General features: G+C 35.9%; 5 protein-coding genes, 7 long non-coding RNA genes and 1 pseudogene across 26 annotated transcripts; 2 read left to right on the top strand and 11 right to left on the bottom strand.

Moving 5' to 3' along the window:
* Window positions 1–4,613: 4,613 nt before the first annotated feature.
* LOC116405594 lies at window positions 4,614–4,858 on the bottom strand. The gene is made up of 2 exons (XR_004218699.1): window positions 4,791–4,858; window positions 4,614–4,711 (listed from the first exon to the last, which is right to left on the bottom strand). It is a non-coding gene; the product is annotated as an uncharacterized LOC116405594 (long non-coding RNA).
* Window positions 4,859–7,572: 2,714 nt separating this feature from the next.
* Window positions 7,573–8,887, top strand: LOC116405603. Its single transcript, XR_004218706.1, has 3 exons — window positions 7,573–7,895; window positions 8,550–8,619; window positions 8,701–8,887. It is a non-coding gene; the product is annotated as an uncharacterized LOC116405603 (long non-coding RNA).
* A 2,923-nt stretch (window positions 8,888–11,810) lies between these two features.
* LOC116405604 lies at window positions 11,811–13,550 on the bottom strand. Its single transcript, XR_004218707.1, has 2 exons — window positions 13,396–13,550; window positions 11,811–12,363 (listed from the first exon to the last, which is right to left on the bottom strand). It is a non-coding gene; the product is annotated as an uncharacterized LOC116405604 (long non-coding RNA).
* A 13,447-nt stretch (window positions 13,551–26,997) lies between these two features.
* Window positions 26,998–28,401, bottom strand: LOC116405595. The gene is made up of 2 exons (XR_004218700.1): window positions 27,479–28,401; window positions 26,998–27,053 (listed from the first exon to the last, which is right to left on the bottom strand). It is a non-coding gene; the product is annotated as an uncharacterized LOC116405595 (long non-coding RNA).
* An 8,623-nt stretch (window positions 28,402–37,024) lies between these two features.
* Window positions 37,025–40,739, bottom strand: LOC116405602. Its single transcript, XR_004218705.1, has 3 exons — window positions 40,300–40,739; window positions 39,938–40,047; window positions 37,025–37,141 (listed from the first exon to the last, which is right to left on the bottom strand). It is a non-coding gene; the product is annotated as an uncharacterized LOC116405602 (long non-coding RNA).
* Window positions 40,740–43,866: 3,127 nt separating this feature from the next.
* Window positions 43,867–45,131, bottom strand: LOC116405592 (peptide chain release factor APG3, chloroplastic-like). Its single transcript, XM_031889530.1, has 4 exons — window positions 45,001–45,131; window positions 44,752–44,907; window positions 44,167–44,239; window positions 43,867–44,052 (listed from the first exon to the last, which is right to left on the bottom strand). The coding sequence occupies exons 2-4, from the start codon at window positions 44,788–44,790 to the stop codon at window positions 43,898–43,900; spliced, it is 267 nt and encodes an 88-aa protein (XP_031745390.1). The 5' UTR covers window positions 44,791–44,907; window positions 45,001–45,131; the 3' UTR covers window positions 43,867–43,897.
* Window positions 45,132–45,625: 494 nt separating this feature from the next.
* LOC116405599 (pectinesterase inhibitor-like) lies at window positions 45,626–46,144 on the top strand. The gene has a single exon (XM_031889534.1). It carries the CDS (start codon window positions 45,626–45,628, stop codon window positions 46,142–46,144), a length of 519 nt encoding a protein of 172 aa, XP_031745394.1.
* A 3,484-nt stretch (window positions 46,145–49,628) lies between these two features.
* On the bottom strand, window positions 49,629–57,485 carry LOC116405593. Of its 4 annotated transcripts, none has more exons than XR_004218696.1 (5): window positions 57,409–57,485; window positions 55,179–55,322; window positions 50,823–51,078; window positions 50,520–50,581; window positions 49,629–50,066 (listed from the first exon to the last, which is right to left on the bottom strand). It is a non-coding gene; the product is annotated as an uncharacterized LOC116405593 (long non-coding RNA). The 4 variants fall into 4 exon arrangements; XR_004218698.1 differs by having other exon boundaries at window positions 50,520–50,577; XR_004218695.1 differs by lacking the exon at window positions 49,629–50,066 and having other exon boundaries at window positions 50,074–50,581.
* Window positions 57,486–65,612: 8,127 nt separating this feature from the next.
* On the bottom strand, window positions 65,613–69,703 carry LOC116405598 (NADP-dependent malic enzyme-like). The gene is made up of 8 exons (XM_031889533.1): window positions 69,562–69,703; window positions 68,998–69,090; window positions 68,119–68,280; window positions 67,946–68,029; window positions 67,760–67,866; window positions 67,454–67,523; window positions 66,925–67,090; window positions 65,613–65,770 (listed from the first exon to the last, which is right to left on the bottom strand). The coding sequence occupies exons 1-8, from the start codon at window positions 69,571–69,573 to the stop codon at window positions 65,613–65,615; spliced, it is 852 nt and encodes a 283-aa protein (XP_031745393.1). The 5' UTR covers window positions 69,574–69,703.
* Window positions 69,704–69,760: 57 nt separating this feature from the next.
* Window positions 69,761–74,882, bottom strand: LOC116405601. Of its 3 annotated transcripts, none has more exons than XR_004218704.1 (5): window positions 74,498–74,882; window positions 74,187–74,307; window positions 73,198–73,297; window positions 73,037–73,092; window positions 69,761–69,895 (listed from the first exon to the last, which is right to left on the bottom strand). It is a non-coding gene; the product is annotated as an uncharacterized LOC116405601 (long non-coding RNA). The 3 variants fall into 3 exon arrangements; XR_004218702.1 differs by having other exon boundaries at window positions 74,442–74,880; XR_004218703.1 differs by having other exon boundaries at window positions 74,450–74,880.
* A 7,378-nt stretch (window positions 74,883–82,260) lies between these two features.
* On the bottom strand, window positions 82,261–85,538 carry LOC116405597 (sphingoid long-chain bases kinase 2, mitochondrial-like). The gene is made up of 6 exons (XM_031889532.1): window positions 85,495–85,538; window positions 85,190–85,275; window positions 84,408–84,463; window positions 83,297–83,497; window positions 83,116–83,216; window positions 82,261–82,561 (listed from the first exon to the last, which is right to left on the bottom strand). Exons 1-6 carry the CDS (start codon window positions 85,536–85,538, stop codon window positions 82,441–82,443), a joined length of 609 nt encoding a protein of 202 aa, XP_031745392.1. The 3' UTR covers window positions 82,261–82,440.
* On the bottom strand, window positions 85,031–97,357 carry LOC116405596 (annotated as a pseudogene).
* Window positions 97,358–101,004: 3,647 nt separating this feature from the next.
* LOC116405600 (NAD-dependent malic enzyme 2, mitochondrial-like) lies at window positions 101,005–106,880 on the bottom strand. Of its 10 annotated transcripts, none has more exons than XM_031889541.1 (11): window positions 106,698–106,880; window positions 106,533–106,622; window positions 106,304–106,446; window positions 105,562–105,696; window positions 105,355–105,415; window positions 104,733–104,825; window positions 103,853–104,014; window positions 103,680–103,763; window positions 103,494–103,600; window positions 103,149–103,253; window positions 101,037–101,925 (listed from the first exon to the last, which is right to left on the bottom strand). In XM_031889541.1, the coding sequence occupies exons 5-10, from the start codon at window positions 105,364–105,366 to the stop codon at window positions 103,160–103,162; spliced, it is 552 nt and encodes a 183-aa protein (XP_031745401.1). In that variant the 5' UTR covers window positions 105,367–105,415; window positions 105,562–105,696; window positions 106,304–106,446; window positions 106,533–106,622; window positions 106,698–106,880; the 3' UTR covers window positions 101,037–101,925; window positions 103,149–103,159. The 10 variants fall into 10 exon arrangements, 9 of the variants coding, with proteins under 9 accessions (XP_031745403.1, XP_031745400.1, XP_031745401.1 ...); XM_031889542.1 differs by having other exon boundaries at window positions 105,562–105,653; XM_031889535.1 differs by lacking the exon at window positions 105,355–105,415.
* Window positions 106,881–107,957: the final 1,077 nt, after the last annotated feature.

Raw genomic sequence — 107,957 nt, 5'->3', positions numbered from 1 at the left:
CTCTTGGCCGAAGCAACAATAGCCCGTTGGAAGTAGAAAAGTTAAGCAAGTTGGGTCAAAATGCGCTTGGTTCTTTTATATATTACATGTTTATACCTTTTCAATTCAATACCTCTTTACTTTTCACTTGTCAATGTGTTATTAGTAGTTTAATTTAGCGATAAGTTATTGATAAGAAGTTTAGTTTATAATTCTCGTCGCATTAGTTAGGCTATGCTCATCGCTTAGCCAACGTCAATCGCCAACTACTCGAGAGGGCAAGTAGCAAGGATAAGGCTAATACGTGCAAGGGGAGTTTCGCGACGAACTCCACCTTAGTGAGATAACTTCCATCATTTGTATACGAGAGATGAAAAAGTGTGAACATTAGCACCGAGAGGTTGTTGTCCTTAATTGCGATGCTCTATACGTTTTATAAGTGAAATCTTCTAGATATATCTCTCCTAAGCACACTTAATCATATGGATTCTGAGAGGTGACCATATGTGACGTTTAATGACTCTGAGAGGAGCACTTCTTAATTATAAGTTAGTTGAGCGAGATATATCCTATTAAAGTTGTCGTGTTACTTAATCGCATTATAACACAAAGACATTCCTTTGCTCTTTCTTGCATACAAGTTAGTTCCCATTTCTATTTTGTCATCCATATTCCCTTTTATAGAATCTCTAAGCGTAGATATCTAGTGGTAGTTTGTTCTTGTATTTCTTTTATACCATTCGTTATTCTTTAATTCTTTTATACTGCCTAGATGATAAGTAATACCTAAAATTAATATCTTGAATCAATTCCTTATGTTCGACCCGGGATCACCCTGGTAAACCTACCATTTCACTTGCACTTGGACAAGTAGTAAGAAAACTTGTACTCAAGAGGACTTAGTTGCCACACGATATGAAGGTCTAGTGAGCAATTCACATGCAGTTAACATGCTTAGTGATATATCGCCTAGATTGAGTATAATTTTCATTCACCATTTACTAACACTAAGTCCTGATTGTTGAAGAGAAACAACACCTCAATAACCGGAGCGATCGACTTCTATCTTTAGTTATTCGATCTTGAACCTTAATTGCACCGAGAGATGGCCTGGGATGAAACAAATTTACCTTTATTTTATTCAGTCTCGAGCATACATTGTCCTAAGATGCTACATTATGAAAGACTTCTGCCTTTAGTTATTCGATCTCAGGCCTTAATTGCACTGAAATGGCTCGGGATGAAAGAATTCTGTCTTTATTCTATTTAATCTTGGGCATACATTACATTGAGATGCTCCGAAATGAATTTTTTTTGCATTTAGTTATTCGATCTCGACCTTAATTGCATCGAGATGACCCGTTATTAATAAATCACAAAGAAGATATAAATCGCAAGGACGTCTATGGAATTTGTGAAAAAATAATCTCGCATCATGGACTTTTCTTATTTTGTTATACGAACCATAAATATTTTGGATTTTTCTACATTTATGTAAATTACTCTTAAATTAATCTAATTAATATTTAATTGGAAATCACCGCCACTTGGATATAGGAATACGGGAGCATCCCACATTCTCTAAATAACACCCACATATGGAAGTTATTATCTTAATTTAAATTAATGATCACAAATAGCAAAAAAGTTAAAACTATTTACAAAATATAGCAAAAAATTGAAACTATTTACAAAAAGACTCAAATGTGCTATAGAGAATTTAATTATTATGCTAATTAGTTTCAATTTAATTAGTATATTTGAAAATTCCACTTAAATTTGATTAACACTAAAATAATTAGTTAATATATATAATAATTATTTAAATCACATTTAAATGAATATCTCTCACATAACCAATAGTTTTAATTTAATTAAATAGAATTAAACTAAATTATTAATTAATTCTTCAATTATTTAATTTCTAAATTAAATATTTTATATTTGATTTAATATAGATTTGAATCATACTCATATATAAATTTCTCTCATAACCTATTGTTTGAATTTGTATCATATACGTATTAAATTTTAATCTATAGTTTTATTACAAATTTAATTCATATTAAATTAATATTTGAACTCATTCAAATATTTATTATTTCATAAATTAATTTTAAATCATATACAAAATTAAATTTATATAATAAAGTTCAATTAAAAGATAAATTTTATATTATAATATATCACCATACATTATACTAATTTTCAAAATAAATATGAACATTTCAAATTACAGTCAATATGTAATAACCTTAATACCCTTTACATACTAGGAAGGGACCTAATAAATTTACATTTCAAAGTGAAATCAATTTATTTACTTTAGTTGTCGTATTATCCTTAAGAGCACCTCATGCCTCCACATCAATAATCATTTTATCTCATTGCAACAATCACCCATATAAATATTGAATCAACATATGGTTCTGTACCTAATGATGAAAAACTTGGCACTGAGCCAAGTATCTCCCCCAATAATCGTAAAGTGATTCATCCTTTCCTTGTGTGATGCCATAGATTTTCTTCCTCACACTAGTAGCATAAAAGGTTGAAAAGAACTTTTCCAAATATTGTCTCTACATCTACTCCCATGAAATAATGCTCCCTGGTGACAAGTAATAGAGCTAATCTTTCACTTCTTCGTGTTACGAGAAGGAAAAGCTCTCATGTTCGTCTCCTCAAGGGTTATAATGTGAGGACTCATTCCATTGCAAACAATATGGGGCTCGGCTATCGAGAATAATATGGGGCTCGACTATCGAGAATATAACGACTGAACCCTAAGTGGAAGTCCATAAGTTCACTTTAGCAGTTAGCTAAATGAAAATCTACTTATAATATGGAGCAAACACTAGAAGAAATTTGCTCTTTATTGTCAGTTTAGAACCGACATTAATGGCCTTTGGTGTCAGTTCGGAATTGACATCTATGCTAGCGTTATTAAAGGCCTTTAATGTCATTTTTGCTTTGATGTCAGTTTAAAAATGACATCAAATGCATCATTGATGGCCACTGATGTCGGTTTTAAATCAACATTTTTTATGGCGTAATTGTTGACCTTTACTGTTGGTTTTCCTTTAATGTCGTTTTTAAACCGACATCAAAGCCTTGTTTGTTTTTTTAATTTATTTATTTTAATTATTTTTCATGGTGTCGAAATCGACATTATTTGTTACGAATTACGACATGAAATGTTCGTCATCGAATATTAAAAAAATATAAAAAATAATTGTTGCATGATTGCTAGCTGTCTACCACTCCATGGCAAACCTTATATATTACTTCCATATTTCACCTGCAAGGCAGAAGATCAACACCTACAAAACAAGCATACACTTCCACACATCCAATGGCAAACTAATACTATTTCTAGCTATATAGAATTCAAACCTACAAAACCAGCACATACACTTCCACACTTCGATGCAAACTAATAATATTTCTAGCTACAGAATTCAACACCTAAAAACCCAACATATATACATTTTTCCACACTTCCATAGCAAACCAATATTTCCATTTCACCTACAAGGAAGAAGATCAACACCTACAAAACAAGCATACACTTCCACACATCCAATGGCAAACTAATACTATTTCTAGCTATAGAATTCAACATGTAAGAAACCTACAAAACCAACACATACATTTCCACACTTCCATGGCAAACCAATATTTCCATTTCACCTACAAGGAAGATCAACCCCTACAAAACCAGCATACACTTCCACACATCCAATGGCAAACTAATACTATTTCTAGCTATAGAATTCAACATGGTAAGAGGCCACAAAACCAGCACATACACTTCCACACTTCCATGGAAAACTACAAAAATACACTTTTCCACACTTTCATAATACTACAAAAATACACATATCAATCAAGTAAATAATATGTAAAGTATTAAAGTATGTGTACAACAAATTCCTCCACTAATACACACTTTCCACATAGTACTACAACAAATACACTCTAAAGTCAACACCTAAAACACTACAATACAACACTTATTCATAAACTACTACAAGCAGAAAACCTCAAAATTAAAGTATGTACAACAAGTAGTACTAGAATCTCGCAGCTTATATATTAAAACAATTAGTATTAGTACTAGTAACTTATATACTACAAAAAAAGTGTAAAAGCTTACACAAATCGGCTAACAAAGCTTGCATATTTTGTTCGAATCTCGTCAATCTCCTCTTGCGTATATGCACTTTTTTGTATTAAACTACGTAAAAAGAAAGGTATGAAAAGAATAAGTTTAGATAATTTATGTAATTTGTAACATATAAAAAGTGAAAGTAGAAACTTACAAGGCTAGTGATGGGAGTACTAGAAATATGCACGATTTCATGTATATACTTTTGGACATAATACCCACACCCAACCGAATCCAATTGACGAGGACACTGCATGTATATAAATTACATACAAATTATTCTTATGTTTCATTGAAAATAATTATGTGTCAATGCAAATTACCTTTATAGGTTTCCATTTCGGATTGACCGATAATGTTGTAAATCATGCTTAGCTTGCCATGTTTTTAATCCTCTATACATTTGGAAACATTAGAATTAGAAGACAATGAAGTCAAATAAGAAGTAAATCATAAGTCACATTTATGACTCCATGGATGTCTTCGTTAACTTTACTTTGAAGAGAGTCCAAAACATAAACACAGTTCTCTCGAAGATCGATGACATGCAACATCCAATGAAAACTACAATAAACATCTTCAATGTGAGTATACATTTAACCTCAATGAAAAACATAATAATGTGTTAATCTTATTTATTTACCCAGTATTATACGGAATTAGAACTATTTGTTCCAAGGTAGCCGCTTCTAACTGGTTGGCAAAATTTCTGGATCGAAGATCGCGATCCTTGATATGTGATGTTATTTTTGCTTGGTCATAACAAAAAACTTGCTTCCACAATCACATTCATCCCAAAGATATCTAAGTAAAAGCAACCGTAGTTAAAAAGGAACAAAATAACTATAGCTATAGTATTGGACATAAAGATGAGTAAAAGATGTTTACTTACGTAATGTATGCTAGGATGCACATATAGCCTATTTCTACCATGCCGCAATAATGGAGCAAGTCCTAACGAGCTAAATAAATGAATTTGTTTTTACCGAATATTAGCTCGTTCATTAGGATGCGAACCATATCTACATCCTTCATATTGTTCACGACATGTCCATATAAGAGCTTAATGGTTCCATTAACATTTATGTAATTTGAAGAATACAGAACATCCTTTGGGGTTGAATGCTCCAAGCACAAACAAAATAATATCAAAACCTAAAATACAATCACAAATAAATATCAAAGCTTCAATAGCACATAAACAAGTCAACGAGGTCATTCAACAATATTACCTAATGCTTGATTTAAAGTCTCTATCTTGCCCTTCATTGGAATAGGTAAACTACAATCTCCTCCTGTGAGCAAGTCCACCAAGATTTTAACATTGGGACCACCATTGCTATCATCAAGTACGGTTGCTATTGCAACAATATTATTAATTGTTCCTATAGCCAATTTGCACGGTGTTTACTTTACAAGTATTAAAAGCATCATTAAGAACAATTTATCCTATAAACATTAAAATTTTAAAAGTGACAACAAAGTTAATTACCTTCACTCCTTCGTTCATAGGTGTGTTGCCCAAATCCTCATCGGCATAGAGATCTATGTTAACACTTCTGATGGACGATCTCAAGTGATTATGACCCTTTTTGTAACTTTTGCTTTTTGAGTCATCTTCTACAACTTGAGAACTTGCAATTTTCTCTTTCCCTTTCACTGTCTTGAAATATAGTGATTGAGAGACAAAACCACCCATGCCACGTACACGTCCACCATGCTCCTTAGAGCCCAATGACTCAGTCAATATGTCCTCATCTCTATGTGTTTCAGCTAATGCATCCTATAGAACAATACAAGTATTCATCATTAACTAAGTTAACAAAAGATTAAATATTGTATATAAGTAAATCGCAAGCAAACTTACGATTCGAGAGACACAATCTCGAGTAGCATCATCAAAATAATCATTTTTTTTCCTTTTCTTGCACACGCACACGCACACACCCACACACACACGTGCACACACACGAACACACGCATGAACGCATGCACACATCCACAGACACATGCACGCAAACACGCACGTCCATCCATACGGGCACATGCACACTCACACACACGCACACCCACCTACACGGGCACATGCGCGTACAAGCACATACACGCGCACAAATGCGCATGCACACACGCGCGCTCACATGCACATGCACACACACGAACACATACGCACACACACACACGTGCACACACATGCACTCGCACACGCACACCGACCCACACGGGCACATGCGCACTTGCACACACGCACCGACACACATGCACGCACGCGCACCCACACGGGCACATGTGCACTCATACACACAAGCACACGTACACCCACCCACATTGGCACACGTGCACTTGCACACGCACATGCATACATCCACACACAAGCACGCCCATGCGCATGCACGCACACGAACACACGCATGAACGCACACACACATCCAGACACGCACGCGCACACACACACACATACATGTACGAACATACGCACACCCACCCACACAAACATATGCGCACTTGCACACATGCACACACACACACCCACACACATGCACGCACGCGCACATGCACACTCATGCACACGGACACATACGCACTAACACACACGAGCACACACACACCCACACAGACACACGCACACTTTCACACGCACACACAAGCACACGCACGCGCACACGCATACGTACACACCCACATACATGCGCACATGCGCATGCACACACATCTACACACACATACACACATGCACACAAGCACACGCACATCAACCCACACGGGCAAACGTGCACTCGCACATATGCGCACACACACGCACACGCGTACATATGCACAAAGATGTGAAAATGAATTAAATTTAAAAAACAATTACATTAATTGTGTTGAGAATGACTTTTAAACTATATTCATTTAACTTAATAACATTAATTAAATTATAATTTCTATTAATATTGATTTAAGAGTGTCATTAGTGTAATTATATCAATATAATGCGATCTTATCCAATTTTACCAACAAAAAACAAGTCAAATATGGACTAGTAAATCCACACTCTTTGTCATAAGAGATATAATAACGTTTTTATGGTCATTTTAAAAATGACAAAACAACTTTTTCTTTTGAATTTTAGCAAATAGGATTTTTTATCTGAAAAAGATACATCAACCCATAATAACACTACAACAAATCTGGGTTGTAGTGTCAGGTGAAAAAAATGAAAAATTGTCTTTATTGTCGTTTTTGAAAAGGTGGATCAAACCGACATTAATGATAAGGGTTTAATGTCGTTTTTAAATCGACATTAATGATTTTATTTTTTTAATTTTTTGTATTTTGTAAAAACTGACATTAATGACCCCTCATTTTTAATTTCTTTTTAAAAAATTGTTAGGTTTTAAAAACTAAAATTTTCCTCTCTTTCTTACTTTTCTCTTTCTTACTCTACTCTTTCCCTATCAATTTTTCTTTTCTTTCTCTCCAAGTTGGTTTCTAATTTTGTTCTCTTCTCAATCTTTGACCCTAGATCGCGAACGGCAACCAATCTTCATCGTGCTTCCGCTGCAAAAATCCTTGGGTTTCTTCATTTGATTGTTAACTTGTGACTGCTAGGTAGCATTATTGATTATTAATTGTCTTTATTTTTTCAAATGTGCAGCCTTATTCATACTATCTTTTGTTAGAAAAATGAAAGAAGAGAAGACATAGAAATGAGCTTGGTAACTACCATTCTTGTAGGTGGATTTGCCAAAATGGAAAATGTAGAGTAAGTAATTTTGGTATAGCTATTTGGAGTGTTATGTGAAGCACAATATCTTCATAATGTGATGCGTTTTGGTTTTCGATTGAGATCAATCTTGGTAATTAATTGTTTTGAATTGTGTTTTATTTTATCTTTTAGTAGTAAATGTTTTTGTTTTCTTTAGTTTAGTTTGAGTATTAGTCTGTTTTGATATATTTGTAGGTTGCATCTATTTATCCATATATTTATCTTTGATCAATACCTAGCTAGTGGAGTCTCTTCTTTTTATGGGCTTCCTTATATTCCATGTTCTTTTACTATATATTTGAGATTTTCACCTTCCATAAATGAAATAAATTAACTATTTTCATTTGAAAAGAAAAACGATCCAATAGGAGTTTGTAAGATTATTTATCATCTCCATTGTTTAACTTTCTCTATAAAAACAATGTTGCTATTGATGGGTAAATTTATACAATTAAGAGTAAGAAGCCTATAGACTAGCATTGCTAAATTGAACATTCAAAATTTGCTTTGAAGTAAGAGTCGAGGATGGTATAATTATTCTTTAGTTGTATTCCTCTTTTTCTTATAGATCTTTGAAGAACCAAATTAGGTTATTTTCTTCTTCTTAATGAGTTGTTTGATCAAAGCTTATTTTCTTCTTTATTTTTGCAGCACTTTTGGGTTGCCATTTCAATTGTCTTCTTTGTTGCTGCTACATTATTTACTCTACTGAAACTTTGTGGTAATTTTTAATTTTCCACATTTAGATTGCAGTCTGTTTAGTTTGATTTTAAATAATATGTACTAATTTTGCAAATTCTAGATTTAATCTTCCCCAGGTTGTAAAGTATATTTTGGTCTTAGATAGCCAGCCAAGCTAAGCTAAGTAGATGGAAGCAATTGTTGAAGTTGAAGATTGTGAAAGCGTTTAAGATTTCTTATTTAAGTCTTGTATTAGGATCTAGTTTCATGTATTATTATAGAATGTATATACAAACGCAATATTAAGATTTCATTTTCTATATACAAATGTAAAAGAAAAATATTGTAGTTCCTAAAATAATATTAATTTTATTGATTTGTTGGCGTGAGAAAAAAATATTTATTTACACGTATCTAATGTCAGTTTATAAAAAATGAACAATAATGCAATAATTATATATTTTTTTTTGTAAAAATAGATCCAAAAACAAGACTTTAATGTCGGTTTAAAAACGATATCAAAGGCAAACCGACACTAAAGGTCAACAATAGCACCATAAAAAATGTCGGTTTTAAACCAACATCAATGACCATACGACATTACTGATGCATTTGATATCGTTTTTAAACCGACATCAAAGCAAAAACGACATTAAAGGCCTTTAATAACGCTAGCATAGATGTCAGTTCCGAACTGACACCAAAGATCATTAATGTCGTTCCGAACTGACACCAAAGATCATTAATGTCGATTTTAAACCGATATTGAATGGCAAATTTCTTCTAGTGTAACCAAATTTATATAATTTGAGAATCAACATTTTAATAATTTTATTCAATCTTACTAACTTCAAAATAACCAAATTGAATTTGAATTTCAAAATAACAAAATTATAATTTAATAGTATTTGAGAATCTCAACGATAGATTTTGTATCAAAATAACCTTAATTGAATTTCAAAATTAAAAAATATCAACTTGTTCGATATCTTTATCTCAAAATAATATTAATGACTTGAATATCAAGATAATTAAATTATTATTTTAAAATTGAAAGAAACTCAACATTAAGAAATATCAACTTGTTCGTATACAAGCACACGCGCACACGAGCACACACGTCTCACACACACGTGCACATGCGCACACACGGACACGCTAGCGTACACGCACACTCACCCACACGCACACGCGCACGCACACATATGCACAAAGATGTGTAAATGAATTAAGATTAAAAAACAATTACAATAATTATGTTTAGGAGTAAAAATCATGTTCATTTGACTTAAAAACATTAATTAAATTATAATTTCTATCAATATTGGTTTAAGAGTGTCATTATTTCAATATAATGCGGTTTTATGCAATTTTACCAACAAAAAATAAGTCGAATATGGACCTGTAGATCCACACTCTTTGTCCGAAGAGATATAACAACTTTTCTATGGGTTATTTTAAAAAATGGAAAAACTATTTTTTCTTCTGAATTTTAGCAAATAACATTTTTTGCACGTGCATGGTATTTTACAAAATATCCACCTTCTCCAACTGTAATTGTTTAGTTTCTACGTTGTAATTAATTTATGTCATTTATCAGCTTTTAATTAATTTTTACTTGAAAAATATACATCAATCCATATTGCAACTTTTTTTTTAATATCTTGGGACTCAACTAATTGATTCAATATTTTAATAACTTTATTCAATCTTACTAATTTCAAAATAACCCAATTGAATTTAAATTTCAAAATAACCAAATTATTATTTTTCAGAATTTGAGAATCTCAACATAGATTTTGTATCAAAATAACCTTAATTGAATTCAAAATTAAAAAATATCAACTTGTTCGCTATTTTTATCTCAAAATAACATTAATGGCTTAAACATCAAGATAACGAAATTATTATTTTAAAATTGGAAGAATCTCATCACTAAAAAAAATCAACATGTTCGCACACGCACGAACGATCATCACAACCCATAACTTTAAATTCTTCAAAAACAACGAAATTAAATCAAGACAGAAAAACAGAACAAGAACTCTAACCAACAATCACCAAAAAATCAACCTTAACTCTTGATCCTTGCCATCCATTGGGAGGTTCAACATTGGACATGATAGAGAATAATCGGTTCCCAACCGCAAGTTTCGGCATCGGAAAATATTTTCATAGGGAAATGAAAATTTTGGAAGTGGGTAGTGAAGAAAAATAAGGTTGAAATGATTTTGTTTGTAGAGTGGGCAAAGTTCTGGCCGGTGAGGAGAAAAGGGAACACATGGGGTTCGACTTACGGGGATTTTTCTTAATGATTGTTGGAAGAACAAAAAGATTATGAAGAGATTTAAGGGAAACAAAAAGAATGGAAAAATGTTAAATCCCAAAAGACTAAATGGTCAATTGAATGTTTAGGGAAGTTTGATCCGCCTGTTTTAGCAGTTTTCTTGCTTCTTTATGGAACTGTTGTAGAAAGAGTAGAACGAGGACATAGTTCACTTTTTTTCCTCTTTACAAAGTAACCAATGACTTAAAAGAAAAACATTGCACACTAAATGCCCATTAGAAAACAATATACATCGAAAAGAACAAAAAATATGCAAAAATTCAAAATGAAAGTGCAAGCAGAACAAAACGGACTTGATTCACCATGAACAGATAGAACAAGCTCCAAAACGGATTTTGCGTAGAATTCTGTCTCAGATTTGCAGTTTCCATGTTGACCAAAACTTTCCGAACAAAGGATTCAGCTTCCCATCAACATGCATCACCAACCTATAACTTTAAATTCTTCAAAAACAATGGAATTAAATCAAGGCAGAAAAAAACACAACAAGAATTCTAACCAACGATAACAAAAAAATCCACCTTAACCCTTAATCATTGTCGTCCAATGGGAGGTTCAACATTGGACATGATTGAGAACTATTGGTTCCCAGCCGCAAGTTTCGCATCGACAAAGATTCTCCGAGGGAAATGAAGATTTTGGAAATTGGTAGTGAAGAAAAATAAGGTTGAAAGAATTTTGTTTGGGGAGTTGACAAAATTGTAAACCGAACCCCATGTGTTTCATTTTTCTCCTCATCGGCCAGAATTTTGTCAACTCCCCAAACAAAATCCTGGCCGATGAGGAGAAAAATGAAACACATGGGGTTCGGTTTACAATGATTTTTCTTAATGATTGTTGGAAGAACAAAGAGATTTAAGGGTAACAAAATGAATGGAAGAATGTTAAATCCCAAAAGACTAAATGGCCAATTGAATGCTTAAGGAAGTTTGATTTGCCTGTTTTAGCAGTTTTTTTGCTTTTTTATGTAAATGTTGTAGAAAGAGTAGAACAAGGACATAATTCACTTTTTTTTCTCTTTACAAAGTAACCAATGACTTAAAAGAAAGACATTGCACACTAAATGCCCATCAGAAAACAATATACATCGAAAAGAATAAAAAATATGCAAAAATTCAAAATGAAAGTGCAAGCAGAACAAAACGGACTTGATTCACCATGAACAGATAGAACAAGCTCCAAAACGGATTTTGAGTAGAATTTCATCTCAGATTTGCAGTTTCCAGGTTTTCCAAAACGTTCCTAAGAAAGAATCAGCACAACCCACAACTTTAAATTCTTCAAAAACAATGAAATTAACTCAAAGCAGAAAAAAAAAAGACAAAAACTCTAACCAACGATAACAAAAAAATAAACCTTAACCTTTGATCCTTGCAATCCATTTGGGGGTTCAGCACTGGACTTGATCGAGAACAATCAGCTCCCAGCCGCAGGTTTCTGCATGGACGAAGATTTTTCGAGGAGGGAAATCAAATTTTTGGAAATGGGTAGTAAAGAAAAATAAGGTTGAAAAGATTTTGTTTGGAGAGTGGGCAAAATTCTAGCTGGTGAGGAGAAAAGAAAAGACATGGGGTTCAGATTCGAGGGATTTTTCTTAATGATTGTTGGAAGAACAAAGAGATTGTGAGGAGATTTAAGGGTCACGACACAAATATTAAATCAAAAATGAAGAAATGGCCAATTGAATTTTAAAGAAAGTTTCACCTCCCTGTTTGCAGTTTTCTTGCTTATTTACGGAAATGTTGTAGAAAGAGTACACGATGAAATAATTCACTTTGTATTTCTCTTTATAAAGTAACCAATGACTTAAAACAAACACATTGCACAACGAATCACCAACATAAAATAATATGCAATAGAAAAGAAAGACCCAACTAATGTGAAACTAGAAGACACACATGTCCTCTATTAAGGTAGAGTCGAGGTAATGTAGAAAAATTGATTGCCGAACAACCAATTTTTCTTAAATCACCTCAAAATTACCTTATAAACTATACAATTACTTTTTTCTGATATTCCAAACCACTTGCCAACTGAAATTTGTTTTTGACAGTATACAGTGCATTTCCTGAAATTGAATGCTCAATCAAGAAATTGGAAATGAAATTGGAAGTAGAAAAAAAATGGAAGGAAGAAAAATACCCAAAAAGTTCTTTGTATCATTATGAACCGAACGAACAAGCCCCAAAAAAGATGTGAGGAGATTTAAGGGTATCGTCACGAATGGCAGAATGTTAAATCACAAAAGACTATTGTTTTCTTGCTTCTTTATGGAAATGTTGTAGAAAGAGTAGAACGATGACATGGTTCACTTTGTTTTTCTATTTACAAAATAACCATTGACTTAAAAGGAAAGAATTTGCACCACAAATGACCATTAGAAAACAATATACATAAGAAAGAATAAAAAATACGCAGAAATTGAAAATGAAATTGAAAGTTGAAAATAAATGGAAGGAAGAAAAATACTCCAAAAGTTCCAAATGCATTACGATCAAGAGAAATTTGTATCAACATGAACTGATCGAATAAGCTCCAAAATGATTTTGCAGTGGGATTCCGACTCAGATAAGCAGTCTCCAGTCTTGCCAAAACGTTCCTAACAAAGGATCATCACACCCATAACTTTAAATTATTAAAAAACAATGGAATTGACTCAAAGCAGAAGAAAACGAAAGAAAAACTCTAACCAACGATAAGAAGAAAATAAACCTTCACCCTTGATCCTTCCAATCCATTTGGGGGTTCAACACTGGACATGATCGAGAACAATCAGTTTCCAGCTGCAGGTTTAGGCATGGACGAATATCTTCCAAGAAGGGAAACGAATTTTAGCGAAGTTTGATCTACCTGTTAGCAGTGTTCTTGTTTTTGTACGGAAATGTTGTAGAAAGAGTAGAACGATGAAATAAATCACTTTGTTTTTCTCTTTACAAAGTAACCAATGACTTAAGAAGAAGACATTGCACAACAAATGACCAATAGAAAATGATACGCAATAGAAAAGAATAAAAAAGAAAACAATATGCATTTTTGTTTTCAAATTCTTGGTCAAATCGCAATTCAGAAATGAAATTTGGTTCATTATCGACGATAATATGGTGAACTAAATAACATAAGTTTCAGAGTCATGGGAGAATAATAGCCTTGCTAATTGCTCAAACTCTGAATGTGAAGGCTTTTCCCATGCGATGGAACCCAAAGAACCAGCCAAAGCAGCATGCTTCTTCCCAATGCAAGAACATTCAGTGTATCTTCTGATTATGTCCTGAATGCAGTAGGAAAAATGATATGAAGTTGTAATTCAAGCTAAGGTTTTGTTGCATAAACCAAAAACTTCGATGGATAAAACACAAAATGCATCCTGTTCCTACCTTATGCCTACTACATTGCTAACAATACACTTACTGCACTCTCAGAGAAGGAACCAGAAATGGTTCTTGATGATCTGTTAAAATCTTTTGATGAAAATGTAACTAGTGCAAAGAGCGTTGATGATTCTAAAACAGAGGCACCTCATGCTAACTCGGATGTGCAATGCTTCTCTGAAGATGAAAAAGTAAATGAAGTTTCGAAAGATGATGATTCTGTGGAGATTTCTGCTGAGAAAATCAATGAATCTGACAAATCTTCTCTGCCTACTGAAGACTTGGATGTTACTGAAGTTCACAAATCGAGCATTGCAGAAGAATTTGGTATGGAATTTGAATCTCAACAAAATGAGTCTACCTGTGAATTGAAACATAAAATTGAAGAAGATGTTGAAGAAGAAAACACACGTGAATAACTCTGCTGAAGAACTGTCTCTTCCCCACGAAAATGTGGAAGAAGAAACTGAAGTTGATGGAGATGATGCCTTGAGCAGTGATGAAGAATCTTTGGAAGTGAAAGACGATCAAGATGAAAATGATCAGATCCCACAACCGGAAATGTAGCATCAGATGCTGACATTGAAGGAGACAAGAAGGAAACAAAAATGGAGAAAAGTTCCGTTCAAGCTGAAGAAGATGATACAATTATCAATAAGTCCACGGAGGAGTTCCCGAGAATGTTTCTGATGATTTGGTTGATGTCAAGATCCAATGGAAAATGGAAGAAGAAACTCTTCCTAAAGACATAATTGTCGAAGCTATCGACTCACAACCAGAAATCCCAAATGCCATTGTTCAATGTGAGGAAGCTTTGGTGGAAATCACTATCACATCCTCCAACAACAATGCAGTTCAATCATTGGCAAACCAATTCCCTAGGCCAACAATAGAAGCCAAATCTCCCGTTGAAGAACAAACCATTAGTTTGCTAATGGACAACCCAGATGCTGAGGAAGAAGAAGCTGAAAAAGAACAGAACAAAGCAAAGTTCATTCAGTTAGTGGTGAAGAATGATAATACTAGCCTAAGGCAGCTGAGGAAGTTGTTCAAGGAAAAACTCCAACTTAACCATAAGAAGATGGAAAATAATAACATCAACACAAAAGTTGTTGGAGGTGGCGTGAAAGTGAGAACTGCTTTACAACCAGTGCCGGAAAACAGAATGACCGTGCATTAAAAGTCTAGAAAGAGAAGCATTGTGCATGGTTCAAACTGTGGTTTGCCTCATGTTATTGATTTTGTGTTTGTTTTATTCTTTCCATGATGTATTTTGAGAGGAGGGAAAAATGAGGTATATATATGTATACGTGTAAACAAAATCTTGTAATATTGTGTTATCTTATTAACTATGTTGTGAAGTTTATGTAACATTTCACTTGATTGTACTTTTTTTTAAAATAGGACTTTTTTTTCATAATTTTTCAAACACAACTAATATCTACTTGGACTCCTTGTACTCCTTGTAAACGGAGTGTATTCTTGATTAACTTAAACACTTAAATTTTTTTACCACACATATCAATTACTAAAATTTCATAATATCAAAATTCAACATATCCATAAGTTAAAAAACATATTTGTAATAATACTCGAAATTTGGGATGGGTAGTCTGGGTTGTTAGTGTTGTTAGTGTTGTCAGTGTTAGAATACCCCTAGTGGTTTGTGTCAAAAATGTCTCCTTTTAAAAGTTGAAAGATGCCCTTAAACTTTCGAAAACGGTTCAAAAATACCATTGTCTTTGGTTTTAGATGAAAGTCGCTAAAGTTTTGTTTAAAAAATAATCATCAACTATTGAAAAGTTCTGTTTAAAAAATATTGATGAATTATTGAAAGTTCCATAAATATCCTTTTAAGCTTAAAAAAAATTCAAAAAAATGTTCATCAATCCAATTCATACACCTATTTCTTTACACTTATAATAAAAAGCCCATAGAAAGTAGAGAACTTGTGTAGAGAACTTTTCACTCTTGCCTGAAGCTACAATAGCCCGTAGAAAGTAGGAGAGTTAAGCTTGTTAGGTTAGAATGCGTCGGGTTCGTTTGGGATCAAAACTTGCATCAGAACTCTTCACTCACGGTCGAAGCTACAATAGCTGGTAGAAAGTAGGAGAGGTAAGCCTATTAAGTCATAATGCATTGGGTTCTTTCAGGATCAAACTTTCGTAGGAAACTCTTCACTCTCGACCGAAGCCACAATAACTTGTAGAAAGTAGGAAAGATAAGTTGGTCAGGTCGAAATGCGTCGGGTTCCTTCTGTATTAGTATTTGCGTAGGGAACTCTTCACTCTTGGTGAAAGCAACAATTTCCTGTAGAAAGAAGGTGAGTTGAAGCGATTAAATCATAATGCGATGGGTTCCTTCGGGATCAATACTTGCGTAGGGAACTCTTAACTCTTGGTGGAAGCAAAAATAGCCCGTAGAAAGTCGAAGAGTTAAGCCAATTAGTTTAGAATGTGTCGAGTTCCTTCGGGTTCAAAATTTTCGTAGGGAACTCTTCACTCTTGGTCGAAGCAACAATGGCCGGTTGAAAGTAGAAGAGTTAAGCCAGTTAGGTCAGAATGCATGTTTGGTTCTTTAGATATCCGAACTTGCACAAGGAAATCTTTGGGATCAGAACTTGTGTCGGGAACTCTTGACTCTCGATTGAAGCCACAATAGCTCGTAGAAAGTAGGAGAATTAAGCCGGTTAGGTTAAAATGCATCGGGTTCTTTGGGATCATAACTTCTTCGACAACTCTTCACTCTCGGCCGAAGCCACAATAGCCCGTAGAAAGTACGGGAGTTAAGCCATTTATGTTAGAATGCATCGGGTTCCTCGAGAATCAGAACTTGCGTAGGAAACTCTTAACTCTTAGTCAAAGCAACAATAACGCATAGAAAGTCGGGGAGTTAAGCCGGTTAGGTCGGTATGCATCGGTTTCTTCGGAATCAAAATTTGCTTAGGGAACTCTTCACTTTTGGCTGAAGCAACAATAGCCCGTAGAAAGTAGGAGAGTTAAGCTGGTTAGGTCGGAATGCGTCGGGTTCACTTCGTATCAAAATTTTCGTAGGGAACTCTTCCCTCCTGGCCAAAGAAATAATTTCATATAGAAAGTAGGAGAGTTAAAGCGGTTAGATCAGAATGTGTCGGGTTCCTTCGGGATCCATACTTGCGTAAGGAACCCTTAACTCTTGGCTGAAGCAAAAAGAGCCTGTACAAAGTCGGATAGTTAAGCCAATTAGGTCAGAAATGCGTCGATTTCCTTCAGGATCAAAATTTTCGTAGGGAACTCTTCACTCTTGGCTGAAGCTTCAATAACCCGTTGGAAGTAAAAGAGTTAAGCCAGTTAGGTGAGAATGCGTTTAGATCTTTCGATATAAGAACTTGCGTAGGGAAATCTTCACTTATGGTCGAAGCAACAATAGCCCGTAGGAAGTAGGAGAATTAACTCGGATAGGTCAGACTGCATCAAGTTCCTTTGGGATCAGAACTTGTGTCGGGAACTCTTCACTCTCAGTTGAAGCCACAATAGCCCATAGAAAGTAGGAGAGTTAAGCCGAATATGTTAAAATGCATCGGGTTCCTTCCTGACCAGAAATTTCATGGAACTCTTCACTCTCGGCTAAAGCCACAATAGCCTGTAGAAAGTAGGAGAGTTAAGCCAGTTAGGTCAAAATGCATTTGGTTCCTTCGATATTAGAACTTGCATAGGAACTCTTAACTCTTGGTCGAAGCAACAATAGCCCATAAAAAGGTTGAGAGTTAAGCCGGTTAGGTCGGAATGCGTCGGGTTCCTTCAGGATCAAAATTTGCGTAGGGAATGCTTTCTTGGCCGAAGCAACAATAACTTGTAGAAAGTAGGAGAGTTAAGCTGGTTAGGTCAAAATGTGTCAGGTTCCTTCAATATCAGAATTTGCATAGGGAACTCTTCCCTCTTGGCCGAAGCAATACTATAGAAAGTAGGAGAGTTAAAGTGGTTAAATCATAATTCATTGGGTTCCATCGAGACCAATACTTTCGTAGGGAACCCTTAACTCTTGGTGGAAGCAAAAATAGCCTGTAGAAAGTAAGAGAATTAAGACGGTTAGGTCAGAATGCATCGAGTTCCTTTGAAATCAGAATTTTCGTAGGGAACTCTTTACTATTGGCCGAAGCAACAATAGCCCGTTGGAAGTAGAAAAGTTAAGCCAGTTGGGTCAGAATGCATTTGGTTCTTTCGATATCAGAACTTGCATAGGAAAATCTTCACTCATGGTCAAAGCAATAATAGCTCGTAGAAAGTAATAGAGTTAAGCTGGTTAGGTTAGAATGCATCGAGTTCCTTTGGTATCATAACTTGTGTCAGGAACTTTTCCCTCTTAGCTGAAGCCACAATAGCCCATAGAAAGTATGAGAGCTAAGCAAAATAGGTTAAAATGCGTCGGGTTCCTTCCAGATCAGAACTTGTGTTGGGAACTTTTCACCCTCGGTTGAAGCCACAATAGACCATAGAAAGTAGGAGAGTTAAGCCGAATAGGTTAAAATGCATCTAGTTCCCTCGAGATCAGTACTTTCATCAACAACTCTTCACTCTCGACTAAACCCACAATAGCCCGTAGAAAGTAGGAGAGTTAAATCGGTTAGGTCAGAATGCGTCGGGTTCCTTTAGGATCAGAACTTGCTTAGAGAACTCTTCACTCTTTGTCGAAGCCACAATAGCCCGTAGAAAGTAGGGGAGTTAAGACGGTTGGGTCAGAATGCATCGGGTTCCTTCAGAATAAGAACTTGCATATAGAACTCTTAACTCTTGGTCGAGGCAACAATAGGTCGTTGGAAGTAGAAGAGTTAAGCTAGTTCGGTCAAAATGCATTCGGTTCTGTCGATATTAGAACTTGCGTAGGAAAATCTTCACTCATGGTCGAAGCAACAATAGCCCATAAAAAGTAGAAGAGTTAAGCATATTAGGTCAGAATGTATAGAGTTCCTTTGAGATCAGAACTTGTGTCCGGAACTCTTCACTCACGGCCGAAGCCACAATAGCCCATAAAAAGTAAGAGAGTTAAGCCGATCAGGTTAGAATGCGTCTGGTTCCTTCGTGATCAGAACTTGTTGGTGAACTCTTCACTCTCGACCAAGCAACAATAGCCTGTAGAATGTAGGAGAATTAAGTCGGATAGCTCAGAGTGCGTAGGGTTCCGTCCGGATCAAAACTTTCATAATGAAATCTTCACTTATGGTTGAAGCAACAATAACATGTAGAAAGTAGGAGAGTTAACCCGATTAGGTTAGAATGCGTCGAGTTGCTTTGGGATTAGAACTTGTGTGAGGAACTCTTCACTCTCGGCCGAAGCCACAATAGCCCGTAGAAAGTAAAAGAGTTAAGCTGGTTTGATTAAAATGAATCGGGTTCTTTTAGAATCAGAACTTGTTCGTGAACTCTTCACTCTCGGCTGAACCTACAGTAGCCCGTAAAATGTAGGAGAGTTAAGCCGAAAAGCTCAAAGTGTGTCAGGTTCCTTCCGAATCAGAACTTTTATCGGGAACTCTTCACTCTCGGCTAAAGCCACAATACCCCATAGAAAGTACGAGAGTTAAGTCGGTTAGGCAAAAATGCATCGGGTTCCTTCGTGATCAAAACTAGCGTAGAGAACTTTTCACTCTTTGGTCGAAGCCATAATAACCCGTAGCATGTAGGAGAGTTAAGCTGGTTAGTTCAGAATGTGTTGGGTTCCTTCGAGATCAGAACTTGTGTGGAGAACTCTTCAATCTTTGTCGAAGCCATAATAACCCATAGAAAGTAGGAGAGTTAAATCGATTAGGTCAGAGTGCATCGGGTTCCTTCGAGACATGAACGTGCATTAGGTACTCTTCACTCTTGGATGAAGCAATAACAGCCCATAGAAAGTTAGAGAGATAAGTCGATTAGGTCGCAATGCATCGGGTTCCTACGGGATCAAAACTTGCGTAGGGAACTTTTCACTTTTGGTTGTAGTAACTATAGCCGGTAGAAAGTAGGAGAGTTAAGCGGGTTAGGTCAAAATCCATCGGGTTCCTTTGAGTTCAGAACTTGCGTAAAGAACTTTTCACTTCGCCGAAGCCACAATAGGCCGTAGAAAGTAGGAAAGTCAAGCCGGTTAGGTCAAAATGCATCGGGTTCCTAAATTGCATAAGGAACTCTTCACTCTTGGTTGAAGCAACAATAGCCTGTAGAAAGTTGGATAGTTAAGCTAGTTAGGTCAGAATACGTCAGGTTCCTTCAGAATCAAAGCTTGCGTAGAGAACTCTTCACTCTTGGCTGAAGCAACAATAACGGTAGAAAGTAGGAGAGTTAAGCTGGTTAGGTTGGAATGCATCAAGTTCTTTACGTATCAGAATTCACATAGGGAACTTTTTACTCTTGGCCAAAGCATCAATTTCTGTAGAAAGTAGGAGAGTTAAAGTGGTTAGGTCAGAATGCGTCGGGTTCCTTCGGGATCGATAGTTGTATAGGTAACTCTTCACTCTTGGCCGAAGCAACAATAGCCAGTTGAAAGTAGAAGAGTTAAGCCAATTAGGTCAGAATGCGTTGGGTTCCTTCGATATCAGAACTTGCGTAGGAAAATATTCACTCATGGCCGAAGCAACAATAGCCTGTAGAATGTAGGAGAGTTAAGCCGATTAGGTCAAAATTCGTTGGGTTCTACGGTATTCAACTTTTCCTTCCTTACACTTCTTTTTTTCTTGTTCATTTTATTGATATAATTTTTACCACAACTCATCAGATAGGAATTGATAACCATTTTCTTTTTTAGAACTGTTTTCTTTTTATTTTAAAAATTAAACATATATACAATGCTTGCACTTTTAAGATTAGTGGCGATTTAAGAAGAATGATGATGGTTCATTCGTGACTTTCATTTGTGGTTCTAGGCCTCTAAATTTTTTTCAATTACAATACTATGACGTCAAATAACTGTCGCGAAAAGTATTATCCGAAAAGTTTCGCCTTTTCCGCGCGTTTTTTTTCCTTTTGTGATAATTTTTTTTCCTCCCTCCATTTTGTGATATAAACAACTGTCGTAGTAGATAATTTTTGTTGTAGTGTTACTACATTTGGAACTTGACAAAAACCTGTTTGCTAGATGATCCCTTATATGACTCAATTTCTTTTTCCTAGTGTTTTTATTCACTTATAAAGTCATTTCAAACACAATACTATACATTTGATTTGTGAACTTTAGTCACTATGGTTTCTTTACCTATGCATTGCCAAATCAAGCACTATACCATAAAACTTCTAGGACTAACTTATGAATTGATCAATTAAAATGACATGATTTGCACTATAGACGCCTTTTGCACACCACTTAGGTTGGTTTAGCACTATAGTTCTTGTCTTATTTACCATTTTTGGTCGTTAATTCCTTCTTTGTTTTTCAATTTTTGGTAGTTTATGAGTTAAGAAAGCTCACACTTAAGCATTGTTTGATAGTCTTTACAGCCTAAGCACCTCTTGGACACTACATAGGTTGGTTGGCACTATAGTTGATGCACTTGCACACTTGGTTTCCATTTAAGGTCCTTAAGTCCTTTTTGGTCACTTTTTGGTAGGTTATGTGTTGGAAATTGATAAGAAACCCCTAGGCATTGGATCTAAGAATCATGTTAAACAACAAGACTCAAAGAACACAACCCCACTAGCCGCAAAACCAATTTGATTTCAACCCCTAAGATAGGCTACATACAAATTGCTTAGATGATCTAAGAAACAAGGATCGAACAAAATTAGCAACTCCCATCAATCCTTAATCTTCAAAACACTCCACAAGTAAGGTAGATCAATTCTCACTTGAATGCTTCAAATGTTTGTGCATTCTATCACAACAGACAAGAACAAAATTCTACATTCTAGAATTTTCAGATTTCTTTCATCCCAAATTCTTCTTTTTAAATGTGGAAAAATTACAACCCTATTTATACTAATTAAAATATGAAATGAAAGGTCAAAACATTTAATTTGATAACCTTTCAACTAACATAATAACTAAAAACACATAAACATTATTTCTTAAACATTTAAATTTATGACTTTTGAGTTGCCCAAAATAACTCTTCAACTTCCAAGCATTGCATCTCCTCAACTTCTTCATTTGATTCAATCATGATTTCTTGATCCATATCAGGAATGCTCACAGTTAAACATTCTTGGTTTGTCTTTAAACCTTAGGCACCTTTTGGACACTACTTGGGTTGGTCTGGCACTATAGTTGTTGCTTTTGTGCACTTATTTTCATTTTGGGTCGTTAAGTCTTTTTTTCTGACATTTTGGTAGATTTTGAGTTGAGAAAGCTCACACTTAAGCATTCTTTGGTTGTGTTTATATAATAGGCACGTTTTTAAACTACTTAGGTTTGTTTGGCACTATAATTATTGCACATGTGCACTTGGTTGCCATTTCGGGTCGTTAAGTTATTTTTTCAGATATTTTGGTAGGATATGAGTCGACAAAGCTCACACTTACGAGTTCTTGGGTTGCATTTACAGCTTAGGCACTTTTTGGACACTACTTAGGTATGTTTCGCACTATAGTTGTTTCACTTAGGCACTTGGTTGCCAATTGGGTCGTTAAGTCTTTTTTTTTTACATTTTTGTTTGTTATGAGTCGAGAAAGCTCACACTTAAATATTATTTGGTTGCGTTTATAGCTTACGCAACTTTTGGATACTACTTAGGTACGTTTGACATTTTATTTGTTGCTCTTGGGCACATGCTTGCCATTTCGAGTCGTTCAATCATTTTTTCTGACTTATCGGTAGGTTATGAGTCGGGAAAGCTCACACTTAAGCATTCTTTGGTTGTCTTTAAACCTTAGTCACCTTTTAGACACTAATTAGGTTGTTTTAACAGCATATTTGTTTAACTTACGCACTTGGTTGAAATTTTTGTTCATCAAGTCCTTTTTTGTGATTTTTTGGTAGCTTATGAGTTAAGAAAGCTCACACTTAAGCATTCAATGGTTGCCTTTACAACTTAACACCGTTTGGATAGTAGTTAGGTTGGTTTGACACTATAGTTATTGAATTTGGGCACTTGGTTGCCATTTCGGGTTGTTAAGTCATTTTTTTCTCATTTTTTCGTAGCCTATGAGTTGGAAAAGCTTACAGTTAAGCATTGTGTGGTTGATTTTAAGCCTTATGCACCTTTTGGACACTAGTTAGGTTAGTTTGGCACTATATTTGTTGCACTTGGTTGCAATTCGAGTCGTTAAGTCCTTTTTTCTAACATTTTGGTAGGTTATAAGTAGAGAAAGTTCACACTGAAGCATTCTTTGATTGCATTTACAACGTAGGCACCTTTTGGACACTACCTAGGTTGGTTTGGCATTATAGCTGTTGCACTTGGACACTTGATTTCCACTTCAGGTCGTTAAGTCCTTTTTCTCACATTTTTTAAAGTTATGATTTGGAAAATCTCACACTTAAGCATTTTTTTTGCTGTCTTTAAACCTTAGGAACCTTTTGGACATTAATAAGGTTTCTTTGGCACCATAGTTGTTGCACTTTGGCACTTGGTTGCAATTTCGGGTTGTTAAGTCCTTTTTTCTAACTTTTGTTAGGTTATGAGTCGGGAAAGCTAACACTTAAGCATTCTTTTGTTTCCTTTACAGCTTACGCACCTTGGTTTGGCACTATAGTTGTTGTACCTTGGCATTTGGTTGTCATTCCGGGTTGTTAAATTCTTTTTTCTAACTTTTTAGTTGGTTATGAGTCTAGAAAGCTCACATTTAAGCATTCTTTGGTTTTCTTTAAAGCTTAGGCACCTTTTGGACACTACTTAGGTTTATTTGGCACTATAGTAGTTGCATTTGGGCACTTGGTTGCGATTTTAGGTTGTTCAGACCTTTTTTTCTCACTTTTTGGTAGCTTATGCATTGGAAAAGCTCACAGTTAAGCATCGTTTGGTTGTCTTTAAATCTTAGGCACATTTTGGACACTAGTTAGGTTTGTTTGGCACTATAGTGTTGCATCTGGACACTTGGATGCAATTTGTGTCGTTAAGTCCTTTTTTCTAATATTTGAGTAGGTTATGAGTAGAGAAAGCTAACACTTAAACATTCTTTGTGTTGGAATTTATGTCCTAAAACAGAACAAGAATTCTAACCAACGATAACAAAAAAATCCACCTTAACCCTTGATCCATGCCGTCCATTGGGAGGTACAGCACTGGACATGATTGAGAACTATCGGTTCCCAGCCGCAAGTTTCGACATCGACAAAGATTTTCCAAGGGAAATGAAAATTTTGGAAATGGGTAGTGAAGAAAAATAAGGTTGAAAGGATATTGTTTGGAGAGTGGACAAAATTATGACCGATGTGGAGAAAAGGGAACATATGGGGTTCGGTTTACAGGGATTTTTCTTAAGGATTGTTGGAATAACAAAGAGATTGCGAGGAGATTTAAGGGCAACGACAAGAATGACAGAATGTTAAATCCCAAAAGACTAAATGGCCAATTGAATGTTTAAGTAGATTGATTTGCCTGATAGCTGTTTTCTTGCTTCTTTACGGAAATGGGGTAGAAAGAGTAGAACGATGACATAGTTCACTTTGTTTTTCTCTTTACAAAGTAGCCAATGACTTAAAAGAAAGACATTGCACAACAAGACCATTAGAAAATAATATACATAAGAAAGAATACAACGTAAGCAGAAATTGGAAGTAGAAAAGAAATGGAAGAAAAATACCCCAAAACTTCAAAATGCAATATGATCATAACAAATTTGTATCATCATGAACAGATCGAACAAACTCCAAAACAGATTTTGCAGTGGGCTTCCGACTCAAATAAACAGCCTCCATGCCCTTGGAAAATGAGACTGATGCCAAGCCTTCCTCAGCCAAGGCTATGGAGATTGAATCTGCAAATGTTGCTTCACCTTCACTTAGAGAAAGTGTTCCTGATCGGTGTAACAATAAGTCTGGACAGGGAAATAAGATTGGACAGGCAAAAAGGAAAGGCAACACAGTTAAAGAGGGGGCGGCATCATCTGCAGAAGTTTCAAAAAAATCATTGGATGGAATGGATGACTCAGGAGCAAAGCTCGATTCAGATGCTGAAGAGAAGGTTCCTGCTGGAGTTTCTGATGATGCTAAGGCTGCAGCTGAAGATGCAGGAGAAAGGGAAAGTGAGACTACAAGTGATTTTGAAACTAAGACATTGAAGCAGTCTGTTAGGAAGGGTGATGGAACCAGCAAGAGTGGGGGGAGTTCTTTAAAACAATCAGAGGTCAAGAGAAAGAAGGGATCAGCTAAATCTATTTCTGGAAAAAACGTGAAAAGATTGTCAGGTGATGATGATAAAAAGGAAACCACACCTGTGCTGAAACCAGCCTCCAAAAATTGGAAGTAAATCAAAGGATCAAGGCACTCTTGAAATTGGAAGTAAACTTGGTAGCACAGGTCCAAAAATCGCTGGCAAGTCGAAGAATGATGATGCCGAATCCAACAAGACTAGCAAATCTAAGGACGATGAGACATCCACACCTGCCGCTGTTGCAAAGTCCAACAAGCAAGATGTATCGAAGACGGGGAAAGGCAAGTCTACCAAAACAGGCGATAAGTCTAATAATACCAATCTCTCCACCAAGGTTAAGTTCACATCTTCAAAAGCAAAAGAAAAAGAAAGTGGAGATGTGAAGCATTCATAAACTTCTGGGAAAACAATGGAGAACTCAAAGGGAAAGTCACTAAATTCATCCAATGATCAGGGCAGTGAATCCAAGTCAGGAAAGAAAAGAAGAAGAGAGTCAAAAGGTTGATAACCACGTCTATTCCAAAAAGGTTGGAGTTGTCTATTCTTGGCTCAGTTTGCACCACATATTTGCAAATTCTACTATGAGTAGTTCTTGGCAAACTTGATCTCTGGATCTGATGATGTCTCTCATTGGCACATTTTCGAGATTGTCGTATATTCTTAGTTAGGTAGGTTAGCAGCAATTATAGGAGTGTGGCAGTTCTCTTTGTAGTTGTTTGGCGCTATTCATGTCATCTGTGGGAGGTAAATGACCAATAAAAAATAATACGCAATAAAAGAGAATCAGAAAGAAAACAATATGCATTTTTGTTTTCAAATTCTTGGTGAAATCACAATTCAGAAATGAAATTTGGTTCATTCTCCACGATAATATGGTGACCTAAATAACATAAGTTTCAGAGTCATGGGAGATTAAAAGCCTTGCTAATTGCTCAAACTCTGAATGCAAAGGCTTTTCCCATGTGAAGGAACCCAGAGAACCAGCCAAAGCAGCATGCTTCTTCCCAATGCAAGAACATTCAGTGTATCTTCTGATTATGTACTGAATGCAGTAGGAAAAATGATATGAAGTTGTAATTCAAGCTAAGGTTTTGTTGCATAAACCAAAAACTTAAATGGATAAAACACAAAATGCATCCTATTCCCACCTTATGCCTACTACATCGCTAACAATACACTTACTGCAGCACCAAGATACAGCTTGTAGCCAAATTTCAGAAGGAAAAAATATATTCAGATTTCTTCATATCGAGAATTCGGTGAAACGCACCTGAGTTTATTTACTCAACTAATCCACAACAATTTGTGATATGAACACTCTTGGCAGAGGTCCATTGACCCCATCACCATCGGCAGCAGCATTAGAAATGAGCTGTTTCCACCAACATATTACTACATTGAACCAAGCAAGGAAGGACCAAAAACAGTGTAAATGGGACGTATGGTTACTCCATTTTCCCTGTTGTTGGGTCCAAAACTACCCATCGCTCATTCCATTTCCTCAACTGCAAACATTGTAATAGAGAAAATCAGATTTGCTACAATGAAGGCTCATTGCCATAAAAAAATGCTGTCTAAGAACAGAAACGCAGAAAATAGAAGGCTGATCAAATGTGACCACAATTCTGCATATGCGCACTACAAAACAGTCTGAGAATACTATCACATCGACGGCCATATTCATAAACACAAATATGTCGACAGTTAGATCACGAACATGGGCATTTCTCACATTTCTAATCTCCTTGAAATCACAAATCCCGACGTCCTAATCTTAATAAGTACTTCTAGGTGATTTAATTAAGTCTTCAAATATCACTAAAACAGTCAGAACGATTTAAATGGAAGACCTAAAGGCAGCGCAATTAAGCAGTAACCATCAATTCAAAACAAAAGGAAAGACAGAAAGAGTTGCAATGCGTTAGTTTACTGTTTCAGATCGCTTTAGAAGGGGACCCTGCAACAAATTCCGACCAGACCCAGAGGCCAGCTGCCGCTTGATCTTCTCCAAGCTGTCCCCGGCATCTTCCGCTCTCTCCACCAACAACAATCATAAATTAAAAACATGTCGAGCCAACAAAGATACACACCAGCAAACTTTTGAACATAGGACCCTCCTAAACCATCTACTCACTTTTGAACATTGGACCTCCTCAACTATCTACTCACTTTTGAACATACAACCTTGATAGAACACTGATGTACTGTTCCCTATTATATTGACATTTGAAACTCAAAGTTACAATAAAAAGAAAATTACAGAGAAATTACAAACAACAAGCAAAGAAACCCTCCTAATCCAAAACACAAATAAACACAATTCAAAATACTACAATTAAAACCAGAACAAGATCGTGAGCCCTCTGCTTCCCCTATCTCTCATGGAGTATTGCAGGCCCTTCCTTTTACTAAAAACTGCCTGCCCTTTCCCACCTCCCTCTCATCCATTTAACTTCCAGTTTTAGATAACTGTCATCTTTTTTAAGTAACTGTTGTTGGTTCCTAACGTGCCTTATTTTTCTTTCTTCTATTATAGGTAAACAACAATGGTGGCCTAACAGCCTCCTAAACTATCCACTCTAGACCATGTTAAATCACCAATTCATCCAAAAACTTACGAGGTAAATGTAATACTATATCTTCAACTTAAATATGCTTTTGACCATAACCAGTGGGTTTGCTGAAATTGAATGATCAATCCATAAAATAAAAATGAAGTTGGAAGTAGAAGAAATGGGAGGAAGAAAAATACCCCAAAAGTTCTAAAAGCGATATGATCTCAACAAATTGTATCATGATGAACAGATCGAACAAGCCCCAAAACAGATTTTGCAGTGGGATTCCGACTCGGATAAACTGACTCCATGCTCACCAAAACATTCCTAATAAAGGATTCAACTTGCTATCAACATGCATCACAACCCATAACGTTAAATTCTTCAAAACCAATGCAATTAAATCAAAGCAGAAAAAAACAGAACAAGAACTCAAACCAACGATAACAAAAGAATAAACCTTAACCGTTGATCCTTGCCGTCCATTGGGAGGTTCAGCACCGGGGACATGATCGACAACAATCGATTCCCAGCTGCAGGTTTCGGTATCGACAAAGAATTTCCAAGGAAATGGGTAGTCAAGAAAAATAAGGTTGAGAGGATTTTGTGTGGAGAGTGGGAAAAACTCCGGCTAGTGGGGAGAAAAGGGAAGACATGGAGTTCGGTTTACAAGGATTTTTCTTAATGATTGTTGGAAGAACAAAGAGGTTGTGAGGATATTTAAGGGAACCAAAAGAATGGCAGAATGTTTGATCTGGCTTGCTTCTTTATGGAAATGTCGTAGAAACAGTAGAACGATGACATAGTTCCCTTTGTTTTTCTATTCACCAAAAAACCAATGACTTAAAAGAAAGACATTGCACCACATATGAGCATTAGAAAACAATATACATAAGAAAGAATAAAAAATATGCAGAAATTGAAAACGAAATTGGAAGTAGAAAAAAAAATGGAACGAAGAACAATACCCCAAAATTTCCAAATGCATTATGATTATAAAAAATTTGTATCAACATGAATTGATCGAATAAGCTCCAAAATGGATATTGCAGTGGGATTCCGACTCAGATAGGCAGTGTACAGTCTTGCCAAAACGTTCCTAAGAAAGGATCATCAAAACCCATAACTTTAAATTCTTCAAAAATAATGGAATTAAGTCAAGGCAGTACAATACAAAACAAAAACTCTAACCAACGATAAGAAAGAAATAAACCTTCACCCGTGATCCTTGCAGTCCATTCGGGGTTCAGCACTGGACTTGATCGAGAACAATCAGTTCCAAGATGCAGGTTTCGACATAGACGATGATTTTCCAAAAAGCGAAATGAATTTTTTGGAAATAGGTTGTAAAGAAAAATAGGGTTGGAAAGATTTTGTTTCGAGAGTGGGCAAAATTCTGGCCGGCGTGGAGAAAAGGAAAGTCATGGGGCTCCGATTCTAGGGATCTTTCTCAATGATTGTTGGAAGAACAAAGAGTTTGTGAGGAGATTTAAGGGCAACGACAAGAATGGCACAATGTTAAATCCCAAAAGACTAAATGGCCAATTGAATGTTTAAGCAGATTGATATGCCTGTTAGGTGTTTTCTTGCTTCTTTATAGAAATGGGGTAGAAAGAGTAGAACGATAACATAGTTCACTTTGTTCTTCTCTGTACAAAGTAGCCAATGACTTAAAAGAAAGACATTGCTCAACGTGTGACCATTAAAAAATAATATACATACGAAAGAATAAAAAATAAGCAGAAATTGGAAGTAGAAAAGAACCAAAGAAAAATACCCAAAACTTCAAAATGCAATATGATCATAACAGATTGGTATCATCACGAACAGATCGGACAAACTCCAAAACAGATTTTGCAGTGGGCGTCCAACTAAAATAAACAGCATCCATGCTCGCCAAAACGTTCCCAAGAAAGGATTCAGCTCCCTACAAAAAACAATGTAACTAACTCAAGGTAAAAAAAAAAAAAACAGAACAAGAACACTAACCAACTTTTAAGGAATCAGTTCCCTGCCAACATGCATCACATCCCATAACTTTAATTTCTTCAAATACAAAGGATTTAACTCAAACTAAAAAAAAAACAGAACACGAACTCTAACCAACAAAAATAGAAAAACCAACCTTAACCCTTGATCCTTGCAGTCCATCGGGAGGTTCAGCACTGGACATGATCGAGAACATTCGGTTCCCAGCCACAGGTTTGGCCATCGACAAAGATTTTCAGAGGGAAATGAAATTTTTGGAAATGGGTAGTGAACAAAAGTAAGGCTGAAATGATTTTGTTTGGAGAGTGGGCAAGATTCTGGCGAGTGAGGAGAAAAGGTAATACATGGGGTTCGGTTTACAGGGATTTTTCTTAACGATTGTTGGAAGAACAAAGAGATGTGAGGAGATTTAAGGGTAACGACACAAATGCAGAATGTTAAATCCAAAAAGGCGAAATGGCCAATTGAATATTTAAGGAAGTTTGATCTGCCTGCTAGCTGTTTTCTTGCTTCTTTATGGAAATGTTGCAGAAAGAGTAGAACGATGACATAGTGCATAATGTGTTTCTCTTTACAAAGTAACCAATGACTTACAAGAAAGACACCACACAACAAATGACCATTGGAAAACAATATACATATGAAAAACTAAAAAATTTGCAGAAATTGAAAATGAAATTGGAAGTAGAAAAGAACCAAAGAAAAATACCCAAAACTTCAAAATGCAATATGATCATAACAGATTGGTATCATCACGAACAGATCGAACAAACTCCAAAACAGATTTTGCAGTAGGCGTCCAACTAAAATAAACAGCATCCATGCTCGCCAAAACGTTCCTAAGAAGTGACACCATTTCACAACAAGTAGCCAATGACTTAAAAGAAAGATATTGCACAACAAGTGACCATTAGAAAATAATAAACAGAAGAAAGAATAAAAAGATAAGCGGAAATTGGAAGAAGAAAAGAAATGGAAGAAAAATACCCCAAAACTTCAAAATGCAGTATGATCATAACAAATTTGTATCATCATGGACAGATCGAACAAACTCCAAAACAGATTTTGCAGCGGGCTTCCGACTCAAATAAACAGCCTCCATGCTCCCCAAAACGTTCCCAAGAAAGGATTCAGCTCCCTACAAAAAACAATGTAACTAACTCAAGGTAAAAAAAAAACAGAACAAGAACACTAACCAACTTTTAAGGAATCAGCTCCCTGCCAACATGCATCACATCCCATAACTTTAATTTCTTCAAATACAAAGGATTTAACTCAAAGTAAAAAAGAAACAGAACACGAACTCTAACCAACAAAAATAGAAAAACCAACCTTAACCCTTGATCCTTGCAGTCCATCGGGAGGTTCAGCACTGGACATGATCGAGAACGGTTCCCAGCCACAAGTTTGGCCATCAACAAAGATTTTCAGAGGGAAATGAAATTTTTGGAAATGGGTAGTGAACAAAAGTAAGGCTGAAATGATTTTGTTTGGAGAGTGGGCAAAATTCTGGCGAGTGAGGAGAAAAGGGAATACATGGGGTTCGGTTTACAGGGATTTTTCTTAACGATTGTTGGAAGAACAAAGAGATGTGAGGAGATTTAAGGGTAACGACACAAATGCAGAATGTTAAATCCAGAAAGGCGAAATGGCCAATTGAATATTTAAGAAAGTTTGATCTGCCTGCTAGCTGTTTTCTTGCTTCTTTATGGAAATGTTGCAGAAAGAGTAGAACGATGACATAGTGCATAATGTGTTTCTCTTTACAAAGTAACCAATGACTTACAAGAAAGACACCACACAACAAATGACCATTGGAAAACAATATACATATGAAAAACTAAAAAATTTGCAGAAATTGAAAATGAAATTGGAAGTAGAAAAGAAATGGAAGAAAAATACCCTAAAAGTTGCAAGTGCAATAGGATCATAACAGATTGGTATCATCACGAACAGATCGAACAAACTCCAAAACAGATTCTTGGAGGCTGGTTCTTTTCTTTGGGGTCCCTCTCCTTTTCGGTTTTGTAACAGCTGGTTGGTGTCTAGTGATTCTAATCAGATTATTGTTGAAACAGTGAGCAACTCTAACTTCCAGGGATGGGCTGGTTTCATTCTTCATGAGCAGTTGAGATCAGTTAAATTGGCAGTAAAAGCTTGGAATATTGCTGCGCAAGCTAAGGTAAAAAAAAAACAGAGAAATCCTTGATGTCAAAATTAGAAAAATATGATTCTGTGGCTGAGTTGATTGGATTAAATCAAGAAGAGTTGAATTCTAGAGCTGCTTTGCAAGCGGAATTACTTAGTATTTATCAAAACGAAGAGCGTAATTTTATTCAGAAGAGTAAACTCAATTGGCTTTCTTCGGGTGATGAGAATACGGGCTTCTTCCACCGGTTTCTAAATGCGAAAAAAAGAAGGAACCTCATAACTGAATTAAAAAATGATGATGGGGTTGTCTCGACTTCATTCCGCGACATTGAAAGGCTTATGCTGGAATTTTTTGAGTCACTTTATACCAGAATTCCGGGGGACAGATTCATCCCTATTAACAGTAATTGGTCTTGTGTTTCCTCAATTCAGAATGAGGCTCTTGTTACCCAATTTTCAGTGGAGGAGATCTTTAAGGCATTAAAGGCACTTGGCAACAATAAAGCTCCGAGCCCGGATGGCTTCACAGTGAAGTTCCTAATCACCCAATGGTCTATTTTCAAGGATATCTTCAAATCACTAATGTCTGATTTCCACAGAAATGGAAGATTAAATGCTTGCATCCAAGAAAACTTCATTTGTTTAGTGCAGAAAAAAGAGAATGTGACTCTAGTCAAGGATTTCCGTCCAATCAGCCTTACTACGTTAGCATACAAGGTTGTTGCAAAGGTTTTATCTGAACGTCTAAAACAAGTTATGGATGCAATTATAAGCTCCACTCAAAGCGCCTTTATTGAAGGTAGGCAAATTCTTGACCCAATATTAATTGCTAACGAGGCCGTGGAAGATTATAGGGAAAAACGGAAAAAAGGATTAATTTTAAAACTTTGACTTGGAAAAAGCCTTCGATAGGGTGAATTGGAACTTTTTACAAAAATTTATCTTTGAAAAAGTTTAGTTCAAAATGGATATCATTGATAATGGGCTGCCTAAAAAATCCAAAGTATTCAGTCTTCATCAATGGTAAGCCTAGAGGCCGGATAATAGCATCTAGAGGTATCCGCCAAGGGGACCCCCTCTCCCCCTTTTTATTCCTCCTAATAAGTGAGGTTTTAGGAGAAATCATAAACAAGCTTCATATTAACAGCCAGTTTGAAGGTTTCCTTGTTGGCAAAGACTTGATCCACCTCCCTTTGCTTCAATTTGTCGATGATACTCTTCTCTTTTTATTCCAGCTTCCGATTATATATTTAGGTCTCCCTTTGGGAGGCTACCCTCGACAAAAGTCTTTTTGGCAACCAGTCATTGATCGAATTCACAAGAAACTTGAAAGGTGGAAAAGATATAACATCTCTAGAGGCGGAAGACAAACCTTATGCAACTCAGTTCTGGTTAGCCTTCCTACATACTACCTACTTTATTTTCTGTACCTGAAAATGTGGCTGCCTCTTTGTTAAAGTGAGTTTTCGGAGTGAAGGAAAAGGTCTGCAATACTCCTTGAAAGACAGGGGAAGCAGAAGATTGGTGTTCTATATTCTGGTTTGCTTATTAGTATTTTGTTGTTCGGAATTTTGGATTAGGAGGTTTTCTTTGTTTGATGTTTGTGAATTATATGTAACGTGACTCATTTTCTGAGGTTCACGGTTTGCTTATGTTGTAAGTTGTGTTTGAATTGTCAATATAATAGAAACACTACATCAGTGTTCTATCGTGATGTCATCCTTGGAATGCAATGGCTGCACACGTTGGGGTAACTGAAGTGGATTGGCGGAAACTCACTTTAACTTTCATACAAAATGAAAAGAATGTTGTTATAAGGGGTGACCCGAGTTTGACAAAGACTAGAGTGAGTCTGTAACACATGATGGAGACATGGACACCATCTGATTACGGTTTCTTGACAAAATGTCGAGCTATGGAGGGAGGAATGACATTTACCGAACTATATGGAATTGATGATGTTCCTACATTTCAAGAGTTACTACCAGCAGACAATTTTGGCTATCCTAAAAATCCAGCAACAAAGAAGTGGGAAGTGCTTGTTAGTTGGAAAGGAATACCACCTCATGAGGCTACATGGGAGAATTGTGATGATTTTACACAAAAGCTTCCTCATTTCCCACCTTGAGAACAAGGTGTCTTTGGAGAGGGAGAGTAATGATAGACCACCAATTGCAATACAATATAGCAGAAGAAAGACAAGTGGAATTGCACGTGCACAGGTGATGGAATTGGAGGAAGTTTTTAAGAATTGGGCTGCCCTGAAAGAACGAATGCTTGTACAGTTTCGATCAATTCGAGAAGGAACTTTGGTTGGAAGATTTTTCTCAATCAAACAGAAAACGAATGTAGAAGAATACCGTAACCGATTTGATCGCTATTTAGCTCTAGTAGAATTTCTTCAAACGGTATAGTGATACCTGGAATTTTTCTAAAAGCTCTGATAGTTAGGGAACTCAACACATTCTACCTGACCGAACCAAGTTGGCTCTTTGTTTTTTTAAGGGATTTTTCTAATGTATATTGCATGTGTTGTTTGTTTTTTTATAGCTCTTGATTGTCTCACCTTTTTACGTTTTGCATTTGCAAGTCTCTCTTTTGTTTCTTTGGTATGCAATGTGGTAACAAGGTCTTGCTAGAACCGGTGGGCTAACCTTTCTATGGTTCTAAACTTAGTTTCTAAGTTTGACTGCTCTCTTCGGAGTGACAACAAGCCTCGTTTTCCCCCTACTATGGAACGGGGAGGATTCCTCCTCTTTCAAAGCCCTCGTCAAACTCAATGCTAGGTTTGACTGCTCGCTTCGGAGTGACAACAAGCCTTGTTTTCCCCCTAATGTGGATCGGGGAGGATTCCTCCTCTTTTCAAAGCCTCATCAAACTCGATGCTAAGTTTAGAACGCTAAGAGTAGGTGGTTTGGTTTTGGTTAGGCCAAAAGTAAAGTTTTCTGCTAAAAGCTCTGATAGTTAGGGAACTCAACACATTCTACCTGACCGAACCAAGTTGGCTCTTTGTTTTTTTATGGGATTTTTCTAATGTATATTGCATGTGTTGTTTGTTTTTTTATAGCTCTTGATTGTCTAACCTTTTTACGGTTTTGCATTTGCAAGTCTCTCTTTTGTTTCTTTGGTATGCAATGTGGTAACAAGGTCTTGCTAGAACCGGTGGGCTAACCTTTCTATGGTTCTAAACTTAGTTTCTAAGTTTGACTGCTCCCTTCGGAGTGACAACAAGCCTCGTTTTCCCCCTAATGTGGATCGGGAGGATTCCTCCTCTTTTCAAAGCCCTCAAACTCGATGCTATGTTTAGAACGCTAAGAGTAGGTAGTCTGGTTTTGGTTAGGCCAAAAGTGAAGTTTTCCCTCATTTTTATGGGCTTTTTCTAATGTATAATTGATATGTTGTTTGATTTTTTTTATAGCTCTTGATTGTCTTACTGTTTTTTTATGTTTTGCATTGTCAAGTCTCTCTTTTCTTTCTTTGGTATGCAATGTGGTAACTAGGCCTTGCTAGAACCGGTGGGCTAACCTTTCTATGGTTCTACATTTAGTTACTAATTAAGTTTGATTGCTCCCTTCGAAGTGACAATAAGTTTTGTTAATGTCGACCCTTTTCTAAAGGGATTTAGTTCACTGTGGCTAGAGAAGAGGCTCTAACTCATGTTTGACAAGACAAACTTGTTAAAACCATCCCAGTTTCTAAAGGGTGCCTCCTATCCTTTGTTACTCTATCTAGGCTAGGTTTGGACTAAGTGCGTCATAGGTAAGTCACGACAAAGCAACAAAGGAAGACAAAGCTAGAAAAGTATCCATGCACTTATTTATTATACATGCAATCAAGCATTCACAACACACACACCATTTTCTCAATCATGCATTCACATCTCAATAAGAAATAGCTAAAAGGAGCTTAAAACAAAAAAGACAGCAGCTTATGCTCAAATTTCAGCACATATACTCATCAAAATTAAGAATTTCACATCATAAACCCGAGCTCAGTGCTCAAGGGTTGCCAATCATGCTTTTTATGCAAGATCTAATTAAGCTAAGAAGGTATAATGCTCATTATTGTATGGAAAGAATTCTGAAAAATTTTGAAATTTGGGCAAAATTTGAACCCCCAAGTTTACACTAAACATGCAAGCTAAGCAAGCTATTACCCACACCCACTCAAAAAATTGCTTTTTCTGTCCTAAAAGCTTTTGAAAATCAAAGTAAATGGAGAAAAATAAGGGGGGAACTTTGGACTCCCTGGAAGGATCGACATCCTTGACTTTTGTTTGAAGCTTGCATGGATAAACCTTTTCATTCCTTTTTCATTGATTATTCATCCTTGTTCCTGAAAATCAAAGGAAATTCTCTCAATTTTATATATTACTAAAATTAGGATACATATAAGTCTTAACTAGTCTAATAGCACCCTCCATTCATCTTCCCCTACATGGCTATGGTATCAAAATTTTCAATTAAGTAATACGTCTACTAACGAACTTGAAAACAAAACACATCACACTAAAAAACACAACATCACTTTAACCCAACAGAAGCAACTCTTTTTACCCTTGCACTCACTATCACATTACTATCATGTTTGTCAACTGTCAAACTAACTCTTTTAAGTTATTTAGTGTGACTACAAAGTTATGAACACCACAATCTTAATTAAAACCTTTTAATAAATAAATGCCAAGTTACTACTACTCAAGAATGGCAAGGAATTCAAAAAACATGACAGCTATCCTAATTGGTTGAAAATGAGAAAAAGAAAGTTAGCCAGACAACCTATTTGGACTACAAAGCCAGCAGATATGATTCCTCAAATTTGACCATTCACTCTCCATACTCTACAAGTCTTCAACCACATGATGCTGCCTACTTTCAGATGAGCAACATCATTCCGATCTTAACAGTCAGAAGAGCAAATCAAATCAATCCTAGCATATTCACAAATCACAACTAAAAAGTACAAACATGCAGCGATATCAACAAGCATTCTGATAAATAATTAGCCAATTAATTGACATCATTCCGATCTTAACAGTCAGAAGAGCAAATCAAATCAATCCTAGCATATTCACAAATCACAACTAAAAAGTACAAACATTACAAAATAAAACATGCAGCGATATCAACAAGCATTCTGATAAATAATTAGCCAATTAATTGACATTACAAAATAAATAAAGAAAAACAAGCATTCTGATATTTTTCTATTTGTGCGGGCAGCCGATGTTCACAAAACAGCATTTCGAAGCCCACGAGGGGCCCTATGAATTCCTTGTGATGATGTTTGGGTTGAAACGCTCCGGCAACATTCCAATCAATCATGAGTGATGTTTCTTCGCCCATATTTACGCAAGTTTGTTTTGGTTTTCTTTGATGACATCTTAATTTACAGCAAGTCCTTGGACGAGCATTTGCACCAATTGGCAATAGTTTTGGAAACTCTAGTAGCTCATCAACTGGTAGCCAACTTTAAAAAATGCCAATTTGCGGTTGACAAAATTGAATACTTGGGCCATGTTATTTCTTCATAGGGGGTGGCAGCGGATCCAACAAAAAATAGAAGCGATGGTTAAATGGCCAGCCCCAAGAACGTGAAGGAGCTAGGTGGGTTTTTTTTGGGGGCTAACGGGGTATTATCGGAAATTCGTTGCAAACTACGGTTCTATTGTGCTGCCCCCTTGACACAAACTGTTAAAAAAGGTAACTTTAAGTGGAATGAGACGACCGAGAACACATTTTCAGCAGTTAAAAGTCAGCAATGATGTCTGTCCGATGCTAGGTATTCCTGATTTTTTCACAAAGTTTTGTGCTGGAAACTGATTGCTTCGGTGTGGGTATTGGGGCTGTTCCTAATGCAAAATCAACGACCAGTGGCCTTTTCAGTCAAGCTTTACCTATTACCCATAGTTTAAGGCTGTTTATGAACGGGAGCTTATGCAATAGTGCTGGCTGTTCAAAAATGGCGGACCATATCTATTGGTAAGCCTTTTGTGGTGCGTACAGATCAGAAAAGTTTGAAGTTTCTTCTTGAACAACGGGCTATCGGGGGAGAAATCAGAGATGGATCGCTAAACTATTGGGGTATGATTTTGTGATTGAGTACAAGAAAGGATTGGAAAACAAAGCGGCGATGCCTTATAGAGATTACCACCGGTATTTGAATTGGGCCTCGTAAGTATTGTGGCGGGCTAAACCCTTCAGTTTTCATCGATCAAGTGGCTGGAAATGAATCTCTTAACAATATTCGACTATCCTTGATAAATGGACAACAAGCTCCAGAGGGATATTCGTACAAGGAGGAGGATTCACCTGATATTACTTTATTATTAGCTGAATTCCATAACAGCCAGATAGGGGGACATCATGGTGCATTGAAACATATCAAAGGCTAGCAAGGGAGGTATATTGGCGAGGTATGACAGCCCATATCCGCATCTATGTTGCTGAATGTTCCGTGTGTCAACAAGCCAAATACTTGTCTTTAACTCCGGCTGGTTTCCTTCAAGATTACCCATTCCGGATCGTGTGTGGGAAGATATTAGTATGGATTTTATTGAGGGCCTCCCCAAATCCGAGGGTTATGATGTTATATTGTAGTTGCGGATCTTCTTTCCAAGTATGCACATTTCATCCCCTTGAAACATCCATTTGGTGCAAAAGTGGTTGCTGCTGTTTTTATGCGAGAGATTATTCGTTTGCATGGATGCCCCTGAAGTATAGTGTAGGATCGTGATCGTATTTTCACAAGTCTATTATGGGAAGAGTTGTGGAGGTTGTTGGAAACTCAGTTGAGACGAAGCACCACTTACCCCCCAAACAGATGGTCAAACGGAAGTTGTCAATCGAGGGGTGGAGACGTATCTAGGGTATTTTTCTATGAACACACCTAAACAATGGGTTAAATGGCTAGCTTGGGCTGAATTGAGCTATAATACAACAGTCCGTACAGCCACATTGATGACCCCCTTCGAGGCCCTCTATGGGCGACCACCCCCCTCTATATTACCATATGTGAAGGGCTCGAGCGCCGTGTGAATGATGAAGTAGACCATTTGATGAAAGAAAGAGATTAAATTTTGGGCGTTTTGAAGGCCAATTTACTGAAAGCACAGCAGCGAATGGTTAAATATGCTAATGCTAAAAGACGGGAGGTGCAGTTTGAGGTTCATGATTGGGTTTATGTGAAGTTACGCCCTTACCGAAAGTCCTCTCTCAGCCGTTTTAAGCACTCCAAATTGGCCCCAAGATTCATTGGTTCATTTATGATCGTGGCACGAATTCGTTTCGTTGCATACCGTTTGGCCCTTCCAAGGAATCGCTTATACACCCGGTCTTTTCATGTTTCTGTTCTTTGCAAGGTCGTGGGTTCAAACAGGCCATTATTCCCAATTTCAAAAGATTTGGCTGCTGATTTGTCTATGCAAGTGTCTCCGGTAGAAGTATTGGGAGTTCGCAAAACATCATTCCGATCTTAACAGTCAGAAGAGCAAATCAAATCAATCCTAGCATATTCACAAATCACAACTAAAAAGTACAAACATTACAAAATAAAACATGCAGCGATATCAACAAGCATTCTGATAAATAATTAGCCAACTAATTGACATTAAAAATAAATAAAGAAAAAAATCATTGGAAAGATCACTGCTTAAATGAAATTTGAAATATCTCCCAATAGTTTTGATCGGTTACCCGAGTTGTGAGAGTGATCGGTTGATATTGCGTGCTTCCTTCAAGCGCTCCCCAGCTGCACCTGTTAGCTTCTGCCTCCGGAACCAGCTACTTAAACCATCTGCCAGTCTCTGCATAATAAAATGATTATGAGCCTAAATTTTACAAGTACAGTCCGTTGAATAGAAACGTGATACTCATGCTTTTCCATCCTAAACAACAGAACTATCTGCACTTCGATTTACAAATTCATTGCCTTTTTCCGACAGTGCTCACAACTGTTAGTTGTTACAGGTATACTTCTTTTATTTATTTATTTATTTATTTTTACTAAATTCAGTAATACCATATTCCAGATATTAGCAACATTATTTTAGCATTACCTTGGATCGGGATTCAACAACACAGGTAAAAAAGCAGTATGTGATAGCGAACTCTCAGGAACGGTCGGGTTAGAAGAGGGAGGCCTAGGTGGAAGCGGGCTCTTCAGGATTTGGAATCGAAAACCGATCTGAGGGTGGAGAATTTTCTTTGGAAGACTTGGGTTTCCGAGGGGGTCTGCGGCCCTTGATTTCGGCACCGTTAAGGCTAGAAGAAGAAGAAAGTGGTGGATCGACGAGATGGGTATGTCGCAAGATAGAGTTTCTTGGCTGCTTCACGTTAGAGAGGAAGAGCGAAATTTTGGAGGTATAGGAAGAGCGAAACGGAATTTGAGAGATAGGAAATCGCAGGGTTTGAGGAAGACGAAGAAGAGAAGGGGAGATGAGAGGCAGAGTAAACCGATGGAGAAGAAAAAGGGGAAAGAAATTTGAAATAAAAGAGACCGTTGAGGTTGAAGAAGAGGGAAAAGAAAATTGACCGTGGAGGAGAGTTATTTAATTTTTGGATTAAATATTTTCTATGAAAATTAAAAAAGAAAAAGTTAAAAGGCAAATATTTTTTACTTTTTTTTATTATTTATTCTATGAAAATTCAATAATAAAAAAGCATCTATATTTGCTTTTGGTATGGTTCACATTTTTATTTATTTGACAAAAATCTAACTAAATTATCATTCATTTTGACCTAATATTGCAAATATAAATTTATATTTTGCATCTTAACTACTCTTTGGCATTTATAATATCATTGTTCCACACCTCAATTTTTTTATTGTTGTCAAAAATAAACCTAATCCAAAATGAATTAGCAAATTAGGGAATAAATGTAATCATTGTTTTTGGGAGTTTGAGTTCGACCGTGATTATTGTTGAATAATTTTCACTTAGACATGCACATTTTGCTATTTTAGCAATTTAAATTTAAAATTTTCTTTTATCAAAAGTAAACCTCTTGTTTTAATGTTTTTCTGGTCATCCCTTTTAAATACAACTAATGACAAATGAATATAACAATTAAGAAATTCGTAGATATATAACAACATTTTAAACTAATTGCTGCAGTTATTTTAAATCACATATGTCATTCGCTTATAAGCCATAAGAGTCTATTAACGATATAAATCTATCACAAATATATTTTGCTACATTTACAATTTTTAAAAGATATTGTTATATACTTAATTATTATTCATAAAATTGCTAATCCATTATACTTACCCTAAGTTAAATGAATAATGTCAAAAGTAAGTTTACTACGAAGGTAATTTGTGTGACCCTTTTATCCTAACGTAGGAAGTTTGTTCCACTCCATACCATTATTGAACTAAGAAGATTAAGTGTGTATTAGTATGTTTAAACAAGTATAATTATAGCAAAATCTATGAGTGATATATTTATATTAGCAATACAATATGTGTTACATATGCAAATATTTTGTATCTAATCGTTGTATTTGCAATTAACTCCATTCAAATATACAAATATAAACATAACTCTTTAACCTGAGTTTAGCTAGGATCACAAACTACAAAAAGAAAGTATGAAACATATTTAATTTGTTTTTTTTTCTTTGAAGAAAATTTGGTGTGTAGCACATTATATATTTTTCTTTCCTTTAAAAAACAGTATTGATCTTATAATATACGGCCTTGCACAATGTATTCACCATAAAGATCATATAATTGTAGAGATGTATAGAAGGTCTGATAAACAACATAAACGAAAAGTTCTAATCCTTGAAATTGTAAACATTACCCATATCCTACAATAAAAGTCACATCAACTTGATATTTGTTGAAATTTAACAAAAATGAAAAGAAAGCAACGATAAACCAATGACGATGGAAGAAGATACAGTTTTCAAACACAACCAGCTATCCAAATTATTCATAATATGGTATTAGAAAATATATTGCAATTTGTAACCTCATAAGTTTATAAACAGAGTAAAAATTAAAGGAAATTTTTTTATCAAGCTTATATTAGGACTTTATACTACTTATATGTAATTCTTAAGTTTTCTTCTTTTAGCTATAAAAGACACAAATTAAGAAAAAAAATGACTTGATTGTCCATGTAAAGTTATGCCCCAACTTTTTTCTTCTAACTTAAGAAAAGGAACACCAACAAATATCTATCCCCATAAACTAAAAAGCATAGGAAAATGATAGTAAAAGTAAAATCAACTTTTTCTGTTATCTTTTTCCTTCATTCATTTACTTCTAATTGAAAATAAATCAAAAGTCTAAAACCGATCAAATTATTGAAAACGAAAAAACAAGAAACATAACAGTGTGGAGAGGTAGTTATTATCAAGTATTTGATTTTGTTTAATAGATTCCAGTTGTGACAACCACAACAATTGTATGCATGAAGTTCATCATTCAAACAGATTCTGACAACAAATTTCAACACATCTGCAAGGCGAAAGAAGATAGGAATTAGGATAACAAGGTAATTAGAACACTGAAATAAATTTTAAAAATAATTTTATTGCCGATTGCTACTATAAGCATAATTATCTGCTTGTATATATAGTTGTCTTGCATGATCTGACAAATACATTATGGTATTTGATATTCCATTCAGGTTGTATCTTGCATGTTACCAACAAAATCATGTGCTTAGTGATAAATTACTCTTAGACTGAGAAATACTCGAAAAAAAATCAAGAGTAACAACTCTTAGTTTCCCAGAAAAATTGAAACAAAATCATGACAAACCAACAACAAGAACTTCATAAACTTGTCTGATGAAAGCAACTCAAGAACAGTCTCAATGCAGATCATACATGAGTTCTTTGCTAAATATTTCCAAAGGCTAAAAAGAGTTAAGGAAAAAAAGAAAAACAATAATTACCTGTAATTTCGTTGGTTCATGATCTTCTCTTGTCATTCCCTCACTTTAATCTCATAACTGAAAAGGAAAAGAGGAGGGAGGGGTGATTAAACTCATGCATGTACATAATGTCGAAACCAGCAAAATTACCACCCTATTAACTATGAAAGTCTGGTTGTGGTCGAAGTAGGGTGAAAGTCAGTGTAGATTAGGATAGATGTCACCGTGAAGCTCACTGTCGGTTGGGGAGAACATAAAAATTGACTTTTTTCTTTTATAACAGGCTGACTGACCTACAGGCTGGGGTGAACTGGCTGGCAAGGAGGAAGTGACATGCTACCACTAGGTTGTGTTAGGTGTGAACAATGGACAATGGTGGCTAGAAGTGAGGGAAGGGCTTTGTCAAAGGGTCGTGCAGGGCTGAACTCCAACTGTCCAATATTAGTTTGTTCGCTTACTTTCTTTGTTTCACCCATATCAATGTCTGCAAAAATTCCCACAATATATAGAAATGGAAATAAAGATCCTTAAGTTCTTTGAGAAAAATCATAAATATAGCCACAAAATTTCTCCAATTATTTGTTACTTAAAAAAGTATAGAAATTGTCAACCAAGCTCAACTAACGCCTGTATGTATGTACTTAGAACCAAGAGGTCTCAGGTTTAAATCCCTCTACCCGAATTTGTACTCATAAAAAGAAAAATACAAAATTGTATGAATGAGGTGCACATTCACGTAATTTATACGATGATGTGAGAAATGCTATGATTGTAATGGATGCTCATAGTTTGGCTCGTAGCAATAGAAAAGCCCGAATCTTATTCTCAAGTTGAGTCCTTTCTTCAGTGCAAAAAATGTGGTTTCCTGTCGGCTTGGGGAAAGATCAATTGCTGTCTCCACCTTGTTGACATTTCGCCCTGCATAATTATTGACAACGAGAAATAAATAGAAAGGTTATTCTACCATTTTTTGGTTTTATGAGAACAAATTCAGAGAGCTAATTGCAAGCAATATTTGAAGTAAAGTTACACCTCCTGCGCCCCCAGATCTTGCAGTAGTCAGTTCAATGTCCTTCGGATCAATCACTACTTCAACTTCATCTGCCTAGATGCAATAATAACATAAGCTCAACAAATCAAGATAAACATAGCTGATCAAGATGCAAATGCAACGGAGAACAAAGTCAAATAAGAGAAATTATCATATCTAAATTGTTAACACTCCTACAGAGAAACAGTACGAACACTATGAATATCAACTATATATAAGGATAACTGTATAGTAATGCACTTGGATTTTCATGTTAAGGCACTGTGTGATATGACAGAACATTTTAATCGGCCACTCCACATTAATCCATCATCTAGGTATTTTTAACAGAGAGATAGCTTTTCACATTATAATTGTTAATGGCAAAAATGGAGCACAATAGCATATCAGGGACCTATAAAGGAAATGGGGAAAGAATTAACATTAGACAACTGTCCAGGACAAACTTAGCAAATTCAGGTAATATTCTACCACACATTAGTCTGATTAACGCATGCAATTCTTATTTGACAAGTATCAGACAGTTCTTATTTCACAATTTATAGTGAACTTATGGAATAGTTTACCTCTAGCATGATGACTACTGTAGTCGTAGAAGTATGCATACGGCCCTGTGTTTCTGTTTGAGGAATACGTTGAACTCAATGAAAACCAGACTCTTATTTCGATTTACTGTAGACACGTTATCCTTTGATTTCTGTCACATAAGTTTCGTGTCCCCCCTTTTCAGCCAGAAAAGTAAACAACGAAAATTCTTCAATATATATACAGAAAGCACTAGGATATTGACTTCTGGGATGTCTGGAGGCACATACCTTAGAACTTGAAACAGGGAAAAACTTCCATGAATTCCGCTCACTGTATTTCTGGTACATACGGACATGTTATATAATTGGAAAAAATGAGTTAGAGAAGAAGAAACGACAATGTAGAAAAATGTATTTGAGAAAAGAAGGGGTAAAATCAAAGCAGGACAGGAACGGAAGAGACATCAGAGTTTGGACTATGTAACTTGTAAGTTTTACAAAGCCTAACTATCCTATTCACTGTTCAATTTTCTATACACTTATAAGGCCTAAATTGTTGGTAAGAAAAGATTGGAGCATAGGTCACCTCTAATGGATTGATGAGAAAATTCAAAATTTAACATCTTAGTCGTATCTTTTGAATAAAAATAAAAATAAACCCATCTTAGTTGTAATTATGTAAAAAAAAAAAAAAGACAATTAATGTGATTATTCATGAATTGATTTGGGTGGGCTATTTCAAGATAAAAGTACCAAACAAAAGACTAGAATGGGTTATTTAGTTATGTAATCACAACTGCCATTTCTCCTCCATAAGAAAAACAAACAATTTCTCTAAATTTCATCTATATATATATGTATTTATCAAATGAATCATATCAATAAGGACGGGAAACAACAAAGAAAAATTAAAATGGCCAATAACTCTTGTCTCATTATTATCTCTCTCGTTGGAGTTCTTTCGTTCACCATCATTTCAAATGTGGCATCATCTAATGACGTCGTTTCCACCATCTGTCCAAAAACCTCAAATCCACAATTTTGTTCAAGTGTGTTGAAATCTGCGGGCACTACAAATCTAAAAGGCTTGGCTGTATACACCTTAAACCTTGCTCATACAAATGCTGAAAAATCTTTGACTTTAGCCAACTCACTGGCAAAAACCGCCACCAATCCTCAACTTAAGCAACGATATTCGTCTTGTGCTGAGAGCTATGATGAAGCTATTGGTGACATTGAAAATGCCCAAAAGGACTTGGCACTTGGGGACTTTAATGGTGTCAATATTGTAACTTCTGGTGCCATGACTAATATTGGTGACTGTCAGGATAAGTTCGCACAGCCGCCTAAGGATACATCGTTGCTTTTGAAGAATGGCAAGACTCTAAATGATATATGCAGCATTATTTTGGTTATATCCAATCTTCTTTGAAGGCTATGTACTTGAAGATTTTAATCAATAAATAAAATGAAGTTTAATTTTTAAAATAATAACATTACAGTGGGATGGTGATCGGAATTGATTACTTTGGTTAAAATTTAAAATTAGATAAAAAAAATCAATTAATAGATAATTCCAACTAATCAAAATAACTAAATAAAAGACGAGATTTGAAAATATAATATCCTAATAGACACTAATAGACTTATATTAATAGATAATTTCCTGCCGATGAAAAATTACTAAAGTTGTACTATATTTTATAAATATTTTAAAACATTACATAAACACTAATTAAAGTTGGGTTTAGTAGCAAAAAGTTACAAATTTATGGACACCTTCTTTTAGGGAAAAAAATACAGAGTAATATTACCTTGACATGATGTAAACTAAATTTGTAATCAGCGTTGAAATCTCTACTATATTAAATGCGCTCGTGGAGAAAAAAAATTATATACATCTATTTTATTCTTAAATTGTCGAAAAAAATTTATATTACTTTTTGTGATCTAACGTAGTTGTGACTTTTCTATTGTAAGTGTCCATTTTAATGTTTGGAAAGAAGATTTTTCCAATTTTTTAGTTTACAAAATAAAGTTCTATATTTTAAAAAATAAAACCTTATGTTGAATATGTGTAACTAATATTGATAGGATGTGACTAGTTGATCTTCGAGATACGATGCATTCTGTTTAGAGTGGAGATGGTTGCACACACATCAAATTGGTGCATTGATTCCTCCAAACTTACATGTAAAATGTACGTGTAAAAGAAAAACAAAATAAACTCTTGCAGTTACACATTAGAAAAAAAAAACGTCACGAAATCCCAAAGTTCAAAAGAAAACAAACACACACAAAAGGGGATTTAATTGATTCAAAGTAGTAACGAATGGTGAAAAATTGCATCATTTCTTGTGATTTCACATTGACATATTAGAATAAAAAATTATCGTATTCTATATATTACAATATTGGATCAAATATTAATACATTAATTCAATTATTTAATTACTACAACAATGAATTTCTTTTTCTTTTTTAAATAATAATTTTACCATTAATATTGTATAATATTTGTTTATTATATGCTAAAGCATATTTAAAAATTAAATAGAATTAAGATATTTCACGTGAATATGTGCACGTGTTTCAATTGAAAAGATTGAAACAATAGTCACAAATGATTTTTTCATAAAACAAAACATTCGTAACCAAATCTAAATATGCACTTTCATAATAAAGGACCAAAACTCATATTGCGTAGAATTGAGCATGGTTTAAATGAAATTATTAAGAAAATACTTACACTTTACACCAGGTTTTTTGGCAACATATATAGTGAGAAAACTCAAAATTTACCCTCTTACTTGTATCTTTTCAATAAAAAAGTGCATCTTAGTTGTAATTATGTCAAAATAAAATAAAAAAAAGAACCAGTCAATTAACATGGTTATTCATTCATTGATTTGGGTGAACTTTTTGAAGATAAAAATTCCCTATTCTGGTGGTTGAGGAGCTTTTCGATGAATTAAATGGAGCAAACTGGTTTTCAAAGATTGATTTAAAGGCGGGGTTCCATCAGATCAAAATGTGTGGAGAAGACATCGAAAAAACAGCATTTCGAACACATGATGGAAACTATGAATTTATGGTTATGGCATTCGGCTTAACTAATGCCACATCCACTTTCCAAGCTCTAATGAACTCAATATTTAAACCATTTTTGCAGAAGTTCATATTAGTATTTTTCGACGACATACTAATCTACAGTGAGAACTTGGAAAATCATCTGAAGCACATTGGGTTAGCATTGGAAATCCTGAGAAAGAATGAGTTATATGCAAACCAGAAGAAGTGCAGCTTCGCGCAAGAACGTATTGATTATTTGGGTCATATCATTTCAGGACAAGAAGTTGAAGTGAACCCCGAGAAAATCAGAGCAATCAGGGAATGGCCTATACCCAGTAATATAAGAGAGGTACGAGGATTACTAGGCCTCACCTGTTACTAAAGAAAGTTCGTTCAGCACTATGGCTTCATTGTCGCACCATTGACTCAACTACTTAGGAAAGGGGGATTCCAGTGGACTGAGGAGTCTAAGGAGGCACTCCAACAACTACAGAAAGCCATGATGACCCTGCCCGTTTTGGTGTTGCCTGATTTCAATGCCACCTTTGAAATGGAAACAGATGCATCGAGATATAGGGTAGGAGTCGTACTCGTCCAAGCCAAGCGCCCCATAGCATACTTTAGCCATACGTTAGCCTTAAGAGATAGGGCCAAGCCTGTATATGAAAGGGAATTAATGGCAGTAATCTTGCCTGTGCAACGATGGCGACCATATCTGTTGGAAAGAAAATTTATTGTGAAGACCGATCAGAAATCCTTGAAGTTCTTATTACAACAAAGAGTGATACAGCTTCAGTATCAGAAATGGGTAGCGAAGCTAACGGGATACTCATTTGAGGTGGTCTACAAACCCGGCTTGGAGAATAAAGCAGCAGACGCCTTGTCTTGGATGCCTCCTACAGTTAACCTCGGTAGCATAACAGCTCCTACATTGGTTGACATTCTGGTGATTAAAAAGGAAGTCGAAGCGGATGAAAAGTTGAGCAAAATAATGGAAGAACTACAAGCAATGGAAGAAGGAACAGAGGGTAAATTCTCCATCCGACAAGGTATGTTAAGATATAAGGATAAGTTTGTGCTGTCCAAAACATCTACATTGATACCCACAATCCTACATACTTACCATGATTCGGTACTTGGAGACCATTCTGGATTTTTATGCACATACAAACGACCAACTGGTGAGCTATATTGGGAAGGAATGAAGGCGGATGTTAAGAAGTATTGTGAGGAATGTGTAATATGTCAGAAGAACAACTCCCTAGCACTATCCCCCACCGGACTGCTGCTGTCCCTGGACAGTCCAAACAATATTTGGAGCGATATATCTATGGACTTTATCGAGGGCTTACCAAGATCGAATGGTTTCGAAGTCATCTTTGTAGTGGTGGACAGATTCAGCAAATATATTTGTTAAGGAGATTGTCCGACTTCATGGCTTTCCCAAATCGATAGTGTCCGACCGAGATAAGGTATTCTTGAGCAACTTTTGGCAAGAAATGTTCAAAATGGCAGGCACCCGATTAAATCGAAGCACCGCTTATCACCCTCAGTCGGATGGGAAAACTGAGGTGGTTAATAGGGGAGTGGAGACGTATCTGCGATGTTTTTGTGGAGAACGGCCTAAGGAATGGTCAAAATGGATACATTGGGCTGAATATTGGTACAACACTACTTTTTAGAGATCCGTAGGGGTCACTCCATTTCAGGCTATCTATGGACGTATGCCACCACCATTGATGTTTTATGGTGACCGGGACACTCCAAACACTACCTTAAACGAATAGCTCAAGGCATGAGTTGAAATTCTGGGAGTCCTAAAAGAACACTAATTCGTTGCACAGACAAGATGAAAAATAACGTAGACTTGAAGCGTCATGATGTGGAGTATGCAGTTGGCGATATGGTCTTCCTGAAGATTAGGCCCTATAGACAGATCTCATTACGACAAAAGAAAAATGAGAAACTATCCCCCAAGTTCTTTGGGCCTTATACGATTGTGGAACGCATCATACTGGTTGCGTATAAGCTAGAGTTGCCAGCATCCGCTTCCATCCATCCAGTGTTTCATGTGTCCCAACTCAAAAAAATGGTTGGTGATCATCAACTTGTACAGACAGACATGCTGCCTTACGTTACTGAAACTCACGAGTAAATCTATACCGGAGGAAATATTTGGGTACTCGAAGAATAAAAGAGGAAGCTGTGAGGTTTTGATTAAATGGCAAGGTCTCCCTCCTCATGAGGCAACATGGGAAGATTATGACAAGCTCCAGTACAGCCTAGAAGCAAAAAGAAAGGCGTTAAACATAACACAGGCCGGCAAAATCATACTCAGAACAGAATATATTCTATACTGACATTATTTTAGATATGCTCAGAATCATGCTTCTGCCTCAAAAAGTCAAAATAAGCTAGAGAGAGAGAAAAAAAAAGAGAGATGAACAAAAGGATTTTGGAACTTCCTCTTTGTGAGTGTGTGTGTGTGGCAGCTGTAAATTAATTTCCTATGAGTTTCCTTAACACCCAAATGTTGTAGGGTCAAGCGGATTATCCCGTGAGATTAGTCGAGGGTGTGTGAGCTGGCCTAGAATCTCACAAATATCAAGAAAAAGAAAACCTTGCCACCCATCCACTTTGCAACAAAGATTCATGAAATTAAGGGGTAAAAGGAAAAAGGTATAGAAGCGGATAGCATCTTGGCTTCTTATTAAAATGGAATAGTGTAACCAGACCTGGAATTTGTAAAGCATCCATCCCAGGTAATTCTTCCAATTTCAATCCTCCAACCCTCTTCCTAACACAAGTAAATTAGAGACAACTTATCAAATAGAAGACCAACAGTCAACATAGGAATAAAAGTGCACATTATCATGAGGTATGAACAAATAAATTAAAGATGTACATAAGTCGCTAAAATCATACTCAGAACAGAATATATTCTATACTGACATTATTTTAGATATGCTCAAAATCATGCTTTTGCCTCAAAAAGTCAAAATAAGTTAGAGAGAGAGAGAGAGAGAAGAGAGATGTACCAAAGGATTTTGGAACTTCCTCTTTGTGAGTGTGTGTGTGTGTGTGTGGCAGCTGTTGTGGGGCACCTCTTCAACTTATACTGAGACAGTCTTGAAGCAAATAACTCCAATTCTTGGGGATCAGCAATTCTTTCCTGTTCTGCCGTCCAGACACGTACTACTCCATCTAAACAAGCTGTGACAATATCTCCATTTTCCAAAAACTTGGCATCCCAAACGCAACCAGGATGCTCAATGCTCTAGACACAAATTCCATCTGCAACAAAATAATCCAACTTCGTGATACTAAAATGCTATTAGGGTTTAGGGTTTATAAATAATTATAGTATAATAAACATAATTCAAATTTAAAAATCAAGCTACAAAAAAAAAAAAAAAAACCCACTCTCTTAAAGAAATTCAATTCAACACATAAACTTTAGCCAACTTCAACACCCTTCAGGGCTTCACCAGTCCTTCGCCTTTCCACTAAAAGTTAGTCATCTCTTCCCAACCAAATGCTCCATCAAACAGACTTCAAATAGATAGAGAAACATTTCTCATAAATACATGAAAGGTTCAACTCACAAACTCGGTTTGGCCACAGTGAAGGATCTTAAACGAAGCTCAGTATCTCAGAATTATGATAGAACACCACAGCAGTGTTCGTATATGTTGATATAATATGAAAACTTACACGAATTATTGAGACTCTTCGTGGATCAATAGAGTATTGATCGCGATTACAGATTCAAAGCAAAAATTACTCAAACTAATAGCAACCAAATAAAAGACTCAAGAACAATTCAAAGATGAACTTGGACCCTCTGCTTTCCCTCTCTCAAGGAGTAATGTAGATTTCCTTCCTCAAAGTTCCATACCCCCTCCCTCTGTAGCTTCCTTTCTTTTATCTCTTTCCTCTAACTCCCGGCCCTACCAAAGTGGTCCCCCTGGTAGGTTCTTGTTTCACCTGCAAAAGATTCAACCCACACCCACACAAATACAAAGGATATTTCCAGCACACTCACAAACACACAGTACAATGGAGAGAAGCTGATATATGTGTGTATATATATTCAATATGGAATCATAAGCTTCAACCAAGTAAGAGGGCTGCTCTCTCCCAATGAACAACGTTCATTCAAAATACATAATAACCAAGATAATCAGCCTAGCAAAAAACGCCTATATATATATTCCCTTTCTGCTGCTGCCACGTGTTGTTAGGACCACTGGTCATCCTAACAACCATGTTGTCTAGGTGGAATTTTTATTTTTACCCCTCCTTTGGTAAACTTGGGTGATTGGAGGCCTAGTGTAACGGACATACTTGTCCAAGGTGTGTTTACCTATGGCCGTATGCTCCGATTAGCCCCAATTTATCTTGTCTTTATGTCTTGTATGTAGTTTAGGTAGTTGCTTTAAATTTCAAGTCGATATGCTTGGGTGTGACGTTTCGGCATTTTCATATGCAAGCCTACCAGAGATGAAAATGTTAAAAATGTACTATAGGGGAGGCATACCTGTTGAATCCCCGCCCAAGCCTTGTCGTACTCTTTGCAATCTATGCTTTCTTATTGCAATTGACAGTCTTCAATGCTTGTTTTAACAATGTTTTCAATCAATTTAATCATCTTTCACCTTTTCTAAAAATATTTTCCAAGAACGTGAGGGGAGGTTGAAGCATGTGTTAAAGTTGTCCGCGATTTGTGGATTTTGATCGGCTGACTTGTTCGTCGAGCTAGAACAAGTGCCGCACAATCGTTCACATCGTGTTTGAAGAATTACGATTGTGACAAGTGGTATCAGAGCCAGGTTGGCTAGTTGACAGTGCGTGACAGAAAGATGTCGGTGGCGAAACAGTCTAGCAAGACCCATGATGAGCGACTTGTGGGAATCGAAGAGCAGATGCTCTACCTGGTGGAAGTTCCTGATTCCATCCGTTCTTGGAACAGCGGCTTGAGGATATTGCCAAGAAAGCTGATGGCATTGAAGCCGTGTCGATCGCCTTGACGGACTACCCATCCAAGAGTTACTGACTAGAGTCGACACTCTAGAGTCCCGAGTAATGAAACGGGAAATGTCGCCTACGAGCTTGGGGCCAGTTCATCGGGCTCTATTGCCCAGATGGAAGAACGAGTTATGGAGCTTGATAACTCGCAAAAGAACATGTTGGAGATGATCAACGGCATGACAGAGGATTTTCGAGCAACCCTCGATGTCGTGAGGAATGAGCTCGCATAGGTAAACACGAGGGTGAACCTTACTATACGAGAACTAGCAAACCAGGCTCCAGCTGGAGGAGCCATTCCTGTGGGCAGAATCAAGGTTCCTGAGCCCAAGCCCTTCTGTGGGGCGAGAGATGCCAAGGCATTGGAAAACTTCATCTTTGATGTCGAGCAGTATTACAAAGCCACGAACACAATTACTGAAGAGGCCAAGGTGACGTTGGCAACCATGCATCTGTCAGAAGATGCGAAGTTATGGTGGAGGTCGATACATGGACATTCAAGAAGGGCGTTGCACAATCGACACGTGGGATGCCCTAAAAGGAGAACTTCGTTCGCAATTTTTCCCTGAGAATGTCGAAATTCTAGCCCGACGGAAGCTGCGTGAATTGAAGCACACGGGAAACATTCAGGACTACGTGAAACAGTTTGCGGGGGTGATGTTGGACATACGCGACATGACCAGAAAGACAGTTTTATGTTTTGTCGAGGGCTTGAAGCCGTGGGCTAGGACCAAGTTGTATGAGAAACGAATTCAAGACCTCACGTCAGCATACGCAGTGGCTGAACGGTTGTTTGACTTATCTAGCGAATCTCAAGATGCAAGACGACATCAAGCTTCCTCCTCTGGAGGAAACAGAAACAACCGCCCAAATTCCCCGAAGACTGCAGAGGGAGACAAGCGACAAGGTGGAGATCGCAAGCCCTTCCAAGCGAATACAGGAAACAACTGGCGAGGACCAAACAATCAGAACAACTCCGGTCGTTCCATCAGTTGTTTCATATGTAAAGGGCCCCATCTTGCCAGAGAGTGCCCCAACCGTACCGCCTTCAACGCTTTTCAAGCTACCCTAGCCTCGGACTCAGATGATAGATTGAGTCAGACTGAAGGAGACGTTGGACTGATAGAAGAGGGTGAGAATCCTCGGATGGAGGCCTTAAAGTTTCTGTCATCGCTCCAGAAGAAGATGGGGAGACCAGTGGACAGGCAAAGAATGGTCTCATGTACGTAGACTGTTGGGTCAACCAGAAGCCACCCAAGAGCACTATGGTGGATTCTGGTGCTACTCATAACTTCATTGCAGAAGCGGAAGCCAGACGACTGAATCTCCGTTGGAAGAAAGACGCAGAAAAAATGAAGGCCGTGAACTCAGTTGCCCTACCTATCGTCGGGTTGGTAAAACGAACGACCATGAGGATGGGAGAGTGGAGCGGTCCCATAGATTTGGTGGTTGCAAAGATGGATGACTTCGACGTGGTACTAGGTATGGAGTTTCTACTTGAGCATCAAGTCATACCAATGCCACTAGCCAAATGTCTAGTGATTACTGGAACAACGCCTACTGTTGTTCAAACGGAGATTCGTCAGCCATATGGGATATAGATGATCTCGGCTATGCAGTTGAAGAAAGGCCTTGCTCGTGACGATTTAACCTTTATGGCTATCCCACTGGAGTCGTTGGAAAGCTCAAGGGAAACAGTCCCCAAAGACATCCTGAGTGTCTTAGAGAAGTACAAGGATCTGATGCCAGACAGCCTGCCGAAATCATTGCCTCCGTGGAGAATGATCGACCATGAGATCGAATTGCTGCCAGGGGCAAAGCCGCCTGCGAAGAATGCTTATCGTATGGCGCCGGAGTTGGCCGAACTTCGGAAACAACTGGACGAACTGCTGAACGCAGGATTTGTGAGGCCTGCAAAAGCTCCATATGGAGCTCCAGTCCTTTTCCAGAAGAAGAACGATGGAAGTATGCGGTTGTGCATCGACTACCACGCCCTAAACAAGATCACGGTCCGCAACAGATATCCGCTACCAATAATCAATGACCTGTTTGATCGCCTTCATGGAGCAAAGTATTTCTCGAAGCTAGATCTGCGATCGGGCTATTATCAAGTAAGAATTGCCAAAGAGGATGAGCCCAAAACCACATGCGTTACGAGGTATGGGGCGTTCGAGTTCCTTGTCATGCCATTTGGTCTTACCAATGCGCCTGCAACGTTCTGTACGCTAATGAACCAGGTCTTCCATGAATACCTTAACAAGTTTGTGGTGGTCTATCTGGACGATATAGTGGTCTATAACTCCACGCTAGAAGAAGAAGAAAGGAATAACAAAAACTGACGAACTCCTATAGATTGAAGTATTAACCTTTCCATATCTTTGCCGAACAATCTTCACTCCCACTAACAATGACTTCGGAAGCATGTGAATCCACTGAATACACAATGGAAGTGTCACCAACCATCTCCATCAATGTTTCACCACTTAGTGCCCATAACCTAATGGAACTGTCTGAATGGAAAAGAAAATCAAAGTCAACTTTCTAATTAATTCAATATTCTAATATAAAGAATATAACAAATAGTCCTCCCATGTGAAATGAAAAGTGGTTCTACAGATTCAGAGAAGGCAATAGAAATCACTCATTTTAATATCATTTAATATTTCATCAACAACCTATAGAGTTTATTAATCTTTTTCTTTCCTACTAAAGAAGCTCTAATTTATTACTCTAGGAATGGTCCTTTCTAACTTATATACAGGTAACAAAAAATAAATTGAAGAAATACTCTGAGCTTTTCCATTTAGAAATCCCAATGAGCAAAGACTAAAGTCTTCTCGGGATTCTTAGGATGCCAAACTCCTCTCATTGGATAGACATCAATATATCTTAGATGAGAAGCTACCTTGAATAGCCTTGCTTCCTCAGCATATAAACATAAATATATTTGTTGTATTCAATCAAAAATAAAAGATAAGCTTGTTCTGAAACCAATTCCAAAAATCTCTTCGAAAATATGCTGGGAGAGTTGTTGTTGTTTAAATACTTGGTCCTTCGAAGGTTGGAATTACAATGTAACTTTTCACATATTCATGAAAAGTTATGATTCTTATTATGAAAGAATGAAACTTCGAACTAGTTCCTAAAGGTAGTACTTTTAGCTGATGTGGCAATTTGGATCAGCCATGTACGGTTGCATTCCTCAATGTGAGTGATAATCAAACCCAAACTACCTCAAAGGAATTATTTTGTACAGTAACTCCATCTTTACCAACTTGCGACATAAAACTATCTAGGGTTCATGGGTTGGGGTAAGAAAACTTTTGGACCCAACCCACCAAGTCTTTTTATCATTAAGTTTTCTTCATTTTTATGTCAATTGGCATGTATTTTATAAGCTTTGAGAGAAGAAACTTAATATAAATGTATACTTGGTCAGAACCCCGTCATTTAGCCTCAATTTTCACAATGTAGAGGTATAGAATTCAGAGAGGTTATTTTATTTTCTTAAAATTACTCCCCAACTGTTAATCTATGATTAACTTTTGCTATAAAAAATTAGTCCTTATATCCCTCTTCTCGAAATTTGACAAACATATTAATCAGGCGCCTTTTTCTGAAAATAATTGTTCATATTTTTTTTTGAAACAGAGACAACCCTTTTTATTAAAGATGTAAGTAAAAAAGAGACTAATGCTCAAACTATAGGAGAATTATACTAAGAGCGAAAAGAATGACCAAAACAAAAGTACAGACAAATTGAACAAAACAATCAAAATCCTGAGAAAACAATAGAAAACTGAGAACAAAGCGAACTTAAAACCTTTCAACAAGAAGCCCAAAATCAGCTGAAAATTGCAGACTAAAAACTTCAAACTAGATGGAAGGAAACACCAAGGGAGAGCTAACAACAATGCAGCTTTGTTGAAAAAATATCCCTCCCAAGTCATCCTTCGATCTTGAGTGAGTGACTAGAACCAGAATATTTCATAAGAACTTTAGAGGGCCAAAATAATAAAAGCATTCGTCGAACCTCATGTGATCCACTAAAACAAACCTAAAAGATAATTGGCTGAAAAACCAAGATCAAGTTATTCTATACTCAAACCAAAGTAGTTCCACATTGCTCAACAATTGACTTCAAGCGATCTGGAACTTCACATTGTCGAGCTTGTGAGGGAAATAAAGAGACTTGTTTCTCAGTAATTAAATCCTCCCTTGTCTGAAAGCGGTATTAAGATCAGATTCTAGAGGATCCTTAATCGACTGATCAATGTTTACAATGAGTAGTGGAGGCACTTTTGATTCAGATTTTACCGAAGGAGCTCAAGGTATCGTGCAATGTGATCGATTTTCTTGGGACACATAAATAAATCTAACGCCAATTGAAACATAAGGACTAGTATTTGGAGCATGATATTTCTTCCTATCTCTACATGTAAAGATCACAAGAAAAATAAGAATTTCACAAAATAACAGAAAACAAAATTAGACAAAATCAGGGCATGGCCGAGGATGAGATTAGAGATGAAGCGGTGATTAGTATTTATTGAGAATGGGAGAAAAGTAGAATGTCAAACCAATCCAAGAACATACCTCACAAATCTTCGGAGAGACGATCGTGGTCAAAGCAGTGGTTGTGGTCGAGGATGAGATTAGGGATGAAAGGATGTACGAAAGGTATATCAACAAGAAGAAGGGTAAAACAACAACATCCTGTCAAAAATCACTTAATGTGATTGAGATCTTTTAACATGACTGCTTGAGAACTAAAGAAAAATTTAGAATGTGACTGAGAACTTTTAGCACAACCGGGCAGCATCTTCAATAACAGAAAAACATGCATAATGTAGGAAGACAGCAGATTTAAAATTATGACAGTGTATTTATGAATGTCAGGCGATACATTAATGTTCCAAAATTCAACCAAAGTATGGGATGAAAGATATACAAGAATCTTCCATGATAAGGGCAAGACCAGGATATCCTTATCCAAAAGAAAGAAAAAATAATCAACCAAAGTAAATTCCATGTATGATTGGAAATTATGGCCAAGGCGAAGGATGAAGTGGAGAATAGAAGGAATATTGAGCAGGGTACGACTTACCATTAGCTTAGATCAAAACCAGCATCCGCATTTATGGCATAAAGAAATTTGTTTGCCAGCTGCTCCTTGCTGCATTGATCACAAATCATAGAGTTGTGAAAATGAAAACTTATGCAAGTTTTTTTTATCCTTTTTAGAAAAGATGTATATGTTTTAGTTCATCCACAAATCAACAGACTTAATAAACTGATGTAATTCAAGTTGGACTTAGTTTTTCACAATGAATTCTCCACCAATAGTGGCTAAGAGATGGAGTATATATTGAGGATTGTAAGTAGTTACAAGTAGTTGAAATAACTGTTTTTATGAAACAGTTTTAATTGCAGTCTTAACAGCTAAACAGTTTAATTATTTAAACTGTTTTACTAACTAACTACAGCTGTTTAGCCATGGCATTCTATATTACATCATTCCACCCCCTAGCATGGAACTCGACCCGAGTGACTTAGTTGACAAGGCAGAAATCATCTGGGGCATAGTACTGTTTCAGGTCTGCCACGTTAAAAATAGGATGAATGTGCAAGTCTGGTGGTAGTTCAATTCTGTAAGCGTTATCTCAAATCTTTTCTAGGACACGAAATGGTCCTAATTGTCTGTCTTTCAGTTTGTGTTCCAGTTGGAAATCGAATTTTTCTGAGGTGAATCATTACTAAGTCTCCCTCAGTAAAGGTAGCTTGTCTTCTCTTTTTGTCTGCTGCCTTTTTGTAGGACTGAGTTGATTCTTTTAGGTGGTTATGGACTTCTTCGTGTAAATTCTGAATCTTTTCTACCATCTTTTCTGCTTCTGAGCTAGTGTCAATAGTTGTGGGGAGTGATGCTAGGTCAAAGGTTGTTAGTCTTGGCTGTTTTGTGTATACGACCTCAAATGGACATTTGCCGGTTGATCTATTCTTCATATTGTTGAAGGCGAATTCTGACTGTGCAAGAGCTAAGTCCCACTGTTTTGGTTTGGATCCACTAAGACAGCATATTAAGTTGTCGACAGTTCTATTTGTAACTTCTGTTTGGCCATCTGTTTGAGGGTGTGATGTTGTGCTATATTTCATTCAAGGTTGTGTCAAATTTGCTCCATAATGTCTTCCAGAAATGGCTTAGGAACTTGACATCCCGATTAGAAAAATGGTCTTTGGTACTCCGTGCAGCCGAACTATCTCTCGACAGAATAAATTAGCTATGTAGGTGGCATCATTTGACTTCTTACAAGCCACAAAGTGTGCCATTTTACTGAATCTGTCGACTACAACCATGACTCAGTCATACTGCCTTTGAGTTTTTGGTAATCAGAGCCCGAAATCAATTGATAGATCTTCTCAAATGGAAATTGGGGTAGGTAATGGTGAGTACAGGCCTGCGTTTATACTTGAACCTTTAGCTCTTTGGCAATAGGGCACCTTTTAATAAAGTTGTTACAGTATCTTCTTAATTAAGGCCAGTAGTATCTCTTAAAGATTATTTCAAAAGTTTTATCCTGCCCGAAGTGTCCAGCCAATCCTCCTGAATGAGCCTCTTTTAGTAGTGCTTCTAGAAGTGATGTGTGTGGGATACACAACTGATCTCCTTTGAATAGATATCCTTCCATTATATGGAAGTCTTCCGCCTTGGTGTAGTGGCTGCATTTGGTCCATGTCATGGCGAAGTCAACGTCTTCCCCATATAGGTTAGGTAAGTGTTTGAATGCCTCGATCTCCATGGATAGAATAGTGAGTAAGGAGCTCTTCCTGGATAGTGCATCTGCCACCTTGTTCTCCTTACCATTTTGGTGCCTAATGACAAAGTCGAACCTTTGTAGGAAGGAGATCCATCGTGCGTGCATCCGAGTAATATTCTTTTGTGACTAGAGATCTTTCAAAGAGAAGCGGTTCGTTAGGAGTACAAATTCCCTGCATAGGAGGTAATGTTCCTACTGTTTGAGTGCTCGGACAAGGGCATAAAGCTCTTGTTCGTAAGTGCTCCAGGACTGTCTTGTTGTGCTCAACTTCTTACTGAAGTATTCAATAGGGTGGCCTTGCTGTGATAACTCGGCTCCAATTCGGTTCCGCAAGCATCAACAGCTACTTCAAAGGGTGATGCGAAGTTCGACAACTGTAGAATAGGGCTGGAAGTTAGTCTTCTTTTTATCTCTTCAAAGCTCTGCTGTTGCTCTTCGTTCCACTTATAGTTCCCTTTCTTTAGGCAGTCGGTTAAGGGGGCCACTATTGAGCTGAAGTTTCTGATGAATCTTCTGTAAAAGGATGCCAAGCCAAGGAAGGCTTGTACCTCCTTGATGGAGGTTGGTATTGGCCAAGACTTTATGGCTTCTGTCTTCTTTGGTTCCATACCTACTTTTCCTTCTTTGATTACGAAGCCGAGAAAGACAATTTCCTTGGTGAGGAATGTACGTTTCTTTGGATTAATGTACAGTTCAGTTTTGGCCAGGACTTGGAACAATTTTCTTAAGTGCTGAATGTGGTCTTCAGTACTATTGTTGTACAAGAGGATGTCATCAAAGTAAACCACTATGAACTGGTTTAGAAACGAGCACCTGGTTCATCAACCTCATGAAGGTGCTCGGTGCATTGGATAAGCCAAAGGCCATCACCAACCATTCAAATAACACATGGACCATCAAGACGACTTTTTGTGATGCTGAGTTTCAAGCCAGACGTGAGAAAGGGCTCTGCTTTTGTTGTGAGGAAAATTTTGTGCAGGCCATAGATGTAAGGTGAAGGATCAGAAGGAACTCAGAGTGTTAGTTGTTCAAGCAAATGGGGAGAATTGGAAGTAGTGGAAGAGGATGATCGTACAGAGGAACTTGAGGTAAAAGCTATTGAACTTGATATAGAACAAAAAGAACCAGTGATAGAATTGTCATTAACTTCATGGAACACCGGATTAAATGCGATATCAAGTGCTGCTTGATTATCACACCACAATTTTGCTGGTGTGGTGATTTCAAATCCCAACTCAACAATAGTAAAAAAGTTGATATATCCAAATCAATTTGATATATCCAATTCACACAAAAACTGTGCAATTGCTCTATATTTTTTATTATGCACTTGAATGTGACACCACATTTTGTTTCTTACTTTTCCAAGACATCAAATTGCCACCAACAAAAACAAAATATCCTGAAGTTGATCTTTTGTCTTCTTTAGATTTTACCAATTAACATCTGAGAAACATTCAATATTAGTATGACTATAATCCTTATATAATAAAATCATGCCCGAGAGCAGCCTTCAGATAACACTGAATCATTCCAAAGCAGCTGAATGATCAACTTTAGGGCATGACATACACTGGCTCATAATACTCACTAAATAGGCTATGTCGAGTCGATTCACTGGAAGGTAATTAAGTTTTCCCTCTAACCTCCTATATCTTTGAAGATCTTTCAACAATTCTCCATCTTTTGTGAGCTATAAGTTAGGCATCGTTGGGGTACTACATGGCTTGGCACCTACCTTCCATGTTTCAGTCAACAAGTTCATATTTTCTCTGTGATAATAGTATTGCTTTCTTGCCTGTTTTTACCTCAAATTCCTAGGAGGTATTTCAACATGCTCAAATCTTTTATTTGGAATTGGCAATAGAGAAAAGTCTTCAGGGACTGGACATCTAAAGCATCATCACCAACAACCACAATTGCATCAACATATACTACGATTAGGATCACCCCACTCTCGGATCTTTTTAAAAAAGATTGAATGATCTAACGTGCTCTTTTGCATTCCAAAACTTTCGATCACCTTAATAAATTTTCCAAACCAAGCCTGTGGACTATGTTTTAGTCCATCCAAAGATTTACAAAGGCGACACGCCTTTCCATTCTTCCCTGAGCAACAAACCCAAGTGGTTGCCATATACACCCTTCTTGAGGATCACCATGAAGAAATGTGTAAGGACCCTAGATAGAAAAATAGTGGATTATTAGGAGAAAATGAAAATGGTTGTTAGTAAGGTCATATAGTAAATAGATGGTAAGTTGGTTAGTTCTTTTTGTTATAAATAGTGGGAGAGGGGTTGGAGAGAGGTGTGAAGAATTTTGAGAAAGTTTTCCTTGTTACTTGTTATTAAGATCTTCTAATATATATTTCATGTTTGGATGTATTTTAAGTATTCTTGAGTTCATCTTTTCTCCTTGAGGTAATCCTTGTTAGGTGGGATCCTAACAAATTGGTATCAGAGCCGTAACATCTTGGGGATGACACGGGCTTGGATGCAAAAACAAATGGAGGAGAGGTTGGAGAAGAATGAGAAGGACATTAGGGAACTTAAAGATGTAACTTTGGAGTTGTCCAAAAGCATCGAAAGGCTAGCAGAGGAATTACGAGAAAACAATGTTAGTTGCCGACGGGAAGAATCTGCTACGTCGGAGGGATCGGTTGTTGAAAATGAAAGGAAAGATGGAAAAGACTCGACCGCAGTTGAGAGAGGACTTGGGAGCAAGCACTTAAATGGACTGCTAATTGCAAACTTGAGGTGGATGAGAGGGGAGAAACTCCATGGACATGGGAGCATATGCAAAATGGATTGTGGATTGCAAGGCAAAAAGAATAGAGAGGAGTGCTAAAACAATACATCAAACGCTTTCTGAAGGGCTGCAAAGAGATAAAGAAGAGCGGAGAAGAAACTAGAAAAAATTAAAGTTGAAGAAAAACAAAAATGGAACAATGACTTGAAGATGAAGGAATCGAAGAACGACCATGAAAAAGATGAAGGGAAGAGGAAGCCAAATCTAACTGTGTATTCCATGGCCGACGACTAAGGGTGGGGTGGTCAGAGACAAACACTTGGTGGAAATGGAAACACCAGAGCAGAGAAGGCGGAAGCATGGGAAAGGAGGCAAACACTATGGATGAGAAGGAAGGCAAAGAAACGATTGAGGAAGCGATCATTGATACTTGGTGGTAGTGAAGAAAACAAAAAGAAGAATCAAACAGTACCTATGTGGAACAAGTCGACCTGGATACGATCTGTGAAAATAGAAGAAACGGCTCATTGGAGTGGCAACATTGAGAGGCTGATCATATTATAGGCCAAGATTTTGTTGAGGTACGTTACTTTCCTTGCCTTTCTTTTGTGGCATGCGAGTTATATCAAAGTAGGGAAGGGATGAGGAAGCTAGGCAATGAAGAAGATGAATAAAGGAATTTCGAAGGTCATCGGAGTAAGATAGAATGGGTAACGACAAGGAAGAAAATGGCAATGGAATTAGTACAGGGATCATAGAGAGGCTGGCGAATGGAAACATATTGGGTTGTGACAGAAAATCGAGGCGGGGATGAACAGAAACCGCGGCGGAGGAAAGATTCTGAGTCGGTCACCGGTGGCCAAAAAAAGAAGAAGATGGATTGTCGAAAAGTCCAGTTACAGGAAGAGGAGATGGAGACAGGGTGCGTTGGAGGTAGTCGACCTAAGGCACAAAGGGAGTTTGTCGGAACGCGGATAGCAACGAGGCTGCAAGTCAGATCGAAATTGTCGGGAAGAATGCTTTGATATTTGCAGAGGGAGTGAGCAGCTACGGACAAAAAAATTCAGAAAGGAGGGGGAAGATTTCTTGAAGAAAAACGATTCTTCAACCCACGTGAAGCGTCAGACGTTAAGGCGAAAAATTAGAGACAATAGTAGTTATGATTTGTTTAGTGGCTGAAATTAAATGAAAAGGGCCAGATTTTCTCAAATGGGCTTGGCTTAGGTGGAGAAATTGGGGATCAAATTCCTAATAAATGGCCAGGAAAACAAAGTGGAGGCTAGGAGAAGGATTGGCACATGCAAACCTCAATGGTTAAAGTATATCACGTGGGATGGAAATTAGGGAAAGAATTTAATCAAAAGTGGGCCAAAATGTTGCTTTTTGGGCTGATTGCAAAAGTAAGGGATGAGGCCCATTATACCTCAAAGAAAAATAAATTGACGGCTTTATCTAAGGAAGTGGAAATCCTATTGGAATATGGATGGTGGGCCAAACATGAGATGATAACAAAGAAATACAGCCTTCATAAAGAAAGAAAGGAAATTAATGTGCTTGAATTTGCTAAATTCATTGAGACCCATTTGTTAGTGTGGCTGAAATGTAACTTGAAAATGGATAGGAATTGCCTGAAGCTCATTGGTAATTCTAAGAAAGATGGTGTATGGGCCGTGAAATTGATTTGGGGATGGGGTCATAAAGTTAATTGTGGGCTTAGCCCATTAGAGAGGAAGAGCTTCAAATTAAAATGCAAGTGGCATGGAATTAGGCTCAGGGAATGGCAGTTGGTTAATTGGGATCACTTTCCGTGTGAGAAGAATGAAGATTGGGGAAGTTCTTGGAGTCTAAAGGGTTGGATGCATGCAAGTGTAATTATTACAACCCAATAGAATTTCAAGGCAAAGCTGAATAAAATTTCTTCCGAGATGGCAGGGGTATGGTAGAGAGTTCAAGGTTTGTAGTTTGTAAGCACACCTTGAGGACAAGGTGTCTTCGAAGGGCGGAGTAATGTAAGGACCCTAGATAGAAAAATAGTGGATTATTAGGAGAAAATGAAAATGGTTGTTAGTAAGGTCATATAGTAAATAGATGGTAAGTTGGTTAGTTCTTTTTGTTATAAATAGTGGGAGAGGGGTTGGAGAGAGGTGAAGAATTTTGAGAAAGTTTTCCTTGTAAGGGAACCTTAGGAGAGTCTAACCCTCTCAAAAGGCTAGGGTTACTTGTTACTTGTTACTAAGATCTTCTAATATATATTTCATGTTTGGATGTTTTTTAAGTATTCTTGAGTTCATCTTTTCTTCTTGAGGTAATCCTTATTAGGTGGGATCCTAACAAAATGCACTTTTAATATCAAGCTGATGTAAAAAAGTTGGAAACAAATATTGAACCTCTCCTCTCCTCTCACCCACCCTCTTCTCTCTTCATTCCGGCCACACCTTCTCACGGTGACGTCGACGGCAACGCCAAACCCAGGGAGTTACAACTCCATCTTTTTCAGAAATGGAAGTCAAAAGTTGAAAAATGGTAGACACTTTCTACTGTATCTAGTTCGAAAAGGGGAGGTTCAATATTGAAGATGTAGACTTCCAAAAAATCCTCACTTTATCCAAGATCCAATTAGAGTGGTTCATTGATTCAATAGATGTTCTTGTAAAAGAACCAAACTGGAAGTTTTTCAACAAATATGCGAGTGATGAAACGAAACAACAAAGCTATCCAAATTCTGAACCCCATCTGGTTTCTGAGGTGTGTTGCTCGAAACTTCTCTGGAATACAATCCTTCATCCATCTACTCATGAGAAACCAGACAAGGTTGGGTCTCCTTCCTCAACATGATCAGGTCCTTTTTATTGACTCATAATTACACCTCCTTTTCAAAAATATCAAGCTGATGTAAAGGCCAGTGACTGATTGAAGTTAGTGAAATAAACAACCTCACAAATGTCATTTTTACTACTCGAGAAAAAGTATCAGCATACTTAACGCCATGTTTGTGCGTAGCCTTTCACTACAAGGTGTACTTTTAATTGAGCGACAAAACCATCAGGATTAACTTTAATTGTAACCACCCATTTGCAACTGATATACTTTTTTCGTGCAGGGAGAGAAACTAAATCCCAAGTACAATTATCATCTAAAGTAATCATCTCCTCCACCATTGCAACACACCAACCAAGATGAGAATAGGCTTAATGATACAAACTCTAATGATGCAATGAAAGAACATGCAGAAGACAACTAATGGTTATATGAAACAGAAGAGGAAATAAGATGAGCACACTTAAGTTTACCTTTACGAAGAGCAATAGGAAGATCATCACTCATTTCTGGATCCAATGACGAAGAAACCTTAGGGGTAGGGCATGGAATTGAAGAAGGTTGTCGTCGATCATAGACTTTAGTGATGGGTTGACAAATAGAAGTAAACACACGTGAAGATGAACCACAAAGAGGATTAGAAGGAGAGATAACATTGTAGATAAAGAAATCATCCTTTGACTCTTGATACTCCCTCGACTCATATTCGAAGAGAAAGAAGGTGAGGAATAAAAGGAGGAATGTTCAAAGAACACGAGAATAACCAAAAAGATATATTTTAAGGTCTTTGGATCCAACTTTGTATGTTGAGGCCGAACGTCTTGGACAAATCAAGTATAACCAATTATTTTGGGTGGAATGAGAAACAAATGTTGTTTGGGGCATAAGATACAAAAAGGTATCTCACCCTTAAAAATGGAAGAGGGCATGCAATTTGTTAAGAAACGGGCTATGGAAACATCAGCCCAAAAAGAAATTGGAAAATTCATTTGAAACATTAGGACTAGTGGTTTAAAAAGGATGACGATTCTTTCATTTTGCAAACCCACTGACTTCATGAAATTAATAAATAGAAGTGTGAAAGTAACATAGACATGAATATATAAGCTAGAGCAAAGGCATGACTACTATACCTGACTACCATTACATAGCGCTAAAAGAAATTGTAATTTTCTTTTTCATTCAATATGTAATTTGACGTAATAGTAATAGTAATTCCTCTTTCAAACAACCACTTTTTTTTTTCAACAAAGAGGACAAGGCTTATGATCCCTAAATCGTTAGCAATTAAGATGCAGCAAATAAGGTAGCTAAGATGCAGAAAATAAGAAAACACCCCAAATCACTACAGTGCATAAGAAATCTATCACATAAGCACAAAGATAAATACTGAGAGTATTAGTTGAAACTTAGCAAACACAAACAGGGCAAACTATTATTTAACGTGCTAGTTTAAATATATATCTAAACTAAACTACACAAGTATTTCAAACTGGCAAAACTAAAATTAGGTTTATAGAAACAACGTGTCCTCATCCTTTCTCCTAAGGAATGCTATTCATTATGATTTTATCTTTTGAGTTTTAAAAATATGCTATTTATTATTCATATCTTTTCTCGTGCTATCTAGAAGCTAACCAAACAACATAGAGAAAGTACATTTGTATCACTAATCAATATTTGAAATGATGACGCAGATTAAATAATACAGAATTCAGAAAGTAGAACTTGCCTGCTAGTGACTTCAGCTGCTCCCTGAGTTCCTTGAACTTGAGGTTTCTCATGTTCTCAACAGTGAAAACAAAAACTGAGTTGTAATTTTCCACACCCTGCCTGATCGATTCCACCATTGATTTCTTGTGGTCCCTTCCTTTTCTTCTTTGTTTTTGATAAAGTAACTGCATTTATCCCACGAACAATTAGATAGAAGACTTAAAACACTAATCTGCATAGGACTAAGTTCTATTTTTCCTCTTTAAAACACTAATCTGCATAGGACTAAGTTCACATTTTCCCTCTTTCTTTTTAAGTTAAAAACCACATGAGTTTGACAATGATTACTACCACCACAAGTCATTTAACTTCTTCAACTGCCTCATACTTTTCACAAGAAACTGCGTCATACAAATTAACCCATAATAAAGCTATCCAAATTCCGAACCCCATCTGATTGGTTTCTGAAATCAGTAACTCTCATGGAAGGAAAAACTTGGACAGACTGATGCAGAAATTGAGAATGAAAGTTAGAAAAAGATTCTTGCACTAGAATCGTTGTTCCCTGCCATTCTCGAAACAGCCTGAATAGTCATGTTAAGAACACCGAGCCCTGCACTAAAGTTGAAAGAGGGGAAAAAAGCATGTTGAAACAAATGAAGGTTAAACCAAAAGGATTGAACTATAGTTTCCAAAGTTTTCATCTCTTATATTCACGTAATAGTAATAGTAATAGTAATTCCTCTTTCAAACAACCACTTTTGTTTCAACAAAGAGGACAAGGCTTATGATCCCTAAATCGTTAGCAGTATTGCTATTTGGAGAAAATGTTAAAGTTAAACAGCTGACAATACCTTCCAGCCCCTACCACTACTATCTTTTGGTTAACAAAATCACTCAATGGCCGCCCTTGAGCTCTCACAGTTCCCAATAGTCCAACGAGAGCAACACCAGCAGTTCCCTTTATGAAATGAAATAAACGAAAACGAATGTCCTTTTAAGTAATTATCAACTGCATTAATACATCATCAACTACTCACTTGTATGTCATCGTTGAACATGCAGAACCTCTTACGATAACGTTGTAATGTTTCAAAAGGCCATTTCATTTGAAAATCCTCAAACTGGCATCATTCAAAATCAAATTACGAGATTACGATACTGATTACTGGCAGTGAACACAGTTAAAAATTTGATATCTTAACCAATAAACCTGAACAATAGCTTTAGGCCAACATGTATGCACGGCTTCCATAAAATCATCAACAATTGATAGATACTCTTCTCCCTCCAATCTAGGTATTCCTATTCCCTGAACTCCAAGGTCACCGAGGCCAAGAATACGACTTCCATCTGTCAAGACAATCATGTCAACCTGTAGTTGGAAGAAGAAAATACAATGAACTTCAAATATGGTGTTGCTGGAAATTAAAAGAGATTTTCATTTTTATTTTGCTCAAAATCAATGCTCTTGAGCTTTTAATGTCCCGAGGAATGTGAAAGTTTCCCAATATATCGTGTATGGAAGTTTAAACTTTTCAAAGAAAACAAGGGTGATCAACATACAAAAGCCTCCTGTGGATAGAAAATTAATCAAACAAAAATTCGATTGTTCTGTAGCAGTTTGACTTTGTTGTTAAGGAAATTAAGAGTGATAAGAAGGCGAGGGAGTGACTTTGAGTGGTGGCCATTCGACAGCCAAGCAACTACACTCAAAGTTGAAGGTCGAATAGGCAGCAGGAAGAAACGAAGAAGAAGAAGAAGAAAAGTTTTCGATCTATCAAACATGATCATCATACAATAGACGAAAGTCATTTAAATTATCCAAATATCTTTTGAAGTAATTTTAACATTTTCAAAATAACTCTTAATCATGCTCTAAATATGGAATGAATTGTCTATCCAACTACAAATACAAAAGTTTTTCTAAATCACTCTAACTAATTATACAAATTCCAAACACATAGATCACATGCTTCCCAAGAACCCATAAAATTGTTCAATGCGGCATTTCATCAAACAGTTGGTGGATGGAGACAACAAAAACAAGTGTTTAACAAAATTATCTTAGAAACAAACACATTAATATTACCTGAAGATGGAACTCCAATTGAACAGCCTTGAAAAAGTGATGGAGAAACAAACAGAACATAAAGATTGTGGGACTCCTCAACTCCAATAAATCCTGCAATGGAAAAATGGGTTAGAAGGTGGAAAAGCATAGTAGAGGATTATGATAATGAAAATGGGTAGTAATGTTTTTCAGTAGCTATCTTTTTCTTCTCTTTTTTTTTTCATGTTGTTGATGGTTGTTCTTGATTGTCTTTATTTTTTTTTCCTTTTTTGCATTTGGGAAAAAACAGTTTGTTGACTAAGAGGTGATGATGCTGGTGAGGGAATTTATTAAAGTAATGAATACTTTTTGGAGGACTTAAACAAGTAAAAGGACGAAATGAAGCAAGCTCAAGCAACAAATTTTCTGTTAAGTAAGCATAAATATTAACTAGAGGCTTAAATAAAATATTTCACCACCACCACCACAACAACAAAAAGCCCAGATATATCGTCATTGACAACAGAAACAGAGCAATATAAGCAAAATACATTACAAGGAAAATATGGAGATAAAAGACATGAAGGTTTCCCTTTCACTTACAAAGAGGATCATTAAGTAACTTCTCGTTGTTAGAACCAATATCTAGCATTACTCGAAGAATCTGTCAATTAAACAAGAGTAAACTTAATGAAAAAGTGTGGTTAAGAAAAGTTGCTAAAAAATGTCACCATTAAATGATATTAGTATTCTTAGATAATCTACAAATTTCATGAAGAAAAGACTGCAGACTTGAGAGTTACCCCACTATCAGGAATACTTGCTGAAACGGGAAAAAGATATCGGCAAATTCTAAATACGGCACACTAAAACTCTCACTCTCCTGGTTCTTGCTTAAAATCACATGTACATGTCAATGCTGATAGTGCCTCTTCCACTGAAACAAACAAAATTTCAGTACCAATTAAGATGCAAAAAAATAAGGTATTTAAGATGCAGAAAATAAGATGAAAAAACACCCCACATCACTACAGTGCATAACAAATCTATCACATAAGCACAAAGATAAATACTGAGAGTATTAGTTGAAACTTAGCAAACACAAAAAGGACATAAGCTTATTCTCAAATTTCAGTACATATACTCATCAAAATTCAGAATCTCACGTCACAAACCCGAGCTTAGTGCTCAAGGGTTGACAGTCATGCCTTTTATGCAAGATCTAAGAAGCTATGATGCTCATTATTGTAATGAAAAACTTTTGAAAAATTTTGAAATTTGGACAAAATTTGAAATCCCCCAAGGTTAGACTAAACAAGTGAGCTATTATCCACCCTTCACTTAAAACATTGCTTGGAAGTAGCCCAACATGAGAAGATAAAACAATCTGAATGGGATTTTTCTGATGTATAATGCATATGTTGTTTGTTTTTTTTAGCTCTTAATTGTCTCGTTTTTTTACGTTTTACATTTGCAACTATCTCTTTTGTTTCTTTGGTACACACAAGAACCGGTGGGGTAACCTTTCTATGGTTCTAGACTTAGTTTCTAAGTTTGACTGCTCCCTTCGGAGTGACAACAAGCCTCGTTTTCCCCTACTATGGAACGGGGAGGATTCCTCCTCTTTTCAAAGCCCTCGTCAAACTCAATGCTAAGTTTGACTGCTCCCTTCGGAGTGACAACAAGCCTCGTTTTCCCCCTAGTGTGGAACGGGGAGGATTCCTCCTCTTTTCAAAGCCCTCATCAAACTCGATGCTATGTCTAGAACGCTAAGAGTAGGTGGTCTGGTTTTGGTTAGGCCATAAGTGAAGTTTCCCCTCATTTTTTATGGGATTTTTCTGATGTATATTGCATATGTTGTTTGTTTTTTTTAGCTCTTAATTGTCTCGTGTTTTACGTTTTACATTTGCAACTATCTCTTTTGTTTCTTTGGTACGCACACAAGAACGGTGGGGTAACCTTTCTATGGTTCTAGACTTAGTTTCTAAGTTTGACTGCTCCCTTCGGAGTGACAACAAGCCTCGTTTTCCCCCTACTATGGAACGGGGAGGATTCCTCCTCTTTTCAAAGCCCTCGTCAAACTCAATGCTAAGTTTGACTGCTCCCTTCGGAGTGACAACAAGCCTCGTTTTCCCCCTAGTGTGGAACGGGGAGGATTCCTCCTCTTTTCAAAGCCCTCATCAAACTCGATGCTATGTCTAGAACGCTAAGAGTAGGTGGTCTGGTTTTGGTTAGGCCATAAGTGAAGTTTCCCCTCATTTTTTATGGGATTTTTCTGATGTATATTGCATATGTTGTTTGTTTTTTTTAGCTCTTAATTGTGTCACTGTTTACGTTTGCAAGTCTCTCTATTCTTTCTTTGATATGCAATGTGGTAACTAGGTCTTGCTAGAACCGGTGGGCTAACCTTTCTATGGTTCTACACTTAGTTTCTAAGTTTGACTACTCCCTTCGAAGTGGCAACAAGTTTTGTTAATGTCCACCCTTTTCTAAAGGGATTCAGTTCATTGTGGCTAGACAAACGGCTCCTAACTCATGTTATTTATTAAAACCATCTCAATTTCTAAAGAGTACCTCCTATCCTTTTTTAACTCTATCTAGGCTAGGTTTGGACTAAGCGCATCATAGGTAAGTCACGGCAAAGCAACAAAGGAAGACAAAGCTAGAAAAGTATCCATGCACTTATTTATTATATACATGCAATCAAGCATTCACAACACACATACCATTTTCTCAATCAAGCATTCACATCTCAACATATCTAACATCAATAAGATATCGCTAAAAAGGGACGTAAACCAAAAAAGACGGCAGCTTATTCTCAAATTTCAGCACATATAATCATCAACATTCAGAATTTTACATCACAAACCCAAGCTCAGTGGTCAAGGGTTGCCGGTCATGCTTTTTATGCAAGATCTAAGTAAGCTAATAAGGTATAATGCTCCTTATTGTAAGGAAATTTTTTTTAGAAATTTTGAAATTTGGGCAAAACATTTGAACCCCCAAGTTTAGACTAAACATGTAAGCTATTGCCCACCCCCACTTAAAAAATTGCAAGCTTTTGAAAATCAATATAAAGGGAGAAGAATAAGGGGGAACTTTGGACTCCCCTGGAAGGATCGACATCCTTGACTTTGGTTTGAAGCTTGCATGGATAAACCTCTTCATTTCTTTTTCATTGATTAATTATCCTTGTTCCTGAAAATCAAAGGAAATTCTCTCAATTTCATTTATTACTAAAATTAGGATAATTATAGTAACTGTATTTTTAACTCTTTTGGTAGTTTATGTCTTGAGTGTGTTTTCAATGGTATTTCTATATAAAGTACAAAGTTTAGGGGTATTCTGTATAATGGAACCTCTTTAACAAAAAAATAAATAAATTCAAACCCATGAAGTCTAACTAACCGAACACAATTAGATTTCTAGTAGCAGTAATTTACCACAGAAACAGAAATCAAAGGTTAGAAAATAATTTAATGGCATTTCTATAAATTTATCACATGATCTTTCTTCTTTTTTTTCTTTCCTTTTTTGATAGAACTCTAACCATGTAGTTAAGCTTCTACTTGTAGCAGTTAATTAAAATAGAGACAGAAACTATAGATTAACAAACAATTGGAAGGCCTCTCGATCAATTTAATGCACAATAAGTTCATAATTGTGTGTTTTTGGAAGTATGAAAAACGAAAAATCGCTATTTTCGCTAAAGGAGAAACCTCTTCATTCCTCTTTCGTTGATTATTCATCCTTGTTCTTCAAACCTCAAGCCTTAAAATTGAGGAAGTAGAGGAAATTCTCTCAATTTACTTTAAAGGAAGGATCATGTTCTCTCCTACAAAGGGTGTCTTTCTAATTTTCTTAACTTTATGACTTAATACGGTACTGTTGTATAATGCAAATCCATATAGAAGAAACACCATTTATAGCACAGCCAAGGAAAATGAAGATTCAATATAATGTACTGCAATAAAATTAAAATACTAAAGAATGTGCTAGGATGTTAGCGTAAGCAAAAAGTAAAATCAATGGCAAAAGAAGGGAAAAATTGAAGGGCATCAACAAAAAATGTAACCTTTAAGTTGCTATTTCCTTATCTTGTTCCCGCAGAAGATCATCCTTGGCCCAAGCCTGTGAAGAAATTATAGAATAAAAGGGTTAGTGAAGAAAAAAGCAGATCATTACAAAACATTCTTATGTAAGCACATCAAGCATGAGGGGGGAAAAAAAAACAACTGCGTCGTTGTCTAATTTAATTGATTGCAATTCCCTATCTTTATCTTCTATTTCCCTTTCCAGTTTGCGAATAGCCTGGTCTCTTTCACATAGCCTGTTCCTGTACAGCCACAAAATATCTCATTGAAGTATTAAAGTAGTCCGCATCTAAATAGTGATTTGCCTAACTCTTCAAAAAAAATATTAAGATTTGAGTTTTGGCAATATGAACTAGGATCTCCTTTACAACTGTGCTCTAAAGATATTGAAGACAATTTATAGAATAAATCAATCTTATTAATGATAATAATAGAACCAGTAATGAGATTTTAAAGCATATTTCTTTGCACCTCCTTCTTTATCTTCATTTAACTCAGTTATTGTTACTTTGGACGTACTCATTGTTTCTTTCCCATGAAATGTAATGTCTTGTTTTCAAATGTGTAGGATTCTTTTTCGTATTTCATTAAACTGTATATTCTGTTCTCAGGGCCACATCGTCTTGAACAGACCGTGGGCATTTGTGCAGTGGCTGGAAAAGGCTACAATAGAGGGAGAGTGAGAATTTTATGTAAAATCATTGAAGTGTAGAACTCTTAATAAATATTGCTATTTGAATTCTTAAGTATCTAATTCTTTTTGTTTTCTTTTGTTGTAGATATATACTGATGGCATAACCATATCATATATTTTTTAATCCGCTTCCTAATTTATCTGATGGAGGTTATCCACAGCTGCCTTTCCATATTTCTACATCAAACCAGATCAAAATCATAAAATTCTGAGAAAGTTTTTCCCTAAGGAATATGGCCCCATAAATAATATCGATCCAATTGGCAACTCCCCTCATCAAAATCGATGCTATGTCTAGAACGCTAAGAGTAGGTGGTCTGGTTTTGGTTAGGCCAAAAGTGAAGTTCCCCCTTTTTTTTTTTTATGACAAATCTTTAATTATCGAAATTCAAATAAAGAATAGGTTTGCTTTCAAGTAATCCTCTGATCAGGTTTACCTCATTAAAGAATTCATCTGCATCTGCCCACTGTCCGCTAACTTCATCGACACATAACCTTTTGTATTATATTATCCCCTTCATCTCCGTCCTTGGATGGCGGCAGCAAGCGCACTACCACCTGAAAATCACAGAGACAGTTCACACTAGGCAAAACTTCCAAACTTGAATCTTAAACTAAAACTGTCACTACACCACCGAAATTAAGACAAATAATCCAAAACCCCCATAATCATACCACAACACGTAAAATACCTTCATACCCGAATCAGACAATCCAGAGATGGAATTCTCAGGAACGGTCTTCATACCTTCCGCTTAAGTGGGTTAGAAGAGGGAGACCTAGGTGGAAGCGGGCTCTTCAACTTAGCCGGCGAGGGTTTGGAATCAAGAACCATGGAGTCGGGATCTGACGGTGACGGTGGAACAAAAGGACTTTGGAAGACGAATTGGGTTTCCGAGGGGTCTGCCGCTCTTGATTCTGGCGCCGTTAGGGCTAGGAGAAGATGATGGTGTGGATCGGCAAGATGGGTTACTCACAGAGAGCGAAAGAGAAGGGGAGAGGGGAGAGGAAGTAGAGAGAGTTACCGTTGGAAGAAGGATGGGGAAGAAATTTGACGGGAGAGAGGGTTTTGTATAAAAGGCAATAATAATAATCCATATTCTTTTTAATATTACTTATGAATGAAAATAATTAAAAGTTTAAATAATCCATAAACATATACTTTTTCGGTTATTAGAATTAAAAAAAAAAAGTCAACAAATAAAATTTATAAAATTATCATACATCAAGAACAAAAAAAATACATTTGTGAAATAAAAAAAAATGTATAAAAGATAAAAAAATGAATCACCTTAATTTTAATAATATTTTATATCTTATCTCGAAAGATATAAAAAATATTAAAATGTATCTATCTCGAAATAGGTTTTCAACTACGTCCCAAGTGGAATAAAAAATTGTTACCAAACTCTTAAATATAGAATTTCATAATCTCTCCATAATTTGTATGTTAGTATGAGTTTGTAGGGTGTGTTTGTCCCATGAAGTTAGAAGTAGTGTATAAAAGTTGAAGTTGTAAAATCCAGTTCTTGTTTGACTTAAATAGTTGGCGGATCATTATTAGAAATTTAATTCTAAGCACTCTACTTGTCCAACATTACAATTTATTCAATTAGATAGTTAAAAAAAATGACGTCACAAGGTTCTTTATTAATGTCCCTATAATTCCTTCTTCCATCTAATGCTACAAATATGAACAATCAGCATTCACGAAAGGACAAAAATTGAACTACATACAGTACAACAAGAAAACAAATAAAGTCAAAGCCAAAGTACATTGTATTGATGCCAAACTTGTTTACGAAGCTCATGAAATAGAAGTTGATGCAGACCATTGGTTGTTTCACACCAACTACTTTTCTATAGAAAAATAGCTTACCCATAAATTAAGAGACAATAACCGAGGAGAGCATAGAAGTTGGAAGGTATTTACATTGTTGTTGATGCAAAGAGATAGTAAGCAGAGGTTGTTAGAGGATGTGGAACTTAAGATCTACAGTATGGTGGATAAATTATTTGGGTCAACAGTAATATTTCAGAGTTTGGAATGGTGAAAAGAGTTTATATACTGTGATATTCCATTCAATGCACTTACCATAAAAACGAGGTAGAAGAAAGGAAGAAGAAAGACTAACCTTGAATCATTAGCTTCAAGTGTCTAACAGTAGCAGAGGATGGGCTGGTAGACGACGAACCCTAAGCAAAACCAATGTGGACGACGGTGAGAGATCAGCATGTTGTTGTGAAACAATCGTGAGAGGCAGGGTATCGCAGTCGTCGTGTTGGGTTTCAACGTGGCTTTCGTAGTCGTGCTAGAGCGCACTAGAGAGCAAAATGAATTAGATTGAAAGAGGCCGAAAATGGGGGAAAATATTTAGAGGGAACTTAAATATTTATTTCCCGCTTTTTCTTTGTTGTTCTTTTCCACATCCCATTTAAAATAATGGGCTATTAAAAGTTCATTTTGGTGTAGTGCTATTTGTGTCTCGGATCGTCCATTTTCGTTCAAACTACTTTAAAGATACAAGTATGATAACCAACAACACGATCGAAAGAATTGGTCTATGCAACTTCAACCTACGTGGCTTTATCAGGTTCACACACACAATGAGTGACTTTCCTTCGTTTGGATCCATTTCGAAAATTGTACTCTATGGCCCAAAATGAAAGGCCCATCGTCTATTTACTCAAATCCTAGCAATAATTTATTCTCACTTAAAATTTTAAACGTATATGGAAAGTCCACAATGCTCGACCCAAAATTAACTTATAAAAATACCAAACCATAGTCTTGCCTATTTGGTAGTTAATTTGAGTCTCAAAGCCCGACCCCAATTACAAGAACACTCTCTCATGAGAGACCCCATTATAAGAACACATTCTCAAAGTTTTTAACCACTCACATTTTTTATCCACTCTCCAACTAGATAATACAGAAGGAATTTAATTAGAGTAATCACACTAAAACTTAAAATGTTTATAAGTGAGAATTTCTAAATAAATGAAATAGGTTTCTTTTATAGTCTTTGAGTCAAACTTTTCTATAAAAAAAATCGATGTGAGATAACCACATCTTGCCAAACCCAATACTTAAAAACAAACAAATCAAATCATTATTTTTACAAAAAAAAAAAAACTAAAAAAATGCAAGTCGATTCCTATTTATTAAAATAATAAAGAAAACCAGTTACCAAAATCGATGTTTTCCCCCAAAAGCTCTAATAGCTAAGGAACTCAACAAGTTCTACTTGACCTAACTAACTTGACTCTATATTTTTTATGAGCTTTTTTTAATGCATATTGCATATGTTTTTTTTATAATTGTTGATTGTCTCACTTTTTTATGGTCTGCATTTACGAGCCTCTTTTCTTTCTTTGTTATGAACTGCGGTAACTAGGCGTTGCTAGAACCGATGGGGTAACATTTCTATGGTTCTACACTTAGTTTCTAAGTGTGATTGCTCACCTCTAATTTTCAAAACACTTAATTTCTAAGCACATACAATGTTCACCTAGAAAAAAATGAAAATTGTTGTAGTTAAGATCAAAACTAAATAGTTATGAAATAAGACAAAAGAGATTTGATTTTAACAACCTTCCCGTTGTACTTGGGATCCACTCTGGCTTTGTGCTGGAAAATTGGTTTGGAGCTGATCGTAAGCTTTCAGTTGCTCTTCTGTAACCTTTAGATACTCATCAAAGCTATAAGCTTTGCTTCCCAACGAAGAATCTTCTACTATTACAATACATAAGAAAATTCTATTTCATAAACCCTGTATCATAATTGAGGCTGGTAGAATGATTATTCTATAACCTTACCGATAGTTTCATTCTTAACATTCATAGACACGATGCATGGCAGCTATCCAATTCTATTTCATGTTCTCGAGAATGGCTCAGTTTAACAATAATGTTAATTTTTGTTTTCTATTTTAAAATAATAACGCTGCTTACTGATCTTTTTTTTTCCATTTGGCATTCTACTTTTTCTACTCAGCTTTCTTTCCCTAGTGATAACAAATAATACGGGTGATAAAAAACTTAATCACTCACTTGGTTCAGCCACCGAAAGCCCTTCTGCTTTAGAAATAGAAGATGGGTTTGAGTAGGTAGATTTACTTGCATTGTATGTGTTGTTCATTGAACTCTCAATTTCATCGAGACCAATTTCTCACTCAAACATGGTCTTGCATTCTCTAGAAACGTCCTACAAACAAAAATAAAGAACAAAAAACTACAATAAGGTCTATGAAAAAGTTATAAAGGAAAATCTCAAAAACTGATATGTAAGTCATAACAACCTTAAGTTCTCTTATCGTGGGTTAAAATGCACGTAAGGTTTTTCCAAGAGTCCGAGCAACCAGCATGTAAATAAGTTAAGTCAACTAAATTTGCTATAAATTTACTCGTATTAACATTATCATTGTTATAGACTTGACAACTTCAATTTATCAATATAAAATATGCTTTAACAAAACGTACCTTGAGGTTCCTCCAACCTTATTAAAAAAGCAAATAATCCAACAATTTAACAAATTTATAGTGCATATTATGTATATCAATTGATCACAACAAAATAAGATCAAACAAATACCCATGAGTAATATTTAGCCACCAAATGAATAATGATGAAAACCTGAAAACAAAACCGAGAAAAAAAAAAGGAAACAATTCATCAACAAAACAAATTTAGGGGACTAAAAAATTGCTTACCTTATTACACACTTCAAAATATTAAGAGAAGTGGAGGGAAAAAACCAACCAATAATCAAAAAATAAACTTCAACACAAATAGCCATAAATTTTCTTCTTTAAAGGTATCACAAATAAGTCCATCAGTAATAACAAAATAAAAAAGGGCAATGTGCAAGAATTCTGCAATCGTAAAGCTATGCTAAAGGCAGTATGAAATCAAACTTGAGCACTAACAAGAAAATTTGCAAAACAAAAATTACTAGACATCATTAACTAAAGTACCAGCACAACAATGAATGTGTAACCTCCGCAAGAGCAAACCCGAATGGAGAAGAACATGAAGAAATATATAAATAGAAGAAACATAAAAGACAAACATGAAACACATGGAAACATACAAAGGGGATAAATAAAAGTACAATTATGAAGTGATGAAGCACAAATACAGGTACCAACAGAACTAGAATACAAGTCTTACCCTATCTCGACTGTCGAGGAGTGTTAACCAACCGTCGGAAGGTTGGTTTTATTTTTTAGAAAAAATTAATGTTGTCTGAATTCTTTTTCAAGCCACTAACCAGCCCTCCTTATCTATGATCGGCGATCAACTCCTCAACCTCTAATTACATTTAAAAGAGTGATGCGAACATTGTGTGAAATCCCAAACCTTTGATGGATCCCACCATCACTCTCTTTCTATCCCCTTCAAAACCTCATTATTTTCAAGAGAGGCCTCAAAGCTTCTTCCAATTAACATAAAAGAAGAATGAAAGAGAAGGAGAGAAAGGGAAAGTGGTTCAAAAGCTATGGAAAAAAAAGTAAAAGAACATGGTCTACTCATTGGCACATCTTACACAGATGATAATGTTAGGGCAAGGCAATGAGAGACAGAATGCTTTTGGAGCCTTCTCCTCTACTTTCGAAGATTTTAATAAACTAAAATATGCAAATGTTACAAGAAAGATCTTTGGAGATTTGAAATAATCCAAAATAAAGAAAAAGGAAAACCCCAATATGTACAAATTTCAGAATCTAAAACTTGAAAAGTGATTGAATGATGAGATATGTTTGTACAATCAATTATAGAGACAGTGAAATATTAAAAAAAAATGAAACGTACCAAGATAAAAAGAATAGCAACTAGTATTATGACCTTTGTATGTCTTCAAAATACAAACATCAAAATGAATCAAGAGATCTACCACACAAATAATGGTATCAACACAAATAAAGCAATTGTTTTATTAACAATATTTGAGTACAATTAAACTAAGCATGCTATTGTCCTTGACAAATTTACATTCTTCTAATCGAACAAAATCTAACCTTTAAATAGTGATAGAAACTGAAGATGAAAGCAAGTTCAGCTACAACTTCAGACCGTGATATATATGACAGAACCTAAAAAAAAGAAGAGTACCTAACTATATATACACAGAGGAGATCTGACTCTTACTAGCACATCGGAGGCTCAATCGATTTATATTTAATTGAAAAACAATACCTATATTTTAATGCATACACATTGAATAGCCCCTGTTTCAATCCAATTTACAAAACTACCTCCATAAAATTACATAATGGGGGAAGTTCGACCGGATGCACTGTGCTTTACCAGAACCACATGAAATTATTAGAACATAGTTCATTCAAGTAACTTTCTATTCAATAATTGAAACAAATGGAAAGAGGACAATTGAATATTAAATAAAGATGGAATTAATTGGGAACTCACGGAGTAATGCGATTCGTTCGGGGGCTCACCGCTGGAGTTGAAAGAGAGACAAGGATTAGAAAGGAAAGGAAGAGGAGCGTCTGATAATCCAGCGGATTCTTTGATGAGTGGAGTAGTAGTAGTAGTAGTGGAGGTTCCAAGGACATTGAAGTCAATCCGGTGAGAGTGAGGGAATCCAGAAGGTTGAGGTTGAAGAGAGTAGAAATTGCAACCAAAATCGTGAGGATGGTGGAATCGAAATTGCGAGGGAAGAAGAAAAGAGCATCACAGGTCGAAGTAGAGGAGGAATCAACACTGGTTAAACTGGTTTTGGTTGTACGAACAAAGAAGAATTAGGGTTTGAGAAGAGAAAGGGAAAATGGAGTGTACGAACAAAAAGAAGAAGAAGAAATGGAAAGGACGCGCTAAGAGAAGAAGATGGAGATGGATGGGTGAAATGGGTATGATAGGGTTTCGAAAATGGAGTGTACGAAGAAATGGAAAGGACGCACTGAGAGAAGAAGATGGAGATTGGATCGCGACTGAGAGAGAGAAGATGGAGATTGGATCCGCGACTAAGAGAAGAAGATGGAGATTGGATGCGCGACTAAGAGAAGAAGATGGAGATTGGATCGCGACTAAGAGAAGAAGATGGAGATGGATCCGCAAAATGGGTATGACAGGGTTTCTGTTGAGAGATAGGCCAAAGAAGACAAGAGAGCAAGAGAGAAGGGGGGAGGAGAGGGAGACTTGGCCGTTAGAGAAGAGGAGAAAGAAATTTGAAATGAGAGAGACTGTACATGTAGGGTTTTCATTAGATTTTTTTTTTTAATTTTGCTTAAATGGATTTAGAGAATTAATTATCTCGTTCACCGACTCATATTAGCGGTCCATTGGTCCATTGTTTTGTCCTTTTTTTTTCAACAAACAATCATATTTTTTTACAATATAGGACTAAAAAAGATAACTAATTTATATATATATATATATACATACAACATTCTCACCTACAAAGGGTATGTTTCTAATTTTCGTAACTTTATGCCTTAATATGGCAGTGTTGTATAATGCAAATCCATAATAGAAGAAATATCATTTACAGAAGAACCAAGAAAATGAAGATTGAATATAATGTACTTTAATAAAATTAAAACAGTTGGAGAGTCTTTGCATTCTTATATTGTACTAAGGATTTACATCGTTATTCATCAATAAAGTTTACTATTGAAATACTACATACTGGAGTTCCAACACAAACAGATGAAGAAAACAAAAGCACCGAAGGAAATGACAACAAAGCACCAAAGAACCAAAACCAAAAACAACATATCCAAAACAGCCCACAAAACAGGGAGAAAAAAACACAGAGAGAACAACTTTTCCACCTCAAAGCTCATAGCTCTTTAAAATATTTAAATAAGAAAGTTTTAACACTTCAAAATCATTGATTCTGTGGATATGAAAAGAAATTGACCAAACATTAATTCCAAAATCACAATTACAAATACGTTTGAATGTTCGATTTGACAAGAAGATATCCTAAACACGGCAGAAAAGTGTGAGAGAAGGGGAGAGGAGGGAGAAAGTAGAGAGAGAGAGGCAGAAGTTAGAGAATAAGTTGGGGGAAGAAATTTGAAATGAGAGAGAGAGAGAAGGGGAGAAGAGAGAGAAAGTAGAGAGAGAGGCAGCCGTTAGAGAAGAAGTGGGGAAGAAATTTGAAATGAGAGAGAGAGAAGGGGGAGGAGGGAAAAAGTAGAAAGGAGTTAGAGAAGAAAAGCCCATTTAAGAAACATTTGAATTATTTGTCATAAAGCCCATTTAAAACGCAAAAAAAAAAAAAATTAGAACTAAAACAAATATTTTGTTTTTAAAAATTAGACTAAAAAAAATCAAATTTCAAAGAGAAAAACTTAAAGGTAAAAAAATTGTCTAATAAGAACCATTAACTAAAAGGGTAACCCGTAAAGCAACAAAATTTTCAGTAAAGTTAGCAAAAAAAAATTTGTTTTTCAAATAATTATAATCCAAAATTTTCAAAAAATGTGAAATTTCATTTAACAAGACAAGAAATTGTGAACATTATTTTCTAATTTGGCCATGGATGAAAGTATGAAGCTTTTGTATAAAGAAGGTTTCGATACAAAAAAAAAGTAAAATAACAACTTACTTTGTCTACTCTAATTTGAGAGAGGAGTCCACGTTAGAAAAAAAGGATCCTACGGCTACGAAGCTTTTGCTTATTGTTTTTCTCTCTCTGCAAAAGGGAGCTCATGTTCAGCATATCATTTCAATGGCAGCTGGTAGAATATGGAATTTCCTTGGAAGAAACCCCAAGTGTTCCCATCAGATTGAACATATATGCTGCCGCTGCAAGAAACTTCTTCCACTTCGATCGAACGAACGCTGCATGAACAACAAAACAATAAACTGATGATAGTTGCATTGCAGACGAACAAGCTCAGAAGCAGAAATAGGAAGTTTTGATTGAGAAAAGGGCATCATTGCCAAACAATGAATTTTAATGAGGTGGAGCTGAAATGTGAAATCATGCTCAATCATATGTTCAACCATGGATGAGTTACATTGATATCGATTAATTGAGTTCATCAACGTTGACAAAGATTTAACAAGGAAAAAAGGATAATCATATCACTTTCTAATTTTGGTTGAGGATACATCAGAATGCCAGAAGTAAGAAGGTTTAACAATATTACTTTTCTTAGGGCTTCTCTGCTAGGTAAATAAAGCATCTCCATATAAGTTTGAGTGTAAGTTTTTCTCAAGCAAAAACTTGACAGAAATGAAAATCACAATGCTCCATGCAAATCCAGTTCAATTATAGTTTCTTCACCTCTGCTTCCACAAGTCTCCAACATAAAACAGACCGTTGGAGAGAGAAAATTGAAATACAAAATGGAAAATCTAGGCACATTATAATTTTTAAAGAGATGACTAACCTTCTTGATGTTACGTTTTTCACCGTCAAATATGTCCCATTGTATATTTTGTGTAAATTCAGAATAAAGTCATACCACTTGAAATCCTGAAGAATTACTACCTGCAAAGAAAAGCATCACATAGTTAAGAAGACAAGGAAGGAAAAAGTGATCAAATAAAATCCACAGAAACGAATTATACCTCTAGACTCCTGTTGGAAGGATCGGCATTTGGCACAATTTTCATACCACCGCCAAAGTATTTAGCATTTCCAATGCATAGAGCAGTTACTTGTGGATACAGCTCCCATTCACCGTCATCAACCTGTGAGTTATGGCATTCTACATAGATGAAATTAAATAAAGATGGTAAAAATGCAGTCACTGCCCCCTTCAAAATGGTCTACATTTTGAAACCACCTTGAGACGAATAGGATCGGTATTAGGGGTTATTTGGGTATTGAGGGCATAAATAGTTAGGGAGTGGGTTACATTTGGTTATAAATAGAGGGATAGGGGAATGGAGAAGAGAAGCAATATTTGGGTTTTAGGGCTTGAGATTGTGATCTCAAGAAGGGAGGATCCAAGTACCTCGAATAACTTGATTTATTGTTTAAATCTATTATCTTTTAGTTTAGGGATTGGAAAGAGAAGGATTGTGGAGTTTGTGATAATATTTTGGTACACTGGAGCTGGAAACAAAGAATATTAAAAAACACATACTGTTATACACAGTCTGATAATAATACGAATCACTAGCTTTTCTTCTTCTTTTTCTTTTTCTTCTCCTTTAATTTTTGTTATGGTTTTGTATTGAGTTTTGTGTTTTAGATTGTGAAGTATGGGGTAGCTAAACTCTTAATCCTAGGGATAGATGAAGACAGAGTTTATGAATTACTCTTTGTAATGCATCTGATTATTTGCTCTTAATCTTTTCATGTTTTTATGTGAATAACGTTTATAATATCTTGATCACAGATTAATTGTTGATTGGCCATGAACCCTAATCTTTGCATGACTAGAGTAGTTATGAACATGGAAAGAGATAATTAAGGATCCCTGAGGAGGTTGTTGAAAGAAATGGACCTAAAAACTTTTGTTTATTAATAAAAAGAAAAATGAACAGAGATTCATCTTCAACAGGGGTCTTGATGTTTAATTTAATTTAAATTGTGTATGAATTTTTAATTACGAGAATTTTCATATGTTGCAAGAGCACTATAGCCAAGGTATAGAGTGAGAGGGATAAGGTTTATATGTCTTAGAGAATGGAAAGATGGAATTTGTGCTAAAATTATTAGTGTTCCAAATACAATTATGAATTGGGTATAGTTGCATTCCTCCTTCTGCTTTGAATTGTGTTTCAGCTCTGAGAAAATACAAGACGCAAAGGTCACAAAAACCAAGTTACAAAGGCAAAATTGAATTGTGTTCGAACATAATAGTCTTTCTCGAAAAAACACTAAAGCTTGCATTATGCTAAGATCCACTTAGAATATAGGGATATTTAATGGCTAGTTTTTAAAGAAATAACCTACTGCCTTTATTTCCAAACCTGGTTTTTCTAAAATGAAAAAGGAAAACTATATTGGGTGGCAAATTAGTTTAGGTATTTTGCAAAAATGTCTTTAAGGTTTGTGATTTTGAAAATATAGCAAAAATAATCAAATCCAGGCTTTTATATGGGTGGGCTGGACTTTATTTGATCATTTTCACAAATAATAAAGTTATAACTTGTTTTACCATTTTTGCAAATGTCCCATGAAAAAAGTTAATGCTCAAGGATAGCATTTATTTGTGAATACTGGTTTTCAAGCATTGCAAACGGTGTGATTTGAGTTTTATGATTAACACTATTACTCAAACGAACCTATTTTGAAAGAAATTATAAATTATATTGTTCTAGGAAGCAATTCATCAGTAGAGACTAAAAGAATATAAAAAAAATATTTCTCTTATAGTGAAAATAAACTCTTTCATAACGACTTCGTTGAATGGTCTCACTATATTTCCAGGCAGCGACCGTTCTTGTTAAACACTTCAATTCAGCATGGTCTTTCCATAAGAAGATCAAGGAGACAACGGCAAAAATTACCTTTTTGACCACTGGTTAGATAAAGCACCAATTGGAGAAGTTTCTGAATGGTCTTGACCAACAAGCGAACAGTCTGGTAGGAAAATCTGGTACCATTAAGGATTAAACCAAATGCAAACGAAACCAAAAGTTTAAACATAAAAAACATCAATCCTAATAGAAGGATATACTTTTATCGCAGCCAGTCTTTCCAGGTGACTTCTGATCTTGAATCTTAAAAAGAAAGGAAAACAAAAGGATTTGAAGGAAAAAATAAAATAAAAATGGAATGAAGTAATGGAATTGTAGCTCAAACCAGATTTTACCTTAGTTGTCTGCTCCAACAAGTCCTCAATTGCGGAAGCGACATCAGGAACGTGTGAAGTTACTACAGAAGAATTTGATGTAGTTTGTTTTGTGGAATTCAAAATGCAGTCAGATTGAGTGGATCTGTTTCCAACAAAAGTGAATGCTTTTCTATGGCTTCGTCAAAGAACTTGCGCTTTTCTTCGTAGAACTTATTCGTTCAGCTGCTCCTATAAAGCTACTGTTAGTTCCAGCTGATTGGTCTCTCGGAATGGCAGAATGGATAGGAAACTGGGATATGCTTTCATTGGCTATCATTGGGGCAGCTTGAGTAGGAAATTGGCTGACAGTGCATAAGCCTGTCGCTCTGTCTTGAGCTTTAACTTCTTTTGGGCGATACAAATCAAGAGAGACAATCTTTCTCTGAAAGTTTTGTATTCAAACAAAATCATTCCATATCTAAGAGAAGAAATATCAACACAATGGGTCTAGAATTCTATCAGGATATGCATGTACGTGAACATATATAATTGAAAAGCAACAAAATCGCAAAGGTACCTGGCTGACACACTCATATATCCATTCAGCTGTAATGCATTGTTTGCCCAATTTACAAGCAGCCTCAAACTTTGTCCCATCGGTGAACTTGCATATTAGATGGGTTACCTTCTTTGTCAGCTTCTCCACAAACTTGGCCCCAAGTACAAAACACAGATTTCTTAACAATACTCTGTCTTTATCATCATATTGTGAAACACAAAATCGTATGTTTTCAAATCCAGGCAAAGGGACACAGCAAGGAAGAGGAGAATAGAGAATGTGCCCATTGGTATCCCACAAACATCCATCCTTCATAACGAGTTTATTTGAAATAGTCAGTAAACAAATAAAAACAAGATAAATATTCAATTCTCATTTCAAATATCAGTTTAAGATATTGAACATAATTAGGTTACGAAATAAATAATAAATATAAAATTAAAATTAAAAATCATCAGTAGTATCAAATTTCATAAAAAATGTTCTCACTTTTCCTCTTCTCATTAAGAAAGGTTCATCAAGACAAGTTCCATCTATCTTGATATTTTTACCACCGTCCATCCTTGTTATTTTGTTCCAAACTGCATTAGAATCTTTGTTGAAATCGCTAGAATCACTGTAACCAAATTTCAAATGTGGATAATGATAGGTTCTTTGAGAAAATCAAGCACGAGCAAAATTATTGTGTTAGAATTCTTCTTTTGAATCACTTGAATCAGAACTCCAATTCTTCATTTGGGAGGAAATTTGAGTTTCTTGCCTATACCAACTAGCCAACTAGTATATTTTTTCTTCACCTGTCTTCCTTGATGTGTACAAATGCATCCATGCAAAATTAGGATGAATTTCTTTCTTCTTCTTTTCTTTTTTAATTTTAAGGGTTCCCCAGTTAGATGTGTGTTGTTTAGCAATGCGAACAACTCACAAGGCTCCCTCTTCTGATCAGCATCACGAAAAAATTTCCAATTTTCCACCGATGGCAATCAAAGTTGGTCCAAACGTTTGCTCTAATACCGATAACAATTTGGTGTAGACCAAATGAGAGAATTTTATTAATATTTAAATTTGTGAATACAAGAAGACAAGTACTCTATTAAAATCAAACTAATCCTAATTAATAAAAGAAACTAATCCTAATCCTAATATATTAAGAATTTGACCATAATACCCTAATTCCTACTCCATAAAAAATCTTATGAGTTATAGTTCGTTCTTTAGTCCTCTTGTAATCAAGTTGACGAAAATGGTGGCAATTTAAAAAAAAAAAATTACTATAATTGATAGAGTTATAGTTCACAAAAAGAAAAATGGCCACACACCTGAGACTCTGTTTGTGTTTCACTAAAGCCGTCACATATGCCCACAGTCCCATCTTCAGTAGTAGAATTGCCCACATCTTCTTTTCTTTCAGCTCTGAGAAAATACAAGACACAAAGGTCTCAAAAACCAAGTTACAAAGGCAAAATTGAATTGTGTTCGAACATAATAGTCTTTCTCGAAAAAACACTAAAGCTTGCATTATGCTAAGATCCACTTAGAATACAGGGATATTTAATGGCTAGTTTTTAAAGAAATAACCTACTGCCTTTATTTCCAAACCTGGTTTTTCTAAAATGAAAAAGGAAAACTATATTGGGTGGCAAATTAGTTTAGGTATTTTGCAAAAATGTCTTTAAGGTTTGTGATTTTGAAAATATAGCAAAAATAATCAAATCCAGGCTTTTATATGGGTGGGCTGGACTTTATTTGATCATTTTCACAAATAATAAAGTTATAACTTGTTTTACCATTTTTGCAAATGTCCCATGAAAGAAGTTAATGCTCAAGGATAGCATTTATTTGTGAATACTGGTTTTCAAGCATTGCAAACGGTGTGATTTGAGTTTTATAATTAACACTATTACTCAAACGAACCTATTTTGAAAGAAATTATAAATTATATTGTTCTAAGAAGCAATTCATCAGTAGAGACTAAAAGAATATAAAAAAAATATTTCTCTTATAGTGAAAATAAACTCTTTCATAACGACTTCGTTGAATGGTCTCACTATATTTCCAGGCAGCGACCGTTCTTGTTAAACACTTCAATTCAGCATGGTCTTTCCATAAGAAGATCAAGGAGACAACGGCAAAAATTACCTTTTTGACCACTGGTTAGATAAAGCACCAATTGGAGAAGTTTCTGAATGGTCTTGACCAACAAGCGAACAGTCTGGCGGGAAAATCTGGTACCATTAAGGATTAAACCAAATGCAAAGGAAACCAAAAGTTTAAACATAAAAAACATCAATCCTAATAGAAGGATACACCAATGGGTCTAGAATTCTATCAGGATATGCATGTACGTGAACATATATAATTGAAAAGCAACAAAATCGCAAAGGTACCTGGCTGACACACTCATATATCCATTCAGCTGTAATGCATTGTTTCCCCCATTTACAAGCAGCCTCATACTTTGTCCCATCGGTGAACTTGCATATTAGATGGGTTACCTTCTTTGTCAGCTTCTCCACAAACTTGGCCCCAAGTACAAAACACAGATTTCTTAACAATACTCTGTCTTTGTCATCATATTGTGAAACACAAAACCGTATGTTTTCAAATCCAGGCAAAGGGACACAGCAAGGAAGAGGAGAATAGAAAATGTGCCCATTGGTATCCCACAAACATCCATCCTTCATAACGAGTTTATTTGAAATAGTCAGTAAACAAATAAAAACAAGATAAATATTCAATTCTCATTTCAAATATCAGTTTAAGATATTGAACATAATTAGGCTACGAAATTAATAATAATATAAAATTAAAATTAAAAATCATCAGTAGTATCAAATTTCATCAATAATGGCAGTTTCTACGCCAGCTATCCATTCAAAATTGGCTTCAAAGCCGTAATTTAACGCATTTAACAGAAGTGTGCATCAATACTTTCTCAATTCCAGAGAAAAATATATAAGAAGCATCTATTTGTTTGGCACAGGGATGGAGTGCAAACCTTTGGAGTTCAAGGGCAGTCATAGAAAGACTTCTTCAAATGTTGAACTCCAATTAATTTTGTCAATAAAGAAACCTCTCACACAATGATAGCACTCATATTTCCAAAATGTAGACAAAGTGAAGAAAAAAGAGAACAACCAAATATGTTTTCCAAGATAGACCACCCTTTTCTTTTCAGACCAACCTTAATGGATAGTCTGAGAAGGTAAATTTATGTTACCACCTTCCCCTAAACATCAAAAGGTCAAAATGATAGAACTGATTGAATCTCCATTTTCCAATTTAATAGTATCCACCATTTATGCCAATTGTTCTATACAGATGCAGAGTTAGGGAAACAAGTAGCAGAGCAGAAGCAGAATGAGTCATCGACCAGCCGCATCTGGTGGCCCAAAGGGAAAAAATAAGGATGTGACCATTTGATTGTGTGATGCCAGTTGAGGACAAGATCACGGCCATCACCTCATCAGACCAACAAAGCTGGGGTGGCAGAGACACTTGATGACTCAGTCACTATCACTCAGGACAAGAACAAGATCAACATCAACTCCAATAGCTACTTCTCCAAGAGGAATCTTAAATACTTGGCTAAGAAGAATTTCAAGAAACACAACATTAGAGATTGGCTTTGAGTTATTGCTTCAAACAAGGAGATGAATGTGTACGAATTGAGATACTTTAACATTGCCAAGAACAACGGGCGAGGGAGAAGACTGAGGTTCAAGTCCTATATTTTGGTACCGCCATTTGAGGTAGGATCAGTTGTAGCAGCCCTTTTCATCTAAAGGCTGTTTTAATTTATATTCCCATACCTTGTCTGCTTTTCCTATACATCAGCAAGAGTTCTCGAGTCCAACTCTAATTTACTTTTGATGATTTATTAACTATAAATCTTGCTCACATATTCCCCTTCTTTTGGTTGGTTTGAGGATACCTTTTTTTACACTGGGAGGACAGTTGTTGTAATCTTAGAAAACTGATGTGCGTTTGGTTTTGGAAAAAACAGTATCCATCCTTCATATTATAAGAGCGTGGCTCAACACAAAACTAAAGTCCCTCAAAATTCAAAGCTCCAACCCAAACACAATCCAAACTTGCAGTGGCTAAATGAAACAAAATATGCTATTCAACCTTGTGTGGACTTTTATGTCCAAAAAGGGAAACACAAACAAAACCCAATAGTAGAGCTCTAAAACGGAAATCACAAATATGATCTCAAAATATACATAAAAAATATTTGGGATTATGGAAGTCAAAAGTTGATGCATGTTTGTTAGTGTTCAAAAATAAAATGTAAAAAAAATTTGAAGGCATATTCCTCAAATGAAAAATGAAAATCGTAATTATTTCACATGCTAAATGACATTTGGCACTATCTTAAATTTTTTAGGAAAATTACTCCCCAAGTTTTGGTTTTGAAGAACACGTGTGTTTGGTTCTTGAGTTTTAAAAATGTACATTTTTAGTCTCCAGGTTTAGAAAAATAGACCCATTTGGTCATGCACCTTTTTAGTCTCTAAGTTTATAAAAATTGGTTTAGAAAGTCCCCAATATAACTTTATACATTTTTAAGGTAGAATAACTTCTTCTAAAAATTGGTTTTGAGAGTCTCCAGTATAACATTAAGCACTCAAGGATTAAAAGAGTACATTTTGAAAACTCAAGGACCAATAAACCTATTTCTATAAAATTGGGGACTAAAAAGGTAATTTTTCCATTTTTTTATATCATTCTCTTAACAGGATCGGAGTGTTAAAGAAACAGTAGATCTAGAATCCTATCTGCACCATTGACTTGCTTTTAAAATCATGGAGTTGGAGAAGTAATGAACTACTCTTTACTCAAGTCAATTGATATTGAATACAGGGCTTCTACTTTGTTATTTTTTTAAAAAATGGATGCTATTTACCACAATAATACATCTAAAACCTAAAGTGCATAGTGTACATTAATCATGCTGTTTGAAATAAGAGGAAAGAATCTTTACAACATACCCGATCTTCTGGAAAGGAACTAGAAAAACAAAATATTTTCCCCTTAAATACACATGATGACTTCCCATTTGAAACCATGAAATCACGCCCCATCTTTTCTCAACTCTTGTTTGTACCATTTGCTACACATTGTTGGCTTTTCTGGGATAATTTCATTTTCCTGTCTCCATTCACTTTTGTTTCACTTTTTTCTTCAATTCTTTCCACTGCTATTGACGTCTTTCCAATGCTAACATGAATATTTCCTTCTGACACATTTGATGGCACGATTGGATGAACATTTGGAACTTTATTTTGATCCATAACAATGGTGCTCATTTTACTAGATGCTGCAAAGTAAACAGCCAGAAAATTTAGAACAAGACAAACAGGCTAGGGATCTCCAAACAAATATTAGTCATGCATCCAAATGAAATGTGCAGTTATTCTGCATGATGGTAGTTTAAGGTTGCTATTCAAAAGACAGATAGCTTAGAATACGAGTCCTGCATATCAAACCTTTAGGAATAAGTTCATCATATGCCATGTGTCTACCAAGAATAGGGATCTCCTTCTTCTGACGGTCACACTCTTCAAGCCAGTTGGATCTAACCACATGAACAACTCCTGAAGTAGCAATATCTCTAACCTCCTTTTTCTCCCTGCCATTTGAAATATGATAAAACTAATTTTCAATTGGGTGGATAGACCATTCAAATGAAATCAAAAAGCTCACAGCACAGGCGAGCTCACAAATTCAAGCAATAAAGTTCACAAAACCTATGTTGCGATTAAAGTAAAAGGATAATTACATTTCTGACGAATCTCCAACTATTATGTGTGTTAATTTGTCATTGAAAACCATGTATCGGGAGCCTCCACCTCTGAGAATCATATTTACAATCTTCCGCATCTCAGAAGCTTCAAACCCAACAACTTTTATTCTACATGCTGACAAATATAGGTCGTTTTCTTCAGACTAAAAGTCATTTGCAAGACAATTAACAGTGTTTTCTTCATTCCTTCCCATCGTGACTGGCACTTCAACATCAACCTCATTTATAAAATTAGAAGCATCTGAAAACATAGACGTGCTCTGTGAAAGAGTAACTTTAACATCCATGTCTGAAAACCCAGGACCAGCAACTGCTGTGAATTTTGAATCGGTAAGAAATGAGGACGGTACAGCTTCCAAGTTCCCAATATCCTTTTCTTGGCTATTGTGAGCAGTCAAGCAACCCCTTGTCAATTTATTTGAAGTTCCAGAAACGCTACCAACAGGGTACAGCTCCTCATTAAAACATCCTATCAATTAAAAATGAGAATAAAAGGATTTGAAACAAGTTAGAAACTAATAAAATTATTAGACAAATAACTGCCAACAATTCAAATATCATATCGGTTTTCAAATATACAACCCGAACTACTACCTTTTCTGGCCATGGACTGATCAAACCATTTCCGAGTAACAATATTGATACGGCCCCACGTTCGTGCAACCTTGTACTTGTCACCTTCAGGAGCTTACTTAACCATTAAAGAAAACCTCTTATTCAAACAAGAATATTTAATACCAATAAGTAAACATTCTATGCAACTATTTAGAAATGGATTGTCTATGCAAGTAGCATGCTTGCAATAGCCATACAGATAAACGTTTGTGAGTGTGGTTAGTCATTCCCATCACTTAACCTAACCTAGAAACTAGAGAGATTGTCAAGGGAAAAAAAGTGATCAATTTTGTTCTTAGATGAAAAGATATAACATCTCTAGAGGCGGAAGACAAACCTTATGCAACTCAGTTCTGGTTAGCCTTCCTACATACTTTTGATGTTTGAATGTTTTATTTTGGAAGGAAAGATGGGGGTTGGTTAATCAGTTTCTGGAAGTGGAAGGGCTGTATTTTCTGGAGAGCAGAATTTCAGAAGTTGTTCAGTTACTTTAATCTTAGAAAGTGTTTTCCATTATCGTAAACTACTTTTGATGTTTGAATGTTTTATTTTGTACATGGTTATTGTCTGTAATAGTACTTGTTTGTTCTGTGTTTTCAAGACTAGTTTGAGTATTGTATTCTGTAATAGTTTGGTTGCTTAATGAACAAATAAGAACCATTACCTGGTGTTCTATCAGCTTCTCAATCAAGCATTCACATCTCAATAAGGTATTATACATGCAATCAAACAATCACAACATACATACCATTTACTCAAAACGACCTAAAACATGCTCAAAACGTGTCTAGGTTTCACTTGAACTTTCAAAACGACCTAAAACAGCTTACGTGTAGGTTCGTAACTCATAACCTACGAAAAAAGTTCAAATATTGTGAAAAAAGCACTACAAGACCCAAAATGGCAACCAAGTGTGTAAGTGCAACAAAATTAATTCAAACCAACCTAAAACATGCTCAAAACGTGTCTAGGTATTACTTGAGTTTTCAAAACGACCTAGGAAATCCTAAGTGTAAGTTCGTAACTCATAATCTACCAAGAAGGTTGAAAAAAGCATTTCAAGACCAAAAATGACAACCATGTGTGTAAGTGCAACAAACTCAATCTAACCTAAAATGAATTCAAAACGCGTGTACATCACTTGAATTTTCAAAACGACCAAGCAATGCTTAAGTGTAAGTTTGTAACTCACAACCTACCAAAATTTCCAAATGTGTGAAAAAAGTACTTCAAGACCCAACATGTCAATCAAATGTGTTTTAAACTTAGTTTCAAACCAACCTAAAACGAGTTCAAAACGTGTCTAAGTTTCACTTGAACTTTCAAAACGACCTAAAACAGCTTACATGTAGATTCATAACTCATAATTTATGAAAAAAGTTCAAATAGTGTGAAAAAAGCACTACAAGACCCAAAATGGCAACCAAGTGTCTAAGTGCAACAAACTTAGTTCAAACCAACCTAAAACGTGCTCAAAACGTGTCTAGGTATTACTTGAGTTTTCAAAACGACCTAGCAAATCCTAAGTGTAAGTTCGTAACTCATAATCTACCAAAAAGGTTGAAAAAAGCATTTCAAGACCAAAAATGACAACCAAGTGCAACAAACTCAATCTAACCTAAAATGTATTCAAAACGTGTGTAAGTATCACTTGAATTTTCAAAACGACCCAGAAATGGTTAAGTGTAAGTTTGTAACTCACAACCTACCAAAATTTCAAAAAGTATGAAAAAAGTACTTCAAGACCCAACATGTCAATCAAATGTGTGTAAAACTTAGTTTCAAACCAACCTAAAACGAGTTCAAAACGTGTCTAAGTTTCACTTGAACTTTCAAAACGACCTAACAAATATTCAATACAAGTTCATAAGTCATAACCTAGCAAAAAGTTCCAAATTTTTTAAAAAGACACTCCAAAACCCAAAATGTCAAGTGTGTAAGTGCAACGAACTTAGTTCTATACAAACCTAACAAGTATTGAAAACACGTATAAGTTTTCAAACACCTTAACAACGCTTAAGTGTAAGTTTATAACTCATAACTTACCAAAAATTTCAAAAAGTGTGAAAAAAAATCTTTCAAGACTCAAAATGGCAACCATGGCTGTATGTAAAACTAACTTAGTTTGTAACAACCTAAAAGGTGTTAAAAAATGTTTAAGTATCACTCGAACTTTAAAAACGACCTAATAATGCTTTAGTGTTACTTCATAACTCATAACCTACCAAAAAGTTCAAAAAATGTAGAAAAAGCACTCCAAAATCCAAAATGGAAACCAAGTGTGTAAGTGCAACAAACTTAGTCTCAACTTTAAAATTAGTGCGAGTTGGGAAATGTATTAACTCAAGCATGATGTAAAAACTTGAAACGACTTAAATATTTATTCACCATCACATAAAAACAGTAATTAAATATAGATAACATGTGTAAATAAAGGGAGAATCACCTTTCTAGCAGTAGCTTTACAGTAAGACCAAACACCATCCTCCTACTTGTAAATCTGCTCGATTGTCTACTTTGTTCTACACTCGTCATTTCACCGTCTCAGGCCATCCATTGAATTGGCCACCCAGCCTTGGCATACAAGAGTGTGTCTCAGCCTGTTAACAAATACCACTAAAACTAAGCAAGACGAAGAAAAAAGTTTTCAAAAAATTACCTAACTTTTAGGTCTTCATGTGACCTTTAAGTACTTCTGTCTTCTCCTTCACTCTTTGACAGATTGCTGAAATTATGTGTTTCTGCAATGTTTACCAGAACATGAAAGATTCATTACGAAAATAAATACCATGAATACAAACCATGAAGAAATAGTAAAACAGTCAATACAAGAAGAAAAAAGTTCACTTGAAAACGACCTAAAACAGTATCACTTGAAAAAAATGTGTCTAAGTATCACTTGAACTTTCAAAACGACCTAAAACAGCTTACGTGTAGGTTCGTAACTCATAACCTACGAAAAAAGTTCCAACAGTGTGAAAAAATGACTACAAGACCCAAAATGGCTACCAAGTGTGTAAGTGTAACAAACTTAGTTCAAACCAACCTAAAACGTGCTCAAAACGTGTCTAGGTATTACTTGAGTTTTCAAAACGACCTTAGCAAATCCTAAATGTAGGTTCGTAACTCATAATCTACCAAAAAGGTTGAAAAAAGAATTTCAAGAGCAAAAATGACAACCAAGTGCAACAAACTCAATCTAACCTAAAATGTATTCAAAACGTGTGTGTATCACTTCAACTTTCAAAACGACCAAACAATGCTTAAGTGTAAGTTTGTAACTCACAACCTACCAAAATTTCAAAAAGTGTAAAAAAAGCACTTCAAGACCCAAAACGGCAACGAAGTATGTAAGTGCAACGGACTTAGTTTCAAGCCATCCTAAAAAGAGTGCAAAACGTGTCTAAGATTTCAAACCGACCAAACAATACTCAAGCGTAAGTTCGTAACTCACAACCTAAAAAAATTTCAAAAAGTGTGAAAAAAAGTACTTCAAGACCCAACATTTCAATCAAATGTGTAAGTGCAACAAACTTAGTTTCAAACCAACGCAAAATGTGTTTAAAACGACCTAACAATCCTTAAGTGTAAATTCGTAACTCACAAACTAACAAAAAGTTCAAAATGCGTAAAAAATGCACTTTGAGACCTAAAATGGCAACCAAGTATGCGAGTGAAACAAACTTAGTTTTAAACAAATCTAAAAAAATTTCAAACCGTGTTTAAGTATCACTTGAACTTTCAGAACGACCTAATAATGTTTATTTGTAAGTTTGTCACTCATAACCTACCAAAAAGTTCAAGAAGTATGGAAAAAAAGGAAACACTACAGGACCCAAAATGGCAACCAAGTGCGCAAGTGCAACAAACTTAGTTCCAAACCAACCTAAAAAGTGGTCAAGGCGTGTCTAAGTATCACTTGGACTTTCAAAACAACTAAACAAAGTTTAAGTGTAAATTGGTAACCCATAGCCTACCAAAAAGTTCAAAAAGTGTGAAAAGGGCACTTCAAGACCGAAAATGGCAACCAATTGGATAAGGTCAACAAACTTAGTTTCAAACCAACCTAAACCGAGTTAAAAACGTGTCTAAGTATCACTTGAACTTTCAAAATGTCCTAAAACAGCTTACGTGTAGGTTCGTAACTCATGCCCTACGAAAAAAGTTCAAATATTGTGAAAAAAGCACTACAAGCCCCTAAATGGCAACCAGGTGTGTAATTGCAGCAAACTTAGTTCAAACCAACCTAAAACGTGCTCAAAACGTGTCTAGGTATTACTTGAGTTTTCAAAACGACCTAGCAAATCCTAAGTCGGTTTTTTCACATATACCTACACACTATATGTCTATATTCTTAATGCCAGAAAAGATGATTCATAAAGTGATTAATTGGAAGGTGGTGTCTTGTTCGCAAGAGGATGGTGGACTCAGCGTCGATGGTGCAACGTTAAAAAAATGCAACCTTCTTGCTAAATGGGGATGGAGATTTATAAATGAAAAGAATTCCCTTTGGGCTAAAGTGGTGAAGAGTATCCATGGAGAAAGTTAATTTGGATGGCATACTAAAGGAATTGTCACTTGCAGTCTCCATAGTCCCTGGATTAGCATTTCGAGATGCTAGCTTCAAGTGGATTCCTAGGCATTGTTCAAGTTCGGTGATGGTTGAAGAATAGCATTTTGGAATGATTTTTGGGCAGATGTTGTTTCTTTTCAAGATCATTTAGATTGTCTTTGAACTCTAATAATAGAGATGTAAAGGAGTTTTGGGACTCTTCCACTACTTCATGGGCTCTAAATTTCAGGAGACTTCTAAAAGTTGAAGAAATATATGAATTTCAAGTCTCCCAAAATAAAAGAACCTAGAAATCAGAATCAAATGGGAAGTTTTTGGTTCATTCATTAGTCAACCATCTCTCCATTGCCTCCCCAATTGAAAAACATTTATACTCGACAATTTGGAAGACAAAAATCCCTAGAAGAGTGAATATCACGCTTTGGAGAAAGCGAAATGGACTATGAACTGTGCAGAAGTTTTGCAAATGAAACCTTCCTCTCACAGTTTATCTCATCATATTTGTATGAGAAAGGGAGGTTTCATTTGCAAAACTTCTGCACAGTTCATAGTCCATTTCGCATTCTCCAAAGCGTGATATTCACTCTTCTAGGGCTTTCTGTCTTCCAAATTGTCGAGTACTTTGTTTTCAAGACTGTGTTAGAACCTGTTTTCTGTAAATGTTTGGCTGATTAATAAATTAGTAGAACACACTATTTGGTGTTCTATCATTTTGGTATCGGAGAAATCGAATCTATGAAGTTCTATATCATGGCTCAAAAGCGAATTGAGGAAAAGTTGGAAATGGTAGATCAAGAAATATCCGGCATTCGAGCAGAATTACATGATCTGCCAACAATCAAGGAAAACATGTCATCTTTGGCGAAGAGTATTGAGAGGTTAGGAGTACAGGCTGAGAAGCAACAACAGCAACCAGAAACACTGTTGAAATATATTGAAGGAATGATCAAAGGGAAGACAACGATGGAAGAAGTACTAGAAGGACCATCAAGTGAGTTGACAGCATGGTTGATGTCAGTGATTGGACGATGATGGGAGGAAAATCTGAGGAAAAACATACCAAGTTGGAGGGTGAAGATTCTGCAGGCGACCAAAGCAAATTTAAAAAAATTGAAATGCCAGTTTTTGTGGGAAATGATCCTGATTCTTGGTTTTTTAGGGCTGAGAGATACTTTCAGATACACAAACTGAGTGAGTCAGAGAAAATGACTGTGTCCATTATTAGTTTTGATGGAGCAGCTTTGAATTGGTATAGATCTCATGAAGATCGTGAACCGTTTGTTAATTGGGACGATTTAAAGAAGAGACTTATTGTTTGATTTCGATCGAGTCGTGAGGGATTAATTCTGGGAAGATTTTTAAAGATCAAGAAAGAAATTACAGTGGAAGAATATTGGAATTTATTTGATAAATCAGTAGCACCATTGCCTTTTCTACAAAAGGCTGTCTTAGAAGAAACATTTATGAATGGTTTGAAACCATGGATTAAGGTAGACATGGAATGTTGGGAACCTATGGGGCTTGCTCAAATGATGAAGTTGGCCCAAAAGATTGAGAACCGAGAAGTGATAATGGGAGAATCAAGTTTCAAACGTGCAGCGGATGGAAAATTCCAGGTTTCTGCTTGGTCAGTAGTAGTATCGATAGATTGCGACGCGACCAATAATTTTATATCTGAAAAGTTAGTAACTCAATTGTTGTTGCAGTCGCAGGAAACTTCTGATTATGGGGTTATTTTGGGGTCTGAATCTGCTGTAAAAGGGAAGGGAATTTGTAAACAAGTGGAACTGCTATTGGGTGAATGGAAGGTTGTGGATAATTTTCTGCCATTGGAATTGGGGGGGGGGGGGGGGATGTCATTCTTGATATGCAATGGCTACATACATTAGGAGTAACTGAAGTAGATTGGCGAAAACTTACCTTGACATTCATACAAAATGGGAAGAAGGTTGTATTAAGGGGAGATCCGAGTCTTACGAAGGCTAGGGTGAGTTTGAAGCACATGATGAAGACATGGACAGAACTTGATTAGGGATTTGTGATTGAGTGTAGATCTTTGGAAGGTGGAATGGCATTTGCAGCGTTGTATGGGGTTGATGAAGTGTCTACCATTCATGAGTCTATTCCAGCCGTGTTAGCTAAGTATGAAGATGTTTTTGATTGGCCTGGAGAGTTGCCACCACAACGTACCATTGAAGATCATATACATCTTAAGAAGGGGACTAATCCAGTCAATGTTCGACCTTATAGATATGCATACCAGCAAAAGGATGAGATGGAAAGATTAGTTGATGAAATGATGGCATCTGGCATAAAAACCTAGTACTAGTCCATATTCGAGCCTGGTCTTGTTGGTGAAAAAAAATGGTAGTTGGCGGTTTTGTGTAGATTATCGTGCGTTGAATAGTGTGACCGTTCCAGACAAGTTTTCTATTCCAGTAGTAGAGGAATTTTTTGATGACTTAATGGGGCTAATATATTTTCGAAGATTGATCTCAAGGTGGGATATCATCAAATTAGAATGTGTAAAAAGGATGTGGAGAAAACAGCTTTTAGAACTCACGAGGGGCATTATGAGTTTCTTGTCATGCCTTTTAGGCTCACCAATGCACCATCAACATTTCAAGCTTTGATGAATAGTATCTTTAAACCTTACCTACGCAGGTTTGTCTTAGTCTTTTTTGATGATATTTTAATTTACAGCAGAAGTTTGGATGAAAATCTTCAACATTTAGAATGGGTGTTAGAGGTGCTGCGAGAGAATAAATTATATGCTAATATGCACAAGTGTGGGTTTGCCAAAATGAAAGTGGAGTATCTTGGCCATATAATTTCGGGCAAGGGTGTAGAGGTCGATCCGAGAAAATTAGATCTATCAAAGAATGGCCCGTGCCCACAAATGTCCGTGAAGTTCGTGGATTTCTTGGGTTGACAGGATATTATCGAAGATTTGTAATGAATTAGGCTGCTCCTTTGACTCAATTATTGAAGAAAGGAGCTTATGAATGGACTGTTGTAGCTGCTGAAACTTTTGAGAATTTAAAGATGGCTATGATGACTCTCCCAATCTTAGCACTGCCAGATTTTTCCTTACCATTTGAAATAGAGACCGATGCTTCTGGATACGGGGTAGATGCTGTCTTAATTCAAAATCATCGGCCAATTGCTTATTTTAGCCTGACATTAGCTATGAGGGGTCGTGCTAAACCAGTTTATGAACGGGAATTTATGGCTGTAGTTTTGGCTGTGCAATGTTGTAGACCTTATCTTTTGGGCAGGAGGTTTGTAGTGAAAATTGATCAACGATCATTGAAACTTTTATTGGAACAAAGGGTTATCCAACCTCGACATCAGAGGTGGATTGCTAGGCTTCTTGGCTACAATTTTGATGTCGTGTATAAACCGGGACTAGAAAACAAAGCAGCAGATGCCTTGTCTCGTGTTCCCCAACTTAATCAACTTACTGTGGAGATCAGTTAAATTGGCAGTCCCCAACACTGAAGTTGACCCTAAATTAGTCCAAGAAATTAATGGATGGATCTGAATGTCTTGTTCAATGATGAAGATATTCTCCCTATTAAAATTCCCCTGGATTTGCCTAATGATTTAGTGTCTATAGTCGGTGATTGTGGAATCATTATGGCTTAAATTAGATGTGCAACTGCCTTTTCCTCCTCCCAGTCATTATGAAGGTTGTCTCCTGGAGCACTAGGAGTTTGAACGACCCCTCTAAACGTGCACTTAAAAAATTCATCAACTATTGTAGTCCTAATGTAGTCATGATTCAAGAATCTAAGAAGGATACCTTGAACTCAATGCTAAGTTTGACTGCTCCCTTCGGAGTGACAAGTCTCGTTTTTCCCCTAGTGTGGAACGGGGAGGATTCCTCCTATTTTCAAAGCCCTCATCAAACTCAATGCTATGTCTAGAACGCTAAGAGTAGGTGGTCTGCTTTTGGTTAGGCCAAAAGTGAAGTTTCCCTTCATTTTTTTATGGGATTTTTCTGATGTATAATGCATATGTTCTTTGTTTTTTTTAGCTCTTAATTGTCTCGCTGTCTTAAGTTTTACATTTGCAAGTCTCTCTTTTCTTTCTTTGGTACGCACACAATAACCGATGGGGTAACCTTTCTATGGTTCTACACTTAGTTTCTAAGTTTGACTGCTCCCTTCGAAGTGACAACAAGATTTGTTAATGCCCACCCTTTCTAAAGGGATTTAGTTCATTGTGGCTAGACAAGAGGCTCCAAACTCATGTTTGACAAGACAAATTTGTTAAAACCATCTCAATTTCTAAAGAGTACCTCCTATCCTTTTTTAACTCTATCTAGGCTAGGTTTGGACTAAGCGCATCATAGGTAAGTCATGGCAAAGAAACAAAGGAAGACAAAGCTAGAAAAGTATCCATGCACTTATTTATTATATGCATGCAATCAAGCATTCACAACACACGTACCATTTTCTCAATCATGCATTCACATCTCCATAAGATATCGCTAAAAATGGGCTTAAACCAAAAAACACTGGCAGCTTATTCTCAAATTTCAGCACATATACTCATCAACATTCAGAATTTTACATCACAAACCCAAGCTCAGTGATCAAGGGTTGCTAGTCATGCTTTTTATGCAAGATCTAAGTAATCTAAGAAGGTATAGTGCTCATTATTGTAAGGAAATTTTTTTTAGAAATTTTGAAATTTGGGCAAAATTTGAACCTCCAAGTTTAGACTAAACATGCAAGCAATTGCCCACCCCCACTTAAAAAATTGCAAACTTTTGAAAATCAAAATAAAGGGAGAAAAATAAGGGAGAACTTTGGACTCCCCTGGAAGGATCGACATCCTTGGCTTTGGTTTGAAGCTTGCATGGATAAACCTCTTCATTCCTTTTTCATTGATTATTCATCCTTGTTCCTGAAAATCAAAGAAAGTTCTCTCAATTTCATTTATTACTAAAATTAGGATAATTATATTAACTGTATTTTAACACTTTTGGTAGTTTATGTTTTGGGTGTATTTTCAATGGTATTTTTATATAAAGTACAAAGTTTATGGGTATTCTGTATAATTTAGCCTTGAAATTTCTCAGACATGCATCAAATCAAAATTTCAAAACCATCGGTATACTTATGGAACCTCTTTAACAAAAAAAAAAAAAAAAATCAAACCCATGAAGTCTAACTAACCGAACACAATTAGATTTCTAGTAGCAGTAATTTACCAGAAACATAAATTAATAGTTAGAAAATAATTGCATGGCATTTCTATAAATTTATCACATGATCTTTCTTCTTCCTTTTTTTCTTTCCTTTTTTTGATAGAACTCTAACTAAGTTAGTTAGGCTTCTACATGTAGCAGTTAATTAAAATAGAGACAGAAACTATAGATTAACAAACAATTGGAAGGCCTCTCGATCAATTTAATACACAATAAGTTCATACTTGTGTCGTTTTGGAAGTATGAAAAACGAAAAATCGCTATTTTCCCTAAACGAGAAACCTCTTCATTCCTTTTTCGTTGATTATTCATCCTTGTTCTTCAAACCTCAAGCCTTAAAATTGAGGCAGTAGAGGAAATTCTCTCAATTTACTTCAAAGGAAGGATCATGTTCTCTCCTACAAAGGGTGTGTTTCTAATTTTCATAACTTTATGACTTAATATGGCAATGTTGTATAATGCAAATCCATAATAGAAGAAACACCATTTGCAGCACAACCAAGAAAAATGAAGATTGAATATAATGTAATGCAATAAAATTAAAATACTAAAGAATCTTGTGGTCCCTTCCTTTTCTTCTTTGTTTTTGATAAAGTAACTGCATTTATCACACAAACAATTAGATAGAAGACTTAAAACCCTAATCTGCATCGGACTAAGTTGATATTTTTCCTCTTTCTTTGTAAGTTAAAAACCACATGAGTTTGACACTGATTACTACCACCACAAGTCATTTAACTTCTTCAACTGCCTCATACTTTTCACACGAAACTGCGTCATACAAATTAACCCATAATAAAGCTACCCAAATTCCAAACCCCATCCGATTGGTTTCTGAAATCAGTAACTCTCATGGAAGGAAAAACTTGGACAGACTGATGCATAAATTGAGAAATGAAAGTTTGAAAAAGATTCTTACATCTTTGTCTATTAGAAAAAAAATCGATTTCTTGCAGTAGAATCGTTGTTCCCTACCATTCTCAAAACAGCCTGAATAGCCATGTTAAGAACACCGAGCCCAACACTGAAGTTGAAAGAGGAGAAAAAACAGCATGTTGAAACAAATGAAGGTTAAACCAAAAGGATTGAACTATAGTTTCCAAAGTTTTCATTTCTCTTATATTCACGTAATAGTAATAGTAATAGTAATTCCTCATTCAAACAACCACTTTTGTTTCAACAAAGAGGACAAGGCTTACGATCCCTAAATAGTTAGCAGTATTGCTATTTGGAGAAAATGTTAAAGTTAAACAGCTGACAATACCTTCCAGCCCCTACCACTACTATCTTTTGGTTAACAAAATCACTCAATGGCTGCCCTTGAGCTCTCACATTTCCCAATAGTCCAGCGAGAGCAACACCAGCAGTTCCCTTTATGAAATGAAATAAACGAAAATGAATGTCCTTTTAAGTAATTATCAACTGCATGAATACAACATGAACTACTCACTTGTATGTCATCGTTGAACATGCAGAACCTCTTACGATAACGTTGTAATGTTTCAAAAGCCCATTTCATTTGAAAGTCCTCAAACTGGCATCATTCAAAATCAAATTGCGAGATTACGATACTGATTACTGGCAGTGAACACAGTTAAAAATTTGATATCTTAACCAATAAACCTGAACAATAGCTTTAGGCCAACATGTATCCACGACTTCCATAAATTCATCAACAATAGATAGATACTCTTCTCCCTCCAATCTAGGTATTCCTATTCCCTGAACTCCAAGGTCACCGAGGCCAAGAATACGACTTCCATCTGTCAAGACAATCACGTCAACCTGTAGTTGGAAGAAGAAAATACAATGAACTTCAAATATGGTGTTGCCGGAAATTAAAAGGGATTTTCATTTTTATTTTGCTCAAAATCAATGCTCTTGAGCTTTTAATGTCCCGAGAAATGTGAAAGTTTCCCAATATATCGTGTATGGAATTTTAAACTTTTCAAAGAAAACAAGGGTGATCAACATACAAAAGCCTCCTGTGGATAGAAAATTAATCAAACGAAAATTCGATTGTTCTGTAGCAGTTTGACTTTGTTGTCAAGAAAATTAAGAGTGATAAGAAGGCGAAGGAGTGACTTTGAGTGGTGGCAATTAGACAGCCAAGCAACTACACTCAAAGTTGCAGGTCAAATAGGCAGCAGGAAGAAACAAAGAAGAAGAAGAAGAAGAAAAGTTTTCGATCTATCAAACGTGATCAACATACAATAGAAAGTCATTTAAATTATCCAAATATCTTTTGAAGTAATTTTAACAATTTCAAAATAACTCTTAATCATGCTCTAAATATGGAATGAATTATCTATTCAACTACAAATACAAAAGTTTTCCTAAATCACTCTAACTAATTATACAAATTCCACAACACATAGATCACACGCTTCCCAAGAACCCACAAAATTATTCAATGCGGCATTTCACCAAACAGCTGGTGGATGGGGACAACAAAAACAAGTGTTTAACAAAATTATCTTAGAAACAAACACATTAATATTACCTGAAGATGGAACTCCAATTGAACAGCCTTGAAAAAGTGATGGAAAAACAAACAGAACATAAAGATTGTGGGACTCCTCAACTCCAATAAATCCTGCAATGGAAAAATGGGTTAGAAGAAGGTGGAAAAGCATAGTAGAGGATGATGATAATGAAAATGGGTAGTAATGTTTTTCGGTAGCTATCTTTTTCTTCTCTTTTTTTTTTCATGTAGTTGATGGTTGTTCTTGATTGTCTTTATCTTTTTTTTTTTTTTCCTTTTTTGCTTTTGGGAAAAAACAGTTTGTTGAATAAGAGGTGATGATGCTGGTGAGGGAATTTATTAAAGTAATGAATACTTTTTGGAGGACTTAAACAAGTAAAAGGACGAAATGTATAATTAGTTAGAGGAGGACTTAAACAAGTAAAAGAACCAAATGAAGCAAGCTCAAGCAACAAATTTTCTGTTAAGTAAGCATAAATATTAACTAGAGACTTAAATAAAATATTTCACCACCACCACCACAACAACAACAAAAAACCCAAATATATCGCCATTGACAACAGAAACAGATCAATATAAGCACAATACATTACATGGAAAATATGGAGATAAACGACATGAAGGTTTCCCTTTCACTTACAAAGAGAATCATTAAGTAACTTCTCGTTGTTAGTACCAATATCTAGCATTACTGGAAGAATCTGTCAATTAAACAAGAGTAAACTTAATGAAATTCAAAAAGTGGGGTTAAGAAAAGTTGCTAAAAAAATGTCAACATTAAATGATATTAGTATTCTTAGATAATCTACAAATTTCATGAAGAAAAGACTGCAGACTTGAGAGTTACCCCCACAATCAGGAATACTTGCTGGAACGGGAAAAAGATATCGGCAAATTCTAAACACGGCACACTAAAACTCTCACTCTCCTGGTTCATGCCTAAAATCACATGTACATGTCAATGCTGATAGTGCCTCTTTCACTGAAACAAACCAAATTTCAGTACCAACTAAGATTCAGAAAATAAGGTATTTAAGATGCAGAAAATAAGGTATTTAAGATGCAGGAAATAAGATAGTTAAAATGCAGGAAATAAGGTAGTTAAGATGCAGAAAATAAGGAAACACCCCACATCACTACAGTGCATAACAAATCTATCACATAAGCACAAAGATAAATACCGAGTGTATTAGTTGAAACTTAGCAAAAACAAAAAGGACATAAGCTTATTCTCAAAATTCAGAATCTCACGTCACAAACCCGAGCTTAGTGCTCAAGGGTTGACAGTCATGCCTTTTATGCAAGATCTAAGAAGTTATGATGCTCGTTATTGTAATGAAAAACTTTTGAAAAATTTTGAAATTTGGGCAAAATTTGAAATCCCCCAAGTTTAGACTAAACAAGCGAGCTATTATCCACCCTTCGCTTAAAAAATTTCTTGGAAGTAGCCCAACATGAGAAGATAAAACAATCTGAATGCAGGCAATCCTATAAACAATTAAAACAATAGCCACAACTGATTGAAATCAAGTTGGATAAACAACCATTGGATGAAGGGAGGGCGTTGAGCTTGTCTAAGAAAAACATACTCTTTGAGGGTTTATGCCAGCAGCAGCAACATACATATCCAGCTTTCCTGTAGGTATTCCTATACCCTGTAGGTTCTCACCTGCAATTTGATGTACTCCTTTTCTTTCTTCTTCATCTCATGTATTTGTTGAGTTCTTACTTGCTTTGCACACAAACAGAAAACAACATTAGTACTAAAATTATTACATAGAAACTAGTATCTATCTCACAGCATCCAACTACCATAACCTGATTGCCAATAACCCTTCTCTGGAGTTCAACATTTTCCTACTGTAGCTTGTCAATTTGAGCTTTAAAAGCAGCCTTACCTTTGGCTTCCTGTGGAAAAGAACTTCCTTGTTCAATGTTAAATAGAGAGAAATCATGGAATTTAGACAAGTCTCGAGATTGTACTATTCGTGTAACTGTTGCAATCTCCCTATCTTTAACTTGTACTACCGACTTTAGCCTCTCAACTTTGGTCTCCAACCTTGATATATCTTAATGTAGCCTGCCACAAGAAAATAAAGGTGACTGAATACAGGGAACCATGGTTGTGTGAAGGAATATTAAAAAGCTTTGCAACATCATTACCCTGAAATGAACTACATTTATTCCATATCTTAAACCAATCTCCCATAACAAGAAATGAACCAAAATTAGAAACAGTAGCTCTTTCAACACTACCGAAAGACATAATCTCACGAAGACACTTGGCAATAAAATCGAATCTTTAACGCATCACCATTCTCATCAAATGTTAAACAAATCTCCTCTTGATTCCAATTATTTGATAAGCGAGAAACAAAATAGATCATATTAAGTAACACAAATTCACGAAAAATCAAACATAATAGATCATTAAATTGAAATGTGACGGTAGACTTGACTAAGCCTGATCCTCTTAGCTCAGAAGACAAGGACGGGTCGTGTTATGAGAAATGTCAAGGTAGACTAAATCTCATGTAAGTCACTAGTCAAATAAACCAACAGCTAAAACAAAGCAAAACAATAACAAAAACCCACAAAGATGTTGTAACGACAGTAAGACGTATTGGTTATGATAAACATATACTACTATGAGTTAGGAAGATCATGGATCCAGCCAAAATTATAGATGAATCAGTGATAATCAAAAGTTGAAATCAGTGATATCGAATATTTCTTTAACCCAATATGTTTAAGGTTGCATTTTGTTGTTTCCACACACATCTTGTGACTATGATCAAAGCATTGAAAGTGCAAGAATATAAGTTATAGAATAGATAGATTCAAATATATTAGCAATATTTTTTGCGGTACATCAGAGATTTAGAAGTAAGAAATTATATGAATGATAAATCAAAATAGTTCAGAGACATGGCACCTTTTCCTCACGTAGCTCCACTAAAACAAAGTGGTAAAGGGGAGAAAGCTAAAATGTGGCAAATGCCTTCTTCGCTAAAATGTGGCAAATGCCTTCTTCTTTCAAACATGAAGAGATTGATCACAAAGTCAAGTTGAAAGCTAAAAAAACTTAAGCCTCTATTTGGCAACAATTTTGTTTCACAAAATTATGCTTATGAAAATTACTTATGACTAAACTTCTTTGAACAATTGATAAAAATGTTCTTGAAAACTACTTTTTCTTTCCTAGTCTTTGAACAGAAGAAAACAAACAAAACTAAAAGCAAA

This window comes from Cucumis sativus, unplaced genomic scaffold (assembly GCF_000004075.3).
Source record: "Cucumis sativus cultivar 9930 unplaced genomic scaffold, Cucumber_9930_V3 scaffold122, whole genome shotgun sequence".
NCBI classification, from domain to species: Eukaryota; Viridiplantae; Streptophyta; class Magnoliopsida; order Cucurbitales; family Cucurbitaceae; genus Cucumis; species Cucumis sativus.
The sequence above is the reverse complement of the archived record's forward strand: the minus strand, read 5'-3'. Positions and strand labels throughout refer to the sequence as shown.

Coding starts and splice junctions, on each gene's coding strand:
- LOC116405592 (XM_031889530.1), bottom strand. CDS start 44,790: ATGCATACTTCTACGACTACAGTAGTCATCATGCTAGAG. Junction 44,240..44,751: donor CAGTAGTCATCATGCTAGAG/GTAAACTATTCC, acceptor TATTGCATCTAG/GCAGATGAAGTTGAAGTAGT. Junction 44,053..44,166: donor AAGATCTGGGGGCGCAGGAG/GTGTAACTTTAC, acceptor ATAATTATGCAG/GGCGAAATGTCAACAAGGTG.
- LOC116405599 (XM_031889534.1), top strand. CDS start 45,626: ATGGCCAATAACTCTTGTCTCATTATTATCTCTCTCGTTGGAGTTCTT.
- LOC116405598 (XM_031889533.1), bottom strand. Junction 67,867..67,945: donor TGTTCAACGATGACATACAA/GTGAGTAGTTGA, acceptor CATTTCATAAAG/GGAACTGCTGGTGTTGCTCT. Junction 67,524..67,759: donor GTAGTGGTAGGGGCTGGAAG/GTATTGTCAGCT, acceptor TTTCAACTTTAG/TGCAGGGCTCGGTGTTCTTA.
- LOC116405597 (XM_031889532.1), bottom strand. CDS start 85,538: ATGTCGCTTCCGCAATTGAGGACTTGTTGGAGCAGACAACTAAG. Junction 83,498..84,407: donor ACTATACCCAATTCATAATT/GTATTTGGAACA, acceptor TTCAAAATGTAG/ACCATTTTGAAGGGGGCAGT. Junction 83,217..83,296: donor CTTCCAACAGGAGTCTAGAG/GTATAATTCGTT, acceptor TTTTCTTTGCAG/GTAGTAATTCTTCAGGATTT.
- LOC116405600 (XM_031889535.1), bottom strand. CDS start 105,651: ATGAACCAGGAGAGTGAGAGTTTTAGTGTGCCGTGTTTAGAATTTGCC. Junction 103,764..103,852: donor GGCCTAAAGCTATTGTTCAG/GTTTATTGGTTA, acceptor GAATGATGCCAG/TTTGAGGACTTTCAAATGAA. Junction 103,254..103,493: donor GTAGTGGTAGGGGCTGGAAG/GTATTGTCAGCT, acceptor TTTCAACTTCAG/TGTTGGGCTCGGTGTTCTTA.